Source organism: Macrotis lagotis, chromosome 4, assembly GCF_037893015.1.
Source record: "Macrotis lagotis isolate mMagLag1 chromosome 4, bilby.v1.9.chrom.fasta, whole genome shotgun sequence".
Taxonomy (NCBI): Eukaryota; Metazoa; Chordata; class Mammalia; order Peramelemorphia; family Peramelidae; genus Macrotis; species Macrotis lagotis.
This window is the reverse complement of record NC_133661.1, coordinates 55605587-55749179: the sequence shown is the minus strand read 5'-3', so window position 1 is coordinate 55749179 and position 143593 is coordinate 55605587. Positions and strand designations below refer to the sequence as shown.

The following is a 143593-nucleotide window of genomic DNA, read 5'->3' as shown; positions in this document are numbered from 1 at the left end:
ATCACCATTTCTGATCTCTGTTTATCAAGTTACTATTTTCACTGTTTCATTCATTGATGTGTAAGCCATTTCATTTCTCTTGGTCTCGGTTTCCTCATCTTTAAAATGGATTCACATGATCATGCTTTACAGCTTGCCAAAAGTGAAACATTAAAAGAGCATCACCTTTTTGTCATCTGAAAGCTCCAAAAGGTCTTATTTTTTAAAACTAAAACACTGTATCCAGCACCCCTAAAATAGTCCTTATCTTCTGAGTCGATCCTGCCAAAGGTCAGCATAGTGATGAAAGCGCTGGATGATGGGCCCAGGACCTGGCTTCAAACTTTGTTTCTGCCATTTATTAAACGTGTGACCTTGGGTAGATCAGTTTCCTTTCTCTGGTCTCAGTTTTTTCATCTGTAAAATGGGGGGGGGTTAGACCAGATGATCTAAAGGTTCTCTTCCATCCCTAAATCAATGATCCTTTGGAATGCATAAAGACTCCCTAAGGAAATGAAGTAGGGAATGAGGAGGAGTGGATTGTTGGAAAGAGCAAGGCACTGAAAGGAATAAGAAATTGTATTTGGGGGAAAGGGAGCTAGAAAGATCCAAAGCAAGGATTTCTGGGCAAGAGTTGGGAAAGGAAAAGTCTGCACTTTAGGGCTCTAATATATGTGGAACTGGAGGGCACCCTTTCCAAAACTTTGCCCAGGATCAGAGCCACAGCTAGGGTAGGGCAACTGGTACTTTGTTCCAAGGTGCTAAACATAGAGAGTCGTTCATTTAGAGGGCTCTTAACATCACTTGCATTTTTTGCAGTTGAACAGAAAGAACAGAGCTCAACATCTGAAGGAAGAATTATAAGGTAAAATAGGAAGTTAACATAGGATAGAGCACCATTCCTGGAGGCAGGAAGACCTGAGTTCAAATGTGACCTCACATCTAATACTGTGGAGCTGTGTGCTGCTCCCCTTGGGTAATCTGGTGAAGAGATCTCTTCTCTGAATCGTGTTTTTAAATGTCTAAAATAAAATAAAGAAAACGTGTGACTTTGGGCAAGTCACTTAACCCCATGACCTTGAATGAAAAAAATAAAGATAGGAAGCTACCTGGTGGATGGCTAGAGTGAACTCTCTCAATGTAGCCTACCCTACTCAACTCCCAGCCCCCTTACAGGCAGTCTTGATAAAGTGTCCTGAGATGGCTATCTCCTCTCCCCAAGATAAAAATGTACCCTGTCCTCTCACCCCAAATAAGGATAAGCTTTGGGCTACTATGCTCAGGTGCCAAAATTCCTTCCACTAATGGAAGACTTGAAGGCAAGGAATGAAAAGGGGAGGTGGGGAAAGCAGGGCAGAGAAGCTAAGAGTGGAACCAGGGGGAGAGAGTTGCCTGAACTATTTGAAAGCTATTTTTCAGGGCGGCCACTGGTGCTGACCCAATTAGAAGGAGAATTTGTCTTTTCGGCAGCTCAATGGAGCCTCATTTGTTAGGCACCTTGCTTCCAGGCCCTGGCAGAGTGAGATTTTATTTATCTCCCTGTCCCTCCTGTCCTTGTAATCCGTGTAGCTCTTTGTTATCTAATTGGGAGATGCCAAGTCACCCAAAAAGACCCCTATAGAAGGTGGGAAAGAAGCTGTTTCCTCAGCTGAAGGTTGGCAAAGATGAAAGGGGAGGGGACATGAGGAGGGAACCCGAATCCAAGGAACCCCCAATCAGATCAGCAGGATCCTTTAAATGGGAATCTGCTGGAGAGGCCTCCTCTAACCGCTGCCTGTACCTGTAACCAGGTCATATCTGTTGGGCCAAAGATGCTTATTCATTTATAATTAGATGAAACAGCTAGGAGATTTTTTTTTTTTATGTTTGTCCCTTGTAGCAACGGTAACTGCTGAGAAGGGCTGACTCTGTTACTCTCATTTGTTAGTGAGACATGAGGGTCACCATATAATAGACAAGAAATAAGGGGCAGGGGAGGAAAGGGGGGGAAGGTGGAAAAATTAAATTTTGCGTGATCAGCAAGGTTTTCAACAATCGCTCGCCAACTGAAGTGGGTGCTCCGTCCATAAGTCATTTTGTTTTATAGACCATTAGGATCTCCAGAGAGAGCCTGCATGGAGACCACTGCTTTTTGTTGGAATTAAAATGTCAGAGAAAAAGAAATGGAACAAAGACAGGGAATCCGCAATTAATTACCAGGCCATAAAAATTCAATAATCAGGAGGGAGAGAGGCTGGAGGCCCAGAGGTATCGGAGCCAGCCTAACAGGAATGGAATACATTAATCTTTTCAAATTAGTTTTTTAATCTGACGGGGATATATCGTGACGTTTCCTCCCCCCCACACTTCACCCCATCAACGGCCCCATCGCTGGCCAGAGGCAGGGCCTAAGCAGCAGGGGAGATCAGCAGTGGGAGGGGTGAGCTTCAGGGGCATACTGGGACAGATCTAGCTGCCCGGGTTCACGTCTTGGTCAGTCCTGCCAGTAGAGAGGAAGGAGGTCCCACCTTAGAGATCAGGGAGTCAGTCCGGTTAATTGGACAGGTGTGTTCCTCCAGAAGCCCTTAGGCGCTCACATGTGAGCACAGTTGCCCTAGGGGTCGGCATATACACGGTTTTCCTTCTCCTCATGGATGGAGAGCAAAAGAAGAAAGGAGCAGTAATGGTGGAAGGCAGTGATGAACAAACGGGAGGACCATAAATTAGTTTTCCAGGTTGGTTTGGGGGCACAGGGAAGAGAATGGCTAATCATCTCCGGGAAAGAAATTGGACATTTGGCAACTCGTGGCTTATGACGTCTGATAAACTGAGGAGTCATTTGTCTTGCCCTACATCTCCAGCCATTTCTGCATTATCAGGTTTGTGAATTATCTGAGGCCTTCGCTTCCTGTTCTCCCACAGGGTTTTCCCCAACCTCCTTCTTAAGTCCTTCCCCAAGAGAGAGGAGGAGGTTTTTGTTGTTTGTCCTTCATTCTTGAAGAACACCGTGACATCAGGGAGGTGATGCCATGACAAGCACATGAATTGGATTTGAGTGAGGGGAGGGGGCTGTGCTGGGTCACCAGCCTCCGGGGTCAGTGGCCAGGTATGGATCAGGATGACTAGAGAAGGCCCTGGATGCAAGGCAATCAGGGTTAAGTGACTTGCCCAAGGTCCTACAAGGAGGAGGTTGGCTAAAAGCATAAATGACAAATCTGGCTGGTCATGGAAGAGAGTTTGGACAAAATCCTGGGCTAGAAATGAAAGCTTTGGATGATGGTGAGGATGAGGGCCTACATACTTTCTAATCTCTATGATGGTCAATTGTTAGCTATGTTTTCTCTCTTAATCCCTTTAGAATTTGTATTGAAAGACTCCTCAATGGAATCCTAGACCTACCCCCACCCACTTGGCAGATGAAGAAAATGAAGTCCATGGAGGTGTATGTAGTGTCTTGGCTGGAGACAGGTGCGTAGTAAGTGACAGAGCCTAAAATGAAACCTGGCTTCTCGGACCCCAAAGTAGGCCTTCACTCTACTTCCTGCCTCCCTCATCTAAAGTCAGGTAATAAATACCTGAAAAAAACTTACAGGCATCCTCAGTCATGTGTGAAGCATGCACACCCCTTAGACTGGGAGGGGATGTCTTATTAGATCTTGCTATGTTTGATCTCAGAGAAAGCATGGTCCATCAGGATGGGAGACCCGAGCTCATATCCTGGCTTGCAACTTCGTACCTGTGTGTCTTATTTAACCTTTCCCAGCCTCACTCTCCTCTGTAAAATGGACAGATTGAATTAAATGGTCCCCATCAGCTTTGATTCTACTTTTAAAAAAATGTTACATCTATTGGGAAAGTCCTGATTCTGGTCTGTACTACCTCAGGGACTCCTCTTCACCCCCTCTATTTACTTGTGTAAAATAGAAGTACATCCTTGCATTCTTTACTTCCAAAAGGATGCGTATGGGGAGAACAATTTAGAAAATTTAGGGTGCTACAAAATAGGAAGGATGGGATCCCAGAGTCCTTTTAGACAGTGCTCTGTGTACAAGAGCCAAGGTGCCATCTTTCTATTGCTGGAAATGACACTAAGAATGTTTGGCGTTTTAAATGGAGAGCCTGCTTTTCTGCCCCCATACATCCCCCCCTCCTGGAAGAACATTAGTAGATGATTATATTATTACTATGAAAATCCAATAATCTCAAGCAGTGAGGCAATTTGATGTTGTTTTAATGTTTTACTCAAATCTGGGAACCCCAGAACACATCATTAGTTTCATTCTATTAAAAATTAATTTCAAAGGCAGAGCGAGCCTTGGCAGACACTGGCCGCCTGGGCCCTTGCTCGCTAGTGGGGGCAACAGCAATGGTGACCTTTATGGAGAGTGCTGCATAAACAGATGGTGAGAAAGGGAGCCAAGAGGAAGGGATGGAGGGCCCAGGGAGAGAGTGCTGAGCAGCCAGCTCAAGGAATTCGGGACCCCCTGATAATTTGGGCCCCCATCCCTCCACGTATCCACACTTGACTTTGGTTGTTTCCTCAAAGACTAGCCTGGGTTCTTATTGAAGTTCCTCTATTAATACTTGGTGTAGCCATTGGGGAAGTCATTTCCTCTCTCAGCCTCAGTTTCTTTATTCGTTAAATGAGGAAGGTGGACTAGATGATCTCCAAGGTCTCTTTCAGCTCTAACAGTCTATGAGTCAATCCTGTGGTCTTTTCACCCAGCCTGGACATGTGTCCTCAGTTTGGGGTTTTTCTTGTTTTGCTCACACAGTCCCTAATAGTGTATGGTCCCATCCTCTCCCCCGACTTAACTCCTCCTCCTCTTGGGTCCAGCTGAAGCCCCTTCTCCCATATGATATCCTCTACCCACAGGGTTGTGCTAGAGACAGCTTAAACAGGTTCAGGAAAGCCAATAGTTAAATTTTCAGAATGAGTATTTATATCTAAGTTGCCAATTGCTTCAAAAAGTTTGATTTATAAGTTTTTGATTGTCTAGAAAGTGATAGGGAAAATATTAAGGCAGATTAAACTTCCAGGCGTGAGGTGCATACTTTTTTTTCCTGGAGAGCCAGTTGTTAAACACTTACAGCACAGAACTCCTTACTTGTCCAGGCCCAATAACTCTTTCCCTCTCATTCATTTGGCAGATACTATATATTCCCACATAGTAAGGATTATGCATAGTAGGTATTCAATAAATGCTCATGGATGATGGTGAGGGTGATGTCTATCTAAATTCTACCTGTCTTTCAAAGCCTACCTCAATTCTCCCCTTCCCTAAGGAGCTCCATTAGAGGAGACAAAGGATTGTATTTTGCCCTGGACCACTGAACTTCAATGAATGCAATTTTTTCATCTGTAAAATGGGCTACTAATGCTTACCTCACTTGTTGTTATAAGGGAAGTATAACATTAATGCATCATTATTTAATATTATTATTAATAATAAGCATAACTAATGACCATGTATATAGAGCTTTAATGTTTGAAAGAACTTTATATCTGTTAGCTCCTGTGACCACCCTGAGTTGTTGTTCAGTTGTGTCCAACTTTTCATGAATCCATGTGGAGTTTTCTTGGCAAAGATACTGGAGATGTTTTGCCATTTTTTTCCTCCAGTTCATTTTACAGATGAGGAAACAGAGGCAAACAAGGTTCAGTGACTTGATCTGCCCAGGTCAGATTTGAACTCAGAAGTCTTCCTGACTTCAGACCAGAGTTCTAGCCACTGAGTCTCTGATAGCCCCTCAAGACTTGTGTCACCCAATTTTACCTTTGTCGCCCCAGTTGCCAAGTCCTTGTATTGAGAGGATAGGGCAACCCACTTCCCCCATCCTTAACTCAACAACACCTTTATCTTTTGTATAGATTTTGTATCAAATTATATGTTCTATATTGTCTTCTCCTAAAAGAATAGATGCCCTTTGGGGCCAGGGACTGTTTTATCTTTCACCCCAATGCCTGGCATCAATGTTTACAAATTGAATGATTGCATTCAACTCATTGCTTTCCAATGATCTGGTTTCCCATTTAAACTCCCATTTAGTACTCACTTTACCCAGCCCAGAACTGAGCACAGTCTGCAAACTTGTTCTTCCTTGAATGGGACTTCACAAAGGTCAATGTTGTCTTCTCTTAGGCCCTTAGCACAACCTCCCTACAAGGTGGCCAAGTGCAGGGGGCATGAGCCTCATTTTACCAAGCCAGGAACCTAAGACAATTCAATGCCATGTGACCTTAGACAAATCCTTTTCTTTGCAGGTCTCAGTTTCCTTCTTTGTAAAAATAAACAGGTTAGACTTGATATGCTTTACGATCTCTCCCACTTCTGCTAGCCTGAATCCTTCACAATTTGCCCAAGATGGTGAGGGACTGGCACGGGGAGAAAGGCTAGGCAGATCATCAGAGAAGGCACTGAACAAAAACCCAGAACCGGAGTTCTTCACTTTTGTTGTGTCCTGGGACCCTTCTCAGAATAATGGCTTTATAAGTGCATAAAATGAAGAAGCCAGGGGGGCGGCTAGGTGGCGCAGTGGATAGAGCACGGGCCCTGGAGTCAAGAGGACCTGAGTTTAACTCCGGCCTCAGACACTTGATACTTTGCAGCTGTGTGACCCTGGGGCCACTTAATGCCATGGCCTTGGGGGCTGGGGGGGCCCTGAAATAAAGGGAGGAACGAGAATGTGGTTTGGGGAGGACAACTTGAAAACCCCTCCAGGGGAGGAGTGAGGGTGAACAACTATGATAATCATAGCAATAAAAACTGGCTGCCAGCTGTGTAGCCCCTGCCTGGTACAAAGGCTTTTATATGCGAGCGTTATTTTGTCCATCATTCATTCAACAGCAGTTGGTTAAACTCGATTCCAGGCCTCTTGTCTTTTTCTGGCGAACTGTCCCTGCAATCACGCTGAAATCACGCTTTCCTGAAATTCCCATTCTCCCCCCCCCCTTCATTGGCTCCTTTGTTACCTACAAACGTTCCCCATCCTTTAGAATAAAGAAACATAAATAAAAATGAATGAATGAATGCTCACTTCACCTTACCATTCCCTCAAGCCAGCACCCATGCTCTATTCTCCTCCATTTCCAAGTCCCCCCCCACCTTTCCAGTCTTTGTTGTTTTTTTAGGTTTTTTGCAAGGCACATAGGGTTAAGTGGCTTGCCCAAGGCCACACAGCTAGGTCATTATGAAGTGTCTGAGACCGGATTTGAACCCAGGTACTCCTGACTCCAGGGCCGGTGCTCTATGCACCGCGCCACCTAGCTGCCCCGTTTCCAGTCTTTTTACATTCTAATGACAATGGCCTCCTGGCTTTTCCACCAACATGACACTCGATTTTTCTCAGCTCTGGACCTCTCTGACTCTCCCCCACACCTAGAATGCTCTCCTTCCTATTCTTTCAAGACTGACTTCCCTCACTTCCTTTAAGTTCCAATTAAATCTCATCTTCTGCAGGAAGTTTTCCCCAACCTCCTCTTCATTCCAGTGCCTTCCCTCAGTTTACCTCCTATTTATTCTGTATCTACCCTATTTTGTACAGGTGCATTTGCATGTTGTCTTTCTCATTAGATTGTAAGCTCCTTGAGGGAGTCTGCTTCTTTTTTGTATCTTCAACACATAGCACATCATGGATAATGACCAAAATAACACATAGATGATAAATGTTACCTGAGTGATTGAAAGGAAAACTAGTGAACTCCTTGTGATCTGTCTTTGGTTCTGATTGTGCCATAAACCTGTTCTTTTTAAAGTCACCAATAACCTCTTAATTACTCAATCAAATGTCCTTTTCTCAATCCTCACCCTTCATGATCTTTCTGTGGGGTTTTATACCATTTATCGCCTCCTTTCTCCTGGATATTTTCTCCTGTTTTGTTTTTTAATGACATTGTTCTTTCTTGACTCTCCTCCTACTTATCTGCCCATGCCTTCTCAGTCTTCTTTGCTGGAAAATTATCTATATGTTTAAGTGTAAATTTGCTCTAATGCAAATCCCTGGATCTCTGTGTGTGTGTGTGTGTGTGTGTGTGTGTGTGTGTGTGTGTGTGTGTGTGTGTGTGTGTGTCTGTCTCTCTCTGTCTCTCTCTCTCTCTCTGTGTCTCTGTCTCTCTGTCTCTCTCTTTCTCTCTCTCTTTCTGTCTCTCTCTCTCTCTCTCCTGACAATCCTCAATAGCTCCCTTGGTTTCAGTTGTCACTTCTATGCGGATGGCTCTCTGATGATATACCCAGTCCTATTCTCTCTCCTTGCCTCATCAACTTCCTATAAGATATTTTGAACTAGAAGTCCCACTGGTGTCTCAAATTCAGCATGTCCAAATCATAATTCATGACCTTTCTTCCCAGACTCCCCAAACTTTTAAAAAACGTCTCCCTTCTATTGAGAGCACCGCTACCCTTCCAATTGCTGGTTTACAATCTCAAGAATCATTCTTGATTCCTCTCTCTCCCCTCCTACATCTAATCAACGGTTGTGACTCATTGACCCTAATATTCCATCTTTCCCATCCGTTGCCTTCTCTCCACCCTAATTCAGATCCCCATCTCTTTTATATTATATATTTATATTATTGTAAGTTTAATTGGTCTCCCTGTTTCAAGCCTGTCCTCTCTTCAATGCCAAAGTTAAACCATGTCACTCCCCTACTCCATAAACTCCCAAGATTCCCTATTGCCCTAGGATCAAATACAAGCCCCTCTGTTGGTCCTTTATAACCTATCTTTCCAGGCTTTTTCCATCCTTTCCCCAAATACACACTCTTTAGTGTGAACAAAGGGATCTTCTGTAGCTAGCACACAACTCCATCCTGGCGCTCTGCATAGGAGGCTCCCCACGGATGGGCAGTGCCTCTTGGAACCCCCACCGTTCGCGCCTGCCTCTCAGGGTCCCTGGCATCCTAAGCTGGGCTCAGCTCGGAGCCTTCGGCGCGTGGAGGGCACTGGGCCGGCCGGCCGGGCGTGTGAGAGAGGAGACCCCAGAGCGTGCGGGCCAAGGGAGGGGCGCGCTTAAGAGCAGAGCCCCGAAGGGGGCGCGCTGCCCCGGAGGCGCAGGCGGGCATCGCCCGGGTGGCACCGGGTGAAGCTGAGCCAACGCGCGCCGCGGGGTCGGGGGCGGAGGATCTGCGCCCCTCAGTCCGGGCCGGGTTCCCTCGTTCGGCACGAAGAAGCTGAGGAGGAAGGCTCCCGTCCGGGGTCACAAGCGGGGTCACCCACTGCGGGGGCCGCGGCCCCGAAAAAGGTCAAGACCAGGCGCCTCTCATGAAGAATCAGGTGGGGGCGGCTAGGGGGCGCAGTGGCTGGGGCACCGGCCCGGGAGTCAGGGGGACCCGGGTTCAAATCCGGCCCCCGACACTTACTAATTCCCCGGCCGTGTGGCCTTGGGCAAGTCACTGAACTCCATTGTCTTGCAAAAATCTAAAAAAAAGAGAAAACAAAGAATGGGGGGAAGCTCGATGTGCGGGCCTGGAGTCTCAGGGATGTGACCCCCCACTCTCCCTCAGACGCTCGGGGGTGGCGTAAGCTCGGGGCGTCATGGCCGGCTCTCTGCCGCGGCGCCCCCTGCTGGCGGAACCCGGAGCGGGAGGCGCCGTGCGCACCCCACAGCGCGGGGCGGCCGGGCACCAGGGGAGGCCGGGCACGAGGGGCGGCCGGGCACGAGGGGCGGCCGGGCAGCAGGGGCGGCCGGGCACCAGGGGCGGCCGGGCACGAGGGGCGGCCGGGCACCAGGGGCGGCCGGGCAGCAGGGGCGGCCGGGCACCAGGGGCGGCCGGGCACGAGGGGCGGCCGGGCACGAGGGGCGGCCGGGCACGAGGGGCGGCCGGGCACCAGGGGCGGCCGGGCACCAGGGGCGGCCGGGCAGCAGGGGCGGCCGGGCACCAGGGGCGGTCCGGGCACGCAGGGGCGGCCGGGCACCAGGGGCGGCCGGGCACGAGGGGCGGCCGGGCACGAGGGGCGGCCGGGCACGAGGGGCGGCCGGGCAGCAGGGGCGGCCGGGCACGAGGGGCGGCCGGGCACGAGGGGCGGCCGGGCAGCAGGGGCGGCCGGGCACGAGGGGCGGCCGGGCACCAGGGGCGCCCCGGGCCGGGCGGGAAGCCAGGGGCCGCTCGGCAGTTCGCGGCCGGGCCACGCGGGGGCAGCACCTCGCGGCGCACATCCGGGCCTCCCGGCTTCGCGGCTTTGTCCCAACGGGGTGCTGGGGTCCAAACCCCCGTCCCCGCGCGGAGAAGGGGGCCGTGTGACGTCACCGCGCGCGGGGGCCACGGATCCCCGGGCAGGCCGCCCCCAAACCGCCCCCCAAACACGGGCCCCCCACACCGCCCCCTCAGCGGGCGGAGGGCGACGCGCGGCCCCGAGGCTCCGGCAGCGCCTGAGGGGGCGCTGACACCCCGGGCCCGCGCGGGCGGGGCGTGGGGGCGGGGCGGGGCGCGGCCTGGGTGCTGTCACCGCCCCTCCCCCCGCGCACACCGCGCCCCGCCCCGGAGCGCCCGGCTGCCCGCAGGCCCCCCGCGCGGCCGCCAGATGGCGCCAGAGGCCGCGGCTTGTCCGCTCCGGGCCCCGCCCCCGCCCCGGGCCCCGCCCCCGCCCCGGGCCCCGCCCCCGGGCGCCCCTCCCGAGCCGCCTCTCCCTGGCGGCCGCGCTGGTCACCGCGCTGCTGGGCGCGGCCTGCCGGGGTGAGCCCCCGCGTGCCGGGGAGGGGGGCGGGGCCTCCGACTGGGAGGAGCACCCCCCGCAGGGAGGAGGACCCCCCGGTGGCTGGCGGCGCCCCCCCAGGCGCGGCGGCGGCGGCTGCCCCCCCCGAGGACGCCCCCCTGTGGCAGTGCGTGCTGAGCCGCTCCGTGCGGGAGCACCGGGCTGAGGGGCGGGGCCTGTGGTGGGGGCGGTGACGTGTGAGCGGGGCGGGGCCTGCGGCAGGTGAGGGGCGGGGCCGGGCGGGGGCGGGGCCGCCATGACCACGTGTGAGCAGGCGCAGCTGCTGGCCAGCCTGGCCGCCTCGTGGGCGCGGCGCGCGGGGCCTGGGGGGGGCCGGGGGGGGGGGCGCGGGGCCCCCGGGGCCCCCGCTGACCCGCCCCCCGCGCCCCCCGCGCCCCCCAGGCTCCTTCACGGGCTACACCCCTGCGCCTGGCCCTGGCGCGGCCGCGTGGTGGGCTGCGGCGTCGACGCCGGCGGCCCGGGGCTGGGGAGCCCCTTCCGGAGGGAGGTGAGGGGGCGCCCGGACAAGCCGCGGGGCCCCCGGGCCGGGGGGAAGCTGGAGCCGCGGGTCGGGCCGCCGCAGACCCCGGGAAGGAGACCCACCAGGAGGCCCCAGAGCTCAGGCCGCGCACAGAAGCCTCCGGGCCGGGGCAGCCTCGCCCAGGCTCAGTTGTCTTTGCCCCCCCGCGGCCGGCACCCCCCGGGCCGTGCCCACGGCCAGCTTGGCAGGGCGCCCCCCGAGGCGGCCGGGCCACCAGCCCGTGGCGCCCCAGGTAGGTTCCGGAGGGGCCGGATGGCAGCGTCCGTGACGGCGGCCCCGGGGCCCCGGCGCCGCCCAGCTCCCGTGGGCCTCTACGCGGCGTGTGGCGCGGCCTCCCTGGGCCGGCGGTGTGTGTGGAGAGTTGAGGGGCCCGGAGGGGCCCCCAGACCGGCCGAGCAGCTTTGGAGACTCCAAGTGGAGAGGCCCCAAGCGGCCGGGGATCGTCTCCTCCGTCCAGGCGGCCCCGCCGGCCCCTGTGACGCGGCGGTCAGCGGGCAGCGGTCACCGACGCGGACAAGAACTGCGGCGCCCATCACGAGAAGCGTCTGGAGCTGGTTCGCCCCGCGGGACCGTCGCTGTTTGCAGTGTAGGTGACCGGCTGGGGCTGAGGCTTGGCACGGGGCGCCCGAGGGCAGCGGGGGCCGGGCCAGGCACCAGCGGGTCACAACTGCTCAGCGTCCGTTTCTTCATCTGTAAAACGGGGTGATCTGTGGCACTTGGATGAAGTTGTGAGCTTAGCGCTAGCTATGTAAACTTAGTGAAACGAAGCTCAGTCTTCCCGGTCATCTGGCGGTGACTTTAGGCCGTCCACACTGCCCCTGCCCCGCTGTCCACACCCGCCCCACCCCACCCTTCTGGGTCCCTCACGTGCCGGGGAAATGACTTTCCCCACCTCTCCCTGCTGGACCAAGCGAGGGATCCAGACCGTGTTGGATGGCATGTGACCCCTTTGAGATGGGATCCCTAACGTTACAGCAGCAAGGGTTAATATTTCATTGCTAGCCATGCTTTCCTGTAAAAAAAAAAAAGGAGTTCCTAAGTTTTTTTTGGTGTCCCAGACCCCTTTGGTAATCTGGTTGATATAGTCTCAGAAAAATATTTCTAAAAGTATAAAAATAATACATTAGAATTACAAAAGACTACAGAGGAATAAGAAATATAAAAAAAACTTATTTATCATTGCAATATACTTCTGAAGAGTCTACATTTTTCTGGATCTTTTAGGTCTTCTGAAGGTAACAAAAAAACATGCTCTTCTATGTTGCATTATTTTAAAGAATTTTTTTCAAAATTTATATTTAAATTCATTTTCAGATTAAAAACAAACATTGCTCATGTTGACTCCACTAAGACATCCAAATAGTGGCATACTTGACAGGTTCTAGAATGGAAATGCTTTATTTATTCTACTCCAAAATACCCAGCCTCTATTCCTGGCCATTCCATATATTTCCTTGAGTAAAGATTGTTTCATTCTTTTGGTCTTCGTAGGCATACAAAGGAGCTATCATGTTTGTCCTTCATTTTTGAAGACCATGACATCAGAGAGACGATGCCATGACAATCACATGAACTGGATTTACGTGAGGGGGAGCTGTGCTAAGTGACCAGCCTCACTTTCTCCTCCAGAACCATCTGGCTCCAGTGGCCAGATATGAATCGGGGCCTGAGATGTGAGGCATTCAGGGTGAAATGACTTGGCCAAGGTCACACAGCATCTGAGGCCAGTTGCAAACCCCATCCTCCTGAATCCAAGGCCAATTATTCACTGCACCACTTAGCTGCCCTAACAAATGCTTATAAAGTTGGCATGTTGTCAGGACCTCTTGGGGCCCATTTTAATTTTTCCCCATTTTCTGTCCTAGGTCCTGTGGCATGGGGACATGCTCAACAAGCCCGAGCAGGGCAACGGAGCTGCTCAGTGTGTGCGAGATCTCAATGAGCGAATCCTGAGGGACTCCCGGGTCCATGTCAGCCTCCTCCCCCTGGGAGATGGTCTCACTTTGACCTTCAAGATCTAGGGGACCTGACCCAAGTATCAGGGCAGAAAGAGACTGGGTGGCTATGCTGTGGTGGGAGGGAAAAGCTTGGGAGAGCTCACAGACGGCTCAAGGGCAATTAAAATGATTTGGGACAGGATTTTTGTGCTTTTCTGGCCATCTCCCAGAGCAGCCAGCAGAAGAGATAGCCCATAATGGAAGCAGAGGCTATATGACAGGCAGTAGTCAATATTGGGTGTCCACTAATATTCCCTAGTAGTTCCAGAGGGGAAGTGTAAAGCGATGTGGGCCCCAAGCTCGAATGGGTTCAGTTGTGCCCCTGAGGATGTGAGATTCCATCCTCAGAGACAGCATTAGGCAGCTTGAAATGGAGCTTATTTGACCAGAGCTAGACCTTGGACATTCCCTTTACCTAATAGTTGGCTTTTTAACCCATAAGGGCTGGAGTTTTATCAACATCCAACTATCTCCCCTCCCCCCAGGAGCTGGTATATGGTATAGCTTCTTGGCTTCTCTGGCATTTGTTGTTCAGCAAGATGCCCGACCCACAGGAGAGGCTAAAATGCTGGCCTTACCTCAGGCCAAGGTCCACTTGTAAACCACATTAAAGAAATCTGGCAGCAAGCAGCTCCTTTTGCAAACCATTTAGAAACCCTTTGCTGGTTTTCTTCAGGTACCTACCTGCCTGTGTCTGCCCCATGTGATAGTATTCATAGATGCTCTGGGGGCCAGAATTACAGAATTCCATTTTTGCAATACTTAATACTGCTTTATTTTCATTTGTGTCTTAATTGTGTCAATTCTAAACATCAATTGTTTTCAAAGGGTCCAGGGACCCTAGCCCCTTTCAGAGCAGACATAAGGTCAAGACTACTTTCTTCATGATATGAAGACATCTTAATTTCTAATATGCTAAATAACAAAAGGTAGAACTCACATAAACAAAAAGTTAGGGGCTCCTTGTTTTGAGAGTTTTAAGACAAAACTTGCAATCGCTCTAAAAATATTTAAAGAGTAACTTGTGTGTCTACCCCACTTCTGCATACCTATGTCCAAATTTTGGGGTTTTTTTTTCACATTTTGGTAGTCTTGGCTCTTCCCCAGCTTCATCATGCAGGTAAAAGCTGCCCACCTCCATCTTCTGCCTAGCTTGCTGCAATGCAAAGCTGTTTCCATGTCCTGAATCTTGCAATTTATTATCTGTTTAAAGCCTAGGCTGTTTCATTTAAACCACTCCAAAATCTTACCCTCTAGCCTATCATTGCCAATACTTAAGTGAACTGCTTCTTATGTACATGCTTTACCGGAGCTGGCCATCCTTTTCAGACCAAGGCTGGATTTCTCCCCAGGAATTCTGAAGCTGAAGATGCAAGAAGGAAAAGGGGCATAATACAGCCAAGATTTGTCATCAGTGCTGACTCTGATTTCCCTTAACAAACTGAACAATTCTCTCTATCCCCCACGTTCCAATGCTAATGTAATACTTATCTGCAAATAGGACATATTTTATTTGTCCTGACTCTACTTCTCCATTCAGAGAGCACCCCTACTCAAAACAATATGCACACCCCGCTCATTCTAGTCTTTAGTGTAGAAAGCTGCCAGGCTGTGTTCAAATGTGTAAGATGGATTGTTCATTATCCATGCATCCCACAATACAGTCCTGATACATTACCATAATACATTGCATAAAGCATCATAGGATTTGGAGGGAGCCTCAGTGTACCTAATCCAATATTTTTACAACAGATCTGGTGACTGAGTCAAGGTTTGGGAGTTTTGACTTCAGATTCAGTGCTGGCCATCACACTGTGCTCAAGTCTTTTCTATACTCCTGTTCATGCTACGTGTTCAAACCGCCTCTCTCTTGAATCACCTAGCACATCTTTCATAATACCTTCAGGCCTCCTGAGTAGCTATAGTGCAACCCTTCCGAGCTAGATATTCAGAACCACTTCTGTTCCTTCTCTGTAGTTCTTGTATTCCATCCCTTCCTCGGGTCCCAACAAAAGTACACTTTAAAATTTGCAAAAACTTAGACCAAAGTTGAAAATTATATATCCTCATATTATTTTATTCTTTTAAAAAAAAGTTTATGAGATTACTCTAAGGGCAAAGAGGACTTGTGGCACAGACATGAGTGAAAAGCTTGTGGAAAAATAAATTATGATCTAGACAAGGAGGAGACCAACGGGAATGCTTGCGAATTGACTCATTTGACTCTAGTTATCAAAGCTTTAACTCTGCAAATACTTGGGAGGCACAATTATGCATATTTGTTTTATTCATAATTTGTTTTGTTCTGGGATACCAAAAGTATTTCTAATGATGGTGAATTCACAAAATTTTTGTACCTCATCTCAAAACATCCATTGATCCATCTCATCCAATGGTAATATCAAATTTGTTAAAAGGAACATAAAAACAAACATGCACACAATTGCACAGTTTTCATAAAGGTCTATTTCATTATTGGTGGGTAGCGCCATTTAACAGTTAAATACATTTAAATAATGTATAGGTGACTGCACTACTGCAGCATTGGTAACTAGATAGGTAACCAATTTAACTAGAAACCAACAAGTAACTGTCTAAATATTTAAAATACAGCTCTTTTTTGGATCATCCCTTGTTTAGATCATCCCTCTTAGAAAAAAAAAAAGCCTGCTGGTCACATTGGAAATATATTTTAAGGCCAAATCTTCTGCTAGCAATCCTTTCTCCACGGGTTTCTTTGATTGTACTAAGCCTCCAATTCCAAGGCAAGCCCAAGTTTGTGACCTCCAGCATTGATGCTCTTCCCATCCACCAGGGCAGACAACGTTAGCTTCACTCCTGTGAGGACATGAACAAAGACATGACAACTCCTGCACCATTTCCTTGCTCCTGTCATTCCCCCTCAGCTTCTTTCTCTTCCTTCTCATTTAGTCAAGACAGGCATTCTAAATGTAACGAATAGGAGCATGAACCACTAGAGGGCGATTTGGAGCCATCCATGGGTTTCCTCAGAGAGAGCAAGCATCCCTTCCACAAGCAATCATCTGATTTAACAGAAACCAGACCCTGCCCTTAATTAAGGAGCGGAGGTGCAATGAGGGGAAGGCAGAAGGAGGTGAACAGGCACAATGGCTTCAGGAAGGAAAGGGCAAGAAGAAAACCCAGAGATCCAGATCCAAGGCCAGCTGCTGCTTTTGCTCTCCATGGTTAAAAGCTCAGGGCACTTTCCAGTAATCGAGGAATCACCGGAGAGGCCACCCACAGTGAAGGACAAGTGTCCTCCAGGGCAGGGAGGCAGGAAATGGGATGCCAAGTTCAGGGAATAGCAAGCAGCAGTTTGGCAAGAACACAAGAATGTGTGGAATAAGACTGGAACAGTAAGCTGGAGTAAAAAACTGCCAAGGGCTTTTAAATGCCATCCTCAGACTTGTCCTTTAGAAAAAATATTTTGCTAGATAGCAAATGAAACAGAGAAAAGATGAGGAGACAAGAAACCGAGGAAGATGATATTAAAATCATCCTGGCAAGAAGTGATCAGAACTCTATTAGGATGGTGGCCATGAGAATGGACAGAAGGGACTGGACACCAGAGAGCTTGTGGTGACAGATTACACAATCCTTAGCAAATGTCTGGCTTATGGGGAAGGGAGGGGCTGAGGAAGAAGAACATGTTTAGAAATATAAGGTTTCACACCTGAATAACAGAAATAGGGAAGACAGGAAGGGGAGGTGTTTAAGAGAAATCAAATGAGTTGTTTTGGACATATTAAATCTGAGGTGCCCATGAGATATTGGGTCAAACATCTAGCATCACCAAGTCCCTGCAGGACATGGTAATACGGAGCCATCCACCTAGCAGTGATGGAGCCTTGAGGGACAACCCTAGGTGATAGGATGTGGAGAATGATCAGGCAAGAGTGATAAGGAGAATGAAACCAGGAGAAATCAGTGTTCTAAGAGAAATGCCAAAGGCTCCAGAGAAGTAGGCATCAGATTTTATATCAAGGTGGTCACTCATATCCTTGATAAGTTTCAGTCATGCGGTGAGGTCATGCACCAGTGCATGAGGTTGAGAACTGAGAATAGAAGTGGAGATATATTAGTTTTTTCTAGAACTTTTGGCTGAAAAGAAAAACAGGATGAAAATCTGAAAAGTACATCAGGCCAAACAATAGCTTTTTACAATCCCAGGCAAGTCTATACACAGTAAAGAGTCACTACAGAGATTTAAAGGGAGTAAAATTCAGGAGAAAATGAGAATCTTTTTTTTTAGGGTTTTGTTTTGTTTTGTTTTAGTTTTTGCAAGGCAATGGGGTTAAGTGGCTTGCCCAAGGCCACACAGCTAGGTAAATGCAAACATGGCCTGCAGAAAGAGGTTTAGAAAAGCAGCGATTGGGAGTACTATACAGAATCAACTAGGGAAGAATAAAAAGAATGGTGGCAACAAGAGCCAAATCAAGATTAGGTAAATTTTTGCTGGATCCATTTGGTAAAGGTATTCTAATTTCTCCAACATCGTTAAGCAAATAGCAAGATATTTAAATAAGGGGAAGGATAACCCCAAAACACACTTGCTTGGCAAAGCAAGAATAGTAACAGGACAAGGGTTAAGGGACAGGAAAGGACAGTGTGTAACCGAACTAGCTAATTATAGGGTAAAAACTGCAAAGGAAGGAGAGTGAGACCATAGCAAAGAAACCAGTTAAGAAACCAGAGGTGTCTTCTGGACTTCCTGTAAAGAGAGGCCTTAGCCAAAAAACATGGTGTACTAATAAGCTACCCTGGTGAGAAGTCTCTCTCTGTACTTGATTCCAATCCTAGGTTCATATTCAAAGATTTTCCAGTTTAGTAGAAGCTGTGAGGGTTTACACTAACCACAAAGTCGTCTCCACAAAATGAAGTAGCATAAGTACGTACTATGGTATTCTGAAACACTGGCCAACCAAAAAAGTTGCAAATACTATGATGATTTAGATTCAAGTTGGTAAAAAATGCATCAGCCTGTTTTAAGATACAAAGATATCATAACAGTACACTGATAAGACTGCTAAAAGAGTCTGGAAAACAAAATCTGTAAACTCATTCCTGAAATTTATCAAATAAGAAAACTTACCAGGCCTCAGGGTCTGAGTATAACCCACACCAATTAAACTAGAATTGTTGACTTTTGCCTAGAAAAATAAAAAAAAATCAATTATGAAAAATAATAGAAAAAAATCCCTTCCTAACATCCCAAGCAATTTGTGTTAGGCTAAATTTAAAAAAATTTTTTCTCACATTCGGATCAAAGCAGGTTGGATTTCTAAGTAACTTGAAATAACCCATTTTGCATTCACACATCACACAAAATACAACTGGTTTTATCTACCTGTCTCCAAGTGTACCTCAGGATAAAAGTTTACCACTTAATGGGTTTAATTTTTCTCCTGAATTGTAGAATCTTAAAACTATATAAAGAACACTAAAACTGAGCCCCCTCCCCTACCCCACCTAAAAACAAAAACACGAAAGACTAAATATAAAAACTGAACTGTTTTTTGAATATATCCATCTAAAAAGTTTAGCTGTGAAAGATAAAATTTAACTACTTAAATAAGTACTTTTAAAAAAAAATCTCTTGTCATTTGAATTAGAGAATCATTCAGCAACCTCAGTACTGTGAGAACCACAGAGTAGATCTAAGATATATAGACAAGACAAAAAATTAATCTTAATTAAAAAAAAAAAACAAAAGGAACAAAATTGAAGAGGATCATCTACCAAACTTGGCAGTCACTTAGTAGGGCATAAGTTATACTTATATGAATAAGTCAAATATTATATACTTTTGGGTTTGTCCTAGTAAATTTTCCAAGAAGCATCCTTTTCATATTAATTTTGACCTCATGGTAACATAAGAGGACAACAGCATTTGACTACCTTAAGTAATCTCAAGCAAACTCTAAGATCTCTACTACTGAGTAATATTTCCTATTTAAATGAATAGTAAGATATTGCTCAATTATCCTATGAACTAAAAAGCATACACTATGCAACATTCCAGAAAATGATTTAATTTCCTTTTCTGAAGTCTAATTTAGGTTTTCAACCTACTGTTGCTGAAGTAAATTAAGTCTAAAATAAAATCAGGTAAAATTTGACTAGATTTCTACTACTCATTGTCAGTGGATGATTTCATATAGCAGAAATAATTCATTCAGATGACATTTACTACTGTACTCCTAGGGCAATCATTCCCCAGGGAATTCTACTTAATGAAAGACATCTGTTTATTGTTACAGTTGCTCAATCATTATCATTCATACACACCCTAAACTCAAGACTCACAGCTACTTCTAACACAATAAATAATATCAAAGAATATGATTGCATTATTACAATAATACTAGCATTATGACTTTCATTTCATTATAAAAAGACTAATCAGGAAAACTAATACAATATGGGGAAAAAAATTCTGAATTTCAAGTGAACTGTTAGAACACAACTGATTTTTAACTCGAGGACTCCTTATAATTTTAAAAATAATATTTTTATCATTAGTTCAAGAACAGCCCAGTCTAATTGACAATTTCAAATGCAAAAAAAAAAAAAAAATCCCACAAAACTAAACCTGTCCCATAACATAACTTACAGAAATAGAAGCAGTGCTGTCCAACTGATATTTGGCTGCAATGCCAAAGCGAGTGCAGTTGGTGCCTGATGTCCAAGCAAGGTTTACAGAAGTATCCAGATCCTCACATACTTTCTGATAAATTGAACCTCCAAATTCTGTTCCATCATTGCTGCAAAAATATTTTCACATTATTTAATATTTTGAAGATAAGACATTACTCACCGCCATCATCCCAACACAAAGAATGTACAACAATTTTAAGTGCATCTAGGCATATGCATTTTTAAGTTTAAGACTGATCTCTGGATATATTTAGCTAATAAATAAACCACCAAGAAATTTTTTTATGTAAGGCTATTTCACAATAAAAAGTTAAAATATATACCAGTGCTATAACACACTATTTAAAAGCATTTTTTTTAAAAGCTATGTTTGAGTATAAAATCACTTTCTATTTTTGGTACAGTCCCATAAAGCTAACTGAAGACTAATACCAAATCTCAAGAGTTGAAAGGAACCTCAGAGAGTATGACTCCTATCTGAAGAATTCCCCTTTATAATAAAGCAGACAAATACTCAACCAGGTTCTGCATGAAACCTAAGAGGAAGCTCTCACTACAATCTTTAAAACATCACTGCAGGGGCAGCTAGGTGGTGCAGTGCATAGTGTACTGGCCCTGGAATCAGGAGGTACCAAGTTCAAATACAGTCTCTGACACTTTTAAGTACTTAGCTGTGTGACCTTGGACAAGTCACTTAACCCCATTGCCTTGCAAAAAAACAAACAAAAAAAATCACTGCCAATGAATGCTGTGTTCACATCCAATTCCTGGAGTACTATGAGCGGTACTAAGAATCTGAGCCTCAGATCTTGATCCTATCCAAGTCAGCTGGATGCTCCTTCCTATCACACTATTTAGTTCAAGGTTCAATTTGGCCATTAGATTCTCCTTAAAAGAGAAAAATGAAAAGAATTGACTAGTTCTTTCTTCTCTCCAATTTCCACAACAATTTTCCCATTACTCATGGAGCACTAATTCCACCTTTTCTTTGATTCTTTTTTCTCCCAACATAACTTTAAAAAGTCTAGAATTACTTTTTAATCATCCTAAGCCTTTCCCATCTCCTACTTTCATTCTTTAAATTCAGTACCTAGGACATTAGCCCATTCCCTGCCCTTGCTTCTATCTTCTGGGCATCTTCTAAACACCTTACTTGGTGAATGAGATTCTTGGACAGTCTCTTTCTTCTTCCTCCTAAGGATAAGCTTTCACCTGGAACTCCTGAGAATGCCTTTCTGGATAATTCCTCTTCCTCCTACACAGGTCTTGTCTAATGCTTCAATCTATCTCCTCTGCTACTGAGCTTGGTAGAGTTTCTTTCAGCTTATAAATTGCATTAGATCTGCAGGACTCTGGGGCAGTCCCTACCAGGGACATTCTGTCTCTAGTCAAGAGCCCATATCATAAGTTCTTAATCAGGTTAATTCCCCCATTTGCCTTTTTTCCAAAGCCCTTCCCTCTGAAGCACTGACAGCAAAGATGAAAATACTGCTGTGCTCTGGAGCTGTTGAGTTTTTTGCCCAAAAGTATGCTGTTCTTTCCCAGTGCTTTCTCTGGCAACATTACTTGTGGCCACACCAACAGAAGTGGGTAGCAGTCATTAAGTATGACAAAGTGGTGGAAAGTTCTTTGTCATATCCTGAAGACATCCCAGAAAATGACAGCAAACTTTCCTATTCTTTTTTGTATGGGTTTTTTTTTTGGGGGGGGGGGATCAATGGGGTTATGTGCTTTGCCTGAGGCCACACAGCTATTAAGTCTCAAGTGTCTGAGGTTGGATTTGAACTCGGGTCCTCCTGACTCCAGGGCCAGTGCTCTATCCACTGTGCCACCTAGCTGACCCCCCACCTCAACTTTCCTATTATTAATTTCTTTATCTCTGGTTTTATTTTCCCATCACAACTTGGAAACACAGAGAGATTTCAATCAAATGATTTCAATCGAATGAAAGGTTAACAGGTTGGCAGAATCACAGCCACTCAAGCCAAAGCTCCAGCTGAAATAAGCATTTACTCTTTCAACACAGAATCTGAATTTAGATTTTTATTCTCCCTTCTTTTTATGTTAAACTCAAACCAGTAGATCCACCTCATTTTACAGGAAACTAGTAATAGCAAATGATGAAAAAACGAGTATTTTCTGTGAATAAAAACAAGTTCTTACAAGTAGGAAACACCCTCAACCAATATGAATCAGCACTTTCTATGCAACATAAAAAGCACAGAGGTCAAGTACCTTACTCTGGGTCAGAGATGGGGTCTGATGCTAGCTTTTGGCTCTGTCTTGATACGCCACTTGCTTGAAAAGTTGTATGAATCAAACAAACCAACAAAATACTTACACATTGGTGTGCAGTTGGAAGTCTCCAGTCCTGTAGCCCACTGCAAAGTTATTCCTTGTTAACTTTGACTTGGCACTATCAAAGGTCATCTGGTAGCCAGCAAGCCAGCCTTCATAACCAAAAACGGCTGACCCATGAATCGCAGGTCCAGCAAAATCAAAATCAATGTCACAGCCAAGATTTATACATTCCCGTTTGTAAGAAGACTTTATTTTGCCACTTTTCTTTCTGGAATAAGAACAGATTCAAAATTTGTTTCACTGCAAAATTCAAGCTTCATTAACTGAAATGTAGCCCACTAGTGTCAGAATACCCATATTAGAATCAAGTTCAATGAACTGGAGTAAGAGCAAAAGAAGACCCCCACAAGCTAGGGGGTTGGGGGAGCTAAGACAATCAACAAGTATTTATTAAGTGTCTATTGTGTTACAGGAACAGTGCTAAGAAGGGCAAAAGGGTAGTTCCTGCCCTTAAGGAGGTTTATAATAACTAAAGATTATAATAAGGGTTTAACAGCTTCTATCACTATTGGGAAGGATTTTTTATTTTAAGTAGAGATAATAAAGGGCCCTTGTAAAAGGACATTTTAAGTGTATACAAGCCTTCTGTAGACAAAATTAGCACCATACTGAAAATGAGGCAAATTCTTTAGCTCAGGTCAATGATACTAAGTAGTACCGAGTTAAAGAGAATAACAGTGGCTTTCCTCTATGTAGATAAGCAATTTAAAATGCATTTTAAACATAGGATACTTTTTAAAATTTTAAAAACAAGAAAACACACATGATTTACCCTGTGTTTGGTGAGAAGGTAGTGTCAAATGTCAGCTTCAAACCTTGGCAAATCTATTTTGAATGGACAAAAGTAACCAATTCAGATTCATTTGGTTTTACAAATAAAGAAGAAATCTAACTTAGAAACTCAAAACAGATGTAAATTGTCTGTTACCTGATCTTCAATTGCGATTTCAGTTCCCAGAGTGTTATCAGTGTTCCATTTTTCTGTGAAAGTCAGACCATACTCACTCCATTTATATTTGGTCTCCAAAGTTCCAGAAACTTTACCAGTGTCTGTATTAGATGAACCCGATGATGAGAATTCCTATTAAGAAAGTAAACTTCTTTCATGAACTTTCCATACCAGTAGTAAGTTGCTTAATACAAACAAAACAAAACCTAAATACAAGAGCATTGTGTTCTCTCCATCTTTTTATTAACACCTAAGCATTACCCCCTTTGTCCTAATTTGCTAAGATTTTTTGAGAGCACAAAGAATTGATAAATTAACTTTCAAATAACTGGTTTCATTTATTTCTGGAACTTCTAACCAGTTAATTACATGTTATAATACAAACAATAACTGTAAAAAAGATAAAACTTAAAGCACTCCCCATTTTCATTTTTAATATTTAGCAGTATGTATATGTATATATGCACACACGTACATATATTTATCTATGTACACAAATAGACATATATAAGGTCTATAGTTATCTCCACACGTAAGTAAATGGAGATACATATGAAAACATATGAGAGTATGAGTGCTACTGATAAAGAAAATTTCCACTATGAAAAACTAATAATCCTCAAATATACCATTACCATAATATGGAATTCAAATCCTTTTCTGAGTTGCACCAACTATTTTGGTAGTAACTATTAAATAGTTCAACATAAAAAATAGATTAAAATAAATATATATGTATACACACACACACACACACACACACACACACACACACACACACACACACATTTACTATCAAAATTATTTACAGATGAAAATATTCCCTTCCTGGACTCTGTCTCATGTGTAAAGTAAGGGGGTTGGATTAATGATATTTAAGAATCTAAAGTTTTCTTGACAACTCAATTATCTTCTCATATTCAGAGTGGAGACTCAAGACTATTATATTGTTTTAAACACCCACTAACAAAGGCATTTTGTTCACATGTAGGCACATTTAAAACTCCCATACTTCTGCCTATAACAAAAGCCATGTTTTAACAATCTCTGTAATTATAGGTCACACAAAGAGTACTGAAAAGATTCATGATGAGAACTAACAGACAGCAACATATTATCAACAACAAATTATGGACAATAAATGACATAAAAGATAACGAAAAATATGTATGGCCCCAAAATCAAGATTGATAGCCGTCATGTAGCAAGTGGAAAAATAAAAGATGGGGAACTTAAAAAGTTAAAAGATCCCTAAAGAAAACTTTTAGCAGGGGCGGCTGGGTGGCACAGTGGATAAAGCACCAGCCCTGGAGTCAGGAGTGCCTGGGTTCACATCCGGTCTCAGATACTTAATGACTGCCCAGCTGTGTGGCCTTGGGCAAGCCACTTAACTCCATTTGCCTTGCCAAAAAAAAAAAAAAAACCCTAAAAAAACTTTTAGCAGAGGATCAATGAAAGGACTGAATAATTCATAATTCATAAAGAATGAAATCAATCAGATCACAGATCCAATGAAATGAGGTATAATGAAAAACATGCCTTTTTTTACAATTTATTAAAAAAGATAATTTATTTTCTCTTAATGGATGACAAAAATCAGTAAGATAATTGAAAACAGTAATAGAGAAAAATTTTACTTGGTCATTATCCACACTGCAAACAGTCTTTAGATTGGACAGTCACTAAAATGAAAAACAAATTCAGTAAACTGACAACCATTACCAAAGAAGCTGTATAAATTGATATGATTTTTTAGAAATAACACTGCCCCCATTCTTGAGGAGCTCATATTCTACTGCAGGTGGGTATAAGATGTACAAAAGAAAAAAAAAAAGAACATTAAAATATACGGTATAAGGAAATGATAGGCACAATGGAAAAAACTGGTTCTAAGAAAATGAGGAGACAAAACTTTCTCCTTACATAGAAGATGCACCTTGAAGGAAGATTCTGAGAGGCTCAAAGAGTACAATTCAGGAATAGGGAATAGGCCTGTGATAATGGACAAACAGTTTAAAACAGTGGAATAGTTTATGTGATAATACAAAGTTTGTGAAGCGGTGCACTGTCAAATAAGCTCAAAAAGACAGAGTGGAGTCAGACTACAGACAGCCTTAAATGGAAAGCTGAAGACTCAATGCAGAAGAAGAAGAGGACTAGGGGTACAGAATATGGCAAATAACATCAGACACGATCAGTACACTGGCTGATTTTGCTGAGATTTTTTTTACTCCTTTTTTTCTTTTTAAATCTTAATTATAAGGGATAATCTCTTAGGAAGGGGAAGAAGAGAGAAGGAAATATTTGGAAATGAACTGTGGTTAAACCTCAGTTTCCTCATTTGCAAAATGAAAATAATGTGAGGATTCAACAAGAGAAAGAACTTTGTAAGTCCTAAGAATCTATCAATTGTGCTACCTGGTTGTCTAACATAAATATAAAAAGGGGACATTGCAGGGAAAAAAAGAAAGTTTTTGCAAATGCAGAGTTGGAATATGGAATGCTGAGTCCAAGAAACAATAGTGGTCTTTGGCTAGAATGGAGCGGATATAAAGAAAAGTAATGACAAAGAAGGTGGGAAAGGTGGGGGGAGACTATGAAAGCAAGGGGAAGCTGCTGAATGTTTTCTGAGTGAAGAACAGTTTGGTGTCTTATGAACATTATCGTGATAGTCATGTGGAAAGGAAAGCAGACTAAAGAAAGGAGTTGTTAAGAAGCTAATACAACAGTCAAGGAAAATCAGTGATGAGGAGCTGATCCAGTAGACATGCTAACGAAGGCAAGAGGACTATTATAGCAGAGAAGGGTTCAAGACTTGGAAACTGGGGTGGCTAGGTGTCCCAGTGGACAGAGCACCGACCCTGGAGTCAGAAGTACCCGAGTTCAAATCCAGCCTCAGACACTTAATAAAATTACCTGGCTGTGTGTCCTTGGGCAAACCACTTAACCCTATTGCAAAAACCTAAAAAAAAAAACAAAAAAAAAAACTTGGAAGCTAAGAACTCGAACTCAAATCCTTATTTCTGGTATAATCTTGGGTGAGAATCACTGAGCATCACCAATAGAGTGAGGAATTGGGCTCAGTGAAGCCCAAGGTCTTTTTCAACTCTAAATTGATGAATCAAGTTGTAAAGGTACATTTTATAGAACTTGGCAAGAGCCTAGATCTAGGGATGAGGGGAGAAATAAAAGTCAAGGACGATTTCAAGGTTACAAACCTAAGCAACTGGAAGGAAGGCCCCTCCACAAACTGTGTTTGAACTCTGACCATCATAAAACCAACCCCAATTTCAGAATGATGATGAATAATGTTATTCCTCCTGAGAGAGGTGATAGATTCAAAGTGCAGAGTGAAACATACTGGACACAGTCAATATGGAAATGTTTTGTTTGACTGTTCATTTATGCTACAAAGATTTAGCAGTAATTTTTTTCCTCAAATGAATGAAGGAGGGGCTAGGTAGGTGGGGCAGTGGATTAGAACACTGGCCTCAGACACTTAATAATTACCTAGCTGTGTGGCCTTGGGCAAGACACTAAACTCCATCTGCCTTGCAAAAAAAAGACACTTAAAAAGAATATACAATGAATTCATCCTAGTGTTCCAAAAAGTCTTGGTTCAGTTTAAAGTTTTAATAGTTATAAACTTAAAATGAAAACTGTGCAAGAGACTCAAAATTCCAATAATACTTCTTCCATTTATATATGAGAATATTCATTTTGGTTCTTAAGTTTTTTAAATGACCAAATGGGAAAATCTAGAGGTGTGAGGTGTTGTTAATTTTGTGGTTAAGAGATAAGATCTATTTGGGACATGTGCCATAGATAAGAAATGGAATTCATCTGCATGAGTGATAACTAAACAGAAGGTAGCAGACAAGATCCCCAAGACAAGGATTCAGACCAAAAGTCTCAAAACAGTCTTGGGGGACACTCATCCAGAGGGAAAGAGGATGATCTAGTAAAGAATGAGAACAGTCCAACAGGAGTGGTAAGTCACAGAAACCAAGGTAGGCAAGGATATCCAGGAAGAGATAGTCAACAGATGCAGAAAAACAAAGAAAACAGAGCGCAGGGAAAAGGTCATGTGATTCAGCAACTGAAGTGGCTAAAGACCTGGGAGAACAGTTTGATAGAGGGGTGGGGTCAGAAGGCAGATTCAAAGGGGCTGAGGTGGTAAGGAAGTGAAGGCAGGCAGGCTTACATAAGAAAGACAAGCTTGTCTGGGATGATGGTAGGGACTGTAGTTTAATTTACTAAGGGCCTGCAAGTCCTGGTCCTCCAGGGTTTTACAAAGGTTATCTTCTCTGAGCCAGGGTTTTAGACATTCCAGAATATGCAAAGATCTGATTTCTCAACAGTTGGGGTATCTCAATCCACTAACAAAGAACTAAGGATAAAAGTACTAAGGAGTTACCTGAGCCTAGTAAGGACAGATCTGCATCTTGAGGTCTCTGCCTTACAACACAGTAGAGAATGGACTGGGCATGTTTTGAAGCATCATAGTCCTTAGCCTCTATTACTTCACAGTTCACAGGATCACAGATTGAGAGCTGGGAGGCATCTTTTGGGACTCTCTAGTTCTCCCTTTCATTTACAGATGAGGCAACCAAGGTTCAAAGAAATTATGTGACTTGTCCATAGTCACAAAGCTACTACCAGAGGGAATACCTGAGCTGAAGCTTTTCTAAGTTTAGTACTCTGTCCACTCTACACCATACTCCTACCTGTCTGTCTTTGTTTATTGATTTCATTAAGCCAGAGATATCAAAAATAGGCTTCATCTGGCAGACACTCCCTGGCCTGGCCCAAATCAGATTAAAATGCAATTGGGAAATACATACTTATGAACGGCTCTCCTCTTTCTATGTAGTGTGACACCACTGAGTTTAAACTCATCCATCTTTCAAAGTAGTTCAAGGCACTTAAAAAATGTACAGGTTTACTTATAATCTCTCCCCTCTCCCCCCTCCATAAAATAATACCTATGGTACAAATTTAAATTTCAATGCACCAAAAAGTCATATAAATCCAAGGACTTGACAAGCTTCCCTTTTCCCTGTCCATTCAACTTCCTTCCACAGCACATTTTTTTTGGTCAGGTAAGCCAGAGAGAAATAATACAGCTAGCTAGTGACTCACCCATAGTCAAACAAAAAATACATTAAGATAATCTAAAGCAAGCTACAGCTCCCATACTTCCTCAAAGAAACTACCCATTTAGCATGATGAACTAATTCCAGGCCTCGATGAACTTTTCTCTTAGAGTACTTGTCTTTTTTGGACTCATTGGATAGCACTCGATCCCAAAAACTCATTTATGTAGGACTCAAGTTTACAAATTTCTTTCCTCAAAAATCCTATATAAGGCACTAATTATCCTCATTTTACAATAAATAAGTAGCAAGTTAATGAGATTAAGTGACTGGCTCCAGCTTTGCCAACCCAGTGTTCTTTACATTTTATCAAAAGGAATTACTTTGGTAGTTTCATATTTGTACTCATTTCTACCACTAGCTTAAAGATAGAGGCAATCTTCTGTTTTTCCTCTTCCACTGAAATGTCCTGTGTATCTTGACAAAAACGCAGTAGACATTTAATAAATGCCAACGGGTTTGTTATGTAACATTATTACATTATTTTGAATTTAATACTTTTCAACTGCCTTAAAATTTTTGTAGTGCTGCCAATCAGTCACTTTCTATAGAAAAGAAGCTCTGTAGTACAGTCCAGGGGGCAAGACGATGGAAAGGGAGGTCTGAGTTTGAATCAAGTCTCCCTCCCTTTCTCCTGACTCCAGAGTTCAAGATCACTCAGCCTCTTCCATAAAAAGTAGCTCAGAGTCACACTACCTACCTCAACAGGAGCTACAAAGCCATCTGCCAATTGTAAATATATGGAAGAGACACCAAAATCCAGTAACAACTCTTCTACCTTTTATACAGTACCTGGGGTTCCCTAATAACTACAAGTAAAAGAGACTTGACAAATCACCTGATCCAAAGCCCTCATTTTATGGTTGAGAAAAATGAGACCTGAGAGGTTAAATTATTTTCTCAAGGTCACTTAGGAAGGACAAAAATTTCAATCCAGGAACTGTGACTCAAAACCTAACATACTTTACATTATACTGTTTGCCTCATCATCAAGTGGCAAAATAGAACTCAAAAACTTGCAGTGTGATTAAATCTTATACCCCTGGGAAACCAAAATTATAGTTGTACACCCTGTACTTCCAATTCTTGGTTATCCATATCAAGATTATTAGATTGTGCTTAATTGAATATATAGCTCACACAAAACTTCAAATGCCCAGAATGGTCTCTGGACTCTTGGGATCAAAGCAGACTGCTTAATTTGTCACAAATTAGACAGAAAGCAGAAACTAGCAATTGATACTGTGCAGTCCAAGAAAAAAAAAATTAAGTACAAATCTGAAACTAGAGAATAATTCATATAAGAAACAGTTATGTATTTCTAAAAGGCTAATTGTCTACTGGTAGAAACTCATTCAACCAGAAAATTGTGTGTGTCTATTCACAGAAATTAAAATTAGAATAAACTTTAGGAATGAATCATCCAATCATACCTTTACAAATAAGAAAACTGAAGCCCTGAGAGGTCTGCCTATAGTCATCAACATAATCTATCAAATAAATTTTGTCACAAGCAATTCTGATAGAAAGCTAAATTTCCTGGGGTTTGAAAAACTACATTCAAAACTAAATGTTACCAAATGCTTAGATTTCCTTTTAGTTTTTTATAAAAAAATTAAACCAGATCTCTAATCCACCAAAATGCACTTTTCTGTAAAATCATTTGGACATTAAATCTTCCTCACTAGCCGGTGTCCAAACAGGGCTTTGCCATATACATACCAAGAAACAGCCCATTCAAATTAACAAGTATTTATTGAGCATCTATTTGCTCAAGGGGCAAGGAGAGGAGGGAGTGAAGGGAGATACAAAAGTTGTCCACCCTCAAGGACCTTGCAATCTTATTGTAAGGGATCTTTTAATTGTAAACAAAATCTTGTAAGTAGTAGAGGGCTTTAGATTTATAGCAATGAAATGGCAAAAGTCCAACTATGCAAATTATAAATCATATTCAATCCCAAGAGAAATCAAGCAAAGAAAACATTTCTGCCTCTCCTTTGGAAGGAAAAAAGATTCAGGTAGATCATATCTAGTCAGAAGTACATTTTAGTGTAGCAATATGATATAAAGACATGCCAACCACAATTAGATATATAATAGACACTTACGACTCCACTGCAGGACTTTGTTTTCACATCGAGTTTCACCAACCCAAAACCTTAATAAGTTTGAAAAAAAATTATAATCATAAAAATATTCTAGGATTCTAGGCTGCATAAAATCAGTCACTGACATGCTATCTACCTAATAAGCTGTGACAGGGTTGCAATTTGTAAAAGTACTCACACCAAATATATGTAATTGAAGTATTAAAGGAAGCTAACATTTGTATGACAAGACTAGCATTTTTCTATAGTATTGGCATAAAAGTGCTTTCTCACCATTTTAGTTTTCTACATTAACAGAAAACAATCAATGAAGTCCATGTTAACTTTGAGGTAAATTATAGTCAGAGTACATCCATTCTAAACCTAACTGACCAGAGAAGTCATGAATTTCAAAGAGAAAGTTACATTAGTGTAAGGAAGCTTCAGTTACCAAATTCCCTCCAAGCAAATAGTAATCAGATTTTCAACTTTTAGAAGTATGATCTATAAAATCAGATCTGACCTTAAAATTCAGGATGGACTCTTATAACTTTACGTTTCTTCCCGAAGGATAAGATTTCTCTCTTATCACATTCGATTTGGATCAATGTATACCATGGAAACAATGTAAAGACTAGCAAATTGCCTTCTGTGGGGGTGGGGGGAGGGAAGATTAGGGGAAAAATCGTAAAACTCAAAAAAATCTTTAAATTAAAAAAAATTCAGGATAGAGCTCAATACGGTTTATTTGGCAAATTGTACGATAGAAAAAAATTACACATTTGGAGCTGAGGGTAGAAATAGACAACAGCATACCATACAGACTGTTGGGGGGGGGGTTGAAGGGCAGCAGGAAGGTTGTTATAGACACTTCCTAGTACAGCTAGGAAAACAGTGTAAATTTGTACAAATTCTGAAGATCACTAAGTCATCTCATCGTTCCCTTGAACAAAGTGTAGGCATTCAGGAATCCGTCGCTTTATGTTTTAAGTTAAGTTCTTACCAAATCCTTTGTTGAAGATATCTCTGGCAGCTTTGCCAAGGTCGGCGTACGAGGGAGGCACACACATGGCTGGGGAAAGACAGCGTCATTAGAGCTGGCCCCCGGCACCGGCTCCCACACGGCGGCCCCGCGTCCACACGCGCCGCCGCCCCAAGCACACCCGGCCCTCCCTCCGGGACGCGGGGCGGGGGCGGCGCCCGGCTGGTCCCGGGCCCCTCGGGCCGTCCGCTCCGGGCCGGGGCGGCGCCCGCGTTCGTTAAAGCCCGGCCCCGCCGCCCGCCCGCCCTCGTGCCCCGGGGCGGCCCCCCGCGGCCCCCGCACTCACACGGCCGCATGCAGTCCTGCAGGTACGACGACATGGCGGCGGCGGCGCGGCGGACCTGCGGAAGGACGGACAAGGAGAAGCGCGGTCAGCGCGGCCCGGCGGGCGGGGCCGCCTCCGCCCCCCCCCCCCCCGCCCCGGCGGCCATCTTGGAGGGGCCCGGCCCCGGCCCGGCGCGGCGCGGCCCGGGGGCGCAGGGGGGGGGCCGCGGCCCGGGCCCGGGCGGGGCCGGGGCGGGGCGGCCGTACCTGGAGGTCGGGCGAGGGCCGCCGGCGCGCCGCGGGGTGCTCGGGCCGCGCTGGGGCTCCGGAGGCAGCTGCCGCGGCTGGAGGGCGAAGTGAAGGAGACGCCGCCGCTCCGCCCGCAGGACCCCCGCGGCTGCCCGGCGCGCCGGGCCCCGACCGCGGCCGCGCTCCGACCGCCCCGGCCGCCGGGAGACCGCCCCCCCCGGCCCACGGACCCGCCGCTCCCGCTCGGCGAAGGCCGCCCCTGTCTGTGCTCCGCGGGTCCCGGAGGCCGCGGCGACGGCGATCAGGCAGCGGCGCGGGCAGCCCGAGAGCTCAGGGGGCGGGGAACGGCGGGGCCGCCCGGCCGCGGGGCGGGGCGCGCGGCGGGGGAGAGGCGGGGCCCGACGTGACGTCACCCGCTGCGCGCTGGCGCGTCCGCACGTAGCGCGGGGCTCGGGGGAGCGGGGCGGGGCGCGCGGCGGGGGAGAGGCGGGGCCGGAGGAGAGGCGGGGGGGCGACGTGACGTCACCCGCTGCGCGCTGGCGCGTCCGCACGTAGCGCGGGGCTCGGGGGAGGCGGGGCGGGGCGCGCGGCAGGGGAGAGGCGGGGGGGGGCGACGTGACGTGACCCCCCCGCGGCCTCCGCTGCGCGCTGGCGCGTCCGCACGTAGCGCGGGGCTAGGCGGGCGGGGGGCTCCGGCGGCCCCGGCACGGCTGCCGCCCCCTGGATGGCTCGACCCGTCGGTCCCCCAGCTGGGCCGGGAGCGACCCCCGGCCGGCGCCCCGGCCCCGCAGCCCGTTTCACAGCCGTGCGGTGGGGCGCCCGGCCCCCCAGGACGCCAACCACAGCCCCCCAGCCAGGTTTTGAAACAGGGGACGGAGGCCCCAGAAAGGAGCAGGTTGAAGACGGAGAAAGGACCCGTGGCGGGAGGGCAGCGGAGCAGCCCAGGAAGTCACTGCAGGACAATCAGCCTGGCTCAGCCGTAGGACTGCCCTTGACCTTGGCAGGTGGCAGACCTGACCAACAGGGAAGAACAAGCCAAGGGCATGGGTTGCTTTATGCAAACACACACACACCCACCCCTTCACACCCTAAGAACAGGAAGTCAGTAAGCTGGTCCTGCAGTGCACACTTTGCTGTTACCTTGGAAGTTATTTATGTCTTATTATTGTTATAATTTTTAAGAAAGATCTCAAATTCATCATCCACCTCAATTATCTAAAATAGAACTTGTTAAATTCATGTAACAGTCTCCATACTCTTCTCAATTTCTTTCCTGCTAAGAATTTATCTTCTTTCAGAAAGTAAATACACAGTAATGACATAAGCTATGATTAGATATTGAAAAAAGATCAATAGATTATTCCATAGACAAATAGAAACATTTAAATGATTTCTACCTGGCTATCTCTGCCCAACATCTCAAATGCCCCCACCTCTAATCTTCAGACTTTTCTGTTTCTCCTAAGGGCACCCAAGCTCTCTAGACCTTGAAGGCCTCCCTCCCCTAGACAACTCTTTGCCCTACTTTCTCTCATTCATTCATTCTGTCACTCAGCAAATATTTTTAAGCACCTGGTATGCTTTGAGATAAGTGTTGAGAATTAATAAAAGAGGAAAAAAGTCTATTAAGGAGCTCATCATTGTTTGTCCTTCCATGTCCAAGAGGACCATGACATCAGGGAGGTGATGTCTTCACATGCATATGAATTGGATTTGAGTGAGGAGTGCTGTGCTATATCATCAGACTCACTTTCTCCTCTAGAACCTTCTGGCTCTAGTGGCCAGATATGGATCAAGTAGACAGGAGATGGCCTTGGATGCACCCTTGACCTTTTTTAAGCTAAGGTCTTTAATGGGTCTCAGTTCTTTTATTCAAAAGGACCTCTGCAATTTCTTTGATGTCTGCTTCAAATGCCTTGTCTTCCACCAAATCTTACTTGATCCATCACTAGATATGAGCTCTGTCCTTCCCACAGGCCCACAAGAGCACTCTGTACTGCTCTAATGACACTTCAAAAAACATTCATTCTGTAACTTTCATATGAAAATCACTGTGCACAGCTCAGGATGTTTATACAAAAAAGTGAAGTCTTAACCTCTTAACAAGCATAAAAATACAAATCCTGAAAAATGAAAGGAGATACAATTTAAAACAAAAAGACTATTTAAATGAATTTTTAAAAAGCCCTTTAAAAAAAAGATCAGTAAAACAGACAAACCATTTAAATAATTTGATTACATAGAGGGGAAGGAAAACCAAATTACTAAAATTAAAAAAGAGAAGGGAGAATTCATAAAGTATATTACTAGAATTATCATAAATTATTGATAAATATATTTCAGTTCAATAAACACAAAGTGCCTGCTGGAGATACAAAAAGAGGGAAAAAACAGCCCCTGCCCGCACTCTAAAAGAGGGAGACAATGTGCAAACAAAATAAATAGTAAATAATTAGCAGAGGGAAGACAAACCAGGAAGAGATAAAGAACAAGAAAGACAATTATAGACCAAGATCATTAATTTTGATACAAGCACATTAAATAAAACCTAACAATGGGTTGCAGCAATATATCACAATTTTTGTTTAGGATGGGTTCAGTATTAGGATCTCTGTTTTCCCCAAGTCATCTACTCTAGATGTTCCCATAATGGATTCCATAAATCAATTAAACTGATTTAAGATTTACTTCTGAGAAGCATGACTGTTATCCAAGGAAAAAGTCTCCCTTTGTCCCTGAAGGAAACCATAGACCCCCTCCCCCCATGTGAATGTATTCCAATGTGTTTCTGTCTCCCTTTCAATTGGGGCAATGTCTCCCTTGTATTCTCCTACCCTGTGTCCTTTCCCTCCATTCACTTGTTCTTATTCTCTTTCCCTGTGAGACACGGAATTGTAATCATTGTGATTATACTATCATTCTTGTTGTTCAGTCATGTCTGGCTCTTTGTAATGCTATAGACCATGACACACTAGTCCCTTTTATCTTTCACTATTTCTCAAGCTCATGTTCCTTGCTTTCATGATACTATCTATCCATTTTGTCCTCTGCTTTCTCAACATCAGGGTCTTTTCCAGTGAATTCCATTTTCTTATTATGTGGCCAAAGCATTTAAGCTTCAGCTTTAGAATTTGTCCTTCCAATAAATAATTTGAATTAATTTTTTTAAGTATTGACTGATTTTTTTCTCCTTGATATCAAAAGTCTTCTCCAGTACCACAATTTAAAAGCATCAATTATGTGGCACTTAGCTTTCCTTCTAGTCTAACTCTCACAGCCATACATTCCTCCTGGAAAATCTTTGACTATATGGACCTTTGTTGGGAAGGTGATGTCTCTCTTTTTTAGTACCAAACTTTCCTTACAAAAAGCAAGCATCTTTTTATTTCATGGTTGCAGTCACCATCTGCAGTGGTCTTTGAACCCAAGAATGTAAAATCTAACATTGCTTCCATTCCTTCTTCCTCTATTTGTCAGGAAGTGATAGGACCAGTTGCCATGATCCTGGTTTTTTGGTTGTTATTGTTTTGTTTTTAATGTTAAGCTTCAATCTAGCTACGCTCTTCTCTTTCACCTTCATCAAGAGATTTCTTACTTTTTTCTTCACTTTCTGCCATCAGTGTGGATGTATTTGCATATATGAGATTGTAGACATTTCTACCAAAAACCTTAATTCCAGTTTTTGATTTATCTACCCTGGAATTTTGCATGATATATTCTGCATATAAGTTAAATAAATAAGGAGACGCTATACAGCCTTTTCATGCTCTGTTTCCAATCTTAAACCAATCAGTTGATCATGTTTGATTCTAACTGTTGCCTCTTGACCCGCCTATAGATTCCTCAGGAGAGAAATCAGGTGATCTGGGATTCCCATTTCTGAGGATTTGCTACTTTTTGTGATCCACACAGTCAAAGGCGAAGCCAATGAAAAAGAAATAGATGTTTCCTGGAACTCCCTTGCCTTCTCCATAATCCAGCGAATGTTGACAATTTGGTCTCGAGTTCTTCTGCCTCTTCAAAAACCAGCCTATCCCTCTGGTAATTCCTGGTTCTCATATTGCCAAAGCCTAGTTTTAGGATTTTAAGCATAACCTTGTTGGTGTGTGAAATGAGCTCAGTTGTTCAGTAATTTGAACATCCTTTAGCATTGCCCTTCTTTAGGATTGAGAGGCAAATCATCATTTCCAATCCAGTAGCCATTGGTGAATTTTCCAAATTTGTTGGCATTATAAATGTAGAACTTTAACAGCAACATAATTTAGGATTTAAAATAGTTCAGCTGGATTTCCTTATCATTAGCAATGCTTCCTAAGACCCAAGACTTCATTTTCCAGAATGTCTGACTCTAATTCAGTAGCCACACCATTAAGGACTTTTATTTTATATTTGATAAAATTGATGATTTTAAGATCTTTCTTGTACAGATTTTCTGCATATTCTTGCCACCACTTCTTAATTTCTTCTACTTTGGTTAAGTCCCTGCCATCTTTGTCTTTATCATTTTACATGAAACTTTTCCTTGATATCTCTACTTTTTTTTCTTTTTCTTTTCTTTCTTTCTTTTCTTTTTTTTTTTAAGGTTTTTGCAAGGCATTGGCGTTAAGTGACTTGGTCACACAGCTAGGCAACTATTAAATGTCTGAAACAGGATTTGAACTCAGGTCCTCCTGACTCCAGGGCCCATGCTCTATTCACTGTGCCACCTAACTGCCCTATTTCCACTTTTCTTGAAGAGATCTTTTGCCTTTCCCATTCTACATTTTCTTCATTTTGCTTGTGTTGCTCATTTTAAGAAAGCTTTCTTATCTTTCCTTGCTATTCTCTGGAATTCTGTTTATAATTGAATATATCTTTCTCTTTCTCCTTTACTTTTCACTGTCCTTTTATCCTCAGCTATTTGTAAAGCTACATCAAATAGTCATTTTGCCTTCTTGCACTTCTTTTTCTTAGGGGATTTTTTTTGGTAGCCACCTTCTGTACAATTTTATGAATCTCTATTGGTTCTTTTTTTTTTAAGGTTTAACTGATTTAATAGATTCTCTGACATCACAGAAAGAGCTTCAGTCTTCTAAATCCAAAGATCTTGCTGAAAAGTCCCATGGTATCAATAGACCCAGAAAGGGAAGTCACTGTCCTGATTCCATATGCAGGAGATCAAGTTGTGTCTTGGTGGCACTCCTGTCCATCTTGCTAATGCAGTCCTTAGGTGTTATTCTAAGTTCTTGACAGTCTGCTCAGGGCCTCAATGGCTCAAAGACTTTCGACCCTTCAGCATGCACCGCAAAATAACTTGGACTCCACCAGGGGTGCTGAGCCTCTGAATCCATCCATGTTTATGCTTCCGTTTGATGTTACTGGGTTGAGACTAGTTGCCTTGGGCCTTGGAACGAACCTGCTGATAGCACCAAGGTGCCAGGGACCTGTGCTGTGTTGCATGGAAGCTGCCACCGGGATCAGCTGAGGTTCGAGTGAGGAGGGTGATAGTCCTGAGCTGAGACAGCCATGGTAAGAATGATCTGGCAGCAGCTTCAGGGCCGAGGGGGAGCCTGCCCCAGGTGCCCCGAGGACGTGCAGCACGAAACCCTCTCTATTGGTTCTTAATAGATCTAGCCACCAGATCTAATCCCTTAAATTTATTCATTAGGCAATTTCATATTCATAAGGGATATTATTTAGGTCAGACCTATTTAGGTCTGATAGTTTCCCCTACTTTTTTCAATTTAAGTCTAATTTTGCAATAAGTCTCATGATCTGAGCCACAGTCAGCTCCAAGTCTTGTTTTAACTGACTGTATAGAGTATAGAGCTTCTCCTCCTTTGGCTGTAAAACTATGTAATCAATCTTATTGCAATCTGAGGCTGCCCATGCAGAGAGTCACCTCTGACTTTGCAAAGATCAACAAATTGTCTTGACAAATCTGATCTTAGATGCTTTAGCTGTGTGACCCTAGACAAATCACTGACTGCCTCAGTTTCCTTATCTGTAAAATGGGGGTAATAATAGCCCTTGGAAGGCACTTAACCTTTGTCTGTTTCCCCATCTACATAATAGGGATAATAACAACACCTACCTTGAATGAGATAATAATTATAAAGTGCCTAATCAGTGCTATGTAAATGTCAGCTATCATTATTATTAAAATCTATACTGTTATTATACCTAACACACTCTGTGTTGCATCCAAATCATCCTTATAGATCAATTCCTGAACATCATCCCAAGATTTTCTCATTGACAGCTTCTTGGGGGCAGGGAACATATTTGATTCACTTTTTTCTCCCAAACACACCCCATGTACAAAATAGGACTGCCATCATTTCACACCATTCATTTCCCAGTTTCTGTTGAAAAGTATCAGCCTCCTTCCAGGTCCCTGGGCTAGACCCTCTTTGAGATTAGCCAGTTGCCAGTACTGTTAGTTCTCCCTCTGTCATTCTATCATCCAAATCTTCCTTTCTATTCCCTCTTTTTATCAATCTCTTGACTAAACTATTTCTTTTTTTTCAAGGTAGAGTCAGCTTTTACTATATCTTTTTAAAAATTTTTTAGTTTATTTAAGGACTTTTCCCAATTATATGTAGAGATAATTTTCGACATTCATTTTTGTAAAATTTTCTTCCTCCCTCCTCTCCCTCCCCCCTCCTCAGGACAGTAAACAATCTAACAGATTATAATGCATAATCTTGTTAAACATATTTCCATATTAGTCATTCTGTGAAAGAAGAATCAGAATAAAATGGAAAAACAATGAGAATTTTTTTGTGAAATATTGAAAATAGTCTGCTTTGATTTGCCTTCAGACTCCATAGTTCTTTCTTAAGACAGAAATGGCATTTTTCATCACAAGTCTTTTAGAATTGACTAGACTATTTCTAACAACATCCTAAAAAGTCTTCCTGGTTACAACTGAATATTCTCTTTAACTCTTATTCACATCTCTGCCCATATAATTTTACTAATACTCATTCTTTTCCTGCTCAGAAATCTTTAGTAGATTGACTTCAGAATGAACATATGTAAGAATACACATACACACATACACACACACACACACACACACACACACACACACAAAATTTCTTAAGCTTGGCATCCAAGACCTTTCATAACTGGGCTTCAACCATTTTTTCCCCAACCTTATGTCACCCCATTCCTGTTCATTCACTCTACCCTCCAGTCAAACTGGACTATTTAACCATCCTCCAAATTTATCTTACAGTACCCTTTCCATTTGTATACACCATCTCCCATGCCTGTACTCGATTCCCCCATATCTCTAATACCTGAAAGTTTATTCATTCATAATTCCCACCCAGGTATTACTCTTCACCCTCCTTCTCTGAACCCATTTTGAAATGATACCTCTCCTCCCAAAATCTCTCCTGCCACCATGAGACTATAAACATAGTCTAATATATTATTTGTATAGATGGGGGAGGAAAGAAGGGAATAAACATTCATATTGCTCCTAGATATACTAAGCTCTGTGCTAAATGTTTTACAAATATCTCATTTAAAAAAAAACAAAAAAGGAATATATTTTTTGGTCTTCACAACTCTTCAAAATAAAAATTGTCATCCCCATTTTTTCACTTGAGGAAACCAAGGTAGATAGAGGTTAAGTGACTTGCCCAGCTAGTTAAGTGTCAGAGACCAGATTCAAACTCAGGAAGATGAATCCTCCTAACTCCAGACCCTTTAGTGGAGGGTGAGAGAAGGCTTGTTTAGGCACAATTATTTCAGTAAGCCAAAGCAGAGAAGAGTTTACGTCTATACCCTTCTGATGCTGCCTTGACGTGGTGGTTTTTGTGTTTCGGAATGTGGGGGGGAAGGGAAGGAAGAAGAGAAAGTTCTTAAGTTCACAAGGAAGGCAGGAGGCTTCTGTCTCGAAGCTCATTAGGAAGAATAGGACAGAAGGAAGAGCCAAAAGGGACAATGGCTTATTCTTCTCTGTTGAAGGAGGGAAGGAGGCCAGTACGATGCTAAGTGACCTTCTGCCAGGGCCATGGGGGGCATTTGGGGACACCTACCCCCAGCCAGAATTTCCTTTCCCCATCAGTTATTTATGTATTTTTATGCCTTTTAAATGGAGGTATTTGAAATCATATAACAAATTAGAAGTTCCCTAATGATTCTCTTGGGGCTCCATTAATACAAAATCCTTCCTTATAAGCCTGAATCAAATTTATCTGCTTATGGTTTTTATTTAAAGTGAACAGATTCTGACTATAAATCATATATACCTGGGGCCTAGGGGAAAGAGAACAAAGAATTCAGAATCTGGGCTGGAAAAGACATGAATTATTTAATTTTTAAAAGTAGTAGATTCACAAAAGAGATTAGTATGGTCCAAAAGACAACAATTAAAAGATGGTTGGTAGGAAATTCTCTTAGGAACAAAAATATAATAAAAGGTTCTAAATACACAAGTTACTATGTCTCTGGTTCAGGAGCCTGAGGGTAAGATTGTCCATGGTATCCTTCCATTTTTCCTTCTAAACCTTGGCTCTGTTTCCATTGGCATTCTCTTGTTTCTAAATTCTCTTCCTGGGTGATAACCTCATCCACTCTCACAGCTTAATCTGACACATCCAATATGGGTAACTCCCAAATATATTTAGCCAACTGTCATCCCTTGACTATTGCTTACAATTAGTGATTGGACCCCAGCTGTTTATTCTGTCTACTGTATCAGTTCAGGTTGTTTTGACTTTATTTCACTTCCTTCCTGATTTCCATATTTCTGTTCATAGAGTTGGCTTCCTCCTTTTCTCTTAGGCCAGAAATGCCTACCATTTTTGATTTCATCACTCTCCCTTGCCTGGCACATTCAATGAGCCATCAAGTTCTGCCAGTAGTCAGTTAAAAAGTATTTATTCAGAGCTTTCTGATTTTTCTCTTTCCTCTTCCCGAAAAGCCTTCTCATCTCAGTCTTTGAAATCCTTCCTTTCATTCTTTAATGATTTCAAAGGGTACCTCCTTCATGAAGCTTTAAGTGGGATTAGATCAAGGGTTCTTCTCTCTCATTAGTTTGAATGTATCTATACCCATACAATATAGACCTGTACTGTATGCTGAGATGGTTAAGAAGACAAATGATAACTTCCAATAGTCTCCAGGTACTAGGGTTGTCCCTGAGAAGATTGGCTGAGCCTCAGGAGAATAGATTCTTGATGCAGAGTCTACCTTTAGGCCAGTCCATAAAGAAGAAAAACAGTCTACTTTTTTGGTCCCCTTTCCATTCCCCCCACCCTTTTTAGTTGTGCTTTTCATTTAGGGAGGAAAAAGACAATTTCTCCCTTTGCTTCATCCCACTCCCTGGAAGCAGAATCATGACAGTCATGCGCTTTGTGATTGGCCAGACAGGAGAATGGGCTTTCCCAGTCCAAGAAATGTAAGTGGTCAGGGCACTGATAAATTGCCACAAAGTCCATGATCAAAGTAGACCAAGGGAAATACTCTTAGAAAGAGAGAGAAGTTCACAGATTCTCAGAGCTATAATTTACTGTATAGAAGAGTGAGATTTTCCATTTCCTAGGCAATCAAGAGTAGAGCCTTCTAGCAGGGAAGGGAGGTTTGTTGGGCAGTACCAGCTCTGGGGGATGACCCAAGCGTCTAGAGGAAACAAGGGAGATTTACTTCTTGAAGGAAGAAGAAGATTGTCCTAATGGCCCCTGAAGTTTAAAGATTAAAACTTTTTTATAGGGCAACTAGGTGGCACAGTGGATAGAGCACAAGTCCTGGAGTCAGGTGGACCTGAGTTCCAATTCGACCTCAGACACTTAATTGCCCAGCTGTGTGACCTTGGGCAAGTCACTTAACCCCATTGCCTTAAATAAATACATTTTTTTAAAAAAGGATGAACCTTGGAAATTATCTTTAAAAAAAGCACATTTTCCGAGTTAGAAAAAATTGTAAGTAAATTCATATGGAGAAATAAAAAGTCAAGAATTGCCAGGAGCTTAATGAAAAAAAAGTGCAAAAGAAGGTGGCTTAGCCCTACCCGATCTAAAATTATAAAGCATCAGTCATCAAAACTGTTTGGTATTGGCTAAGAAACAGAGTGGTGAACCAGTGGAATAGACTGGGTGTAAAAGCAGGAGATGATTATAGTAATCTGCTGTTTGATAAACCCAAAGAGTCCGGCCATTGGGATAAAAACTCCCTCTTTGATAAAAACTGCTGGGATAATTGGAAGTTAGTATGGAAGAAACTTAGATTAGACCAACACCTCACACCCTTTACCAAGATAAGATACAAATGGTTACAGGACATAGACATAAAAAACAATAAGCAAATTAGAAGATCAAGGACTAGTCTACCTGTCTATGGAAAGGGGAATAGTTTATGACTAAGGAAGAGTTGAAGAACATCACCAAAAACCAATTAGATGATTTCAATTACATTAAATTAAAAAGCTTTTGCACAGATAAAACCAATGTAACCAAGATCAAAAGAAATGTAGTAAATTGGGAAACAATCTTTACAACTAGTGATTCTGACAAAGGACTCATTTCTAAAATATACAGAGAACTGAGTCATATTTTTAAAACAAAAAGCCATTCCCCAATTGACAAATGGTCAAAGGATATGCAAAGGCAATTTACAGATGAGGAGATCAAAGTAATCCATAGCCATATGAAAAAATGCTCTAAATCATTAATTATTAGAGAAATACAAATTAAAGCTTCTCTGAGGTACCACCTCACACCTCTCAGATTGGCCAGTATGACCAGGAAGGATAATGATCATTGTTGGAAGGGATGTGGGAAATCTGGGACACTATTACACTGTTGGTGGAGCTGTGAACTCATCCAACCCTTCTGGAGAGCTATTTGGAACTATGCCCAAAGGGCAACAAAAATGTGCATACCCTTTGACCCAGCAATACCACTACTGGGTCTATACCCTGAAGAGATGAGGAAAAAGGGTAAAAACATTACTTGTACAAAAATATTTATAGCAGCCCTGTTTGTGGTGGCAAAGAATTGGAAATCCAGTAAATGTCCTTCAATTGGAGAATGGCTTAGCAAACTGTGGTGTATGTATGTCATGGAACACTATTGTTCTATTAGAAACCAGGAGGGATGGGATTTCAGGGAAGCCTGGTGGGATTTGCATGAACTGATGCTGAGTGAGATGAGCAGAACCAGAAAAACACTGTACACCCTAACAGCAACATAGGAGTGATGTTCAACCTTGAAGGACTCGCTCATTCCATCAGTGCAACAATCGGGAACAATTTTGGGCTGTCTGCAAAGGAGAGTGCCATCTGTATCCAGATAAGGAGCTGTGGAGTTTGAACAAAGTTCAAGGACTATTCCCTTTAATTTAGAAAAAAACCAGATAGCTTATTGTCTGATCTTGTTACCTCTTAGACCTCTCTTCTCTTTAAGGATATGATTCCTCTCTCATCACACCCAATTTGGATCAAGGTACAACATGGAAACAAAGTGAAGACTGACAGAGTGCTTTCTGTGGGGGGGGGGGGGGGAAGCAAGATTGGGGGAAAATTGTAAAACTCAAATAATATCTTTAATAAAAATAAATTTAAAATAAAAATAAAAAGATACCCATCCTCTACTATTACCCTGAGTTATTTGGAGAGGAAAAGTCCAATGGAAAGAGATGCTGCCATTTAGCAATTCCAAAAACTGTTCCATTTAGCAAAAACTCCCTTCTACAAAGCCCAAGAACTAGAGTTTCCCTATGGGGTTCAATTCTCTGGAATGGTAGAAGCACTATGAGTATGTTTTTCCTGTACATGTTTATGGGTTCCCTTGAATATTTTAAATGTTTCGTGTATTTCCTGTATTTTTAAATAGGTGCTCCTTGAGTCCTTTGCATTTTCTGAAAAATGAAACAAAGTGTTCTGCTGATATATGAATTCCTGTATGAGAGCTAGGGACCCTCTTACTTAAATTTGGGGAAATTTGTTGTTCAACCATGTCCAACTCTTTGTGTCCCCATTTGGAATTTTCTTGGGAGAGATGTGGTTTGCCATTTCCTTCTCCAGCTCATGTTACAGATGAAGAAACTGAGGCAAATGGAGTTAAGTGACTTGTTCAGAATCACACAGCTAGTAAGTTTGAGGTTGGATTTGAACTCGGGTTTTCCTGATTTCACTCTATCTATGAGTTATCTCCTGGGGGAACTTACACACAAGCTAATACTAAATTTTATTTTGGAAATTTCCCTGAGGTAGGGGCATAATGACTGGTAGAGAAAATGACTTTCTCAGATCAGTACCCAGAATAAAATCCATTCTTTATGAGGCCCAGATTTGAAGGAGAAGGGGTGGCTACAATACAAAGCTACCTCTGATTCCCTGCAGTTAGAAGTACTCACTTTTCTCCTTTCAATTGTCGAGTTTCATCACACTTGCTTTTGTGTTCAATTTATTCTATCATCCCTATTGAGCTGAAAGCTACTGGAGGACCAGAACTGTCTTCTTCATCTCTGGATGGCCTTCAAGATCTATTCTAGTGCCTCACATTAGAAAAGCAAGACAGTTATTCCTTCTACATAATGACTTTTCCCATCACAATTTCAATATGTCACAAGTGGCATAAGAAATTAAATGGATATTTTGACGGGAGTTTTGCAGATGCTGCAGAAGACAGCAGTTGATATAGAAAAAAGTTTAGAAATTAGAAATGCATAAAATATTTGCATAGTATTATAGAACATCAACATATTTTATCTGTCAACACATAATAATTCAGATTTCTCTGATACGAAGGAAGGGCCAAAAAATTTTACTTAGATTTTCCAGATTGTGAGGATGCTGTACCCCTCCACTCTTATCCCAGTGTGGAAGGATAAACATAAATATTTGTTGGAAGAATATCAAAGAAAAGATGTCCACCTTTCCACTAGAATGCCCCCTCACCTACTCAATGAAAGCAAGAAATGCTGGGAGCAGAAAGGAAAGAAATGAGGGATAGTGAGAAACATTTTGGCGGGGGGAGACTATCCTAAGAGACAAAGTCGAGTCTTAGGTTTGTTCCCCAGCCCTGTAACATGGAATATGCTGTCATCATAGTCTACACATAACATCATTTCAACTCAACAAACATTTAAATGCAGGGTGCTAGGATGCCAGAAGAATGAAACATTCTCTGAGATTAAGAAATTCCTGTTCTTATGTTCTTATGCACACGTCCCTGTACATACCCTTTGAAAATCCAACAATCCCACTGCTAGGTCTATATTCCAAAGAGATCATAAAAAAAAAGGGAAAAAAACCCACAAGTATAAAAACATTGATAAAAAGTCTTTTTATAGTGGCAAAGAGTTGGAAATTGAGGGGATGCCCATCAATTGAGGAATGGCTAAACAATGACTGCATTTTTTTTGTAAGAAATAATGAGCAGGTGGTTTCAGAAAAGTCTGGAAAATCTTACATGAACTGATGCTGAGTGAAGTGAGCAGAAGCTGGAGAACATCAATAACAACATTATGTGATGATTAACTCTGATGGACTTAGCTCCTCTCAGCAGTTCAATGAATAATGATATTTATTTCTAATTGTCTTATGATGAAAAATGCCATCCACAACCAGAGAAAAACGATGCAATCTGAATGCAGACCAAAGCACACTATTTTCACTTTTTAAAATGTGTTGGGGGTTTTTTTCCTTATGGTCCTTTCCCTTTTGTTCTGCTTCTTCTTTACTTTTTTTTTAAATTTTTATTTAAGGCAATGGGATTAAGTGACTTGCCCAAGGTCACACACCTAGATAATTATTAAGTGTCTGAGGTCAAATTTGAACTTAGGTCCTCCTGACTCCAAGGCCGGTGCTCTATCCACTCTGCCACCCAGCTGCCCCTGCTTCTTCTTTCATAACATGACTAATATGGAAATATTTTAACATGACTGTACATGTATAACCTATATCAGATTATTCACTGTCATGGGGAGGGGGAAGGAAAAGGAGGGAGGGAGAAAAATGGGGAACTTAAAATCTTATAAAAATGAATGTTGAAAACTATCTTTACATGTAATTAGAAATAAAATTTAGAAAATAAATTTCTGTTCTTTTAGAATTTATATTCTAATTTACTCCAATATTCTGGTAATGGGATAGTGTATCTTCCTCACAATCCATAGGTCATAGGTCCTTCAAGTCTCATAATATATTTGTCCTTTCTTAGGAAGGAAGAGAGCAATAGAGGCCTCATTTTATGGGCCTCCTACCCCTGTGATGTCAAACAAAAAGAAATAGAGTCCAAATTGATTTCGAAAACAATCTACAAGTTTTATTAGGTTTTTATGTATTTTGTTAAATATTTCCCCATTACATTTTAGTCTGGTCCAGGCTGCACTTAGCATGGTTGTGGTCCACAAGGACCTGTTAGAGACTTCTGCTCTGTCCCATGCCCCAAACTTTTCAAAGTGGGGTCTGCTCATTCATTGGAAGGGGGCCACCCAGGATACGAGGGTGTTCATTCCTCTGAGAGAAGCACAGACCCTTGGCATAAAGAGCCAGGGCTTAATACTCTTGCCTGGGGATTAGAGAGCCCCTCTTTCCTGCAGCTTCCCTCTTTCCAAAGCCTTACTAGACCTCATAAGCCCCAGATCCAGGAAGCTCTGCCAAAGAATACAGGTCACTGCTTTATTTTTAAGCTCTTCCAGGATTTTGTAAAAGGGTTTTAACAGAGGCTGAGCTAGAGCTGAGCACAGAACAACTCTAATAATCCCATCCACACTCTGCTCCCTCAACTTGGAAGTTTGCCTCCATTTTATTGGGAACAACTTTTAAGGCCCCATAGTGTTCCTCTCATTCATCACTTTTTTTTTCCTCCTTCCTTTCCCTCCTTCAAACGTTTTTTGTTGATTAAAGAACAACTGTCTTCTTCTATGACCAGCCTGCTCTTCTCATCTGTTAGGAGAGAAATCATTATATGAATAAATAGCAAAACTACTCAAATAGAAAGCTAAGGGAGAAAGGAGAGAGAAGGTTCTATTAGGGGCCCCTTCCTGGGAAGAAGCCAAGAATCTCGAGGGGCCTGAAAACAGGTCAAATAGAAACAAAAGCTGTCCCTTCTATTCCTCCAACTCCATAGTCCCTAACAACACTGGTTTTTGCACAAATTTCCTAGTTCTCTGGAGTGAATGGGATATATACAAGAACCAAACTATACATAGCCTTTGCATATATCATTAAAAATCTCATTAATTCAGATGAATTGGGCCACGGGTTATGATAGTCACTTAGCAAAACACAACAGCAAAGGATTAACTTTAGGAGGGAAAATATGACAATGGTAACATCTTTCCTTATTAAAGGTCTTCAATGAATCTTTAAGGAATAGATAAAAATGATAATTCTGTGTATTAGTTATAAAAGTATAGGTAACTAGTTTAGTCCATTATTTCATTTAAATATCTTATTTAAACTATTTTACTTTCAAATCAATGCAAAGGTACTTGTTAACACATAACTTATAACCAGGTCTGAATTAGCAGGGTCCAAAATACGGAAACTTTACTAGGAGTCACACCCTCATTTATCCCTGGTAGGTACAATGCCTGTGGCTTACCAAGACAGCCCCAAGCTGACAGACAGTCCTGGTCTCTTATCTGAAAGCTGAGAGAGAGTGTCTATTTAAAAAAAAAATTAATTAGGATCAGTTGTTTTATTACTTAGAACTCAGTTCCCTTCCATTAGTGGGAGAGCTAACCTTATTCATTTCATAAGTCTTCATCAAGTTCATTTTGAATTCAATTTAGAGCAAATTTAAGAGAATTCACCCCAAATGTTTGCATAGTCCATTTGTGCTTGACCCACGGTAGAGCAATCCAAACTCTTATTGGTCTGATCAATCACAGTGGGACACACTGTAACTTGACTCTAACATGATGATGTCATTTTGATCTCTCAGAATGAAGGTCAATAGCCAACCAACCAACCTCAATGGGAATCACCTCAACACACCCATGTGGTCATCCAGCTTTCACTCTTCTACATTTCCCTATTACTGTCATCCTTCCAATCAAACAGTCTTGACATCTATCAACCCTCATCTCTTATCCAAAGAAGTGGTCAAACCTTGAAATTTCTTTCTCTAAACATCTCTTCCATAAACCTTCTGCCAGCTCATATAGTTACCAGCCTAATTCAGGATCTCATCAATTCATGCTTGGGATATTCCAGTAAACTTCCAATTTCTTGTTGTGTCAATTAGTCCTCTCCAGAGCTACTTAAATGAGCTTTCTTAGGGGCAAGCCTCACCTTGTCCCTTCTCCACTCAAAAAACCTAAGTAGTTGCCTGTTACCTAAAGATAAAATATAAAGCCTTTTGTTTGATATTTAGAACTTGTCACACCCTACCTCTTTGTAACTTTCTTAATCAAGTCTCCTACACACACACACACACACACACACACACACACACACACACACACACATAAACACACACAGACACCCCCCAGGATCTAGCCACTGTGGCCTTGGAACTTTCTCTTCTATAGGATACTCCATCTCTCATCTCTGTCTTTGCATAGTGGCCTGTCCCTCATGCTCAGAACTACCAGCTTCCCAATTTTTGACTCCTAAAATCCCTGGTTTTCTTTAAGATTCAGTTCAAGCATCTTCTCTAGACTTTTCAGTCCTTCCAACTATTAGTCCATCTCCTCCCAGATTCTTTCCATCTATTTTCTATTTATATTGTTCAATCTGATTGATATATAATTGTCTACCCCCTTAGAAGATCCTTGTGCCCCAGTTCAATCCCTTGAGGACAGTGATGGTTTTTTGTTTTTTTTCTTTATATCCTTAATATTTAGAACAGTTCTTAACATATAAAAAGTTAATAAATAAATGCTTGCTCACTTGTTTGTTTTATTTGAAGACTTTTAGTAAGGGAGACTCTATGACTGCTTTGTGCAGCTCTTTCTACTTTAGGATAGTTCTAATTGTTAGCAAGTTTTTTCTCAAATCAAGTCTGAATCTTCTGGACTGGAGCATTCATCCATTGCTCCTGGTATAAGGCGCTTTTCCTTTAAAATGCTGCTCTTTCATATGCCACAGCTAGTGGTTAAGCCTGCTCAGGTTTCCAAGAGAAACAGTTACTGTCTGAATCATAGTCCTGAGGCAGCTGTTCATTTTTGAATGCGATAAGCTATAGTATACTGGAATAAGATAAACATCAGACCACTTCTATGATTATGGGACCAAGATAATTTATCTGATTCAAGACAGAAGATGAGAATTTGATTACTAAACATAAGCTAAGGTGCAGGTGTTTATAGAAGGGACTCAGAGATCTGAACCCAGAGAGATAAGAAGAGAAAGCTAGGAAAAGACAGATTTTAAAACTGCATCAAAATAGGCTTAAAGCTAGAAGAGATGGTTGCTGCTGAGAAATAATTTCAGCCTAGCAAAAGAAATAGCTTAGAAGCAGAGAATCAAAGAAGTTGCCTAAAAGACCAACAGTTTGACTAAGGCATGATGTTGAATAAGGTGTCAGTTTAGCATAGCATAATTTAACTAGCTTGGCAGTGTAAGCATTTTTTTTTTAACACAGAAGCTATAGTTATCAAGGAACTTTTATGGACAGTTCCTGAGGCAGAAAGAAGATACCAAAGTTTACAATTCCAGGTTTTCCCAACCACATGAATTTTTCTTAGTCATGTGCGTCCTTGGCAATTTTCTACAAAGGATTGCCCATTCTTTTGGAAAGATAGTGAGTACTTTAGTGGAAGAGGTTTATGTGTGGAATGCAATATATTATATATTACTCTTGCTTTTTGTTCTAACAGATGAATGCACATAATATTTTTATTTGTTTTATTTTTAGAAAGATGTTCTTATTGTGAGTGACTAATTTTATATAAATGGAAGCACAATGATGGGGACTCTAGAGCTGAAGTGGGAAATGGGGGCACATAATTCCTCACAATGGGATTGTCCCTAAGGTGCTGGAAGACTTGAGTGTAAATATGAGGTGGTGGTCCTTCTCTGGGAATTTAGTTCAGCCCAGATGAGAGAAAAATGGAGTGAGTGAGCCAACTGAGAAAGTGAGTAGATGCTACCTTCTCAGTGGGAAGTATCAGGTCATAGATTTAGAGTTGAAAGGGACTTTAGGAATTATCTAGACAAACTCCTTTATATTTAAGATGAGGAAACTTGGATTTTAGAGTGCTCAAATAACTTGTTCAAAACTACAGGGATAACGTGACAGAACCAGGATTCAAACCCTGGCCCAAGTTCTACAAATCTAGTACTCTTAAGCAAGCTAAGGAAATCTCATTCTTCCTTTCACATAGGAGCTCTTTAAATTAGAAGATAACTATCATATTATTTCTCCTTCCCATGCCCCCTCAAGGATTGTCCTCCTTAGGCTGAACACGCACAATTCTTCCAACTGATATTTCTATGACATGGTCTCCTGTCTCATCACCTTTGGGACCTCCATTGTCATATGTTCTTCCAAAAATATGGTACCCAAAACTGAATTCAGTATTCCAATTGTCTGACCAGAACAAAATACAATGGAAATATTACCTTCCTAGGTCTAGATGCCATACTTCCTAGGTCTATATAATTTAAGATTGAATGAGTTCTTTTAGCTGCTATGCTTCATTATTAGCTTCATGATGGAGAAGCATAACCCAATTTAACACCAAACGATAAATAGTGAGGAAAAGTACCAAAAGAAGGGAAAATTACCCCAGGTAAAATTCAGATTGTCCTTTCGAAAGTGTACTATCGGGAGCCAAGATGGCAACATGAAGGGATCGAGTCTTAGGAGCTCTCTGACAAAACTCATAAGCTAAGGACTCTAACTAAACTTTCGAGAGACAGAACCCACAAAGGGACCCAGGGAGGCAGTTCTCCTACTCAAGGTAACCTGGAAAAGAGCAGAAAGGCTCTGCTCCCCAGGGTCAGAGGGGCGGCCTGCCAGAGGGGTGGCCCCCCAGAGAGAAAGAACTTCAGCCTCCCGGAGGCAGCCCCAGGGTGCTGGGAGCCTTGGCTCACAGCAGCAGGGGAGTCTCCTGAGCTGCACCCCGGGGAGCACCGGGCACAAAGTGGGGGAACAGCGGGGGACCTCTGCCAGAGCCAGCACGTGGAGCCCAGCCCTCAGGGCACACAGCCAGCAGCTTGGTCTTTCCCCAGCCCTGATCCAGGAAACATAAGCAGGCGGAGCCTGTAAACAGGAGCGTCCAGGGCATGAGCCCTTTGAGCTGAGGGAGAGGAGTAAAGAGAGACTGCTGAGCTCTGTCCTCTACCTCTGGAAAAGGACTCTGGGGCTCTGACCATATTCAGATCCTGATCACAGTCCAGGCCCCCCCCAATAGAACAGCAGGGCCCCCCCACCTCAGCCCTGTGGCAGAGGGGGGATGCATATGGTCATTCACAGACCAGGAGGGAGGACAGAGCCTCACACACTGAGACCCTTGTGGGAGTGCCACAAAAGCTCAGGAAGCACCCCAAAACCAGGCCAAGGCTGGGAAAATGAGCAAGCAGAGAAGCAAAAGGAAGACTATTGAAAAATATTTTGCAAATGAGCCCAAGAAGGATCAAAATACTCAGTCTGAAGATGAGGAAGCACAAGCTCCTGCATCTAAAGACTACAAGAAAAACAGAAATTGGGCTCAGGCTATATGACAGAGCTCAAAAAAGACTTTGAAAATCAAATGAGGGAATTGGAAGCAAAACTGGGAAAAGAAAGAAGAGAGATGCAGGAAAAACATGAAAATGAAGTCAGCAGCTTAGTCAAGGAAATCCAAAAAAATGCTGAAGAAAATAGCATGCTAAAAACCAGCTTAGGTCAAATGGATAAAACAGTTCAAAAAGTTATTGAGGAGAAGAATGCTTTAAAAAACAAAACTGGCCAGATGGAAAAAGAGATAAGAAAACTCTCTGAGGAGAACAAATCCTTCAGACAAAGAATAGAATTCAGGGAGATTGATGAATTTACCAGAAATCAGGAATCAATACTTCAAAACCAAAAAAATGAAAAATTAGAAGAAAATGTGAAATATCTCATTGAAAAAACAACTGATATGGAAAACAGACTTAGGAAAGATAATTTAAAAATTATTGGAATACCTGAAAGTCATGATCAGGAAAAGAGCCTTGACATCATTTTCAAAGAATTACTACAGGAAAATTGCCCTGATATTCTAGAAGCAGAGGGCAAAATAGAAATGGAGAGAATCCACCGATCCCCCAGAGAAAGAGATCCCAAAAAACCAACCCCTAGGAATATTATAGCCAAGTTCCAGAACTCCCAAGTCAAAGATAAAACATTACAAGCAGCCAGAAGGACACAGTTCAAATATCGTGGAGCTGCAGTCAGGATCACACAGGACTTAGCAGCAGCTACATTGGAAGCTCGTAGGGCTTGGAATACAATATACCGGAAGGCAAAAGAGCTTAGAATGCAGCCAAGAATGAACTACCCAGCAAGGCTGAATGTCCTCTTCCAAGGAAAAAGATGGACTTTCAATGAACCAGGGGAATTTCAAAGGTTCCTTTTGGAATGGCCAGAGCTGGACAGAAGGTTTGCTCTTCAGATACAGGACTCAGGTAAAGCATGGAGATTGGAGGAGAGGGGGGAAATATGAGGGACTTAATGAGGATGAATTGTATGTATAGAAAAATGATACTGATGACATTCATATGAACCTTCTCAGTTAATAGAGCAGGTAGAGGGAGCTTTTATAGTTGAAGCACAGGAGAAAGCTGAATTCGAAGATAAAATATGGTGTAAAAATGGAGTCAATAGAAAAAAGGGAAATGGAATGGGAGAAAGAAAAAGGAGAGGGGGAATAGTCCAAGATATTTCATATAATAAGATTTTTTTATTACAATGAGCTATTGCAATGATATGGAAGGGGGGAGGCAAGGGGGAATGAGGGAACCTTTGCTCTCATCAGAGATGGCTAGGAGAGGAAACAGCAATGGGGTATAGACATCTGGAGTAAGAAAGAGGGGGGAGCAGGGGGAAGGGGTGGGGATGTGAATAAAGGAGAGGATGGACCATGGGGGGAGACTGGTCAGATATAACACATTTTCTTTTTTACTTCTTGCAAGGGGCTGGGATTGGAAGGCCTGCCCAGGACCATAGGGCCAGGTGGATTCTGGGCCTAAGGGGTGGTATGGGGGCTTGGGGCCTCTTGGCCCCAAGACCAGGGATCTGTCTGCTGCACCACTCAGCGACCCTACAGCAGAGTCAGAGTGAAAGAAGAGAGAAAATATAGTACATGGTAGTGGAGAAATAAGAAAGGAGGGAGTTGGAAAAATATGGAAATAACTTTTGTGATGGACTTATCATAAAGAATGTGATCCACCTGTGACAGAGTTGTTGGTGTCGGAACAAAGACTGAAGCACATTTTTTGTTATTATTATTTGGGGGAAGGTGCAGGGCAAGTGGGGCTGGGTGGCCTGCCTGGGGCCACATAGCAGGGTGATCTTTGGGTGTCTGGGGCCAGATTTGGACCCAGGTGCTCCTGGCTCAAGGGCCAATGCTCTGTCTGCCACCCAGCCACCCCTACTATTATTACTGTTTTATTTTATTTTGGGTCTTTTTTTTCTTTTTCTTCATTTTGGTTTTTGCAGGGCAGTGGGGATCAGGTGGCTTGCATGTCACACGGCTGGGTGATGGTTAGGTGTACAGGGCCGGATGTGGGTTCGGGTGCTCGTGGCTCCAGGGCTGGTGCTTCGTCCATTGCGCCACCTGGCCATACCTACAATTATTACTATTATTTTTTTTTAATTTTAATTTTTCTTCTCTCCCCTTTACTTTTTTCACCCAAGCAAGTCTATCTATATTCATGGTGGGGAGGGGTATTTTGTTTACTTGTAAACAAGAATATTTTATTAATGTAAAAAAATTTTAATTTGTACAAAATGAGAATAAAAATAAATTTTAAAAAAGTGTACTATCGAAAGGACAATCTGAGCCTTACCTTGGGACAAATATAATGAAGTAAAATTTAAGAGAGATAAATGTGGCTCATACTGGGCACTTAGGTTCTTAATAAATATTTCTTTTTTTTTAGGTTTTTTGCAAGGCAATGGGGTCAAGTGGCTTGCCCAAGGCCACACAGCTAGATAATTATTAAGTGTCTGAGGCCAGATTTGAACTCAGCTACTCCTGACTCAAGGGCCAGTGCTCTATCCACTGCACCACCTAGCCACCCCATAAACATTTATTTTCTGATTGAAATGTTAAGACACATTTAGGGATAGCTAGGTGGCACAGTGGATAAAGCACTGGCCCTGGAGTCAGGAGTACCTGGGTTCAAATCAGGTCTCAGACACTTAATAATGACCTAGCTGTGTGGCCTTGGGCAAGCCACTTAACCCCATTTGCCTTGCAAAAACCTTAAAAAAAAAAGAGCTACATTTAGATGAAAAAATTCAGCATTCATAAGTATAAGTTAGGTGAAACTAGAAGGTAGTTCATAGAATAAAAGGTCTAGGTGCTTAATGGAATCCTATTTTCATGAGTCAATAGGGCAACATAATATCTGACATTTCCAAAGAGTAATGAGTAAATGAGGCAGTGCTATTTAATCAAGTTTGCAAAGCATTTGATGTGCATTGTCTTATTTGAGATCCACGACAACCACAGGTACTATGGGTATTATCCATAATTTAAATATGAGAAAACTGAAATGATTTGGTCTCACCCTGTGGTCTGTGTGAGAAACAGGTGTTCCTGATTCTGAATCTACGACTTGATCACCCGGCTATAACATGCCTCTGCAGGCATTGCCTTTGAAAATATAAAGTCCCTTCTATACCACAGTGAAGCAATGGTCTAGGACTTGGGTGGAGGAGAGTTAGATTAAAATGACAGAAAAAAATACTTTCCATCTCTGTCAAAAGACTATGAGGATTCTGATCTATGCTTATCATGGATGCAGATATAAAGCCTATATCAGATTAGTTTCTGTTGGGGGAGGAGGGAGAAAAATTGTGAAAATCAAAATCTTGCAAAAAAAATGTTTAGTAGAAATTGCTAATGTATGTAATTGGAGAACAAATTAAAAAGACTGTGAGGAAAATTATATGGGAATGCATTTAGAAATCATTGCCTTAGTTTTTTCATGTATTGATGGGATATGCTGATATTTTATTTTCTTATTCTTTTAAAAAATACTGTTTGAAATTGAGATATAGTTTTTTTCACTTTATTTTTCTTGTGGTTTTCTTTTTTTTTTAAAGGTTTTTTTGCAAGGCAAATGGGGTTAAATGGCTTACTCAAGGCCACACAGATTTGAACCCAGGTACTCCTGACTCCAGGGCCGGTGCTCTATCCACTGCGTCAACTAGCTGCCCCTGGTTTCTCTCCTTTTTTGTGAGGGAGGGGATTGTGTTTGCTTTTGCAAAATGACCATTGGGGTGTTTTTCATTACTACACATTTTTGACCTATGATGGATGACTTGCTTTCTAGATTAGGGGGCTCGGGTAGGAGGGAGAAGATTTGGAGCTCAGGTTTTAGAGGTGAATGTCAAAGCTTGTTTATGCATGTAACAAAGGGAAAAAAATAAAATTATCAAAAAAATACTATTGCTTATGTGGGATGGTTCTCAGGGTGGGAAAGAGGGAGAGCTACTTGGGGAAACTATGATGATATGAAAACAAGAGACATCAATAAAATTTTATTTTGTACTAGAGTACATAAGACCCAATCATTGCCCTCATAGAGCTTTCTCTCTAGTAGTGTGATACCAAGCTTTTGTAGAAAAGATGGATCAATAATGAATGGATAATAAAATTAGATGGATTGGGACTGGAACAATGCCTAGAATAATATTTAATAATTCAATGTCGACTTGGCAGGAAGTGTTCAATAGTTGTTACATGGATTTGTGCTTGACCCTATGGTATGTAACATTTTCAATAGGAGTTTAAATACAACCATAGATGGTATATTTGTCAGATTTCCAGATGACACAAAGTTGGAGGCAAAGTAAAGATATTTGGGTAAACAACCTCTGGGTCGCAAAAGAGCCTGAAAAGCTAGAGCTTCCAGATAAATCTAATAAGATGAAATTAAAAAGGAACTAAAGGGAAAAACCAATTTGGCAGGGATAGTAGAGGGTTTGTCATTTTCTTCTCCAGCTTATTTTTACAGCTGAGGAAAGTGAAGTAAACAGGGTTATGTTACTTGTCCAGGGCCATAAGTGTCTGAGGCTGGATTTGAACTCAAATCTGGCTCTCTATCCACTCACAATCTAGCTGCTTTATCTGTTGGGAAAGATAGTAAAAGGAGAGATAGTATCTTCTTAAGTATTCTTTTTTTTCCCTTTCCAAACCTGAGAGTTTGGTATTTACACTCTTGACTAAATATAGGACTTGTCCACACACATGATACAGACCAAACACAGCCCCTCTTCCCCCCCCCCAAAAAAAAAGCAGTCAGCTGCCTTGCCCATCTCTGCAGCAAAGATAGAATATTCCTGATCTCAACTGTCAGCAGGTTAGGGCATAGATATCTGGGGTAACAAGTGAGAAGATGATGAAATCAACTGTATTCAAAACCTCAACAGGAAGGACTGGTAAGTTGGGCCACAATCCTTTCTAAATAGCAATTTGTAACAAGCATGAAAGTCAAGGAGATTTGGGGATAAGCTCTAGATCCAGAAGAGGTTCAAATGATTATGAATATGTTGGGGGCTAGAGGCAGGGAGGAAGAGGAGGGAGAGGGAAGAGAAGTGGTTCTTTGATACCTCTCTTCTCTTTGACTGAAAGCTTCATAATATTCATTTCCTTACTCTGGAGTTGCCTGGAAGCTGAAAGTTTTCTGCAAGGAAGCTATACAACCCCCCAAAAAAGTGACTTAATTATTTCAGTTAACTACAGCAATAAGCCAAATTAAATAAGATGAAACATACAAGGAACAGAGTTCTTCATTTACATTTAGAAAAAAAATAAGGTTCATGTGAAAACAGCTGGAAGCTTTAGAAGGGCTATTTATCACTGTGGATCAATAATACATTATGACCTTTAGAAACACCAATGTTCTCCTAAACTGCCTGAAGAAGCATTTGTTTGAACAATCTTCCATGCAGATCTAGAAAATTCACCAGACCAAATTCTGATGGGGAAGTCCAAGAAAACGTCACAGTGACAGCCTATGTAAGGAAAGTGGGACAGACAGAAAAGCCTGCAAACACTATGAATGGGGTCTGGCCCATAACATGCTCAAAGGAGCACTCTTTTTTATTTATTTTTTAAATTTATTTAAGGCAAAGGGGTTAACTGACTTGCCCAAGTTTACACAGTTAGTCAATTATTTGAGGCAAGATTTGAACTCAGTTCCTCATGACTCCAGGGCTGGTGCTCTATCCACTGCACCACCTGTGCCACCTCTTAACACAGGAAGCGACCATCCACAGAGGACTCAGATGCACACTGGAGCAGCCCCAAGACCAATCCCAGGACATCATGGCAGGAACAGTTTATAAAAGCTGTTTTAGCTTAGTCGTTCAATTGTGTCTGACTCTTTATAACCCCATGGACCATAATACATCAATACTGTCCATGGGGTTTTCTCAGCAAAAATGCTAGAGTAGTTTGTCATTTCCTTTTCTAGGGGATTAAGACAAACCGTTAAGTGACTTGCCCAGGGTCACACAGCTTGTCTGAGGTCAGATTTTAACTCATCTCCTTTTTTTCCTTTTTGTTGAAATTTTATTTCAATTTTTCAATTACAAGCAAAGGTAGTTTTCAACATTCATTCATTCATTTGCAAGTGTAAGAGTTCCACATTTTTCTACCACCTTCCCTTCCCTTCCTCCTCCCCATGGTGGCAAACACTCTGGTGAGTGGCGCTTAACATATTTCCATGTTAATTGTGCTGTGAAAGAGGAATTAGAACTAAGGTGAAGTGAACACAGTATGCTTTGCTCTGCATTCAGACTCCATAGTTTTTTCTGTGGATGTGGATGGTCTTGTTGCTAGCAGGTCCCTTGGGATTGTCCTTGGTCTCTGAACTGCTGAGAGGAGCTGCATCCATCATAGTTGATCATCTCACAATGTTGTTGTTAATGTGAACAATGTTCTCTTGGTTCTCCTCCCGTCACTCAGCATCAGTTCATACAAGTCTTTCCAGGCTTCTCTAAAGTCTGGCTGCTCAGGATTGCTTACAAAATAGTAATATTCCACAACATTCAGATACCATAACTTGTTCAACTATTTGCCAATTGGTGGGCATCTCCTCAATTTCCAATTCTTTGCCACCAAGAAAAGAGCTGCTATAAATATTTTTGAGCATGTAATAATTTCCCCATTTTTTTATGATTCTTTGGGATATAGACCTACTATTGATATTCCTAGGTCAAAGGGTATAAACAGTTTTATTGCCCTTTGGGCTCAGGTCTTCTTGACTCCATCCCTGCACTCTATCCACTGAGCTGCCGAGTTGCCTTTTTGCCCGCCATTCAGTTCCAAGCCACAGATTCACTGAGGAAGGGGCTAGAATCTACAGGTGATTTTACAGTGTGAGGACTTGCAAGCCTTGGGCAGTGGATTCAGAGAGGGTGTGTAACCAAGATCAAACATAAGCATAAGAAGTATGGCTGAGGTCCCAGGAGCAGTGCAGGGTCTCAGTTCCAGCTTTCAGCCCAATATGAAGTGTGCAGAGGAATAGCCAAGGCTACTCTCCCAGAGTAAAGGGGAACCTATAGGTCTGTACTTTTGAGCCAGCACAACTTACCACTTAGCTGATAAAACCTGAGTAGTCTTGTGTGGCTCAGACTCCTACTTAGGTCAATAACTTGCAGAGCTCAAAGCAAAGGTTCAATAATCAAACTCTACCTAGGTTGAGACCATTTTGGAGCACTGAAAGCTTGCAGGCCCCTAGCGTAAGATGACTCTAGGTTCATGGGACAAAAAAAGCAACATCAGGACCAATCTAGACCTTCTCCCCAGAAGTTCACTGATTCAGAACTTAACATCAAGTCCAAGTAGTAGACTGGAAGAATGAGCAAATAAAAAAAAAGGGTTTCATTGTAAAACTCTATTATAGGGAGGACAGTTAAGATACAAACATGGAAGAGAATGACTTCAAAACACCTACAAGCAAAGCATCAAAGGAAAAACATATATTAGGCACTTAAGACTTCCTGGAAGATTTGAAGCAAGATTTTTTATAAAGCATTATTAAATTAAAAAAATTTTTTTAAACAAATGAAGTTAAAACAGCAAAGGAAAATGTTGGGAAAAAATGAGAGCTATGGTATAAAGAACTGAAAAAAGAAATAACAATTTGACTCAAGAGATACAAAACCTTGCCCAATCAACAGTCTCTGAAAATCAGAATGGACCAAATAAAATGATAATTTAAGAGACAATAAAGAATATTAAAGTTAAAAAAACCAACAGAAAATATAGAAGAAAATGTAAGATACTTCATAGCAAAAACTACCAACTTGAAACACAGATCAAGGAGGAAAACTTTAAGAACCATTTGATTGAGAACCATGACTAAAAAAACCCTCAGACATCATAATTCAAGAAAGCCTAAGAAAATTGCTTAGATTTCTTAGAATTAGAGGTGAGGTGGAAATAGAAAGGATCTATTAGTCAATGCCTGAAAGAAATCCCAAAATGAAAACCAGCAACATCATTGCCAAAATCCAGAGCTTCCAACAGGCAGAAATAATTTATATACTGAGGAGTGACAATTACACATGAATTAGCAACTTCTGTTATAAAGAAGAGAAGAACTTGGAATACAGTATTCCAGAAGGCAAAGGAGTTCAGCTTATATCTAAGAATAATTTAACCTGTGAAATTGGGTATAATCCTATGGAGGGAAAAGGGATTTTTAGTGAGAGAAGACTTCCAAGAATTTCTGATGAAAACACATGAGCTGTGTAGAAACTTTAGGTTATTTTTGGGTTTTTTTCAAGGCAAATGGGGTTAAGTGGCTCGCCCAAGGCCACACAGCTAGGTAATTATTAAGTGTCTGAGGTCAGATTTGAACTCAGGTACTCCTGACTCCAGTCAGTGCTCTATCCACTTCGCCACCTAGCCACCCCGTGTAGAAACTTTAAAGGAGATAAAAGAAACAAAACAAAAAAAAATGAACAATGATAAAGCACTAAACAAGAAAAAACTGTTTACATTCAAATATGGGAATATATTTCATGTCCCTTCTGAACCCAGTCATTATCAGGGGTCATAGAAGGAGTCTAATTAAATAAGACCTGGAAGTGGTTTTGTTATGTCTTTATGACCTTAAAAGAAGAATGGAAAGAGGTGAGAAAAATATATTGGGAATGGGGGGAAGGAAAAAGGAAGATAAAGGAAAATTATCACATATAATCATAACACATTCATACAAACAAGGAGAGTGTGAACAGAGTAAATGACACTTGAACCTCACTCTCATCTAGTTAAAGGAGTGAAGATACACAGTGGGGTACAGAAATATGTTTCACTCAACAAGAAGAGAGAAAGGGGTAAAAAGGAGAAGGAAATTATAGAGAGAATAGATTAAGGGACAGTTCTAAGCAAAACAAACTAAGAATGCCATTTTTGAGATGGCAAAGAATAGCTATCTAAAGAGATACCTAACAAATGGGGAAAGGTTGAACAATTTATAGTTTATAAAGGTGATGGAACATTATTATGCAGTAAGAAATCATGAAAGGGATAGTTTCAGAGAAACCTGGGAAGACTTATATGAACTGATGCAGAATGAAGTAAACCTAACAAGAACATGTGAACAATATGGTAAAGATAAACAACTTGGAAAAAATTAGGAACTCTGGTGTGAATACTGACCATGATTTCAGAAGAATCATGCTATTCACCTCCTGATAAAGAGAAAAAAGCTGAGTACAGAATACAATGTGCATTTTGTTTTGGATATGACCAATGTAGAAATTTTTTTTGCTTGACTAAATGTGTTTATAACAGGGGTTTTGTTTTTCTGGGGAGGAGGGATAGGAGGATGAAAAAGCAGATTTTTGTTCATTTTATATAGATATAACTTTAATGAGATAATTGGTTCAAGAACAGCAAGATGAGCAATTCTGCTTCATTTGATTTTTATCAAATTTATTCTGGAGTAGTGAATTTGATTTAGATGATCACATTTAAGGAAGGTCATAGATAAGAAGTGTATCTGAAAGATGGGAATCTGGTGTGGGGACTTAAGAACACTATCATCTGTGCATTGCTTGTGAGGTCCCTGCTTTCAGGCTTGCCTTTCTTTGTAGTTGTAATGCATATAGTAGGTACAAAGGTTTATTGACATGGTCAAAGAAACTGTTATGTTTATCTTGGAGAAAAAAATGGAACTTAAGAGGCATATGGGAGGTGTTTTCAAGCAGAACTAGGAAAAAGGGGTGAAAGTCGCAAAGGGAAATTTAGGATTACCATATATTTCCCCATGTATAAGAAAACCCTTTTCTGAAAAATTTGGGGTCTAAAAACTGGGAGTGTCTTATACAGTGGCTGTAGATTCCTTTTTACTTGCATTTCCCACTATTTTGCACTTGTCTTTATACTCATTATTTTGAATTTGTTACCAGTATATTATTTTTTGGGTTTTTAAAATTATTTTATTTATTTAAGGCAATGGGGTTAAGTAACTTTCCCAAGGTCACACAACTAGACAATTATTAAGTGTTTGAAGTCGAATCTGAATTCAGGTCCTCTTGACTCAAGGGCTGGTGCTCTATTCACTGTGCCACCTAACTGTCCTTGTTACCAGTATATTAGATGACGTTTTGCCACATTCTGCCCAGAAATGGCTCAGGAAAGATTTTCATACAGTGTTGAATTCAAGTTCAAAAGTGATCCAGTTTGCAAAAGTGACGTCATGCTGCTGACGTCCTCCTCCAAATGAGAAAACAATCCGAGTCTGTCTACAAGAAGAAACTACTGAAAATGCCAAGGCAGGGGCGGCTAGGTGGCACAGTGGATAAAGCACTGGCCCTGGAGTCAGGAGTACCTGGGTTCAAATCTGACCTCAGACACTTGATAATTACCTAGCTGTGTGGCCTTGGGCAAGCTGTTTAACCCCATTTGCCTTGCAAAAACAAAAACAAAAACAAAAAACAAAAAAAAAAAATGCCAAGGCAGAAGAAGGTCCATGAGAGCAAGTCAACCAAATGGCCTGAAATAGAGAGGGAATTTAAAAAGATAGATTGAAGAGCAAAGGGTCATTGGAATTCCTGTATTCATAAAGATGGTTCAGTAGGAGGCAAAAAGAATTGCTGAGGAAAAGGAAATGACTGATTTCAAGGGAGGGCACAATTGGTGCTTCAGGTTCATGGAACTGAATGGACTTAAGCAGGCATCCACATACCAGACTTGCCGAAAAGATGCCTGAAAGCTATGAACAAAAGGTCCTTGAATTAACTTTATGTGATATTTTTTTTCAAATTCAGGCCCCAAAACTAAGGTGCATTTTATACATGGAGCATCTTATACACAAGGAAATATGGTAATTCAAGGGAAATTTTCTCAACAATTAGAGTTGTCTTCCAAAAAATAGAGTAATCCTCTGCATGCAGGTTCTCCTCCTCACTGTGGTTTTCAAGTAGTCATCAGATGATAATTTGATTCAAAGTTAGACAAGATAACTTTGGAAGTTCCTCCCAACTTTTATTTTTTTCCAATTGAATTAGTTTTCTTTTAAAAAGATATATATTTATATATATAAAATTATATATAATTTATATTTATATATTTATATGTGTAAATTATATATAATAATATATATTTATATATAATATATAAAGATATATATTTTTGTAAATAATTTTCTCCCTCTTAACTTTCTTCTCCCTTAAGATAGCAATTAATTTGATATAGATAATACAAGCACAATCATATTATACTTATTTACATATTAGTAATGTGTAAGAAGTAAAGAAGAATCAGAACAAAAGGGAAAAAACCTTGAGAGAAAAAATAAATTTAAAAAGTGAAAATAGTATGTTTTGATTTTCATTCAGATTCCACAGTTCTTTCTCTGGACATAGATGGCATTTTCCATCATAATGAATTATAGTTTTTTATACACACATTTCATCTCTCATTAAAATATGGATCCCTTAAAAGAAATTGTATACCATTTTATCTCTATATCACAGTCTCAAGTAAATAATGAGTTTAATATTTGTTTACCTGATAAACTGAAGGGTGGAAGAAGGAAAATGATATACTCTTCACCCTCCCTCTTGACATAACTCATCATGAACCAGAGGGTAAAGGTGCCTATCCGTGGAGCATGATGAATTAAACATTGGAGTTGGAGTATGACAACCCAAGTTTAAATCCCATCTTTGCCTTTTTAAAACTTTTTTTTTTATTATTTATCTGTGTGACCTTAGGGCAAATCCTTGATCTCATTTCCTTTATCTGTAAAATGAGAGAACTGGACTAGATAACCTCAGAGGTCTATAATCTATGATCCTTTCTTCACTCTCCAAACTACATTAAAATATTATATTTAATAAAATACACATGGTGACTGTAAGACACAAAAATAGGAAGAAGGAAGCTTGTCGATTGAGGGAGGGATATGATGCCCTCTGCTGGTGTCCTTTTGCATAGACCATGAATAAATTTATTCTGGACTTGATCTTAATTCTGGATTGCTGGTATCCAGGTTTTTAAAATACAATAAAAAAAAGTTATTCAACATTTTCGTCATACTATTCTGTCCCCTGCCTCATTTCTATTGAAAACATGCTTCTCTGGTGACAGTTGAAATAGCCACCAACACTGAAACCAAACCAAAGCTTAGGCTTAAAAAAATTATGTACTACTTTGAAGCAAGGATAAGCCACATAGTAGGCACTTAATAAGTTTTTATTGGTTAATCTATGAATATGCCATACTCATGTGTAAAGCACTGGAAATATAAAGACCAAAAAAAAAAAAGAAGACAGACATCTCTCCCCTTAGTGGGGACACCCTGGGGAAAGAGATAGTAAACACTATGTGCCAAGCAAGTTAAACCATTGCCACCATCCTCATGACCATCACGATGGAAATAGTGTAGAGGAGTGAGTACCAGAGCCTTTGAACAGTCATGCTTCCAGACAAGTGCCTGCAGCCATCATCATTAGAATGGGGAAACAGCCTCTATTCAAGTTGTAGTCTGAGAATTGCTCTATGAAGACTTAGAAAAGAGATAATTAATTACTCAAGTCCTGGTATTGTCAAATGGTTCCACTTCAACTGCTGATTGGCTTTTTTTCAGTGGAACTAACATTAAACAACAGGCATTACCATCTACGTTGTTGCTGTACCCCAAGGACCATGGGATCTTTCAATAGGACTTGCAACAGAAAACTTATTTCCCCCTTTAGAATGTGAGTTCCTTGAGGGCAGGGTCTTAGTTTTCTATTTCTGCCTTCAGAGCTTAGCAGAAAGTATTGTACATAGTAAAAATGCTTAAAGCTTCATTCTTTCATCCAACAAACTTATATGCTATGAAGAGATACAAACAATAAGGTAGATATTTAATACAAACTAATTTGAGAGGATCTAAAGACATTTCAAACAGGTGGTAGTCACTAAGCTCTGCCTTGAAGGATCTCAGGATTGATAACAAGAGGTATAAGTGCAGAAGGATTACATTCTAGCTAGGTTTAAGAAAATATCTAGAATGGAAGACACTTAATGAACATCAAAACCAATCCAAACAGCCAAGTTATAACATACGTTCATGCTACAAATATAAAAACACTACTTAAACCTCTATTTTTTCTCAATATCTATCTGTAGTTCATAGGAGAGAGAGAACTTAAAGAAACCATATTTGGGAATGTTCCAAAAGCCTTAGGACAACATTAAGATTTTTGAGACACCCTATTACCTCTCAAATGATTTTCAATCTCACAACAGAATTAAGCTGTTAACTCTTTAATAGCTTAAATCTTCACTGAGCCTTTTGGGTCAGTCTGTAATCTATTCCAGTCCTATTCCCTTGCAAAGATACTTGAACCTACAGACAAGATCCCTCAATGAATAGCAATTAGTAAAAAAACAAGATCTCAGCATTTGTATCCTGCTTACTTGTCCAATATTATCCCTATCTCCAAATAAACAGATCTATTGGAATCTATTGGTCCCAGTACTTCCAGCTAATTCCTTTTTGGTTATTTAAGAAATGTACTTACATAGCCTTCATGAAGAGAGAACATATTTATGCTTGCATATAAATGCATATAAATCACATATCAATGCTTTTAAAAGATGGAAATTTTGCTTGGAGTCTAGGTTAACAGCTATTAAATTGCCTGTGTGATATTTCACCTGAGTTTAAGTCCCTCAAACTGCAAGACTACTGCCAAATACCGATTTTCAAAATCAGACACTGAAATAGTGGAATTCAAATTTCATGTGGTTTGGCCTCTTGTTGATCAGCATTGCTGGTCACTGTCTTGTTCACACACATCACTTCCAAGTGAGCACTGGATTGGGAAAACCACAGAATCCTGAGGCTTAGAATTTCTGGTTTCTGAGCTCCAGTAGTTGAGAGTGGAGTGTATTTGAAGAACATTAGCTTCTGTAAAGATGTTCTGTCTTGGGGCAGCTAGGTGGCGTAGTGGATAAAGCACTGGCCTTGGAGTCAGGAGTACCTGGGTTCAAATCCAGTCTCAGACACCTAGCTGTGTGGCCTTGGGCAAACCACTTAACCCCATTTGCCTTGCAAAAAAAAACTAAAAAAAAATATTCTGTCATGACTATAATTAGTAAAAACTACCCTGGGAAGGAGGGTTTGATGAACTTTTTAAATAACTCAGATTTGGATATAGATTCAGATTATTGGGTCTAAATTCCACCTATGACTGTAAGACCATTGGCAAAACACTTAACCTCCCTGTCTGTTTCCTCATCTGTAAAATAAGGACCATGGGCCTATTATGAAGCTCAAATAATATATATAAAACATTTTGAAAACTTTGGGAACATTACATAAATATGGATTATTCTATTAACCAAGCATGGTAAGCCAAAGCAAGCTGTATCCTCTGGTACTTCTTCCCATCCCCAGTAGAGCTCAGGTTTCCTCTATGATGGGGGCAATTTTGAATAGTAAAAAAATTTCTCCTTCGAAGACCAGTGTTCTGGTTTCATAAATTCTTTCTTGCTGGCAACTCTGCTAGTGGTATTCCATTTTGCATCACTACAATCTAGCACACCAGTCTTTTTTTTCCCCCCAGAAAATGTTCAGTTTTATTGTTTAAAAATTGCTTTCATTTTAATGAATTAGTAATATCAAATGTGTATTATACAAAATTGTCCCTTCACGTTTCCATACATAGTATCATGGACCACTTGAAACTCTGGACTAAAAATGCATAGTTTCTTAGTAGCCATAATTTCAGTTGTCATATAAATAAAAGGTGATATGCTAAAGCATGCATTTAACATTGATGCAACAAGGTGAACATTGATGCAACAAGGTGTACATTGTGCAATAATGCACAGCTAGGTGTGCTGTTTTTGTGCCACTGACAGAGATAGAAGCAATTGTCCTGGGATTTTTACATTCTCTTCAACAAACTGCCTTTCTGACAACCTTTTCTGCTACTAGAGGTGGAAATAAGCTTAAACATATAGATACAACGAACATTCTAGAATTTAAACACCTGAAGCAGTTTTCAAAGATATTACTGACCACTTGAAACCCTGCTGCTCCCCACTGACTTTTATGGGGTTTTGCCTTCAAAGTCACAACTCAAAATGAAGCAGTTTTTTTCAGGGAAAAACATTTTTTTTGCATGTTCTGAGAGTTCAGTATTTTCTTTGAACAATAAGATATCTTTCATGCTGAGGAAAACTTAGAATATTAGAAAATTAATCCATTACCACTTTTTTTTATTTTGTAGTTTAAAAGAGAATTTGCAAATTTATGAAAAATATTTAAGACTTCTTTTTCTCAGGACTTCCCTATATTTGATCTTGCAATGAAAAGAAAAAAAATGAGCAGTTGTTATTGTCACCATACTATGATGACTAGTAAACCATTACGAATTAATGACTTCACTGCAGGATCAAGGAAAAGGAGATTAGGCTAGGCTGGGGGAGAGGGTATGTGTGTTTGGGAACAGAACCTCTTCTCCAACCAGATAAACAGAAATTAAAAACAAAACCACAGAAACGTATTTTGTGCAATTTTTTTTCCTTCCACACGTGATAGCACACCAGTCTTATTTAGGCATAGCAAAATTTAGATTACAAGAGATTCTTGGATATAAGTAATTTGCATATTAATTGCTCTACTTTGAAGTCTAACTTAGCAGTACTTTACATCTACTTTAAATGGAACAAGTACTGCCATTTAAATATGTAGAAGAAAATAAAGAGGGAAGACAAGAAGTCCTAAAATGGCCTAAGGAGTGGTCAAGCAGAGCCACTCTAGGGTTTTTTTGATGTGCTATTTTGAGACTTTCTATCAATCATTCCATCCTTCACTTTCTATTCTACATCACTTTTCTGTCCTCTGCCCTATACCTTCAGCTGTTCTCAACACCATTCATGATTGGACTTTCCATTTCCCCATTTTTCCCAATAGTCCTCCACTAACAAAGTTCAGATTCTTCAGCTTGCCATTCCAGACCTTCTACGATCTATTTCTAATGGTGTAGTGGAAAGAATATCGCACTGAGTAAGACGACAAGGTTTCTAATTGTGGCTTTGGGACTAACTGGCTTCACAAATGTTGAGCCGGTCACAACTTTTAGGGATTGATGTTCCTAATTGTAAAATGACGGAAGCACCAGGCTAAATTATCTGTAAGGTTATTCTTCCCCTCAGCAGTACCTTACATTGATAGCAACTCATTCAAAGATTAAATACTGTGTGCTCTGATTTGAACTTAAATAGAAACAGCTAGAAGTTACAGTGGATAGAGTGCTGGGTCTGTGGTCAAGAATACATGAGTTCAAATTCAGCCTCAGACATTTACTACTTAAGTCATTTAACCTCTACCTGCCTCAGTTTCCTCACCTATAAAAGAGGTAATAATAGTACATAGCTTTCAGGGGGTTAGGAGGATCAAATGAAGTTTTTATAAAGCACTTACATGGCATATCAGTGTCATATAAATGCTACCTATTGGCCCTCTAAGAGGTAGGCTTAGAAAGTTCTTGATGAGAAAGCCTCCCTTCTCTGTTAATACCAATATTATAACAATAATCCACCGTGAAAGACTTGGGCTACTCTAATCAACAAAAATTTCTAAGGACTCATGATGAAAACTGCCCTCTACCTCCAGAGAGAAATGAAGAACTGAGTGCATATTAAAGTATTTTTAAAATTCATTTTCCTTTTTTTCACAACATGATTAATGTGAAAATATGTTTTACATGACTTTATATGGATAAAGGGCAATATATTTCTTGCTTTCTCAATTGGTGGGGAAGGAGGCGGAAAGAAGGAGAGAATTTGGAACTGAAAGTAAATTACTTTTTAAAAATTTAAATGTAATCCAAGACAAAGCTTCATCCCCCTTTTTGAGTCCTTCCCATTCTCCCCCAAATCAAAACTGCTGTACTTCACTTTGTCAGCACAATGACTAATTGTTTTGAACAGCTTCAACAATAATGAAAGTCTTTAAATGAGACCTCAAATGCAGCTTTCAAATGTTTTATTTTTAGTTCTTTTAAATACGTTTTGATACAACAAAGATATAAAATAATATATTAATGAAATCTGGATTTAAATTTTGAATCAAGACAATATTTACTTATTTACAATACTGTGCTTCAAGGTACGACTGCCACAGGGACTCACACCTTCAAGTAACACTAGTTTCTTTGTGAAGTAGGGAGACATTTGGGTATAACCCTCAAAAGGAAAAAGTGCTTATTTCAGTGTGAGTTGGCATTGATTCCCCCAAAGCATTAAGTACCAGTTTCCATGTCTTCTATAATCCAACTAAAATATTCCATGTTGCCAACAGACTAGTTAAAACAAAAATGACTTCCAATGAACAATAGGGTGATATTACTAAATGATCAATGGATTAACTGATCATGTGGCTATTTCAGTTTTTCAGTCAACACAGCAATTTAGAGTTTTCATACAAATTATAAATTATTATGTTGAATTGTGGAGTGCCTTAAATAAGGAGTTGCAATGTCCTTCTTCAGTTAGTTTGGGGAAGAAAATGTATAATAAAAAGGCAGCCTCCCAGTGACTGAATTATGGTTAACAGATTTAGTCAAGGTTACCACTGGTTTTACTATCAAAAAAAAAGTAAATTTTACTCATTATAAATTGGTAGTAGGTTGGCATGGGCAATGTTATTTTTCCTCCCATACTAAATACATTCTTTTCATATCTGTTCAAACATATTGGGGGGGAATCTAGTTTTGTTAAATTCTGGCTTTAGATGCCATTGAAAAATTCACCTCCTCTCAGACACAATTTATTCAGTCTAAAGTTTGTCAAAAATAAACTCCATAATATGCTGAGCATCCCTCATTTGATTTTGAAAACATCCAAATGAAACTGATACTGTTTTAAAAGCAAATGAACTATTTTAACAGAGTTCATTTTTTAATTCATCTTAAATAATTAAACACTCCTACTAAACTTGGCTATGATTAATGTTAGAATTTATTAGTGATATTTGAAGTCCATAAAAAAAGACCATAAAAATTAAGTTTACTAAATTAGCAAGTTTAAAACAAGAATTTGGTTAGAGTATTCTGGCATTTTGCAATTATAACAAAAAAATGTGAAATTAGTGATTTTTTTTTTTTGCTGAATACAAACAGCAGGTTAGTGTTATTGGTATTTCAGTAACATTAAACTAAGATTTTCTAAACAAATCCCCTGAAAACTGAATTCATTATGCTATCTAGATGCTACCTCTTATTCTCTTTTTTACATTTGTTGACTTCCTGGAATTCCACGAAAACAACATACAGGCAAAAAGGAAGAATATTCAAGCCAGTCTTAGAATTCTGTTTTTGAAACACCAAGTTTCTAGTCAGTGAATTTTGTCTTTGAACAACTCACATTTCTTCAAGTCCCCATCTAAGTACTGATTTCTTCCTTCAAAAACACCTAAAGACCATGCTAAGATGTAAGAGATGGATACTGGATACTCCAGCCTTTTGCAGTTTTTACAAAGTTGGTTGCAGTTTTGTTCTGTTTGGTCCCATGAGACTAGAGTGAGAAAAAGAGGCATTAGAAATTCAGTAGAACAGTAGGGCCATTATTTGTCAAATCAATGGTAGATTTCCCTTTTTCAAGGCTTCCTACTGTCCCACTGTACTTCAGTAGTGACTAACATAGCAGACCTCCTTAGTCTAAAGAACAGAAACCTAGAACCCCAGAACCACAGCAACTACCTCAAGACCAAAAAGGAAATTACCATTTTTTGCTTGTCAAATTCAAACCTTTGTCTTTCCTTCTATACATGACTATGCAGCACCTTGAAAATGGGGAAGCTTAAACCCTGAATTCTTAGTGAGTTCCTCACCAATTCACAGTGGTAGAACCATAATGTCATAAAACAATGATGGAGACCTAGTGCATATTGCTTCTCTATCCAAACATGAAGCCCCAAATGTAAACATAAATGTCATCATCACAATGGCTTGGTTTTTTAAGGAGGAGAAAAAAGATTCAAAGGTAAAATCAGAAATTTCTGGACAAAAAAAATTTTAATATATATATATATATGTTTCACATTTAAAAAACTGAAAAGAATTTTGTCTCAAAGTCTTTCAGCAAAGAGTCTTCGAGATGATCACTTTAGTTTATGTAAACACTGTCTTAAAATAGCTACAATAATAAATTACAAACCTTTACACTTTTTGCTTCTGCAACAGATACGAGTAAATGCCAGGCTGAAATGTTATTCTTAAGTCCTGACAGCTAATAAAGTTTGAAAGCAGCCGTGGTGAGGTGCTCTCAATGTCAATAACTCTGAAAGGGGAATTGTATTTTTCTTTTTGTCTTGAAAAGTAAATGAAAGCCTAAGGATGGAAAAACTGATCATTAAACAATATTTAACACGTCTGAATCAATGTTACGACATGTTTTGAAGTTTTCCCAGAAGCAATCATCTGACATTCCCCAGCTTAGCTACATTGTGTCTAAAAGGGGAAGTTCAATTCTTTTTTTGCCAGACAGAAAATAAAGCAATATTTGGTCATCTCTTGACCTCAAGGGGGAGGGGACAGATCAATTTAATATTAACTGCTCTGACTGGAATAAAAACATCATCCTTCAAGACAAAGCAATTTCCTTGGATGAAATATCAGCATTTTTGCCCTCCCCCAATATAACAAGATTGATGATTTAAGATGTTTTCAGAATTGGAAGTGTCGGGGACTATAGTGCATAAGAAAACTCGAATGAGCCTTGCTCCACATTTGGTGTCTCCTATGGACCCTCTCAAGGTGAACTTGAACTAAAAAGGCAAAATTCAAAACTGCCACAAACTGAGGTCACCTAGTACCAAGGTGAGGATACTACTACTTTCCCTTGTAATCAATCCTGGATCCTCTAAAGCTAATGGACAGGAGAGATTATTTAAAGTGCCAAAAGAAAAAAGGCAAAGGAAGAACAGGTTGTTACGAGGTTGGTGAATGCTTTGAATATAAGCACCTTCTCTAACTGCTATGTATAAAAATAAAAAGACAGACTACACTACAAGTGGCTAAACTTATCCACAGGGTTTTATAGAGAATGGCTAAAGAGAAGGACACACTACATACACTCACCAAAGGTTTCAAAACTCCGATTTTATAACTATTCTCTAGTCACAACCACAAACAGAATCATTCAAAAAAAAGGGACTAATAATATCTTAGCAGGTAAATTATTCAATATCCTTAACTTCTATTTGTAAACAAGCAGCTAATCTAATGTGCTGGCTGCTGAAATAAGACTTTTATAAAAAGAATGTATTTACAAGTTTGTGCTAAAAAAAAATCCAAAAAACAAAACTCAAACTCTCTGTGAGTCTCTAAATATACTTGTTCATTTTTCAATGAGCCAGAGTCAGAAACTTCAAAAATCAAAAATGGAAGGGAAAAAATTCTGAAATTTGCTATTAAGCTTTTTTTCTGAAGTCAAAATGATCACATGCTTATTGTCCTTATGTACAGGGCATAAAAATCTTGTTCAATATCTAGAAAACACTCCCATTTCTCTAAATAATTCATCTTTAAAAAGTACAAGTTTGTACAAGATTGTACTAAAACTAAACCAGAGTTATTTTTCTATGAATGTGGCCATCTCTTCTTACCAACTGAAGGCCAAACTGAGCCCCCAAGTGGAAAGGAAATATTTTATATTGTTTGCTCCTCTGGTCACAAAGTGCAGTGGGATCAGTGACTTGTATCTGTTGATGGCTTTATCAGCAGCACTTGGTTCACCCCATGGCATGCCCCTTTTATTCTTTTCTCCTGGTTTCAGGCATCTTGGTGTAACACAGTATCTTCTCAGACGACAGACTCAGAAGGCAGTTGTTAGCCAATAAAACGTATTCATTCTTCAGAATAATACTTTCTGAACATATATATATATATATATGTATACATATATATACATACACACATATATATGCGCACGTGTGTGTATGCATGTGTGAGTATGTGGGGGGGTGGAGAGAAAGGGAGAGAGGGGGGAAGGGAGAGACGGAGCGCTGCTTAAATGACAAGTATTGCTCATGGATTTTTTTTTATGATAAGTGGAAGCAGCTTCCACAAAATATTATTTTTTGAATATATAATCATGCCAGTGATCAGCAGAAATCTTTTCAAACAAAAAAAAAAATACCTCAAAATACTAACATACTCTCCCTCCCTGCCCCTCCCCTAAAAGAAAAAAGATTATTTGAACTATCTGTTCAAATACTTATTGGAGTACTCTTGACTGTTCAGGACTTACTTTTTACAATCATAACCTTGCTAAGTACAGAAAACTCCACTTTGTCAACAAGGCATTCAGAAACACAAGAGGGGAAAAATGAAGTTATTAGTTTTTGAAACCATTTCTGTATATTTGATCATGAACCCTTTACAAAGACACATTCTTCAACCAATTAATCTTTTCATTACTTCGGGTTTTGCAAAAGGCCAACAATACTCATTAGGTACTGTACCATTAACATTGCATTCAAAAAAAGAAAACATGGGAAACCAGATCCTTGCTCTCCTACTCTGCTGATATGCTCTGGTATTGGCCAAAGTGTGGTAATACAAAAAGAGTCTGGTGGTGATATAAAAAGCAATGAACACATCAATAGAATAATGTTCATGTGCAGCCAAAATGAAGAAGATTCCAAAGAGGTTGAGGACCCAGGACAGAGTATGCAAGAAGTTCCAATTTCTTGGTGTATCTGAAAAGAAAAGAAATTTCTGTTTAAACCACAAGCAAGCCTTCATGACATACTCCATAAACACACATTCTCCCCACAGGCCACTAACATATGATATACTCCCCTAAACCTCATTAAGGATTTGAAGAATAAAAGAATGATGACAACAGCTGGATACTTACATTCAGTCACAAAGAAATTCAGCATAGTCAGGACAACAGTGTGGCCACTGAACATATAATCTCCACAAGTGTGTACTCCAGTTAAGGTCATACCAAAGCCACTCCATATGGCAAAGGCTCGGTGTAGTTTTTCCCAAACACTGCCATACAGCTAAGAGTAGGAAAGTAGTAGATTAGCATTTAAATGCTTGAAAAAATAAATTAAGGTTTCCCACATGAACTTCTTGACAAAATTCAAATGCTGAATGGTTCAAAAGATGAAGAATTCACTAAGTGGATTATGCTTGAATTATTAAGTCAAACATATATGAAATCAGTCATTACCCTTAAAGCTCTTCCTTTATTCAAGTTCACTACAACTAATATTTTTATGGGTTTTTTGGGGGGGCAATCAAAGTTTAGTGGCTTGCCCAGGTCACACACATAGTAAGTGTCTGAGGCAGGATTTGAACTCTGATCTTCCTGACAAGAAGGGTCAGTGATTGGGGCAGCTAGGTGGCACAGTGGATAGAGCACCGGCCTTAGAGTCAGGAGTACCTGAGTTCAAAGCCAGCCTTAGACACAATAATTACCTAGCTGTGTGGCCTTGGGCAAGCCACTTAACCCCATTTGCCTTGCAAAAACCTAAAAAAAAAGGGGGGGGTCCAGTGATCTACCTACTGCACCATCTAGTTGTCCTAATTGAACTACTTTCAAGATCTGGTCCCTTGCACAGTAAGAGCACTTATACATACTATTAATAAAGAAATACTTGATGAGATTAATCCTAATCCATCCCAAGGTTTAGTCATAGTTACTTTCTAAAGAAAAAGTATTTGATATCTGAGTGTGTTGTCTTTTTTTCTAATTTATTTATTTTGAATTTTACAATTTCCCCCCAATCTCATATCCTTCCCCCAACCCTCCCACAGAAGGCAGTCTGCTAGTCTTTACATTGTTTCCATGCTATACATTGATCAAAATTGAATATGACGAGAGCGAATCATATCCTTAAAGAAAAACAAAATATAAGAAATAGCAAGATTACATAATGAAAACTTTTTTTTACAAATTAGGCTTTGGTCTCTGTTCAAACTACACAACTCTTTCTCTAGGTACAGATGGCATTCTCCATCATAGATAGCCCAAAATTGTCCCTGACTGTTGCACTGATGAAATGAGCAAGTCCATTAAGATTGGTCATTAACCCCATGTTGCTGTTATGGTGTAGAACCAATCAACAAACTATAGTTTATACCCAAGAAATCATGGGAAACAAGGTTAATTTAAGCTTTATCATTTTTCTCTAATCACTGGCACTTCCAATTTCTATAAAATTACTAATTCACTTTCTAGCTTTCAATTTCAATATTTACCTCTTCTATCTTATTTTGAAGCTAGGGAGGCAGAAGCTTTTACTTTGGGAGAAAGGAAGTGAAATTACTGGAAAAAATTGGCAACTCAAAGAGAGGAAACAAGAAATGACAGATAAAAAGCAGAAATTAATCTCTACTGTGGTCATCTTCTTGCCAACTGATCTATCACTGAACCTTGCCAACTTCCCAGACTATATTCTCCTAAGGGACTTGATCCTCTCAGTTCCAGAACTCACACCTGGGGGCCTATGCTGTCCTGCCCAAGCTATGCATGCTTCATATGCCATCCCAGTCATCTTCTTGTCATCTTCCCTCTTACCCTTGATGAGGAAACCATCATGAAATTAAAACTGCTACTGTTAAGGGAATGGCAATCAAGTAACTTCTGGCTCTACTCACCATCCTTAAAGGGAAGGCACTATCTTGCTTTTGTTTTCCTATATTTAGTGTTCAGGGCACACAGAAAATACTTTAATAAGGTTTTTTTTTCATTCATTCATTCCTGTTCCCCTCATCCCTTTCTGCCTTCCCTCCTAGACCAAAAACACCCAAATTACATTACAACAATAGAGAGCATTGACAAAGACAGGTGAAGGCATTTGCTTCAAGATTTTCTTTCCGATGTTTAGAGCAGTCTCTGATGACTAGTTCACTACCTAGCTTCTTTCACAGAGAAGGAGTGTGGGGACACTGAAATGTTAAATGACTGTCCTACTGTTATTAAGCTAGCCCTTCCCTTTGCCCTTTATTCACTCTATGAAGCTACCATGCCGCGATACACTTAACAATGACACTAGGGGTTTGCTGTAATAAGATGTGATCTGGATACCATTTTTAAAGTGATGCCACAAATAATATAGGTCAAAAAGTAGGTTATAGCAAAACTCATAGCAATTAACAGTATTAAGGATAGATTAAAAATAGAAATTCCCATTTATAACAAATTGGTAAGAAATAACTGACATTAAACAGAAAAGAGACTTGTTTCTGCTGGCAGTTTAGTTAATATAAAATTTACATGGATCCAAATATACTTGGTCTCACCCACTTGCATGTTTACTATATACACTACAAACACTGAAAAGCACACTTTATTAATACATAATATACAATCAGAAATAACTACCATTAGTAATGTTCCAACATACTTTACACTAATAAAAGAATGCAGCCAGTTACCTTTCCAGAACATTGGAGGTGCTGTCCTGGTACAGAGAGAGAAGTCACAAACATGGTAAAGCAGCGAAGCAAGAATACAGTGCCCATCAGGCTACAGAGTCTTCGCAGAAGAATCGATCTGTAAAGGAAAAAAAAAAAAGGATCACACAAAGGGGAGTTCAAATGTTGTTAAAAAAAATAATAAACTAGTATTTTTTTTTAGGTTTTTGCAAGGCAAATGGGGTTAAGTGGCTTGCCCAAGGCCACACAGCTAGGTAATTATTAAGTATCTGAGACCGGATTTGAACCCAGGTACTCCTGACTCCAAGGCCAGTACTTTATCCACTACACCACCTAGCCGCCCCATAACTAGTATTTCTGACAAAGGACTCATTTCTAAAATATACAGAGAATTCAGTCAAAATTTTAAAATAACAAGCCATTCTCCAATTGACAAATGGTCAAAGGATATGCAAAGGCAATTTACAGATGAGGAGATCAAAACAATCCATAGCCATATGAAAAATTGCTCTAAATCATTAATTATTAGAGACATGCAAATTAAAGCTTCTCTGAGGTACCACCTCACACCTCTCAGATTGGCCAATATGATCAGAAAGGATTATTGTTGGAAGGGTTGTGGGAAATCTGGGACATTATTATACTGTTGGTGGAGCTGTGAACTCATCCAACCTTTCTGGAGAGAAATTTGGAACTAGGCCCAAAGGGCAACAAAAGTGTGCATACCCTTTGGTCCTGCAATACTACTACTACTGGGTCTATATCCTGAAGAGATGATGGAAAAGGGTAAAAACATCACTTGTACAAAAATATTCATAGCATCCCTGTTTGTGGTGGCAAAGAATTGGAAATCAAGTAAATGTCCTGCAATTGGAGAATGGTTTAACAAACTGTGGTATATCTATGTCATGCAACACTACTGTTCTATTAGAAACCAGGAGGGATGGGAATTCAGGAAAGCCTGGTGGAATTTGCATGAACTGATGCTGAGCAAGATGGGCAGAACGAGAAAAACACTGTACACCCTAACAGCAACATGGGGGTGATGATCCAACCTTGATGGACTTGCTCATTCCATCAGTGCAATAACCAGGGACAATTTGGGGCTATCTGCAATGGAGAATACCATCTGTATCCAGAGAAAGAATTGTGGAGTTTGAACAAAGACCAAGGACTATTATCTTTAATTTAGGGGAAAAAAAAACACTGATATCTTATTAAGTAATCTTCCTATCTCTTATAACTTTATTTTTCTTCCTTAAGGATATGATTTTTCTTTCATCACATTTAATTTGGATCAATGAATACCATGGAAACAATGTAAAGACTGGCAAATTGCCTTCTGTGGGGGATGGGAAGAGGGAAGTAAGATTAGGGGGAAAATTGTAAAACTCAAAATAAATAAAATCTTTAAAGTGAAAAAAATAAAAAAAAATGAGAGGAATCAGTCTCTTAAGAAAGATAAGGGGGCAGCTAGGTGGTGCAGTGGATAGAGCACCGGCCTTGGAGTCAGGATTACCTGAGTTCAAATCCGGCCTCAGACGTTTAATAATTACCTAGTGTGGCCTTGGGCAAGCCACTTAACTCCATTGCCTTAGAAAATCTTAAAAAAAAAAAAAAGAAATATAAGAAACCTTAGAGATCATCTGGTTCAATCTCCTCATTTTCAGATGGGGGAACAGTGAGGAAAAGTCTTGTACAAGGTTACAATGTCAGAGCCCAGGTTTTCCTAGGGTTCTTTCCACTATGTTATATGCTTACCCATTCACAGGTATCTGTGCATCTTGCAATGTTAGGTGTAAGACTATCTAACACTGAACAATGGTTGATTCAAATGAACAAATATTTCAAGCACTTAGAAGAGTGAAAGTCCTATGCTGGGTAATGGGAATTCAAAATTCCCATACAAGTCCTGCTCTTGAAAAAAGGTATTGTGCAATATTTTGGGGGTTTTTTGCTTTTAGGTTTTTTGCAAGGCAAATGGGGTTAAGTGGCTTGCCCAAGGCCACACACAGCTAGGTAATTATTAAGTGTCTGAGACCGGATTTGAATACAGGTACTCCTGACTCCAGGGCCGGTGCTCTATCCACTGCACCACCTAGCCACCCCAGTATTGTGCAATGTTAAGCACCATTCTCTCCTTGAAAAGAGAGGATGACTCAGGTCCAGAGCAGATAAAGGTGGCACAAACAGGACTCAGTCTCAAGTCTCCTGCCTCCTGTATCAGGTTCTGCCTCATTGGTGGTGGCCCAACACAATCTTATTCCTAATGTTTTCTCTGCTTGGAAAACAGTTAGACTGACTGTCACTCTGGCCCAAATCCAGGACTGATTTGTATTGTGATTATAGAGTGTACAGCTTCTCCACTCCTGGGCCTCGACTTTTCCCTGTTACGCCTCCTCCTCTTGGACAAGAGAGTACTTGAAGTACAGAGCCAGGACTGTGTTTTCAGAGGACTCCACCATGCCCCAATATCTGTACTTGGGTCTCATATGGCAGTGGGTTACTCCCAACCTTCTCAAGTTTCCTACAGAACAAATTTCTCTGGTTCTGATGGGGATTTTTTTTAAAGTCCATGAAGACTTTGGGAAATAAGAGTGTCAACTGGAAACTAGTAATAATTATGTGTACACACTACTCCCTATCCCAAGCGTCACCTAGACTTTCAAAATGGGGCAGAATTGTATTCAGAGTTGATGTGGCCAGAATGGATAGTTACAAAATCAAAGGATTTATAAATTAATGTTTTTACTTTGAACTTAGCAAATATCACCCCCCCCCCCCCAGGTATTTCCACATACTTAATAGAACAGAAAGGGGAATTATAGATCAAACTGAAACTAACTTACTTTCTTTCTTTCTTTCTTTCTTTTGCAAGGCAAGTGGGGTTAAGTGGCTTGCCCAAGGCCACACAGCTAGGTAATTATTAAGTGTCTGAGACCGGATTTGAACCCAGGTACTACTGACTCCAAGGCCAGTGCTTTATCCACTGCGCCACCTAGCCACCCCAAACTGAAAACTTTTTATCTACTTATTTGCTTTTCTAGAATCACAGGATTTAGAGCTGAAAGGCTTTATAGATCATCTAGGCAATCCCTTTATTTTTCAGATGAGGAAATTGTGGCCCAGATAATAGAGACTTGCTTAAGATTACAAGGCTATCTTGACACAAAATTCAGTCCCTTTACTACTATATTACCTACCAATAGTCTTAAAAGACCCAAAAGAACTGCTGCCTCAGACCCAAACCATATCTGCTATTTTCAAACATTGTTAAATAATTCATTCAAATGTTCCAAGGTTATATGGAGAGAAAAATATCAATACTTAACCCATTGCCTTAAATTAAAAAAAGAAATCCAAAAAAATGGTATTCCTCCCTCCTAATTCCCTAAAGCAGAAAAGGACACTCACATTTCTTCTCTGATCAAAGAGAAACAAATATTTAAGATTTACTAGTTTTTCATGTTATAACAGCAGACAGCCACATTGTGGTGCTGTGTTTACTTAGATTAAACATGACTTCAAAATTCAAAAGAACAATATGTATTTCAATATGTCATTTCATAGTAAGAACAGTGTATGCTTTATAAAACTAAATTAATGCCTATGAAGGAAATCTCTATTAAGAAAATACTCTGCTGTCAAAGATGAGCAAGAGACTGGCCAGGTGATGATTTAGTCAATTATCTTGCAGGTGCCTAGTCTTTAACTCATTCTTCCAGCTCTCTACTCAAATGTGATCCAGAACCCTAAAGATGTAAACTTCCAAATATGAAAACAGTGATATTTCATTTTAATCTAAACCTTATAATAGCTCCCACCCAAATTATCTTCCTCTCAATTGCTATTACACCCTGATTTTTTTTTAAAGGATGGGAGGAAATAAGCTTCAAGGAAGTAAAACAGACTTATTAACAACCACACTAGAAGTACCTGTGCTTGTGAAGGAGAAGCACCAGCAGCCAAATGTAGCAGAGAATGACACCACACACCTCTGTCATAGCAAAGGCCCATGGAATCCTAGGAACACTGAAATGAGAAGTGGGGAGGAGGGTCAGGATGCACAGAAGAACATGATAATGGATTTGTTTAATAGCAAGATGAATTTTAAGAGATTTTAAAAATGGACTAATATACGTATTGTCAATTTGCTTTTGGAAAGGCTCATTTTTAGGATTCCAACTACAGGCTTAGAAAAGCATCTCATATAAAGAAAATACTTTGTAGTTTAGGCTTCAAAAATCAATAAGAGTTCTCTAAAAATTATCTTCCAGAACATTTAAAATTCTTGAAAATTTCTTAAGCCAAGAAGAATTTCAATACAATTTTATTTTTTTTCTTTTCTTTTAGTTTTTTGCAAGGCAAACAGGGTTAAGTGGCTTGCCCAAGGCCACACAGCTAGGTAATTATTGTCTGAGACCAGATTTGAACCCAGGTACTCCTGACTCCAGGGCCGGTGCTTTATCCACTACGCCACCTAGCTGCCCCTTCAATACAATTTTTAAAAAATAAACTTATTTATTTACATAATGATTCAGTCTTTTAACAGTTTTCCCAGTGAAAAAAGAAGTACCATTATGATACACTGGTAAACCACCACCACAGATGCCCCAGTTGCTGCCACTACTATCAAGAGTTGTGGTTGGCAGTTAAGTATAATGTCTGTATGAATAAGTTATTACCATTTAGTATTTGTAAATACAACTGTACCTTAGAGCACTTTGGGATTTCATGATTTCAAAATTGTTGAAAATCAGTTAATTCCTAAGTATGTCAAACTTGAAAGAGAAAATAAACTGAATAACTATCTTAAGTTTTATTTATTTCTTTTTTTAGTTTTTCAAAATAAATATTAGGGTAAATGAGAATATCTTAGATTTTTTTAGGTTTTTTTTTTTTTTTGCAAGGCAAATGGGGTTAAAGTGGCTTGCCCAAGGCCACACAGCTAGGTAATTATTAAGTGTCTGAGACCAGATTTGAACTCAGGTACTCCTGACTCCAGGGCCAGTGCTTTATCCACTGCGCCACCTAGCCGCCCCTAAATGAGAATATTTTAATCTTGAATGTTTTCAATCAATGAATTCCAATAAAAAGTAATTTCAATACTTTTTTGAGAAATCACATCTTAAAAGAGATCTACGATTGTTCTGCCTCCAGACTAGCCCACACCTATGCCATTCTGAAAGTGATTCAATTGCTGATAAACCTTTAGTTGCTCTTATTGTATCTCCTTTAACCCCAAATTATTCTACTCATCAGAATGTTTTCTAAGGGTGAGCCACAGAATCTTAAGAGTTAAAAAGGACCTCAAAGGTCATCTAGTTTAATCTCCACCTAAATCAGGAATATCTTACAAAATCTCTGGGGTAAGTAGTTATTCATTTTCCATTCCAACAGGGAAATATTACCTCTTTTCAAGGTATTTTTGGACCATTTCGATTGTTAAAATGTTTTTCTTTATGCCGAATTGGAATCTGCCTTCATATAACTTCTACCATTAGTCCTAGGCTTTATTCTTCTTATCCATCCACCCCAAAAGAATGAATTTAGTTTTACAAGGCAATTCCATAATCTTAAGATTATTAATACTGTATCCCTCCCTAAATCTTATTGCCTCCAGGCCAAAATATTCCATAGTTTCTTCAAATGATACTTGTATGCAGTCTGGGGACCTGATTCCCCGCCTTGCCAAGCAACTTGATTACCCTCTTCTGACTATTCTTTATTTTGTCAATTCAACAAACATTACTGAGTCCCATGGTATCATGAAACTGTTCAAGATAGAAAGAAAAATGAAAGTTCCTACTCTCAAAGACTTCATATTTACATGTAAAATTTAACATGTAAAATATATATTTACATGTATATTAAACATGTAAAACTAGAAGGAAGGAAAAATAAAGGAAAGGAAGAGAGAGAGAGAGGTAGGGAGCGAGAGAGACTGAGATTGAGAGAGAATAGAAAAGTAGGGATAATTGAGTGCAAGTCCAGTCTCAGACTCTTGGAATCTGTCTATATGTGACCCCAAGCAAATCACTTAATCTCTATCTGCCTAAAGTTCCTAATCTGTAAAATGGGGATAATAATAGCTCCCTTCCTATAGCTGTTGTAGGGTCTGAAAGCATTATATAATTTGCCAGATGGCAGGGAAGGCATGAGGCTGGTAGTGGTGGTAATGTAGAATAGTGGATAAAGAGCCACTCTGAAAACCAAAAAGACCTGGATGTGTGATATAGAAATACTAGCAATTCTGTGTCCCTAGACGTCAGTTACTTATTATCAACTTAGTACTCTAGGCAACACTATAAGCTAAATTGTGGAAAAGTTATCTAGCAACACTGATAGTACCTGAAAGCTCCCTATAACAGCTAGCATTCACACACCATGAAGATTTGTATACTATATTTCTATTACTGATAATTAGTGAAAATATCAAATCTTGATACATATATATTTAACATTAAGAATGATTTAGAAAATTCTCTGATTTTAAGGATATAGAGTTCTGTGTAAATATAGACTATAGAATATATTATTTTGTTTGTCATTTAAGAAAAATTCCTAAAAATAATTTGTAATTGTGCTACTAGAGAATAGGTTGTCTCTTAAAATATAAATAAGGCAATACCAACCTAAAATGATCTATACAGTCTTATTAATTGTAATACAACAATAATTTTGTGACAAAATCATTTGGTGGTCGGCATAGAACTTAGAAAAAGATAAATCTGAAAAGTAAAAAATGTGTTAGTTCACCTCTAGTTTTTCCTGGTTATTAAGGCAGTGTACCCTGATCAATTAACATAAGTCTACTTGACAAATACCACCCTATCCCTAGCGTACACATATTTTAGTATTACCTAATGATACGCTTAAAGTCATCCAATTCCTTTATACTGACTATATTTACTCAGTAACCTTCTACTATTAATCTATTTTTCAAATAAACTTTTCTAATAGGAAGAGAATATGCTGATCAGTTAACAGTCTGGCAGGTATATGTCAATGTAAATGAGTAAAGAGTATTCTGCTTTATAAATCAATTTCTTAAATTTCACTAGCAAAAATTGTCTCCTAGAGTCTGATGAAACCTGAGTAAACTGATTAAAAAATAAGTTCTTGAATATGCAAAACAAAGGACCAAGAATGCTAGACTTTAGGTGGCTTTAACTAAGATATATCTTGAGAAACCCTGTCAAAAAAAGCACATATTTAGAGAAATTTTTTTTAACTATAACAATGTATAATAATACATTGGATAAGATAGATTGAGTTTAACAGTGCCTCAGACTGAAGCTGTGGTTGATATTAGCTGCTTCAAAAAAGGTTAATTATAAATTATCTTAGTTTTAATTTACACGAATAATGACTTTCCAATTAGAGTAAAGATTTAAAAATACAGAATCATTAAACTTCAATGAAAAGAAAAGAAACAAACCTACTTAAGTCTCAACATAGTGGTGGACAGCTAGAACAAGTAAATGTGAGTTATCCAAATAGGCACTTTGTATTCCATAAGTAGAAAGTAAGCTTAATTAAGGCAAATAATTCTTTGTTACAAAGTGGGGGGGGACTTTGAAAGGCCTTCTAAAGCACTAACAGACAATTTCAGAAGTTTCCAAATTTCAATAACTATTTCATTTACTATTACTACACCTCTGAGAATCTTGGATTTTTCAATGATAAGTACCTATGGAAATAGAAGACTTCAACTAACAAGAACCATGTAGATTGAAAACAGACCAAAGTATACTATTTTCACTTTTTAAAATTTGTTGTAGGTTTTTTCTTCTTATAGTTTTCCCTTTTTTGTTTGATTCTTCTTTCACAACATGACTATCATGGAAATTTGTATAACATGATTGTACATGTATACTCTCTATCAGATTACTCGTGGGAAAAATAGTAAAATCAAAATCTTACAAAAATTCAAGTTGAAAAGTCCAAGGACTATTCCCATTAATTTAGGGGGGAAAAAACTGATATCTCATTGTCTGATCTTGTTATCCCTTATACTTTGTTTCTTCCTTAAGGATATGAATTCTCTCTCATAACACTCAATTTGGATCAGGGTACAACATGGAAACAATGTAAAGACTGACAAACTGCTTTCTGTGGGGGGGGGAGGGAAGATGGGGGAAAAACTGTAAAACTCAAAATAAATAAAATCATTTTTTTTAAGGTTTTGCAAGGCAAATAGGGTTAAGTGGCTTGTCCAGGGCCACACAGCTAGGTAATCGTTAAGTGTCTGAGACCTGAAACTGCATTTGAACTCGGGTACTCCTGACTCCAGGGCCAGTACTCTATCCACTGTGCCACCTGGCTGCCCCTAAAATCTTTAATTAAAAAAAAATTATGTTGAAAATTATCTTTACATGTAATTGGAAAAAAATGTTTTAAAAGTTTCTAAAACCAAAAAACAAATTTGCATAAATCTGAATAATCCCAAATCAAATTAAATTAACTTGAAATAGATTCAACATTGAATCTAGAATAGTTAAAAAGCAGTGGTGGTAAAACTCAAATAGAAATGGATTCCCTCAACCTTGAAGGACTTGCTCATAACATCAGTGCAACAATTGGGAACAATTTTGGGCTGTCTGCAAAGGAGAGTACCATCTCCAGATAAGGAGCTGTGGAGTTTGAACAAAGTGCAAGGACTATTCCCTTTAATTTGGAAAAAAAAAAAAACCAGATATCTTATTGTCTGATCTGGTTACCTCTGAGAATTCTGTTCTCTTTAAGGATATGATTTCTCTCTCATCACACCCAATTTGGATCAAGGTACAACATGGAAACAAAGTAAAGACTGATGGAGTGCTATCTGTGGGGTGGGGGTGGGGGGAGGGAAGCAAGATTGGGAGAAAATTGTAAAACTCAAATAATATCTTTAATAAAAACAACAACAAAAAAAAGCTTACAAAAAAAAGAAATGGATTCCTGTCAGCAGCATATTGATTTAAAAAAACAAAGATTAACATGTTGTACTGTATTTCTGTTTATTTTGTTAAACATTTTAACTGCACAGGGGAGTTTCATGGCTACCTGTAGCTCTAGTCCACTGAGCTTTAAGAAGTGGAATCCTCATATAGTCTAGAAGACACCCAATAAGAAAGATTTATTTTAATGATAAAAACTTTTTGGTGGCACTTGTTGATATAGTTAAGTGTTACTAGTTACATCACTCAAGTGTGTGATGGGAAGTCATTTAAAGGCAACAATAGGATTAATTTTCCCTGCAAAGACACTATTTCAAAATTTTGCCTGTTTCCTATTTCCCATATCCAGATCCCTACCCTCCTCTATCCTTCTTTGACTTTTATTCTGTTCAGTGTCTATGAGACATAAAAAGTGATTTACTTAGAAATTCATTCTGAAGTGCCTATTCTGAACAAATTAAACCTGAAAGCAAATATATAGTGAAGGGACCAATGAAGTTAGTTGCAAGTAAAATCTCCTAAAGGAACAGCAGCTTCTAAAGTGAACATTCTAAGTAGCTAATGAAAACTAATTTATATGTGGCTATTTTTATTATTCAATTATTGGAAATTTCCAGTGGTATTTAAGAAATTGCATTTTATATATTTTAGGTTTTTGCAAAGCAATGCAGTTAATGCTTGCCCAAGGCCACACAGCTAGGTAATTATTAAGTGTCTGAGACCATATTTGAATTCAGGTCCTCCTGACTCCAGGGCCAGTGCTCTATCCACTGTGCCACCTAGCCACCCCCATTTAAGAAATTTTTAAAAAATTATTCACAAGTTTAGAAAAGACATTTTTTGTAACTACTTTTTCAATAATGCTCTGGGGCTTCCCATTGTCTCTAGAATCAAAACAAACTTCAGGTTTTGTTTTGTTTTTTAATAAATTTATCTCTTTTTCCAATTGCATGTAAAGCTGGTTTTCAGCAATCAGTTTTTGGTAAGATTTTGAGTGCCACATTTTTCTCTCTCCCTCTCCTTGACAGTGAGTAATCCAATGTAGGTCACACTCAAAAAAAAAAAAGTACTGTTAAACATATTATCATATTAGTAATGTTATGAAAGAAGAATCAGAACAAAAGGAAAAAAACCATGAGGGGGGGAAAAACCATAAAAAACAAATCTTAAAAATTGAAATACTTCAGTATTTAGTATGCTTTAGTCTGTTCTTTCTCTGGATCTCTCCATCCCTGCAATGTCATCCCTCCCTGTCTCTTGGAATTCTTAGCTTCTTTCAAAATCCAGCTCAAGCATCACCTTATAGTCTTGCCTGGTGCTCCTAGTGTTTTCTTTCATCTCCTAGAAAAACAAATTTTCCTATCTGTCTACAACTGCATACATTGTCTCTTCCATAGAAAGGAAACTCTTTTGAGAGAAGAAACTACATTGGTTTTTGTATTCTTAGCATTTAGTATAAAGTTTGTGACAGCAGCCTCTTAATATTTGAATGGTTTACTTTTAACTCTTAGTTCTTAGATTATAAATTCTTTGACACAAATATAGACCAAATCACTTTCAGACACTGAAAATTACACAAACTAAGTTGTTTTAAACTCACTTTTTTTTAAGTTTTTTTTTTTTGCAAGGCAATGGGGGTTAAGTGGCTTGCCCAAGGCCACACAGCTGGGTAATTATTAAACGTCTGAGGCTGAATTTGAACTTAGGCACTCCTGACTCCAGGGCCGGTGCTCTGTACACTGTACCACCTGGCCACCCCTTAAACTCACTTTTAAAGAGCATTTTATTTACAGCTAGAGGAAGACATATCTGGTTCAGCTACTACCTATATGTAGTATCCTAATTTCTCTAGGCATTTAGGTCCTCAACTGTAAAATGAAAGGGTTGGACTAAATGAACACGGTACTTTTCTACTCCAAATAGTTTTTTTTTTTTTTACAAATGGAAAAGAACTTATTAAAACCAACAAGAAGTTGCCTTAACATCAAAATCTCAAAGAACAAATTTTTCTGTTGGTGATGATTCCAGTTCATTTGGATTAACCTGTAAGTCTCCAAAACTTACTTTATATAGAGAAGAACCTTCAAAACCTAGAATCACAGCATAGATTTTGATCCGGAAGGACCCCTCAGAACTCTAATATAAGTCCCTCATATTTCATTGACAAGAAACTGTCACGTTGTCAGAACACTTTCACACTGAGATTCAGATAGTATAACTGATTAGATGGTTTTTGAGAATGGTTGTGTTCAGGGGCAGCTGGATAGAGCACCAGCCCTAGAGTCCTGAATTCAAATCCCCAGCCTCAGACACTTAATAATTGCCTAGCTGTGTGACCTTGGGCAAGTCACTCCCAACCCCACTGCCTTAAATAAATTTTTAAAAAAGAAAAAGAAAATGAAGGGAATGGCTGTGTCCAGAAAATTTTTCACCTTATAGATAATGACAAGGTGAGAACTTATAAAAGGCTGGGTTGGCTGGTCCTTAAACAACAGAGTCCATTGCTAAGGAGATTCACTAGGAGGAAAATGAATTACCGGTATTCTTTTTCTAGTCACCTGGGCTAAGTTCTAAGTCACTGGGTAAGTAGTGCTAAATAAAACAAATTGTGTATGCCACCAAAGGAGATGTATTACTATTTACCACAGTCATTTGTTCTAGACTAATGTTTATTTAGTTTTAAAAACCACATTAAAATTATTTTTTATTACTATATTAAACAATGAATACTTACCTATCTAGGAATATATCTGGCAGTGGTGGATAAGTCTGCATGTCAGGCACTCGTTCATGGACTATAACCATGATGAAGGATGTAAACCCAAATACTATGAACACATACACGCAACTCAATATGGTCTTCCAGTATTCTGGGTCTAATCTTCGAGCCATGTGTTTGTTCTTCCCATTCATGTACTGGTACTGATCTGAATTCAAGTCAGTGACAAGCCCATCACAGTCATGGGGCAGCTCCCCATTACAAAGCCAGTCTGAGCCTTGCAGAACACTGATGTAAGGTGACATGGGGCCAAGAAGACTATCACTGTTGTAACCCATCTCTTCTAAAACGTCAATATGTACTTTCTGAAGTTTACGTATTGATAACATCAGCCTTTTGATGTCTCCCAAGACTTTAATTTCCAGAGGAGGTGACCGTAGATCATATTCAGTCAATGTTAGCAGTGTGAGTCCATCAAGTCTATGTTTATTGCATAAGATGTCCACGTACTCAAAAAATCCTTCATCTTTCAGCCATATAGCAACATGCTTAGTTGTCCAACGGCGAATGCAGGGTTGGTTACGCTCTGCCATTATCTCCTCTGTGGTCTGCTGGGGGGACAAAAAAGAACAAATGAACCAGAAAGGCTCTACATCAAGAATAATATAAATTTGTGTGTGTACATATTCTAGAAAAAGAAACACACCCCACAGTTACACTGCATCCTAGAGGGGTTAAAAATCAAATTTAGGGAGTACTTACAAAATGTTATTCAATAATTCATATTTCAATCTATTTGTGACTGCAGCCCCAAAATGGAGGAGAAAAAGAGGTTTTTCAGAAACAGGAAAGCCTATAATATACTTCTGTGAGATTAAGATTTTTTTAAATGTTAAGCATATACTATTCAAATAGATCTGTGATCACATCAAAGTGAGTGTCCTAAGGTTCAGATTCCTATAAGTTTGTAGGGTTAAATCCAATGTTGTGGAATAGTCTATAATTAAATTAGAGAGATCCTCTGATTGGAATCAAATTTAGAAAACTATCAGGCTATTAGGCAAAAGAGACAGGAGATTCAGATACAGAAAATCAAATTACTCAAATATGCTCTCTCTCTCTCCCCTTTCACACGGTCCCACCTCAAAAATGTAGTGTTTCTGACACTGCCTCCCCAAATCCACCATCCTATCAGCCCTCCCTCCCTCTTCACCTCTCCTTCCACTCCCATTTCCCCTTCCCCTCCTACTTCTTGGTAAAGTGAGATAGATTTCTATATCCAAATAAGGATGGACTAAATTCTCTACATAGGTCCATTAGTTTGGAAAGTTCTTCAGAGCAGTCTTTATCTTCTTCAATCTTATAATCCCTGATATTAGGGAAGCTGAGCCTAGTGGATCTCTGGAGTACTGATTTGATCTGCTATGAGTTAAGCCAATCATGTATTGAGCTAAGTTTGGGATTCATGTAGTTGCCCTGGGACTATCAGGTTGCCTAAAGGAAAGGACAAATCTTCATAGGTCAGAAACAAGAACAGGTCAAGAATTTTGTTGTCATTGAGGTTGCAAAGCAGAAAGCAGATTATTCACATATAAATTTATACACACACACACACACACACACACACATTTTAAATGTCACAATAAACATTACCTTACAACACTGAGAATTTAAAAAGTAACAATTTTAAAGGGCCTATAATTCTCTACTATTGGCATTACATAGGTTTTAAAAACAAGCTTTTAAAATATATATTTTTAATTATATGTAAAAATAATTGTTTATATTCTTCTATGTATTTTTTTAGTGTTTTTTTTTTTGCAAGGCAAATAGGGTTAAGTGGCTTGCCCAAGGCCACACAGCTAGGTAACTATTAAGTGTCTGAGACCAGATTTGAACCCAGGTACTCCTGACTCCTGCTTTATCCACTATGCCACCTAGCTGCCCCTTGTTTTCATTCTTTTAAAAAAATTCTTCACCCCCAAGAAGGCAAACAATTTGGTATAAGTTTTATATATATGCAGTCATATGAAACACATTTCAGTCATGTTTTGAAAGACAACAAACCACAAAAAAATTTTTTGAAGTATGCTTCAATTTATATTCAGATAATATCAGGTCTCTGGAAGAAGAGAGCATTTCTCTTCAAAAGTCCTTCAGACTATGTCTTAGATCATAGTATTTTTGAGCGTAGATAAGTCCATTCACATTTGATCATCATTCAATATTGCTATTACTTTGTAAACTGTTCTCCTGCTTCTGCTCATTTCATTTTGCATCTCTTCATATAAGTATTTTCAGGTTTTTCTGAAAGCATCCTGCTCATCACTTCTTACAACACAATAATATTCTATCACAATCATAAATCACTTACTTGTTCAGCCATTCCTCAATGGGCATTCTCTCCTCAATTTCCAAATATAAGTTTTCTAACTATAAATATTTTTGCGGGTATAGGTTCTTCACCTTCCCTCTTTTTAAAAATCTCTTTGAGATACAGACCTAACAATAGTATTGCTGGGTCAAAGGGGCTGCAGGGTTTTGCATAGTTCCATACCTCTTCAGGATAAAGTTCACAGTTCTAACAGTAAAACAGTGTTCCCACTTTTCCCACATTCTATCCTGCATTTGTCATTTTCCTTATCTTTCATATTGGCCAATCTGATAAGTGTTTCCATCTGAATTGTTTAGATTTGCATTCTTTAATCAGTAGTGATTTAGAACTTCTTTTGTATCAGTACAGATAGCTTTGATTTCCTTTGAAAACTGTTCATATCCTTTAACCATTTGTCAACTGAAGAATGACTTGTATTTTTATTTGACTCAGTTCTCAAAATCTTTGAGAAATGATACTTGTAGTTGTAAAAATTTTTCCCCAATAACTTTCCTTCAAATTTTGGGTGCATTAATTTTGTTCATGCAAAAATAATCCAAACACTTTTAAATTTAATGTAATCAAAATTATCCTTTTTACATCCCATAATCCTCTTTCTCTTGTTAGGTTATAAATTCTTCCCTTATCCATAGATCTGAAAGTTAAAAGTATAACAGGTTCCCTTAATTTCTTAATTTACTTGTGGTATAACCTTTATATCAATCACAATCTATTTTGCTATCTATTTCTGTATTATGGAGGAGTTTATGATTACTGTGTATTTCCTTCCATGCTACCCCCCCCCAAATCATTTAGGGAATCCTTAATCCTTGTTTCTCTTTTCACCATGTCTCACCTCAAAAGTGTCTTCTTAAATAAGAAAGGGATGGGATAAGGGGAATGGGGGGAAGGAAGAGGGGTAGAAGAGAAGGAAGATCAAGGGAGAGGGTACTCAGATTCAACACAATTTTGGACAGGGTCAGGATGAAAGGAGCGAGAGAATAGAATATATGAGAGTGGGGAGAAATAGAGTGGAGGCACAGCTAGTAATAGCAACTGTGGGAAAAATATTTGAAACAACCTCTGGTAGATTTATGATAAAGAAAGCAACTCACCCCAGAGACAGAGCCATTGAAATCTGAACACTGAAGTACAATTTTTTTCCCTCTATTCTTGAGGTTTCTCATCTTATGGTGGAGGGAGGGGATTTATGTTTACTCATAACACATTCTATTTACATCAATGTATGGCATGGAAACAATGGAGAGACTATCAGACAGCCTTCTGTGGGGGAGGGGGGGAGGAAATTGTAGAATTCAGAGCATTGCAAAAAAATGATGGGTACATATATTACTATTGTTTATAATTGGAAAACAAAATGTTTTTTTAAAAAAGTGTCTTCTTTCTTACCAATACTTTCCAAATCCATCATACTATCAGCACCCCCACCATGTCCCTCCTTCCATCTCTTCTCTTCTAAGCTCTTTGATCTAAAATAATTTATTCCACTTTAATTTTCCTATCCTCCTTTTTCCCCAGTGTATTTTTCTTCCTTCTCCCTTTTTTTTGGATATCATCATTCATCATCATAATTATCATCGTCAATTCACATCCATGTCCCCTCTATGTATACTCTTTTTTTTTTTTAGGTTTTTGCAAAGCAAATGGGGTTAAGTGGCTTGCCCAAGGCCACAGCTAGGTAATTATTAAGTGTCTGAGACCAGTACTCCTGACTCCAGGGCCAGTGCTTTATCCATTGCGCCACCTAGCCGCTCCTCTATGTACTCTTTCTAGTTGCTCTAATAAGAAAGCTTTTAGAAGTTACAAGTATTATCTCTCATGTATGAATGTAAACAGTTTAACTTTTATTGAGCTCCTAATGCTTTCACTTTCCTATTTGCCTTTTTTATCCTTCTCTTGAATCTTGTATTTGAAAATCAAACTTTTTATTTGGTTTTAGTTTTTTCATCAGAAATACTTAAAGTCCTCTATTTTCATTAAATGTCTGTTTTTTTTTTTCAGAAGGATTGTGTTCAGCTTTGCTGGGTAGATAATTCTTGGTGGTAATCCTAGATCTTTTGCCTTCAGGAATGATATTCCAAGCCTTCCAATCCCTTAATGTAGAAGCTGTTAAATCTTAGCTTATCTACTGTATTTGATTTATTGCTTTCTAGCTGCTTGCAATATTTTCTCCTTGAAAATGGTTTAAAAAATGGGAAAAGTCTCACATGTTCAAAAAATATTTATAATGGCTCCTTTTGCAGTGGCAAAGAATTGGAAATTAAGGGGATGCTCATTAATTGAGGAATGGTTGAACAAGTTATACATATAAATGTTATGGAGTATTACTATTCCATAAGAAATCATGAATGGTCAGACTTTAGAGAAGCATGGAAAACATTACACAAACTATTGCTGAGTGAAGGGAGCAGAACCAAGATAACATTGTACATATTAACACCACTGTGAGTTGAACAACTATGATGGATGGAGCTCTTCTCAGTAGTTCAGAGATCTAGGACAACCCTGGGAGAGCTGTTACAGACAATATCCACATCTAGAGGCAAACAACTATATTCACTTTAAAACTTATGTTTTTTCTTCCTATCCATGATTTTCTTTCTTTACCCTCAGTCCTAATTTCTCATACACAAAATGACTAATATATAAACCTGTTAAACACACAACTTTTACTAGACTGTTCACCATTAAGGAGTGATATAATTGGAAAAATATTTTAAAAATAAGGAATGGGGGCAGCTAGATGGCATAGTAGATAGAGCACCGGCCCTGGAGTCAAGAGTACCTGAGTTCAAATACAGCAAGCCACTTAACCCCATTGCCTTGCAAAAACCTTTAAAAAAAAAAAAAAGCAAAAAAATTTTTTCTCCTTGATCTGAAAGCTATTGAAATTTCACTATATTATTTCAGGGAGTTTTCATTTGGGGAATCTCTTTCAAGAGGAGATGGGTTGATTCTTGCCATTTCTATCTTATCCTCTGGGTCTATCTGGGCAGTTGCACTTGATCATTTCTTGACTCTTTTGATATCAAGGTTTTCAGATTGTTCTATAATTTTCCCTGGATCTATTTTCCAGCTCAGTTGTTTTTTTTTTTTCCAATGAGATTTCACATTTTCTTCCATTTTTTTTCTTTCTTATTTATTTTTATTTCTTGATGTCTCACAGAGTCATTAGCTTCTAGTTACTCCATTCTGCTTTTTTAAGGAACAGCTCTCTTTTAGACTACTCTGGCCATTTAACCAACTCTACTTTTTGAAGAGTTTTCTTCAGTGGATTTTTGTACTTTTGTTCCTATTTGACCAATTCTTTTTAAGGAGTTCTTGCCTTCCATGGATTTTGGAGCCTCATTTTTACCTTTTAGCCTATTCTGTTTTTTAAAGTTATTTTCTTTAGTATTTTTAGTGGCTCCTTTACCAGGCTGCTGACTCCTTTTCATATTCTTTTTATCAGTCATTTCTTTTCCCATTTTTTGTTCCCCTATTTGTTTTACAAAATTATTTCTGAGCTCTTTCAGAAACTTTTTGTTTTTGCAAGACAATGGAATTAAATGACTTGCATAAGGTCACACAGCTAGGTTATTGTCTGAGACCAAATTTGAACTCAGATCCTCCTTTGTCCAGTGCTGGTGTTCTATCTACTGAGCCACCTAGATGCCCCTCTTTCAGGAATTCTTTTAGGTCAATTCACATCCTTCTTCGTGGCTTTTAATGTAGCAGTTTTATTTTTTCTGATCTTACCACTAGCTCTTTTGTTTGCTCATTTTCCTGGGCTATTTCCTTACCTTTAACCTTATGTAAAAATTGGGCTGTGTTTCTGAGGTAGAGGGGTACTATCCCAAACTCCAGGTTTTTTGTGCTGCTATTTCGGAGCTAGTTCAGGGAGGGGGGGCAAGGTGCTTCAGGTCTTCCAAAGTGGTATGATCTAAGGAGAGGTGTGGTCATTGCTTTCCTGGCCTGTGTTCTGGTATAAGCGACTAACTTATTTTCTGCCCTGTTATGCCCAGGGTCCCTGCTCTTGCTAATGGCTTCTCCTAGCTCAGACTATGATCCAGAACTGCATCTGGGCAATGCAGAGTTCTATTTCTAGTGCCAGCAAAAGATCCCTTGCAATCTCCTTTTGACTAGTTATCTGACCCTCCTCTCTCCAACTTACCAACTGGGGATTGTGAGCTCTGAAAACTACCCCCACCCATTCAGCTCCCCCCTAAGGTTTGTGGCTGGCTTGCCAGGCACAATCTGTGCTGGACTGCACTCCCTTCTCCCTCCCCTAGGATGGACTCTTCCTGCTGACCTTCTAAGTTGTCACGGGCTAGAAAACTGTTTACCAGTGCTTTCAATGGTTTCACTGCTTCAGAGTTAATTTTGAGTCCTTTTAATGTTGTTTGGAGAAGAAACTCTGGTAAAGCTCAGGAGAGTCCCTCCCTTCATTACCCCATTTTGGCTCTGTCCAACAAAAAGTGCATATATCCAGAACATAACTCCAATTCTTAGAGATAAAATGTTTTTAATCAAGGAGTTTCTAACTTATATGGAGATTTTGGATATGGAAAGAATCACCTCTCTGATGAGCCAGGACATCACCATCCCATAGGGGCAGGGTGGGTGGGTTTCTTTATGACAATACTTGCAATTTACATTTGAGGTCTGTAAAATTCAAAAACATTATTCTTGTTCACTGGGGTTAATAGTTCCAACACAAACCTCTCTCTGTTCCAATAGACCTCTTTGTCAATTATAATTTTCTATCTAGTTTTCAGTATTTTCCAACCCAATAGCTAAACCCTGCAATCAGTTGTATAGCAAAGTAAAGTGAAGGAACATATTATTAGCTTAGTTTAAAGTGAGAATGTCACATATAAATTTGATCCTTCTCAGAATCCTTCTCACCTCTGGCACCCTAGCTTGGTTATTTTAAACTTGTGGTGGTACTAGTACCAATTCTTAGACTATATATAAGGTCCAATTTCATCTTTCATTTTCTCCCAAGTTAGCCATCTTCCTTCTAGTAAAAAAATATATGTTCCAAATTACTTCCATCCTTTTTTTAGTACTATTGTTAAGATTGCTCTCCAGTTCAGTTTGCCCAATTTCCTTTTTTCTTACACTTTTTTTTTGCCAAAAAAATCTTTACTCCTTCATATATTTTCTTCTGACTTGATTCACTAATTTCTTTCCACTAACCCACTGTTTCCTATCTGGCTGCTAAAAGCTATAAGAAATCATATAGAAACCTCCTTTGAGCCTGCTACTACTGTACCCTGAAAACATGACACATTTTGTAGTTGCCTATTACAATGTTTCAGGTGAGAACATGCCCTATAATTATATCATTCTGAGATGTTAGAAGTATATTTTATGCCACAGAAGCAACCAGAGTTGATCCAAATTGTTCAAAAGGAAGTTCACAAGTTGCTCTTTTCTTCCTCCTTCCTCCCCCCTTAAACTTTTTTCCAAATTAGTTTAATAAATTCAGGTTTGTAGTTTTGCTAAAGAACAACTCATGAACAGAATAAATTACATGTTATGTATGTTATTGCATTATATAAAGTACATGATATAATTACACCAGGGATCCAGAAATGAAATAATTCACCTAGTATACACAAAAGTGGTTCACATATTTGGGATAATTTTTCTTTTTCCTTATACATTTAACTAAGCCAGTATTTACTTAAGATACTAAGTTTCAGAATTGTACCAGGGACTGAGGGTACAGGGTAGGCACCAAAACAAAAACAAAAACTTAAAATCCTAAGGAAGACATTACAGACATGAAATGCTTGAGGAAAGCTTCATACAAGAAGCACTGGAATATCTGCCTTCATTTTGAAAGGAAATTGGTTGGACTTAAATATTTAAAGTACAAGTCTCTAAATGAAGAGCAAACCACAACTTCCTACTACTTATAAATTTATCTATTTTAGAGAACTATGCTGGTGGAAAATTTTTAATACTGATTTCCCTAGTGGGCACCAAAACTGCTTCTGAGCTGCTTAGCATAAACTTAGTTGCTATGTAGTCAGGGAATGTTTAAGACAATTAGAAAAGTGGCCCTGCTAATAAACAGTACATTGTATCTGTTAAACATTTTCACATACTTTATTCATATTTGTTCTTCACCTGTGAGGCGGGTAGGGGGGATTATTATCCCTATTTCACCCATGAGAAAACTGAGGCTCAGAGATATTATAGGAATTGTCTAAGGTCACAGAGATGAAAAGTAGCAGTCTCAGGACTAGAACCTAACTCTTCTAATTCCTAATCCAGTTCTCTTTCTACCATTCTAAAGTTATTCCCTAAATTTATATATATATATATATATATATATAAATATATATATATATATATATATATTTATTATATATATTATATATTATATATATATACACACACACACATATATACACACACACATAAATATGTATATACATGCTGTGTGTATACATATACACATGCATGTATATATCTTTTAAAAGTCATTTAATGAATGCATATCAAATCCAAATAACCTTTACTTGGAATCTTTTCCCTTTATTAATATTTTAGCATAAAACAAGTAGTATGGGGCAGCTAGACGGTACAATAGATATAACACTGGCCTTGGAGTTAGGAGGACCCAAGTTCAAATTCGGCCTCAAACAATAAATAGCTGTGTAATTTTGGGCAAGTCACTTAACCCCACCACCTTGCAAAAAAGAAAAGAAAAACAAGGAAAAGACAGTTTAATTATTCTTTGAGGATTCAATTCAAAAAACATTTAACGGGTACATACTACATATGAGGTACTGGAAATAACAAAGATTAAAACGATCCCTGACCTCAAAGAGTTTACAATCTGAAAATTTAAGGGTTAATATATGTAAATATATGTACATCAGACATAATATAGAAATATGACAATGGAGAGATCCAAACAAAAGTATTTAGAATGGCTCTTTTTGTGGTGAAAGAGAATTGGAAATGAAGGAGGGTGACCATCAATTGAAGACAACTGAACAAATAATATGTGAATATAAAGGAATAATATTATGCTATAAGAAATAATAAGCAAGATGGTTGTTGAGAATTCTGGGAAGACTGCTATGAACTCTTTTAGAAACTTTGGTAAATGCAATGACCAAAACAATTCTAGATGACCTATTATGAATCCTGATACACCTCCTTCAAAAAAAAAAATGACTTGGTATAGATTGAGAAGAACAATTTTTAGACATAGTCAAAGAAGGAAATTGTTTTGTCTGACTGCATATTTGATAAAAGCTTTATTTTTTTTCTCCAATGGGAGGGAGAGAACTGATTTTTGTTAACTGAAAAATTAAATTTTAAAATGACAAAGTTTAGGAAGTAAAGTTGTCAAGGTTCATTGTATATTATCAATGTAATTTATTTGACTTTGTCTCAGTCAATTCATATTATTGTAATACCTGTGCAATCTTGGACAAATCACTTAACTTCCCCGAGTCTGTGTTTTCATTTAAAAAACGAAAGGGCTGGACTCTAAGGTCCCCACATTCCATCCAGGCAAACTGGCCTTCTGTTCCTCCATGGCATCTTTCTTTTCTCCTTAACTTTGAACTGGACAATCCCAGTGGTTCTAATGCATTCCCCATCCTTACCTCCATCTCAGAATCTTTTTGCATGAAGCTTTTCCTACCTCCCCAGTTGCTAGTGCCTGTCCTACCAAACTTGTCCTTGCAATTAATTATTCTGAATATATTTGTGTTTATTCAACTTTATGTGTACATATTTACATAGAAAACTCTCTCAGAATATAAGAACTTGGGGCGGCTAGGTGGCGCAGTGGATAGAGCACCAGCCCTGGAGTCAGGAGTACCTGAGTTCAAATCCAGCCTCATACTTTTTGAGTATGGATTGTTTCTTTGTATTTGAGTCTCCAGTACCTAGAACATACAAAGTGTGTGGCATATAGCAGTTGTTTATTTAATAGATATGTGATAATATAAGGGCTTGAGTGAAAGACATATGCAAGGCCAAGGCAAAGAGGAAATCCATATTATCTTTTGAAACTGGAAGAAATGAAAAAGGGCTGGATACCAATCTTAGGCTTAGGGTGAAGGGAAGAGTAAGTGGTTATAAGTGAATTTATAGTCAGAGAGAAGGTTTGGAAAAGCCACTGTAGGGAACAAGAGAGCAGCAATCAGAGAGAGGGATAAAGAGGATTGATCTGTGTCTATAAGATCAAGATGAACTTAGGTTGAATTTGCAGTAAATGTCTCAATAAAGTTTCTTACCTTCCTGCAGCAGCAGTCCTTGGAAGCCCAAGAATAGAAAGGACAAGCATTAAGGACAATACCCTGTTGAAATGGCTGACTAGAATTTTGAGATTATCCTTACAAAGGTAAACCAGGAGGAGAGGGACACTAGAAAGGTATCAGGAGAGGATAATATAGATATAATCTTGGAGATGAAACCATTTCTAATGATAGTGATTATAAGGAGGAGGAGGTAGGGAAGGAAAAGGTAACTGGCCCAGAGGCAGGGAAATTACTCTCCTTGTCATTCCACAGTCAGTGGCAAGAAATAAGGTATTCCTTTAATTTAACCTTTCATTTACTCTAGCAAAGAAAGTACACAATTCACTTGAATCTTTTGATAGTCCCACTGGTTGCTTTTTTTTTGTGGTTGTTTTTGCAAGGCAATGGGGTTAAGTGACTTGCCCAAGGTCACAAAGCTAAGTAAGCATCTTGAGGTCAGATTTGACCCTCAGGTCCTCCTGACTCCAGGGCTGGTGCTCTAACCACTGTACCACCTAGCTGCCCTAGTGGTTGCTTTTTAAAAACAGAAAAATAAAGAAATGAGAAAGAACATTTTCCTTCTCAATAAAATAAAGGGGTAGAATAATTAGGTAAATGTTATCAACATTTTTGAAAATTATCTGTCCTAATACTTTGATGTGGAAGTAGGAAGTACTTTTTTTTTTTAGGTTTTTGCAAGGCAAACGGAGTTAAGTGGCTTGTCCAAGGCCACACAGCTAGGTAACTATTAAGTGTCTGAGACCGGGTTTGAACCCAGGTAGTACTGACTCCAAGGCCGGTGCTTTATCCACTACGCCACCTAGCCGCCCCTAGTAGGAAGTACTTTAAAGACCTTAATTCAACTTAAAAACAAAGTTCATACCTGGGCATACCATCTATATTTTTCTTTGAAAAGAATTGATATTAAAGATATTATATTTAATCATGAATGTCTCACAAATCCTATAAACCAGTATAACTTTGACTAAATGATGAACTTTATTTCCATTATTATTGTTTCTATGGGGTAAGTTATTAAGTGATAAAATGTTTTCATAACTAACATTCAACAGAAAGTAAAAAAATTGAGTGATAAATATTCCTTTTCACAACCTGCAGCATAATTTCATGCTATTTTTATTTTCTGCTGATTTTTATTCATTAAATTAGAAAAACACTACCTATAGTCTACATAGTTGTAATGACTGTATCAGCCTAGATTTTCCGCTAAATCAAGAAAACAAGGTATGTACTCCTAAAAAGGAATTGCCAAAGGAATTTCCTTTGTTAGATCATGTGTTCCAATTTCTGGTTTAGAAAAAGATGACTTGAGGCGGCTAGGTGGCGTAGTGGATAAAGCACCGGCCTTGGAGTCAGGAGTACCTGGGTTCAAACCCGGTCTCAGACACTTAATAGTTACCTAGCTGTGTGGCCTTGGGCAAGCCACTTAACCCCGTTTGCCTTGCAAAAAAAAAAAAGAAAAAGATGACTTATATTTGCATTATCACAGAATGTTCAGAATCAAATAGAATAAAACCACTTGGGATTACTCACCAATAGATGACATACTACAAAGAAATAAATAAACCTTATTAAGATTATTTTCAATAAAGTCACAGATGACATTTATGTACAAACATATGTACAAAGATTTGTACAAACTAATAAGTACTTCATTATATCATTAAAGAAGCTAAATTTTTTATCTGTTATTATAACAACTCTTAGTATTACAATGGGGTTCACAGTTATATATGGTTATATAAATTATATAAAGTGAAATATGTATGCATGTATGTATGTGTGTATATATCTATCAATTCTGGTTGTAAAAAAAAAATCAAAGAATTTCATGAAACTTTCTTCAATCCTATTTCTTCATCATATTTTTATTTCTTTCAGTTTGTATTTGTATCATTTTTTTAGTGCTTAGCACAATGCATATTGACCTGACTTAAACAACAACACAATTGAGCTATGTTTTACGAAGTCTAAGACTAAGGCATACTCTAGCAATCAAGGAAGGCTTCCTGTTGGGTTGCAAAAGATAGACCCAAAAGGCAAATTTGGGGAGGGGGGGGAAATTCCAGGGATAGGGAAGGATATGAGCAAAGGCATGGAGGCAAAAGAAGAAGAACAGGTTTATCCAATGATAGCTAAAATGCAGAGGGAGTAGAAGGGAGTAATGTGAGACTAAACTGGAAAGGGTGACAAATCATACTATGGAAGCCCAAAAGGCCAAGCTGAAGAGTTTTAACTTTCCTGAGGACATAATGTGGAAGTCACTGAAGATTTTTTGAGCAAAAGATGTGTCAATCTATATATAAACAATATTATCCCCCAAACTGTTATTTGTTTCCCCATGTTTACCTGGAAAAAAGAGGTCACGGTGGTCATTATTCTGACTAGAAATATGCATGTAGAGATATTCTAGTATGTATTATACATATTGTCTCTCCTCTGACTCCTTTGAGCTATCTGGTTCAAAAGAAGGCACCAAGCTACATAGGCTGAAAGATAAGGGACTCCTTAAGGGGAGTTTTAACACCAATGTAATCAGAGGGAGGGGTCCAATCTTTATCAGCTATTGCACACAAATAATACATACAGATCTAGGTCACGAACATTATTTTCTATTTTCTACTTCAATATATACTCAAATAATTGTGGTAGCACAAATTGTAGGAGTACAAAATTTGATGCCCTTTTATTGGAAATGGCTAAGCAAATTGTGATTCCTTACTTGTAAGGTAATATCACTATACTGTAAGAAATGAAGAATATAGGGGCAGCTAGGTGGCGCAGTGGATAGAGCATTGGCCTTGGAGTCAGGAGTGCCTGAGTTCAAATCTGGCCTCAGACACTTAATAATTACCTAGCTGTGTGGCCTTGGGCAAATCACTTAACCCCATTGCCTTGAAAAATCTAAAATAACAAAAAAACAAAAAAAAAATGAAGAATATGAAGACTACAGCTAGGCATGGAAAGACCTGACTGGTGCAAAGAAATAGAACTAAGACTATAATGATAACTATAATAATATAAACAGACAGGATAAGAGCAAGAACTGAAACAACACTCTAAAACTTGGCACCACAGAGATAGGTATGAGCATCTATTCCCCCAACATCCTTGAAGAGCTGCAGGACTATGGAAGTGGAACATTACGGCTATTATAGGTCTTTTTTGATAGGTTTTCTTAATTTGCTAAACTTACTTTTCTCCCATTATTCATTCCTTAATACAGAAGATGGAACTTGTTTCAAATATTATTTTTTGAGTGCAAATATTATTTTAAATTAATTTAAATATTTAAGTTTACCTTGTTTAGATAACCCTAGAAAAATTATTGCATTTTCTTCTACCTTGTTAACAGCCACATTTCTCTCATTTGAGATTTCTTAAAACTATGTTCTCTCCTCAAATTATACATAAACAAAAAATAAGTATCAAAGGTCCACACTATATTGTTAAGAAAAGAGAACAGCCAGCACCTAAAGAGCCTGTGGTCAGCAGATAGTAGTATATTCATGGTCCCAAGTACCAGAGAAAAGCACAAAGGGATGATAACAACTCTTTTGTACTATGTGGAACACAGAACAATAGTCCTTTTTTTAAATGATATTTTAACTAGAAATTTTTGATTGAATAAGATGCAATTTCTCAAAACATCCCTTCTTTACCAGTACAAATTTTTCTTTAATAATTTAATGAAATTATGATTAACCACCCAAACACTAAAGCTAAATCAATAAATTTCAATTATGGTGTTATTTTCAAATTTGATAATAAACATAAAAATTATATTTTTAAAACTTGAATTTTCATTTGATGTAACTGGTTCAGAAACTACTTACGAAGAGTTCTAAATCTATTTCATAAAAATAAACATTTTGTCTTAATTTTTGTGTACAATTCAGTTGTCCTCCATCCAATCAATAAGAAAATGATAAAGGGTTAATGGAAATATCAAAGTAATCAGACTTTACTTGTAATAAAGATATTATAGTATTATTATCATCAAGAAACTACCTCAGTCCTTTTTTTTCCAATGTTACTAGAGCTTTATCTAGTTTGCCCCTTTCCAACTGGCACATTAGCCAAATCACACTCATAGTCACCATCAGAAATGACTTAGACACAAATGATTAATAGGGTAATACTATCTATGAGTCAAAATGACTCAGTATTTAGGGAGGGGTGGGATTTAGTAATTTAGTAATCTTTAGTAATCTTTCAGAGACAAAATACTGATGACTTAAAACTCATTTCTCTGCCACATATTACCACTGATATGACCCTAGACCAGGGCCATCAACAAGACTGTCAAGATATGAAATGTTCTTACACCCACAGTTCCCTACTTCTGTAAAGGAGGGAAAAGAGGTTGTATTACCTCCTTTTCTGGCCATTCTAATGATGTCAACATTCAATTTCTTTTTTGTTCTTTAAACTGCTGATAGCTTTTTGATTGCTTTGTTTTTTTATACTAGGTTGTCAACAGAACATGAGACTTGAAAGATTCTACAATCAGACAAACCCTGAGCCTAGTCCAAAGGGAGTGGGTACAAGATGACTTGCCTAAGCAGTCTTTGCACTCCAAGTTCTAAGTGTTAACAGGTATGGCACCACATTCTTAGCCAACAAGTCAACATTCTTGTAGTCATGTATGGTTTGGTCCTGCTCATTTCACTCTGAATCACTTCTTATTCAAGATCCCACCTCCCACCTGATGAGACCTCATTCTGCTGACTGTTGACTAGTGACCTACATCATTATTTGGGGGCAGGGATCCAGAATTCTCAGCACAAAACTGCGTTACCTCAGGTGGAAGGTCCTCTCCAGCAAATACCCTCCCTGCCCCCCACCAATACCCAGACTTTACCTTCCAGCTCTCTATTGAATGTAGTAAGTTCTTTAGGGATAAGAGTTTAATTACTTGACTCTATATCCCCAGGACTACAGTGTCTGGCTCAAAGTAGTAAACGTTTATCTAATAATTACAACAATATTAGTTAGCATTTATGTAGCTCTTAAATATTGGCAAAGTGCTTTACCAATCTCATTTTCTCTTGACCACAACCCTGGGAAGCAGGTGCTCTTATTATACCATCTTACAAAAGAAGAAACTGAGGCAGTTAGTGGTTAAATGACTTGCCCAGGGTCACAGGATCTTGGGGTATGAACATGTTGAGATTTTTCGGAAAGAAGTTACAAACTGCTTTCCTGAATGACAGCATCAATTCACAGCTCTACCAACAGAGTATTTATTATTTTATCAATTTCCATAGTCCCTCAATTCTACCTTTTTACATCTTTGTCAATTTGCTAGGAATAAGGTAAAGATTTTGAATTTGTGAATTGTATGTTTTCTTGAAATGGAAATTTATTGTTTTACACTGAATCCTCTCATGTTCTGCTGTGCCATGTGGGCAGTTTTTTCCCCTCATTTTATATTTAAGTTTTTAAAAAGTTACAACAAAAAAAATTGAAATTGTGTTGAATTTCTCTTACTAGTAAGTTGGAGCAATCTTTCATATAGTTATAATTTACTATTCTTTTGAGAAGTTTATTTATATTATCTGTCCACCTATACATATTTGTGCAAGTCTTATACATATCTGTGTTGGATTCCTACATATCTGGGAAATCAGGACTTTATTAGAGATGTAATTATTTTCCTCCTTTCCTATTCTAGCTCCAATGATTTTATCAATTTTATTTTTTATGATCTCTTGTTTGGTTAAGAAATAACTCCCTACATAATTATGAAAGGTACTTCTGGTATTTTTATGGTTAATTCAGATCTCATATCTATTTTGAGATTAAAGTGGTACATAGTATACCATACTAGACCCAAATTTCAGCCAAATTGCTTTCTACCTTTCCCAGCAATTTGTTAAAATAAGGTGTTTTCCCACAATTCATGTTCTTATGTTTATTAAGTTCAAAAGTTTAACTATTTCCAATTCTTCCTTATCTAGTCTGTTCCACTGATTTATTTCATTATACATTTCAACAAGAGGGACAAGGTCACTGGCATTTTTACTATGAAGACATGTACACAAAAGATAAGGAAACAAAACTAAGGGAATGCTGAAAAGTAAAGGTTAAAAAAGATGAAATGTATATATTACTATTTTGCTAGATTATAGGGCATTAGTACAAACTAATTTTAAGTAGGAAAAGGAAGGATATGAGACTTTACTTTGAAAAAGTACACATACTTTGTCAATAGGAATTTAGCATAACAGACTTGAAGCTGAAAGGGAACTTAGCAATTATCAACTCTAGTTCACTTTAGAGTGAGAAACAGGTTCAGGGATATGAAGTGATTTTCTCAAGGTAATACTGGTTTAGTAACTAATAGAGCTAGGAGTAGAAACACAAATCTTGATTTCAAATTCTGCTATAGAAACAGACAGCAATAAAAGTTCTTTAAAAGAAAAAAATCTGAATTTTATTCTTTTTAGTTTGATCAATTCTTTGATGAGTATTCTTAATATAAATATAAGTTGATAATACTAATAAAATAAAATAATAATATGCAGAATCCTATTAATTATTAAAGATATACTTTAAAGCTGTACAATTTACATTATTTTAATCATAAAAATTAGAATCTGGATTTAGGAACATGAAGTGCAAATTACCAACCATTGTCAAGGCAACTGAGCACTCTTGTCTGCAAAAAATAACACAAATCAATCACGCTTCCAATTTGCCTAAAGTATATTTGCTTGTTTTTTAAAAATCTAACAAAATCTAGGCATTAAACTGGATCATTACAAACAGTAATTTGTTGGCCTTATCTATCACTGAAGGTTGAAACCAGGTTGCCTGACTCAAGATAATGTATATGATTACACTTGGATTTGTACTGGCAAGAACTTCTCACATAGAATTTCACTAGTAACATTTTGAGTTCTCTTCAGAGCTCCTAATTTTACAAATCCAGGACTCTTTAAGTCCTACAAACACACACACACACAAACAAAATCTAGTTATTCTATCAGATTTATACAGTTCCTTAAATGAATTAAGACTAGAGAGCTTGGAATTTTAAGTAGGATTCTACTAAGATTTCACTTCTATTCTAAACTTTACTCTTTATAGGTGTTTATAAATCCTGATCAATAGTTGTACAAATGTATCTTTCGTAACATTTCTTTTTAATGTACACTTCCCCACTTCCCTCACACATAAAATCTTTCAATACTGCAATTACTTTACCTATACACAGAAATAATTAAATTACTGTCAGCAATTGTTCAGGAAAATAGGCAACCTCAAAGATGACAAGAGGATAAGAAAGAGAGTCATCTAAGTGGCTTTCAAAATTTCTGAATAAAACACCTTAGTCACTGTAACAGAATGTTACTGTAGGCCAAATTAACCAGAAAAACAATAGCCTCATTTTTCCAAATGAAAAATGAAAAAATAGTCAATAAAATTTACTATATCCAGCACTGTTCTATGGGATGGGGATACAAATACAAAAGCAAAAATAGTTTTTTACTTCAAGGAGCTTACATTTTAATAGGAGACCACCCAGGTGACAAGGGAGAGGGGTACTTTGGTCCTTAAAATGACTGAAACTATGAGGCAGTACTCCACTTAAGTGGTTAAAGGTAGCAGAGCTAAAGATCAAGTACTAGAGGGTTGGGATGATAGGGTATAAAGGATACATCAAGGTGACTGAGAAGACTGTTGAAAAGATGAAATAAGTGGAAAGTCAAGAATGGGTAGGGTCTTCCTAAAAGAAAAAGGTAGTATGACCAGAAGAACATTGTACACCCTAAGAGCAAAATGGAGGTGATGATCAACCTTAATAGACTTGCTCATTCCACCACTGCAACAATCAGGCACAATTTTCGGGCATCTGTGATGGAGAATAGCATCTATATCCAAAGAATGAATTGTGGAATTTAAACAAAGACCAAAGACTATTACCTTTAATTTAAAAAAAACAAAACAAAACATTATCTTATTATGTAATTTTGCTATCTCTTATACTTTATTTTTCTTCCTTAAGGATGATTTCTTTCTCATCACATTCAACTTGGATCAAAGCATACCATAGAAACAATGTGAAGACTAACAGACTGCCTTCTGTGGGGGGTGGAGGGAGGGAAGCAAGATTTGGGGGAAATTTGTAAAATTCAAAATAAGTAAAAACTTTCTTTTATAAACAAAAAAAATGTAGTATGTCTAGTGAGGAAATCAATCAGGATGAGGAAAGAGAGAAATTCCCAACACATCCAATAAATGGGCTTTTTTCCTGGCTATCCCCAATGACTGGAATTCTCTATCTTCATCTCTGCCTTGTGGCTTTCCTAGCTTCCTTCAAGTTCCAACTAAAATCCCACCTTCTAAAGGCAGATTCCCCTGAATTCCAGTGTCTCCTACAGATTTGTATAAAACTCATTTGTTCACAGTTGTTTAGCTGTGATGGCAGGGATTATCTTTTATCTTTGTGTTCCAGCATTTCACACAGTGTCTGGAGCACATTAGGTCTAAACAAATATTTAATCATTAACTGATTCCACTGGGGTGCAACGTTGTCAAACAGGAAACCCAGAAAACAAAAAGCTATTATTCTCAATGTCCCAAATTTGTTAATCACCTACCTACTCTAATCCTCATTTTGGGGAATCAAAGTTAGCTCAAATAAGTCAATGAATGCACAGTAGGAACCCTGAACTCCTCCAAAGCTCTGATTTTCAGCCTCCTGTTTGAGTTGGGTCTGCTTTCTCTTCAACTTCTACAATCATCTAAGAGCATCTGGTGCTTCTAGAGCCTAGGTGAATTCTCGTTATCAGTAGGGAATGAAGTCTAAATAAAGTTAATTCAAATTCTAGGAAATAAATTTGATGAAATGCACTCCCAGTATTTGCTCTTTCCATTAACAGGCAATGGAGCTCTCAGAAATCCCCTCCCATTCTGGTAGTTATGAACAAACTATAATAGCTGAAATAATAGCTTCAATGACCATGTGGGAAGTACTGGCTAAATGAATTTATCACCTTTATTTTTTTTTAGGTTTTTTCAAGGCAAATGGGATTAAATGGCTTGCCCAAGGCCACACAACTAGGTAATTATTAAGTGTCTGAAGCCGAATTTGAACTCAGGTCCTACTGACTCCAGAGCACTCGGGTGCTCTATCCACTGCACCACCTGGCTACCCTAAATACCACCTTTAAAGAAATCTTTAAAACTACAACAATGACAAATCATTTCTAAAATATGCAGAATTACAACTATGGTTGGAAATCACATTTTTATCATATTCATTATGCATTTGTTTTGGAGATCAAACAACAAAATTGTGCATTTTGTTAGAAAGTTCCTCACCACTGACAGGCTATTACAGAAATGGAAATTTTTCCTCTTGATTGATTCTTCTTGAATGTTTATCCTGAAAGCTGTATATGCTAAAATGTATATATTTACACTACTGCTACTCTGACAAATTTTTCACTTGCAATTTCCATTTCTCCTTTACTCCATTTTAATATTGATTTGAAAGTAGATCGCAGTATTTACTTCTAAATAGATTAAACAAGGTACTGAAGATCATTTTTCCAAAGGTTTATGAGGAACCAAAAAATTTAAAAAGTGGGAATAGCTATCAAATTCATCAATAAAAGCATATAGATTCCATTTGGGAAGGAACAAAAACTAAACAAAAAAAACCCAGTTCATTAACTGACCTATACTTATAAGCTGGATTAAAATGTTAACTGTAGCATCATAATTATTTTGTAATAGCACAACAAAGTGTTCACTATTAAATATACAGCTAATGGTAGATGCTGGAGAATAGATAGCTATCTATTCTATCTAACAAAAAATAAGGAAAATCAGGCACTGCAAATGATCTAAGAGGTTGGATCACAGAAGCAGAGTATTTGAGCTAGAAGGTACTTTAGAAATCATGCAATCCAACACTCTCATCTTACATGAGAATATCTGAGGACCACAGAAGTTAAAATACGCAAATCTGGAAACTGGAAAGAATACTACACTGGGAGTCAGGGTATAGGGTGGTTTTGAATCGTACACCTCAAGGACCTCCTTGTGTGTCACTATACTTTCAACATAATAAAGACTTAATAAATATTAGTTGAAGACACAACTACTTCAGAACCTCAGCTTTTCAACTTTAAAACTGGGTGAAGAATACATACTTTATCTGTACCTCAAAGAGCTGGTGTAACAAAGAAAATATGTGTGTTATTTTTGTTAAATGGCTTGCCCAAACCAAATAAACCAGATAAACCAAATCTCCTGTTCTAGTCCACTCTTTTTTTTATACCACTCACTATGATGTCTATGAAGGCAAATGATGGCAGCTCCTACTCACAATAACTACAATAAAAATAGTATAAGATTCCCTAGTAGTCTATTTGTAAGGCAATCAGTAACATCAGGTAATTGTTGAGTTGAAGATCTTAAAAATCTATAGGTCAGGAATTCTCAACCTGGGATTTGTGAATTTGTTTTAAAAATTATTATTTTTCAATAATTTGAAAACAAATTAACTAGCCAGAAAAAAACTAAATTCTTCTCAAAATGACTTTTTAAAAATATTTTAAATAGTACAACCATTTAAGGTTCTCACAATCTTTCCAACAGAAACATATCTTTCAAAAGAACAAAATAATCTAACTTGATAAACTAAAGAACAATATAATATTACAGAATTCTGATCAAATGATGTAGAAACCTACATGGTAAGCATGAATAAAGCAACATGTGTTGTCGAAGTGGCTAGGTGGTGCAGTGGATAGAACACCGGCCCTAGAGTCAGGAGTACCTGAGTTCAAATCTGGCCTCAGACACTTCATAATTACCAAGCTGTGTGTGGCCTTAAGCCACTTTATCCCCATTGCCTTGCAAAAAAAAAAAAACCCTAAAAAAATGTGTTTTCTATACGAAAAGCTTAACAAATTTTAACCAGATTCAAATTTAAGAGGAAAAAACACAGTATTACAGATCACTTACCATTCCAAAGAAGAAGAAAAAATGGAAGTATCTATTTTGAACCAGGTAAGCACATTCCAATTATTATCTTATTATCAGCAAAATTCTGTCAACTCAAGTCAGCTAGGTTTGGGCTATCAATTAGATAACATTTATTGAGTATCTATTTGGGGCAAGGCCTGATTAGAAGTCACAAGAATCAGAATGAAGTCCTAGCTCAGCTATTTCCTGTGATTCAGTTAAATGAATTCTGGGCCTTAATTTCCTCATGCATAAAACAGGAATACTATGGCTTAGTAGGGCTCATTGAATAAAAGTGCTTTGTAAAACAAGTGCCAAATGTGTAAGTAGAAAACAGACAGACTTACAAACATAATACAAAGTAAGGTGTTCTAGGCTGTATAAAAAATATGAAGCATTCAGAGGAGAAGATAACTCCCGACCAGGTAGAATCTGAGGTGTCAGTAAAGTTTCATGGAGATCACAATGGAGCCAGTCCTTCAAGTCTTCAGTTCCATTTCGATTCACCATCTATTAAGTGTGTATTATAAAAAAAAAAAAAACTTATGCTAAAATGGGGAGAACATGATATTCAGGTAAGATGAGGTTCCTATCTTCACAAAGTTCAGTCTTCAAAACGCTCAGATTGGAAGGAGAGGAAAGTACGGAAGGACTCCAGATACAAGAAACAGTATAGCAGACTGGATGAGTAATCTAGTTAGTCTGATGCCTAGGATATATGAGAAGCTGGAAAACTTACATTGAAGCTAAGTTGCAGAGGGTCCCAAAAGGCAGTCAAGGGCAGTCTAAGGGGTTCAAGTTTTATTTAGTTGACAATGAAGGAGCAATGAAGACTTTGTTGTGCATTAAAATGAATGACTCAGGGCGGCTAGGTGGTACAGTGGATAGAGCACCAGCCCTGGAGTCAGGAGTATCTGAGTTCAAATGTGACCTCAGACACTTAATAATTACCTAGCTGTGTGGCCTTGGGCAAGCCACTTAACCCCATTTGCCTTGCTAAAACCTTAAAAAAAAAATAAATGACCCAATGAGAGTTTGGAAAGATCAACCAGAAACCAGGGTACCAGAGGCAAAGACACTGATTAGGAAACTACTATGAAATATCTAGGTGATCGGTAAGAAAAGACCAAAATTGGCCGATAGGAGTGAAAAGAAAAGGACTAGACTATAAAGGAAAATATAAAAATAGAAATGCCATCATGGCTAATGCTGATTGGATACAGAGGTAAGGGAGAAGAAAAAAATCAAAACTTTGTGACAAGCGGCAAAACTGTTTAAAGATTCAACTAAGACATTAATAACTAAGAGATACAGACAATTCCCAATTTGGTTAATTAGACCAACCACATGAGAGAGAGGGAAATTCTCAGTACATCATTAGGCAGTTTTTATAATGCAGAGGATATAATTAAAGTGAAGAAGCTATTCCAGTAATATTCCATATCCCTCAGATATGAAAGACTGTAAAATCACCTTATATAGACCCTCAAATTATTTTCATACCTATCTGCAACAAGTTCTTTACTCTTTGCATTTAAGTGCAAATACATGTGTCTATGTACATATGTGTATATACAATTACATATATACACACATACATATATGTGTAAAACTGAATCAAAGGGCTGGAAGGGATTCTACTCCAACTCTCTCATTTAACAGAGGAACAGAAAGGTGAAGTGGTTAAGAGACTTGCTTTCATGAAATGTAGTAGACACAACCTAAATCCAAGGCTCCTGACTCCCAAGTTCATTCCTTTTTCTACCAGTCCTATTCATCTAGATTACTTGAGGTCTAACATAGCAAACTTTTCTAAAACACATCTGATAAAATATGATTCATTCATATTGATATAATGAGAAAGTAATAACATCCTAAAAAAAGTCCTTAGGAACCCCCCTTTTTTTTTTGGTATACCTACAAAACTAAATTAGGAAAAAAATCCATAATTACGTAAGTATTAATAAGGTTGCTATTTTCCTAGGAGGAAATCATATGGTTACAGTGCTTCAGCAGATTTTGGAAGTTACCTAATTTTTCAACTCTATTAAATGAAGTTTACTGAATAAAGGACATGGTAGGCAGTGAATTCTGACAATTTACAGATAAATGAAGTAAAGGTTCTAGATAAGGACAAAATGTTTGAACTGTATTGTAGAGCACAGATAGTAACATGTCAAGGGATTAATCAAGCTGTTTATTATGGTCAGTGTTTATGACCAATCATGAGTATAGTGTAGCCTACTCTCATGGGTATATACAGACTTGTTTTTCTTCATCGTATCAAATTAAGGGTTCTGAAACTTCTTTTGTATCATGGACCACTCTTTTTACAGTCTGGTGAAGGCCAGACACTCCTCAGAATCACATTTTTAAGTGCATAAAATAAGATATGCAATTTTACAAAGGAAACCAATTATACTGAAATACAGCTCTAATTTTTTTTGCTTACAAACCATACCAGGTTAGGTACTCTCTCAACTTACTGTCAAGATTTCCTGATGGATAAATCTTTCCTATAAGCTAGATATCATGCTTTTACTTTTAAAATTATTCTCAAAAATAGGCATTTTACTTTCTAATTGAGCTCAAGGCACGGTCTACATTTACTATATTTATAAAAACTGCAAGACCAGAATTAAAGAGGAAACAGATTAGCAGAACTCTAAATACAACTCCCTCTCCTTGAAGAGTCACCCATCCAGCCATTCCTAAAATATCAACAAATCTAAAACACTGGGAATAAGGTTACACTCAATCATCAGGTATACTTGGGGACTAGAGGTTAGGTATATTGATCAATGAAATCATTATTCTTAAATATACTATAAGCAGAAATCAATGAGTACTTAAAGGAGAATTAAAAGTTGACTCAAAATGACAAATCCTATTATGATCTGTGAAAATGTTAGACTAGACTTAGATCTAGCTTTAATGTATAGTTCTAGCCATCTTTTTTCTTGCCAACTCAATAATTAATGAAACTGATAAGGATTTAATTAAGTTTGAATGACAAGACCAATTTGGCTGACTCAAAGATATTTCCCAAATCTTAAAAAGTAGCTACAAAGCAAGGAATGTTTTTAAAGACTTTAGATTTTGAGTAATGTAAGTGTACAGGAAGATTCCGAATCAAAGGAGTCCATAGCTCTCCTACCTCACCCCCACCCAAGGAATTTTTTTAACTGTAAAAATATACAAAGGGAGCAGAAAAGTGTTTTCTCAAAACACGTACTAAAATTATTTCTTCTCAATACCCTTCAAATTCAAAATTACAACTCAAAGCTATTTTGTGAGTTGAATTTAAAACAATATTTTGGGACTCTGATATGACACTGTCTGTGGGTTTCCTGTCAATGAAAACTGATATAACAAAGTCTTCCCAAGTATTTCTATTAAGTTATATCCTCCTAACTAGGATCATCTAAGTCCCATGTTGCTCCAAATTTAAATTTGTGTTACAACAGTTATATGGGCACTTTCAACTGTAAATTATGAACTCACTCTTTCCCTAGAAGTTAGGAAGAAAAGTTATTTTCCAAAATTTACCAAGTAGATCTAAAAGCCCCAGAGGCATGTTAGCAAGGAGGGTTCTAAGTATAAGATCAAAAGAGACTAAAGGGGAGGATCAGTACACAAACTCAGATCCATACATCACACCACTAAATGTAAAGATGGACTATTAGGCAGAAACAAGTTTATCTATTTAGAAGTGCCTTCTTCACAGATGTCTGATCCTTATTTTCCTATTTTTCAATTAGCTTTCTGATCTCTCAAGGTCAGAAGAATCACAGGATTTTTAACAAAAGAAGAAATCAGTCATGCTGTAATCTCTGGTCAAGTGGCTGTTTATGTTTTTGTCCCACTATTACCCTTAACATATTACATCATACCCTTAGAGAGAAACAAGGTCCCCCCCCAAAAAAAACCCCCCACAATTTTCAATGAACAACAAAAAACTGCATTCAGTCAAAAATGATAAAAATTGAGCAAATAGAATTGTCTTATTCACAAGCAATAATGGATGTGTGGAAAGAAGAAATAGTTTAGAATTCTGAAAATCAATTATTGTGGAGCAAGATAAAATGATTGTCTAACACTTCAAACTACTGAAGGAATTTAAATACCTTGTTTATTATCCTCTACCAAAGTGACTCCACAGTTCCTTTCAAAAACCATCTAAGAATTCTTGATACAATATTTTGGTAAATTTTTAATTTGCATTCATATATTCTCAGTAATAAGAAAGATGCTAAACTACAGAAACTAATTTTATATTGTAGAAGCAAATTCAAAGTGGTTAAATACATATCAGCTAGATTACAAACCCCACTAAGGCCATCAACACCAATTACCACCCCAGTTCAGGCTTTGAGAAAAAACCTTTGTAAAAGAATTAAGAAATTTTGACTTCATTAACCTGTAGCCACAGGCTTATAAGGCTAACAAGGAATCCCATCATAACAGCTGATTAAAGTTTCTTTAAAAATTTTTTTAAAATGGTCAAGATTCCTGTCTGAAAAATTCTGTAGAAAATTACCTATATATGAAAAGTATTGAGGATTTCTAACCTTTGTCACGATGTAAAAGCTTAAAAACAGATCCTTTATGTTAAATATTAGTCTTTATATCCCCAGCCTTGTTAGTCCAGTGTCTAGTAATATTATGGTCTAGCCTTCCATTTTCAAGGAAGACCAAAGAGCGTGATGTCTTAACTCCTGAGTAAACTGGATAGAAGTAAAGCATTGTTGTACAAAGTCATCAGTCTCACTCTCTCTTCAATCATATAAATCTAGTGGCAGGATAAAAGTCAGTGGCCTGGGATGCTATGGATGTCCTTGGTGTCTTTGATGCCTGACCAGGCTCTAAGCTCTCCAGAGTCTGCTTCAGTTGCCTTACTGGCAGCTGGAACAAATCATTCTCATCCACCCATTCTGCCCCAGGAAGTCTTCACATGCTTGATGTAGTCAATTCCTCAACTTACTGATGGGTTTGAGGCCTGTTGGTTACTCTCAATCTGGTTTAGCCCAACGGTTTTACTGGGATGTGGCCACTGTGCATGTTACAGCCTCTTGGAGCCACAGGTAAGAGTTGGGTGAATCTGATAGATATCAAAGGTAAATGAGCAACCCTGAAAAAGGCCTGGAAAGTCCCCTCACCAGAGAGGCTAGACCTTCTAAACACCTGCCAGAATGATGTATAATTTCTTCATGAAAGACCATAAATGGACTTAAATAGAACTCCTGTTTCTAATAAAAATAACATTTGTAATGACATGTTTATCTAAGCAATTAAGAAGACACCTGACTAAGCAAATACAACTTACCTTGTATATATGAGAAATTAAAAATTCCTCACATTAAGAATTTAAAAAGGGAGCGGCTAGGTGGCATAGTGGATAAAGCACCGGCCTTGGAGTCAGGAGTACCTGGGTTCAAAGCCGGTCTCAGACACTTAATTACCTAGCTGCGTGGCCTTGGGCAAGCCACTTACTTAACCCTGTTTGCCTTGCAAAAACCTAAAAAAAAAGAATTGAAAAAGGAAAGGCTCAAGAGATCCAGCATTTTTAAAAAATCTAATCTTGAAAACATAGAAGATCAAGCTCTAAATAAACAGTATATAAATCATTACAGGCACCAAAAGCTTGTTCTGAAATTCTAAGCAATGCTTATTAGACACTTTTAAAATCAAAACATGAAGTCATTTTTATAGCAAAACTTACAGAAATATAATAGATATTTAACAGAGCTCTCTTTAACATCAATATGTTATCCAAATAGAAAGCTCTTACACCTTTTAAAATTAAGGATTTTGTCAACCTGAGATAAAATGTTGAATCAAACAATTCAATCTGCCTTTATAAAATGGTTGTCGGCTAAATGATTTGAGAATCCAAGAACAAATCCATAGGGTGCCCCCACCAACTAGATTATTTACCGAATTAGAAACTTTACCATATCACAATGTTTCTTAGTATTTAAGAATTCCTCTAAACCATTATTTTTGGTCCTCTTACATAGAGATCTCAGTCTCTGACAGAATGTACTCATCACATGGATTACATAAAGATAACCAATAAGGTAGAATAAAATCACATGCCTTTTGACCTTTAAAGTAAAAGATTGAACGGAAACATTAACATTTTACAGGATAGAAAATTTATGAAAGGATATTATTCATTGCTACCATAAATGTCTCCCTGAACCATTTTTTTCCTTGGCCCAAGTACAATATCTTGGTATTATGCAGTCTCCTATTAAAAAAAAAAAAAATTTCAAGATGCCCACCTGAATTTATTTTAGCAGTAAATTTAAAATAGCTTCCAGGTTTGTCTGGTTTTTTTTTTTTGTCACTTTTTGAGTTGTGTCCAGCTCCACAGGAACTTATTTGGAGTTTCCTAGGCAACGAAACTCAGTGATTTTTTTATTTCCTTCTCCAGCTCTGACAAGAGGAGAAAACTGAGGCAAAGTTAAGCGACTTGTCCAAGGTTTCACAGCTAGTGTCTTTTTATTTTTTAGGTTTTTGCAAGGCAATGGGGGTTAAGTGACTTGCGCAAGGCCACGCAGCTAGGTAATTATTTAGTGTCTGAGGTTGGATTTGAACTCAGGTATTCTATCCACTGTGCCACCAAGCCACCCCCTCACAGCTAGTGTCTTTGAGGCAGATTTTGAACTTAAGAAAATGCGTCTTTCTGACTCCAGGCCCAGAGCTTTTATCAAAACCTATAGCCCAATTGTCTGAGAAGCAGCACCAGCCTGTGGCCTTGGCTGTCTTGGGATCCAGAGGACACGTGGGAAGCTCCCACTCTCAGCCACTGATTTGAATTTCTCCTAAGGTTACAGGCCTGAGATCTGTACTGATCCACCTCTCACACTGGGGTAGATTCAGTCAAAACTATGTTTTTATTAAACCCCAAACCCTCCGCCTCCCCCCCTTCAGAGAAACAATTCAAAGGGTGAGAAAACTGTTACTATAAAGAAATTAAGTAAAGACTAACAGCCTGCTTTCTGTGGGGGGTGGGGGAGGGAAGCAAGATGGGGGGAAACTGTAAAATTTAAAAATAAATAAAATCTTTAAAAAAATTAAGAAAGAAAAGAAATTGGGAAGACACCTTTGTCTCCAAGATTTTCTCCTAAGGTGGGAAGGCAGACTCCAGGGGGCTTTAGGGAAGCAACAGCAGCCCCTTCCTCCTCCACATCCCAACATTCAAATGCAGGGTTTTCGGGTTCAGGGAGGGGGAACCGGGGGAATCTCCCAACAGGAGCCCAGCCGGGGCCTGATCAGCGGGGTGCACCCGGGGGGCGGTGCGGAGCCCCCGGGCCAGGGGGGCTTCACGGGGATCCGGGCCGGACCCCGCAGCCACAGACGGACACACACGGACGGACGGACGGACGGGCACGGGGGCGCGCAGCCTCGGACCCGGCGGCCCCGCACTCTCCATCCGGGCAGGCCGACACACGCAGCCCCCGGCGGGCACCTCTGCCAGGGCCGCGCCACACACACACACAGACACACACAGACACACAGACACACACACACACACACACACACAGACACACACGCGGGCTCGCGCGCGCACACCCCTCGGCCACGGACACACGCCTCCTACACACCGACACGCAGACGGAGCGGCGCGCTGCCGCCCGCACCTGGGCCCTGGGCCGGGCCGGGCCTCACCTGGGCCGGCTGGGCCGGCTGGGCCGGGTCCCCGGGGCTGTCCCGGCCGGAGCCCTCCTCCGAGCTGGAGCTGCTGCGGTCGCTGTCGCTCTCCCGGCGGCCTGTCCGGGCGGGGCCGGGGGACTCGAGCGGGGCCGGGGGCGGGGAAGAGGGCGGAGCTGGCCTCGAGGGCAGGCCGAGCAGGAGCATCACACCGGGGCCTCGGGCACCGCAGCGCCCGCGGCAGGGCCCGCGGCAGCGCCCGCCCGAACCGGAACTGCTTCTCGGGGCGGAGCCTCGGTAGTCATTGAGGCGGAGCCAGAGCCGGAAGGGGAGGGAGACCGGAGGGAGGAGGAGCTTGGGGCCGAGAAAGAAGCGGGCGGGGGGCGGGGAAAACCGAAGAGCGAAGAGGCGCATGCGTCAGGCCCGGGGGCCCGGGGCCCTCGCGGAGGAAGGGGCGGGGGCGGGGAAATAAAGGAGGGGCGGGGCCTCTGGGGCGGGGCCGCGGGGCGGGGCCGGGGGCGGGGCTTCCCCAGTGTGGCGGCGGCTCCGGCCAGAGCGGTCCCCGGGCGGGCGTCCCAGGCGGTCGGGCCGCGCGGTCACGGCCGCTGCCCCCGCCCCGCCGGCCGGCTCCCCCGAGGCGCAGCCCCCGCCCGTCCGCATGACGTCATCCGGAAGCGCCCCCCCCCAGACCCCGCCAGACCCAGAGCCGGCCACCCGAGCCCGCTTTAACATGACCTTTGCCAAAGGGGCATGATTCCCGCCATTCGGAAGCCCTGGGGGGGGGGGGCGCCCGGCCCCTAGGCCGCGGGGTGATGGGCGGCTTGGGTCTCCGGTGTCCGGCTGGCCGTCTGTCCGTCTTGGCCTCACGTGCCAAAAACTGACTCCGAGGCAGCATTCGGCCCAGAGCTGCCCGTCTGTGGTTTTTCTCCCTCTCCTGGGAAGAAGGAAGCCTCACGGGAGGTCTTCCCCCAAGACTCGGCAATTAGGGGCTTCCCTGGCTTCCCTTATTCCTTTAAAGGTTAGAATGGCCAAAGGGCAACAAAAATGCGCATCCCCTTTGATCCAGCAATACCAGGACTGGGCCTATACGCTGAAGAGATGATGGAAAAGGGCAAAAACACCACTTGTACAAAAATATTTATAGCAGCCCTGTTTGTGGTGGCAAAAATTGGAAATCAAGTAAATGCCCTTCAATTGGGGAACAGCTTAGCAAACTGTGGCATATGTATGTCATGGAACACTATTGTTCTATTAGAAACCAGGAGGGATGGGAATTCAGGGAAACTGGAGGGATTTGCACGAACTGATGCTGAGTGAGATGAGCAGAACCAGAAAAACACTGTCCACCCTAACAGCAACATGGGGGCAATGACCAACCTTGATGGACTTGCTCGTTCCATCAGTGCAACAATCAGGGACAATTTGGGGCTGTCTGCAATGGAGAATACCATCTGTATCCAGAGAAAGAACTGTGGAGTGTGAACAGTCCAAGGACTATTACCTTTAATTTAGGGAAAAAACCTGATATCTTATTGTCTGATCTTGCTATCTCTTATACTTTATGTTTCTTCCTTGGGGAAATGATTTCTCTCTCATCACATTCAATCTGGATCAATGTATACCGTGGAAACAATGTAAAGACTGACAAATTGCCTTCTTTGGGGGTGGGCAAAGGGAAGTAAGATTAGGGGGAAAATTGAAAAACTCAAAATAAATAAAATATTTTTTTAAAAAAGAAAAATAAAAGTAAAATTATAATAATACAAAAAAATTAAAAAGAAAAAAGGTTAGCAGACACCAAGGTCTCCTTCTAGTAGCCTGACCTTCTCAGGACATGCCTAGATAAGGAGAGGATTTGCCTGGTCTGAATCAGACCATGAAACAGGATTTTTTTTACCTTCTTGAATCTACCTCTGCTTATGAACCGATTTATTCAAAGTTTATATTTTACAAATTTTAATTGACAATATCTTAGTAAATAACTACTTTTTTAAAAACATAAAAAACTAAATCCAGCCTCGGACACTTAATTACCTTAGCTGTGTGGCCTTGGGCAAGCCACTTAACCCCACTGGCTTGCAAAAAAAAAAAAAAGACAAAAAATTATTGAATGTCAACCATGCCTTGTAAATAGAACATTGCTGGTGAACTCTCTTCAACAAATATGGCAGATACAAAAGGTAACTATATTTGATCTATCTCCAAATCTGGGCCTAGAAATAGGTTCCAAGAGGAAGGCACTATTGAGTCAGAACTTCCTAATGCTCCTGACCACAACTGTGTTTATCTCTCTCAATTCTCAATTCAAGTGCTCTCCAAGGATAAATAAAGATGGTTTGGGGTTGGGAGCACAGCAAGAAAGAAAAGAAAAGCTAGTAGATTCTTGAATTTGGGAGGAGGGAAATTTAAGAGTTAATCAGGAAGGAAAAGTGGCTGTTTTCTCTTTGGAGGTCACTGTTCCTTGCTGAGTCACTCACTGATGTCCCACCTGTCCCTGCCAGTCTCTGGGAAGGAAAAATGATACCTGAGGGAGGGAAGGCAAAACTTCACCCTCCACCCCACCCCATCAACACACCCATACACCCAGAGGCATACCCTGGGTTTCTCCAAGATAGAGAGGCTGAGGTCTCTCTCTGCTGATGTCTGGGGAAAAGGTCTCCCCAAGGGAGATCAAAGCTGAGGCAGATAATACTGATGTTCCCTGCCCTAGTGTCTCTGAAGTAGAACAGCTGCTGAGAACAGGAAGGGTCTCCTGCAGCCATGTGGATGAAGTCTGGCCCAATCTCTTCATAGGAGATGCGTGAGTGGTCATTTTGGGATTAGAAAATGCAGTTAAGAAGTGAGAGTGAAGGAGGAAAGGAAGGAGGAAACCAGTTCAGGGAGTGCAAGGAGATATTGTATATCTGTAATTAGAATTGGCATGACCAAGGTGCTGAGTGAGGGGCATGGACAGTTCCTAGGTACAACCATAGGACAGTGAGAGTACTCAGTATTCCTAGAGGAAAAATACAATACTGGGCTTAGAAGCTAGGAGTTTTCTGTAGATTCCACACATCTCCCAGAAACTCAGAACTGACAAGTCTATGGTAAGGTAAGTATAGGGGATAGAAGAGAAGTGATAAGGAGCAGGAGTGGGCAATGTCTTGGGGGCTCCTAGAACCTTCAAGTGATCCATCTCAGTTTTAGACCATTCCCTCCCTCCTCTCCTCTCAGAATGATAGTGGGAGCTGGGGAAAGGAAGAATCATTAAAGCTGCAGGTCCAGATTTGCAGATAAGCTAAAAGAGGACACCAAGGAAGGTACAGGCAGTGTGGGGAGTGAGTGGACAAGGAAAGTCAAGAATCTTCCTTTTTCTTCTCCACCCCAGGTCTGGACCCAATAAAAGTAAAAATCCCAGGTAGCAAAGGGGATCCCCCAAACCTGGCCCCACATTACCCACAAGGAGAAATATGTTTTGGGATGGGGAGGGAAGTTCAGGGAAAGGACCCAAGGCTGGGGTTTGGTGGGTGTTATTTCCTTTAAATTACAGTAATCTTCAGTACCTGCTAAGTACCAGAAGCCTGAGGATTCGAGCTTGTCTGCACACCAACCTAAGCTTCCACTACATCGCTAAAGTTGCCAGCTTGGATCAATCCACCAGCTACCCTCTCCGTGTTTTCCTCTAGGGCCACAGCAAACAATCGCTTTGAACTGTGGAAACTAGGCATCACTCATGTGCTGAATGCGGCCCATGGCGGGCTTTACTGTCAGGGAGGACCGGACTTCTATGGCAGCTGTGTGACCTACCTGGGGGTGCCTGCCCATGACCTCCCTGACTTCAACATCAGTGCTTACTTTTCTTCAGCAGCTGATTTTATCCACAATGCCCTCCTCACACCTGGGGGTATGAAACTAGGGTTGGGAATGGATGGGTGAGCTTTTCTGCCCTCTTTGCTATATAGTCCATCTGAGAAAATGTAACTCCCTCTATCCAAGGAATATCAACCTTTTTTTATTTTAATTTATTTAAGGCAATGGGGGGTTAAGTGACTTGCCCAAGGTCACACAGCTGGGCAATTATTAAGTGTCTGAGGCCGATTGAACTCAGGTCCTCCTAACTCCAAGGCTGGTGCTCTCTCCTCTGTGCCACCTTTCTGTCCCAATATCAACCTTTAAGAAATCTCCCACTATGATGAGAGGACTTCAGGGAAATTCAGGCTTCAATCCAGATGTCTCCAGATTTCCATTTTTGCTCTAAAATATATTCCCCATGAGGAAACGGGGTGGGAGAAAGGAGGGAAAGAGCCTGTAGAAGCCAAAAAGAAAACAGTAAGGGTTGGGGGGCAGACTCTGCTTCTATAATTCTTAGTTCACTCAACTTTCCGCACTCTTTTCTTCATGGGTGACTAGACAAGTTATAGGCCTCAGTTCCCTTCTCTGTGCAATGGTAGAGGATACTTTTGAAGGCATTTTCATATGTTAACTATCTCAGTCCATCCTCTTAAGTGTAATGTAGGAAAGGTTAAGTTATTCTACCCTTTTTCAGAGATAAGGATAATGGAAATTGCAAATAATCACAAATGACCTTTGGTAGAGTAGGGCAAGAATCATCTAGATTTTTGTACTATGTCATTGTAAAGGAAAACAGTGAAAGACCAACTAGACCAGATTTAAGTTCTGTGTGGCTATGGGGAATTCATTTTACCTCTGTTTCTTTATCTGTAAAATGGGGATGATGAAAATCCTTATACCCTGAGTCTCATAGAGTTGTCATGGGGAAAGCACTCCATAAATCTTATATAGCTAAAGAAATGTGGGCTGTTATTTTTGTTATTAGTATGGTGAGAGTAGTGAGCAATTAGATTGGTTTCTAGTGGGAGTAGAGGGGCTTTCCTCCCCAGTAGCTTCTCACCACCCATCTCTTTTTTGCTTATCCCTGCAGCCAAGGTCCTAGTTCATTGTGTGGTGGGGGTCAGCCGATCAGCCACTCTGGTTTTGGCTTATCTCATGCTGAAGCAAGGGCTAACTCTGATGCAGGCTGTAGGGTCTGTGAAGCAACACCGCTGGATCTTCCCCAATTCTGGCTTCCTCAAGCAATTGTGCCAGCTGGACAAGGAGCTTCAGGGAGCAGGGGGTGCTTCAAGGGACTGAGAGAGCAGCCCCTCATCACTTTCCAGCCTCATTGACAAGGAAATTTCTGTCTCTCCAAGGCCTGAACTGGTTTGGGGTGGAAGAGGATTATAAGAGTACTTATCTTTTTCCAGGCTTGATCTCTCATCCAGGTCAGGTTAGTATAGCTTCTGAGGCCGGCTACCTCAGGGAACTAAGAGATTTAAATGCCTACTATTCCTTGCCAATATGGGGATGGGAGGGGAATAGAAGAGTTCCCATCTCAATACACCTCCAGAGAATAATAGTTGGATCTGTAGGAAGGAAGGAAGGAATGTTTAGGGGAATAAGACCTACTCTCTCCTATCAGACTGAGGAACCTCCACACTAAGTTATATCTTTTGGAAGATATGGATTTTCCACTCTTATCTCTAGGACTAGATGAAGTCTAGTGGGAGGAAAGGAGAGGAGAGAGAATACAGGACAAAGGTGGGGGGAGAAGATAAGGAAAGGTATGTATGTGGGTAGGAGGTGTGGACAGGGAAACTTAGTTGCTTAATTTTGTGATTGGATCAGGCCCTTCTTCCTTCCTCTGAAGGTAGCAAAGGGGTAGGGATGAGGAAGGGCCTGAGAAAACTACCTGCCAGCTCCCTGTGGTCATCAGATCATAACTGGAATCACCATCTCCCCAACAAAGTGGAATGGGGAGCTTCAAGAGGTAGAAGATTTTTTTCCTTCCCCAAAGGCCTTCTAGAGGAAGCTAGTTAACTATTTGAGTAAGTTATAATCCATGTAAGTCATAGTCATGTGGATCATGACTTTGTTACACTAGGTAGTGTAACATAACACAAGACCCATCAAACCAAGAACTTTCACAATAAATTCCAGGCCCTCTGCCATCATTTTGGTTACCTATCCAACATGCCAACAGTGCCCTAGTTACCTATGCCAGAAGTCGTAAGAGTGTGTTTGTGCTCGGAAGGACTGGTTCAGAAGAACAAGACTGATACTGGTGCCCTGCTTCCGATGGGCTCTTCCAGCTACACACACACCCCTCCAGGCTCCTGATGCCCCCATCCATTCTTCCCCATGCTCTCCCCTTTTCAGTACTCCTTCTCCAGCCTCATTCTCTTACTCTTCCCACCCTGCTGACATACACACTCTGAGGGAACCCAGGCTTTGACTCTTTGGGCAAGGACTTTAGGCTAAATTTTCTCCTCTCTTAGAGGCAGCTATCCCTCGGCCAGAAAAGGAGAAAAAGGTAGCTAGCTACACAATATAAAAGTTACCTTAGTGTTTGATAAGCCTAGTCCTAATCCAGGTTTTCCTGGACCAGAGAATAGGATAGACTTTCTAGCCAGACCCCTTTTATCTGCCAAATCTCTCCTAACCTCGACTGGAGGGATCTCTCCTATTCGGAGATCTCCTGAGAACATGTCACCACTCCATTCCATTTCCCACCTCTAATCGTTCCTACTCCCTTCCGTTGGTCATCAGATTCATCCATCCTGAGTGAGTCCTTCCTGTTATCAGTTTAATTCATATCTTCTTGTCTTGTCTATAATGGAGACAGAAAATGCTCTATATTTCTGCTACCTTGATATATAGAAAGAAGTTGCTCTGCCCCTCCCAATGACCATTCTTCCTAAGCCTTTCCACAGACCTTTAGTGATGAAATCTGGGATTTACTTTCATCTCCAACTGCTAAATTGAAGGGGGACAGACTATCCTTGCTGAGCTTCTATTTTGCGATTCAGAGACCCAATGACAGTGGTAGACTTTAAGAATAGATTGGTATGGCAGCAGGGGTTGAGGGAGGGATGTGATCCGTAGAAGTAATATCAGAGATGTATCCTAGGATGCTGGAACTAAAATCAGGAAAACTGGGTTTGAATAGATATTAGTTGTGAACCTGCACCTCAGTTTTCGCATCTGTATATTGAAGCCATTAAATGTGATGGCCACTCAGACCCCTTCTAAATGCATGGTCCCATGAGTAAGGGGACTGACTCTTCCCTCAGCCCCCTTCCTCCTACCCCACTCCCCTCAGAGCCAATGAAAATACACTAAAATCTCAACTTTAAATTTCTCTGTTCCAGGAGCCTGCCCAGGCTTCAAGTCTCCAATTTTGGAAAATTCCAAAATGAATCATTAAAGATATGATTGTTGAACCTCTAGAGAGGCAAAAGATGATGACAAAAAGCCAGGGTGACTTTATCAAGAACAGGTCAGGCCAGACTAACCTCATTTCCTCTTTTGACAAGATTATTAATCTAATATAAAAGAAGAATACTGTGGTTATTATAGCTTATCTAGATTTTAGCAAAGTTTTTGATATTTCCTCCAATTCTTATAGAGAAGATAAAGATATATAGACTAACTGATAAAATAGATTCATGGCTGGATTCAAAGAGTAACTGTTAATAGTCCAGTGTCAGTGTGCCAGAGGCTTCTTTATAGCCCAGGGATGTATACTTGACCTTGTGCTTTTTTATCTTTTTTAACTATGACTTGCATCTTTAATGGCCCCAAAATTTTGCTGAAGCACAAAGCTGAGAGAGCCAGACAATATACTGATTGATGAATCAGGTTCAACAAAGATCTTGTGCTGAATTTAATAAAATGAAATTCAATCAGGATAAGTCATTGCTTTGAGTATCAAATATTACCATCAAAAGTTCAAGATGGGAGAGGCACATGATTAGACAACACTCCTGAAAAAGATCTAGGGGTTTTAGTGAACCCCAAGTTTGACATGAGCATGATTCAACAACCAGAAAAACAAACCCAACAAATGCCATCTTGGGTTGCATTAGGAGGAGCATAACCTCTAGGAATAGAGGGTTGGGAGCACTATGGTACTCTGCTCCTATCAGTCTTCTGAAAGATTATGTTCAGTTCTGTATATCATACTTTGGCAAGTTAAAGAGTATCAGAAGAGGACAACCAAGCATGGAAAAAAGCTATGAATCTGTGTCATAGGAGGATTGGTTAAAGAAATTGGGGGAGGACATTTAGCTTTGAGAAGAGGAGACTTAAGAACATGATATTTTAAGAAGGAAGAATTAGATTTATTCTGTTTCACTCCAAAGAGCAAGGGGCCAATTTTGGTTTGATATCAGAAAGAAGTTCCTAACAATGAAAGCTGTCCCAAAGTGGAACGGGGAGCTTCAAGAGGTAGAAGATTTTTTTCCTTCCCCAAAGGCCTTCTAGAGGAAGCTAGTTAACTATTTGAGTAGGTTATAATCCATGTAAGTCATAGTCATGTGGGTCATGACTTTGTTACACTAGGTAGTTAATGAGGTCACTTCAAATTCTCATATTCCATGACTCGATAATCTCAAGGGGTCCTGAGTCTCCTTCCTGAGGAATTCACTCAGACGGAAGATTAGACCTCTGGAAGTGACTTTCCTTAGAGGTCATCAAATTCAATTCCTTCTTTTTTACAAAAGAGGAAGCTGAGACCAGAGAATTTAAATCACTTCCCAGTCACAGGGCTAGTCAGTGGCAAAGCTAGGTCTAAAGTTCAGAGTTCTTGACTCCTACTACAAACCTCTTTTAATCACAAAATGTGCTCAATTCTTCTCTTTGTTAAATAAGCTAGAAATGACTCCTCCCCATCTGTGCAGGAGGTCAATCAAATGAATCAAACGGGGAATTCAGGAAGTAGGAACTGAGTTCCTGAATTAGTCCCTGGGAGTATTTTTTCCCTTGGGTTCTCCCTAGACTTTGGCAATAAGAGCAATAAGGATGAGTCAACTGAGCGTCAAGTGGCTATTTCATAACCTCAACCATTTTTTTCTTTCTTTTTTGTTCCAGGAAAAAAAAAAAGGCTACTAGAGGTGAGTGGCCTGCAAGTAGACATTTGCTTTTATATCATATTCATTTCTTTTGTTTTGTCTGTCAGACATAATTCTTACCAATTTATTTTCAGCTTTGGACCTTCAAAACAACTTGGAATAACAAACAGGAAAGATTTAAAATGCAAATTCAACAATTCATGATTTGAACACCTGGAGACAAAATAAATCATATTTTCTTCTAAGTGCCTTAAGAAAAAAAGAGCCATGAAGTAGAAATTGTCATTAAATTTAAGCATATAGTTCTAGAATTTTAGTAAATGAATTTCATGATATATGAAACATACCCTATATTTATTATATTCTATAGAATATGGGGATATGGTTTCAGTTTGGGGTTTGCTTTTTATTCTTTTTTTTTTAACTGTAACACCTCTTACTTTACATTTCACCCATCAGAGCCAAAACAAGACCACCAGACTGGTGGGCACTGAAGGGGAAACCAAGATTCATTTTTGAACATGGCCCTACCTTTTTCCTACCTTTTTTTAACAACAGCAACAACAACAAAACCCAAACACAAAGTTTAACAAAACAAAGAGATATATCAACTGTGTAACATTATACAGCCACAGTATTCTACCTCTTCCATGAAAGGAAGGAGTTTTAACTGATTTTTCCATTGTTCACATTTAAAACTACAGAATATATAGGCAGCTTAGTCTGGAGTGCTTCTCTGGGAGTTAATCTCTGAGTCTCTTAATGGGAATGGGTCAGTGGTTAAAGTGACTTTTTGAATGAAAAAAGACATTTTAAAATGAATCCCCCTCTACAAGGGAAAGGGTAGGAAGAGAGAAGGAAAGAGAGAAGAGAAAAGGAACAGGAAGAAAAGAAAACTGGTTAAGGTATGGTGCCTGGAGCCAAAGAGATAGATCTGGGGTCCTGAAGAATTAGGAACCCTTCCGGTTTTGTGATGATGCATCAATTACATCTTTGTGAAAATGAGGCAATAAACTAAAGTCCAACAACTCAACTTCTAGGAATATATTCAGACTTTCCCCCCAATATCCTTCCCCCTGGCATCACCCACATCTCCCTATCTCTACTTCTTCTATACAAGAACCTTGTTTCCTTACTTCAAGGTTCCTCTGGACTCAGCTTTGACCAGAGCACTCTTCGGTGGGGGTCAGGCAGCTGGCAAGATGTTTCACAAGGTCAGAGATAAGACCCCAGAGCTGGATGACCTACAGCGACTCCTCTGGACTCAAAAGGGGCCTGGGAACCACATGGATGAAGTCTGGCCTAACATCTATGTGGGAGATTTGTAAGATCTCTCTGCCCTTTCTGCCTCAGTCCCTCTTGCCCTTCCTGATTTCCTTTCCTGTCCCAAATCATACACCCTAGTACTCAATCTAGGGATCCAATTCCAGTGGGATCTGGGGCTCCCTCCTGCCCCCTAGAGAATGAACCATGGGGCTGGAGAACTAGGGCTGGATTGTAGAGTCAACGTTGAGGCTAGAGTTGAGATATTGAGGTCTGGGAAGTGTGTTTGATTATGGATCAGGATTTTGCAGTTTTGGATGTGGATTAAGGTAAGAATTAGAGTTAGATAAGGCTGGGTCCAGGTTTCCAGTTATTGGATGCCCATTGCTATCTGCCCCCATAGCAAGTTCATTCTCTTGGGCTTCCTTCCCCACCACAGATGGGCTGCCAGGAATCTCCAAATGCTGCAGAACCAAGGAATCACTCACATCCTCAATGCTGTCCATGGCGGGATGGGTGTGTCTACAGGACCCAGTTATTATTGTCATTTACCTGTGACTTACCATGGGATAGAGGCTTTTGATGACCCAGCCTTTGACCTTAGTGTCTTTTTCCATGAGGCTGCAAACTTCATCCAGGGAGCACTGGAGACTCCAGGAGGTAAGAGGGGCACTTTTGCTCAAGCCCTATAAGCGCTTCATTCTCAAGATCATACAAGGATGATTGGGAGCAGACATCAGCTTGGAGTTCTAGGACCTTAAAGTCTGGAGTTTGGTGATCTTTAAGACATAACTACCTCCTGATTTTCTGTTATATTGGGCTGTGAGTTCCAGTTTATAAAACAGATTAGGACTTAACTCTTCTTTCATTGTCCCTCCCTTTATACCCACTTGAGGCTAGTCTCAATTCTCCATCTTCATAGCAAGTTTTATTGAATTTGGTATCAAAAAAACCTAAGTTCAAATTCAGCCATAGATACTTACTAGCTGTGTGACTCTAGGCTAGTCACTTATTCTCTTGGCTTCAGTTCTCATAGTTGTACTCAATGCCTCTTAGGTCCCTTCCTGTTGTAAATCTCTGATCTTCTGATTCTTCCCAGGGAAGGTGCTTGTCCACTGTGCCATGGGGCTCAGCCGTTCAGCTACTCTGGTCCTTGCCTTCCTGATGCTCCGGAAGCGGCTGACCCTGGTAGAAGCCCTGAGGACCGTAAGTGTCCATCGAAACATCTGCCCCAATCGGGGGTTCCTCTCCCAACTGCGTGAACTGGACCTCCAACTTAGCCAGGAACAGCATAAAGGGAGCAGGGAGAGGCTGATGCCACCTGCCACTCAGCACTGAAAATGGCCTTTTTTTTTTAAACCAACACTTTTGCTAGGTTCAAAGACTCTGCCAATGGTATTATCCTGCCTAAAGAATGAATTGGAAAGATGTAGGTCTGAAAACTATGACTTTGTCCTCAATTAGGGCTGTGCCTATGAAGGCTGAAGTTTGCAAGGATCAAGATGGTAAAGGGACACTGAGATTAGATAGGAGAACTTTACCAACGCTCCCTGGGAATTTTTCAAAGGTCTCAATCAACTGGAGATGTGAAGATTTCCAAACAGGTTCAGGTGCCAAACTGAATTTCGACTCAGGGTCCAGGAAACCTGTAGTAATCGTTCCTCAGTAGAACCCTTCTCAGTAGCCACATCTCTGAACTTTGGCTGCAAACAGTAGCCCATCCTCCACCTGGACAGAATTGTGGGTAAGAGATTCTTACATAGGGTCATCTAGCTTTTGAAAACATGGGTCAAAGAATAGGACTTTATTTCCTGGCAAAGTCCTTCCAGGTTCCTTGCTGTTCTGCTCTGTGGTCCAGCATCCTGGAAATATGAATTGTCAACTCTGTAAAGAGAGATGGCATAAGCAGCATTTATGTAGTACCTACTGTATGCTAGTCACTTTGAGTGCCTTACCAATATTTTCTCATTTGAATAGTATTGAAGCTTCTCTCTCTCCTCCCCTTTCTTAGCTTTGCTCCCTCCCCTTCTTTATGGTTCAGTCAAGTCGAGCAAGGGCAGGGGAAAGGAAAGGATTTGCACAGCCCAAGAATGGGTTAGACATCCCAAGTGGTCAGGAAGGGGCGACGTATTGGCAAGTCCTTCCTGTCTCCACCAGGCCTCCAAATAGGAAGTGGGACACAACCATCATCAGGAGCCTTCCTCCATTTTGCCTTCTACTTTTTATTTCAACATAATAATAAAAGCTTGAAAAGAATGCCCACACAGTTTTAAATTCCCTTGGCTAGGGATTAGCTACACACAGCCTTCTCCTGCTATTTCTCCCACCCCCACCTCCAACAATCATTGACACATACTATATATATATATATATATATATATATGTATAGACTAGTTGGACTAACCATATCCTCAGCATGCAGGATTCTGACGATGGGTCAGAGAGGGTGGAGGCAGGTGTTGGGTGCCAGGACTGCCAGCCTGGGCTCAGTCTCATGCCTTGCTGTGCCATCATCTCGGCACCTTCCTCTCCTGGGAATGAACGGGGCTGGTGGCCCTGGGTAGGGTGGGTAGTAAGAAGAGGAGGGCGGAAGGGGAGAAGCAGATCATGGTTTATAATTAAACACAAATCCAAAATAGAAGCAGCCTCAACAGAGCAGAGACAGGCAGCTGGGAACCTGCCTATTGGGAGAAGATAGCTAGCGGCTGGAACCACATAGGTTCCCTCCACAGGTGAGTGGTGCCCCCTCCTCACCTGATTCTAGGCATGGCTGGAAGGACACAACCCTATGCTTAGGGGGGGCAAGGGTACACATGGGTCGTGGAAGCTGGGTGTGTGGGAAGAGTTAAGAGCCACCCGACCCACACAGATAGAGAGAGACAAATAGTAATCAGAGAAAGGAAAACTGATGGTTGAGAAAGACATACAGAATTGCAGAGAGAACTCCAGAATAGTGTGACCCTCCTCTTCCCAACTCAGACAAGATAACCCTGAGCTATATGAGGTTGGTAAAGGAAGGATCAATTACACCTGACAGGTAACTGGATACTGAGGTGTAGTGGTTAGGGAACCAGGGGAGCAGACTCTAGTCAGAAGTAGAGGGTTCAAATACCAACTCTGCCACCTCACTTCCTTCAAATTTCTTCTTTGGTCCTCAATTTCTTCATCTGTGAAAAAGGAGAGATATCTTGTTGAGAGAGCTGATTTTGAAGCCAGAACAACCTGGGTTCAAATGCTTGATCAGGTGATCCTGGGCAAGTCACTTAAACTCTTCATTGACCAAGTGGCTTCCTAAAGACCCTGAGTTGAGTTTTTTTCACCCGGATGAAAGAAATCAAGAAATCAATCACCAGCCTAGTCCTCATTCCACTCCCTCGCCCAAAATCAAAAGGTGAGATGACTGTCCCTTCCACCTCGGAATCTACTATCTTTGAAATGTCAGACTTGGAATAGGAAAGACCTGGTTTGGACCCTGGGCAAGTCTCTTAACTCCTCTGAGTCTCAGCGCGCAAAGTTCAAAATGGATGACCCACTCCTCCATTCTCAGGGGCCCAGGGAGGAGGGGAGGGAAGCATACAGCTTCTCGGATGAAAGACGGAGAGAGGTAATGGGATTGAGGGGAATGGGAAGGAAAAGAGGGGCTAAGTCTGGATGGAATGCAATACTTCTTTCCACCTGGGAGAGTGAAGGTTGTAAGAGACCTCACGATTTCACTTTGTTTTATGTCTGGGCTTCTTGTCCTTTTGTATGTGCTTATTTCCTGGCCCACTTTGGTAGGGTCGTTGAAACCTGTGGATTCCTCAGAATGTTTTAAAATGCATAAAATAAAATAGAAAGGATTATATATTTAAACTGGTTTTTTTTAAAATTTCATGGAAGCAGATTAAGAACTTCAGAATAAATTTTCCCTTTTGAAGCTCTTTACGACTTCGTACCTCCCCTGGGTTAGACTGTATTACTCCTATAATCCTGACTCTCCAACTCCCCCAACCCCCAAAATCTCAAGGGAAATGATTTGGACCGGGTCTTAAGGTCAGAGACTAAGGGTAGCCAAAAGTACCTCAGGGCAGCTAGCAACCAGTATAGAAGTCTGCCTTAGTACTTTATTTTCCCTGGAAATCCTGGACCTCAGTCCCAATGGGAGTAAGGATTCCAGTGGTGTCCTCAACTCTTCTCTAACTGAGGAAGACCGAAATAATAGCCCTGATCAGAGTGGTCCCTGAGAAGGGTCTCTAGGATCCTTGAGGTCAGCATTATGGATCTTGAACAAGAAGGGACTTCAGAAGCCATCTAGTCCGGCTCCCTCATTTTACAGATGCTGAAACTGAGGAAGTGACTTACCCAAGGTTATACAGGCAGCAAATATCCCATTTGAACCCAGGTCCCCTGATTCCCTGGACTAGGTTAAAATGATTTCTCTGGTGAGAAATGGAAGCTGAAGGATCTCTCAGTTCAGTAGTCCTTCTTGCAGGGGATGTGCTAAGCAGTTGGTGTAGGTGAGGGCTGCTGGGGAAGGAAGATCCTTACGTTGATAAAAGGTCATCTTGGGTCTGAACTATAGGGCTTTCTTCTCTACCTTCCATGGAGCCGGGCTGCAGAGCACGGGGTTGGCCACGGGAGGGTAGTCTTAACCTATATTTGATTCTGGGAGGCCAGAGAAAGAGATGGCTAAGGAAGAGCTGGGTGGACCCAGGTCTGTCCTTCAGAATTGCTCCAAGAAGAAAGAATATTTGGGTTTAGGGGCAAGAGCTCCCTGGAAGCCACCCCCCTTCCTCCCTGCCCCGCCTCAACCTGGTCACAAGGCTGAGAGAGCCTTGAGACAACTACGCCAGGCCAATTGTCTGGCCCATCCCTGGTTACCTCCTGTTGCTGGTGGTTTGTTGTTGATACCCAGGACAACCTCCCTTCTTTCCTGCCAACAGCCCTTCTGTGGGCCCCCGTCAGTGACTCCCTAGGAGGCAGCTCACTCTGCGGTCAGTTCTGGGCTGGTGGACGAGGACCGAGGAGCCTCCAGACGGCTAGGGAGGGCCTCCCCTCCCCCCCCAGAGGTTTCTGGGTACAGTAGCTGGAATTCTAGGCGCTTCACAGCATTTGTGTTCTCAGATGGAACCTCCCCCACCTGTTCTGATCCCTACTGTTGAGTCCAGCACTGCCCCCAGAGCCTCCAGACTCAAGCCCTAGACCATGCTCTAGGTAGGTGGGGTTATATATAGGTAAGATGCCCATTCCTGGGGAAGGGGGGGAGGCCTCCTCCAGGACTAGGCAGGTCTTTCCATGGCCTTGAGCTTAGGCCCTCCTCCAGCCTGTAGAAATCTGCAGACCCTGGGGGTTCAATGCTCTGGGACAGCCACTATTTCTGCCACCAGCTGGCCATGGGAGTTTAAACGGGTCACTCGGGCTCTGTGGGTTTCTCTTCACCCCTGCTGCCAGTTTTCAAGTCAAGACTGCAGGTCTTTATGCCACCAAGTGGAAGGGTATTCCCTCTTGGGCCACCCCATACCTAACCCCCTGAAGAGGGGATGGTCTGAGAAAGAGGGCGCCACCTCCATCCCACATGGCCTAGTCATGTTCTGTAAGCAGGAAGTTGAAGCCAGAGGGACACCAGACCCTGAGGTATATGACCCCACCGCTTGATAAGCTCCAGCTTCCCAGGGATTTCTTTGTACAGCTGGCTGTCCTGATAACCCACCTTCCTGGACAAGACACAGCCAGTGTCTCCATTTCTGTGCCCCCCCAGGGCCCTGGAAACACGCTCTATCACCCCAAAATGATGGTTCTGGATACAGCTCAGGAATGCAAAGGAGGAGAGGAGGAAAGTTAAGATCAAATGGGAAGGTTCACTGCTCTCAGAGGTGAGGGTCTCAATGGGGAATTGAGAGATGGGGGGGACTTACCACCATTTTCACATCAGAAGTCCGAGAGGGCAGTGTCAGCAAAAAGCTCCCCATTGTTGGGAAAGGAACCTGGGGAGGCTTGTGATCACATTAGCCACACTCTTGATAGAACCTACTTGGCAGACAGGATAGTATAGGATATTATTGTCCCTGTTCCCAGTAGAAGTCATTTAAAGTTCCCAGGATTCAGCTGCTTTGGCCTCATGTGAGTGTCTCAGGAATATTACTGATCCCCAACCTTACCTGGGAAAACTGTGAGAAGGATTTGGATTCCCTCTCCAACCCCCTACACCCAGGGCAGGTTATCCCTTGGGTCCAGAGACCTACTGTATCCACTATTTACTATGAAAAGAAGCCCAGGAGACAAATCTTCCATGCTTATTGAATTCTATCAACCTGACTTATTTCCAACATGAGCTGGTAGAGCTGGCCCAGGGAAAATTGGTTCTTGTTAAAATGGTGAAGTCTCATCATGATCTTTTAGAAACCTTTCAACTCAAGTTGTATCCCTCCCTAATTGTCAGCAAGACTTTGAACAACTGTGGGGCATCACCCCGCTCCTGAGGTAGCAGAGCTAATTGGGGAATACTTAGTTCACCCTCCTACAAATACCAAATTATAGACACCTTTAATTTCCAAATTGTCCCTTGAACCAGATTCCTGTTTAATCTCCTAATCAAGAGTAGTCCAATAATCAGAGCAAAAAGGCCCTGATAGAAAAGTTAACAAAGGAAGATTATAGCCCACTTTCCTTGAATGGCAGACCTTTAAAAAAAAGACTTTGAAATTCAGTTAATGGGAAATTACCTGAGGACAAAAATACATTTCACAGTAATAATAACAATATTATTGTTAACTTGTAAGTTATGGTGATTCTTCATTCTCGAAGAAGACCACAACATCGGGGAGGTGATGTCGTGACAAGCCCACAAATTGGATTTGAGTAAGGGGGGCTGTGCAAAGTCACCAACCTCACTTTCTTCTCTGAAGCCAACTGGCTCCAGTGGCCAGATAGGAATCAGGATGACTTGGAGATGACTCTGGATGGGAGGCAATTAGGGTCACATAGCTAGTAAATGTCTGAAGCTGGTTTCAAACTCCCGTCCTCCTGACTCCAAGGCCAGTGCTCTAATCACTGTGCCACTTAGTCGCCCCATATTGTAAATATATAAATGTAATACAATATAAATTTTAAATTAATAGCAAATTAATAAATCCTAGAATCACAGAATTTTCAGGAGGGAAGGGTCACATGCTTAATCCTAATCCATTCCCCAGGATATTGTGGGTCAAGTTCGGCCACTGAAATGAATGGAAAACAATTCAGGCTCAGAGCCACTCAGCCCCTCAGGACATGTGGGAGAAGGAAGTTGGTTAGATCAGTGGGACTGAGGCTCCTTTTTACTTCCATATTCCTAGTCCCTGTTTGCTGGAGAAAAAGAATTGGGTTTTGCTGGAGAATACTTCTGGGGAAAATTACCTGTTTTATTCAATTCAGTAAATATTAAGTTCTAATATTGCCAAACTTCAGGCAATCTAAAGACAAAATGATATTGTTCCTTGCCACCCGTAGGACTGTGGGACAATCATGCCCAGAGAAGGTTGGTTGGACCTGTTTGGGTCCCAGACAAGTAAAGGACACAATCCTGAGACCCAGGGTGGCCTCAGTTGGGTGACATGGTACTAGTTTAAGAGATGAAAGCATGAAGATCTAGCTTCCTTTGAAACTCAAACTAAGGGCCCCAAAGGGAAAAGGATGATGTAAACCTAAGTTCAGGCAAAAACCACGGGGAGGTATTAGGCAAGACCTGTGGCTTCATGGTCCCAGCAGAATGGCCTCTACCTGCCACCCAGAAAAGGCGGAGATAAAGGAATGGAAGATGGTGTGGAAATACAAAATGGGAGGGAATTTTAAAGATCACCTAATTTTAAAGTCTCCTTAGATCTTGGAGTCCTGTTCAATAATTAGCTGAATTCCTACCACTTATTATTTTGGGTACATGAAAGCTGAGGCCCAGAGAGATTAAGTGACTTGCCCAAGGGAACACAGTTATGAAACTGAACTCTAATCCAGACCCAAGGTGACCCTGAGCAAGGGTTCTTTTTTTCTCTCTAGCCCTGAGGTTCCTCCTCTGTAAAATGATGTAAAAAATGTTGACTTTGATGACCCTCTCTAGCTCCTAGAGGAGCTCCTGAATTATGAGAATCTTCTGATTCCCAGTTCAGAACTATTTCCCTGGATCATGCTGTGGAAGTCATCCACAGGTCACATATTGCTCCTTGTTGGGCTGCCCGAGGGGATATGGGGAAGCAGAGCAGCTCGGGAAGGGTATCTGGATCAATGGTTGTTGCTTACTCTCTGTCTATGAACAAAACAAAAATGAAAATAGATGTGGTTCCTCTTAGTGATAGGAGAGACAAGCTCTTCCTGGATTCCGGGACTCACTCCTCCTCCCCCCTTCCCTCCCACTTCCCTCCTCCCTCACCCAGGGACCGCACAAGGACAGCAATGGGATGCCCTCCCCTATTTTCCAGGATGGATTCACTGCAGAGACAGGACCTGCGGAGGCCCAAGATCCATGGGGCGACCCGAGTTAGCACCCAGAACCTCGTCCCCTACCAGACTCCCACCTTGACCTACCTGCAGCGCCTGCTGTGGATTCGAAGGGCCTCCTCAATGAGTCACATCAATGAGGTCTGGCCCAACCTCTACCTGGGAGACGCGTAAGCCTGCCTTCCCCAACTGGAAATGATGGGAGGGTGATGCCCACCTGAGGAAATAGTGATGGGCATGGGGTTTCTCAGGGATGACTTCTTCAAGCTTCACCTCCCTTTTAACAGAGGAAGAATGAAGAAATATACCCAATGGGGGAAAGTGGGGTATGTGGCTCCCCAAGAGACCAACTTCTTTCTTCCCTAAAACTAAAGCCCTCAGCACATCTCTCTCCTCAGGACAGATGGCCCTAGCTTCAGAAAGATCCATTTGGGTGAATCCTCCAGGCTGACAATACCCTGCCCAGAGGGAGGGGTACCCAGTGCAACCCAGTGGTCTGAATCCCCAGAACCCCATGGGATGCCATGAGAGATGACTTAAATTAGGTGTTGGAGATAACAAAGACAAAAGTGACAACATTTGTCTGTTCAAATAGTTTGCATTCTTCTGTTCACCTTGGTGTAGGCCTTGGAGTCTAGAAGAGCTGAGTTCAAATTCTGCCTTTGATACATCTTGACTGGATGACCCTGGGCAAGTCACCTAACCTCTGCACCTCTCAAACAACCTTCTTAGACAATCTGCATAGTTAGGGATTTCCTTATCTTCTACCAATGAAATCACAGACTTAGTCCCCATCCCACTTTAAAGATGATGAAACTAGGGGCGGCTAGGTGGCACAGTGGACAGAGTACCGGCCTTGGAGTCAGGAGTACCTGGGTTCAAATCCAACCTCAGACACTTAATAGTTACCTAGCCGTGTGGCCTTGGGCAAGCCACTTAACCCCATTTTCTTGAAAAATCTAAAAAAAAAAAGATGATGAAACTGAGGCTCAGAGAGGTTAACCTGAAGGTTGCTAGGTGGCACAGTGGATAGAACACTAGACTTGAGTTCAAATCCAACCTCAGACACTTACTGTGTGGCCCTGAACAAGTCACTTAACCTCTGTCTGCCTCAATTTCCTCAACTGTAAAATGGGGATCATAGTAGCCCCTGCCTCCCAGCATTATTAAAAGGATCAAATAAGATAGTATTGTAAAGTGCTTAGATAGCATCACACTTAACTAATAGTAGTTAAGTTAATAATTTATTAAATAAGAATTAAATTAATCAATAAATTAAAAATTAATTAAATAATAAATTAATTAATAAAAAATGTTTGTTCCTTTCTTTGACCATGGTCACCCAGTCAGTAAGTGTTCAGAGTTAGGCTAAAAGTTTAGATGTCTGGTGTCCTCTCCACCTCCCTGACTCTGAAGATGTCTTGGCTACAACTAAGTCTTTCATTGGTCTTCTTCCCCCCATGCTAGAATTGACATTCTGCCAGTAGAAGTGTTCCATCCTTTCCTTCCTTATTCACTCTCCAGATATGCAGCCCGGGATAAAAGTAAGCTGTGCCAGCTGGGCATCACCCACATCGTGAATGTGGCTGCCGGCAGGTTCCATGTTGACACTGGCGCCAAGTTCTACCGAGGGATGCCTGTGGAATATTATGGGATTGAAGCTGATGACAATCCCTTCTTTGATCTCAGCATTTATTTTCTGCCTGCAGCGCGATATGTAAGAAATGCTCTCAGCAATCAAGGTGAACTTTCTCGTCTTCCCCATTCCGCCTTTTCTGTTCCTCCTCTTCCCTTTTTTCCTCTTTCTCTTTTTCTTCCTCCTTCTCCTTTTCTTTCCTCTTCCTTCTCCTCTTCCTTTTTCATTCCTCCTTTTCTCCCTTTTCTTCTTCCTCTTCTCTCTTTTCTTCTTCTTCCTCCCCCTTCATATTCTTTTTTCTTCTCTTCCTCATTCTCCACTTCCTCCTCTTCCTTTTTAGTCTTCCTCCTTTCTTCTTTTTCTTCCCCTTCTTTTTTCTTCTCTTCTACCTCTTCTCCATCCTTCACTTCCTCTTCCCTCTCCCTATCATCTTTCTTTCTTCCTTCCTCATCTTGTTCTTTTCCTCCTCTTCTTTTTCTTCTTTCTCACCCCTCTTTTCTTCTTCCTTCTCTTCCTAGTCTTCCTTATGCTTTTCCACATCCTCTTCCTATTTCCCTTTTTTCCTTTTCCTCCCCCTCTTCTTCCTCTTCTTCATCCTCTACTTCCTCCTCTTCCCTCTCCCTAGTCTCTTTCTCTTTTTCTTCCTTCTCCTTTTCTTCTTTCTCTTCTCTTTTTCCTTCTGCTCCTCCTCCTCTTCTTCCCCTTTTTTTTGCTGGTGGTGGTGGGTATGTTTGAGAGAAGGGGAGAAGAGACTGAGGGGAGAACCCAGGAGCCAACCAGGACAAATGTCTCTCAAGAGTTGGAGTTAAACACTTCCAGAAGAAGTCAGGTGGGCCCAGTTCTCAAAGATTCAGACCACCTTCCCCTCCCTTCTCCACTCCACCTCAGAAAAACACAAATACTCTGTGTTCTCCTATTAGCAAAGGATTAAAGAGAAGATTACAGACTCAGACTTGGGAGGGATCTCAAGGTCATCTGGTCAAATCCCTTCATGGACAGCTAAAGAAACCCCAGTTCAGAAAGGGCTGAATTAGCACATCAAACACCATGCAGGTTAGCAGATCTGAACCCAAATACTCTGACTCCCAATCATTGCTTTACCCATCACCTCATGCTCCCTCCAGCCCCCTCACTTTTCATTTGAGGAAGCCAAGGTCCAGAGTCACTCGCCTCAAGGTTCCATAAAAAGGATCATATATTCAGAGCTTGGCCATGGAGTCCAATCTCCCTCATTTTGCAGACAAGGAAATTGAGGACATTAAGTGACTTACCCAAGGTTTGGATAAGTCAGAGATGAGATTTGAACCCAGGATTTCTGACTCCAAAGCCAAAGTTCTTTCCACGGTGTCACTCTTGGTAAGTAAACTCCCTCTACCAGTACACATTAGCACCTGTTGTGTAACTTAGTTTAAAAAAGTTGTGTGGACACTGAGAAGTTAGATGAATTTGCCCAGAGGCTCACAACTAGGACATGTCAGAGACAAGAAGTCTTCCTGAGCCTGGAGCTTTAGTGTTCCTATTTTTCAGATCAAGAAACTGAGCTCCCTCAAGTAAGAAGTGAAAATGACCTTCCCTGAAAAGGATTTTGAGCAGCAATTTATTTTTCTTCCCAGATATCACAAAGGTGAAATCTGTGTTTAGAAGTAAATAAGAGAACTAGAACCTAAAGGAGTTCCACTGTACTTCTCATCTCCTCATCCCTGTCCAGTTGGAACAGACGACAGTGGTATAATCCCAGAAGTATTGTTTAGATGACTCTAGAGTCTTTACTAGACTCACTTAGTCACTGAAAGAACACTGGTGCTAGTATAAATTATATATGCTAGTATAGTCATAGTATAAATATTTGACCCTCATCCCTAGACAGCAATTGAGCTTCCTGAGTAGTCTCTAAGGGAAAGTTTGGTGAACAACTGGGGTACTAGATAATGGGTCCTGAAATTGTCATCGGGGGCCAGTTCCACATACAGGGGTCCACCTAGTAAGGCCATCCCTGTAAGCGAAAAGGTTGAGAGATACATACCTTGTATATCTCTCTGTAAACATTAGCATACAGGTGACCATGAAGTTATAGTGGACATCAAGGGTAACTGAAAGAAAGAAGCATTCATTCTGAAAAAAGACAACCCAAGGATGAAAGGAAGGAGGAGTAACCCACTTTTTCAATGAAACATGCTATGAACTGATGTTTTATTTTTAATGCCAGTTGTCCACGGAAACATGGAACAGTAGAAAAGCAATGTATTTAGCATCAAAGGACAAAAATTCAAATTCCACCTCTAATATGTACTATTTGCAAGTCTTTGAATGACTCACTTAATTTCTGAGGTGTTAAGTTTCCTCATCATAAAGTGAGAACATTGGTCTAGATGATTTAGGAGGTGCCTTCTAGCTCTAGAGATTAACCATTGAGTTCAGGACAGTTTGCTAGAGACTGTGATATGATTCCCCCCTTCCCACCACTTCCCTAATCTCTGCCTTTTGATGGTAGAAGGATTTTCCTAGCTTAATGCCATGCAGGTTTACCCAAAACAGACAAAAAAAGATAAGAAAATTTTCTTGAATAAACAATGCAAAAATATTAAAAAATCCCAATAGAATAGGAAAGACAAGAGTTCAATTTAAAAAAATAGATATCAAGGGAAAGTTTCATGAAAAAATGGGCATGATATGAATAATATGGAAATATGTTTAACATAATTGTACATAGAGTTCAATTTAAAAAAAATAGATATCAAGGGAAAGTTTCATGAAAAAAATGGGCATGATATGAATAATATGGAAATATGTTTAACATAATTGTACATATTGAACCTATAATAGATTGCTCACTTTCAAGGGGTGAGGGGAAGGAAAGGGAGAGACAGAAAAATGTGGAACTCAAAAATCTTACCCAAAAAAGCATGTTTAAAACTATCTTTACATATAATTGGAAAAAATTAAAAACCCAGAAACTGAAAATGGGTATGATAAAAGACAAAAATGATAGAGATTTAATAGAAAAGAAGAAATTGAGAGTGGCAAGAATATACAAAGGAATTTTACAAGAAAGACCTTAACATCACCAATGATCACAATGGAGTGGTTACTGATCTAGAATCCTAAAGAAAAAAGTTAAGTGGAGGCTTAGTGGAGGTGGTGAAAATCCAACCTAGCTATTTAAAACCCTAAAAGATGATTCTGTTAAAAGTGTTATATTTAATATGCCTGCAAATCTGGAAAATGCAACAGTGGATTCAAAAAGATCAGTTTGTACCCCAGTCTTAAAGAAGGACAATGCCAAAGAATGTCCAAATTCCTAAACAATTTTGCTTATTTCACATATCAGCAAGATTATCCTTAAAATTCCACAAGCTAGGCTTCAGCAACGTGTGAACTGGGAAAGACCATAAAAGCAGATTGATTTTTGCAGAAGCAGAAGAACTAGAGACCAAATTGCCAACATTCACTGGATCATAGAGCAAGTAAGGGAGATCCAGGAAAAAAAAATTCTACTTCTGCTTCATTGACTAACTGAAGGCCTTCACTATGTAGATCACAACAAAATGTGGCAAGACATCAAAGAGATGGGAGTACTAGATCATCTTCTCTCCTGAGTAACCATAAGTAGGTCAAGAAGTAACTAACATGAACTGATTGATTTTAAATTGGAAAAAGAACCATGAAAACAAGGCTTTATTATACTTTATTTAACTTATATGCAGATTACATCATGTGAAATGCCAGATTGGATGAATCAAAAGCTAGAATTAAGGATGCTGGGAGAAATATTAAAAATCTGTTATGCAGATGATGCCACTCTGATGGCAGAGAGTGAAGAGAAATTAAGAAGTCTCTCGATGAAGGTGAAAGAGAGTGTAAAAGCTTATTTGAAGTTTCAGATCCCAAATTCCTAAGATCTTGGCTACTGGTCCCGTCACTTCCTGACAAACAGCAGGAGAAGAAATGGAAGCAGTATCAGATTTTATATTCTGCAGATGTGACCAGAGTCATAAAATTAAAAGACTCTTGTTCCTTAGAAGGAAAGCTCTGGCAAATCTGAACAGCACACTAAAAAGCAAAGTATATCCCCTTGCCAACAAAGATCCATTTAGTCAAAGTAATGGTTTTTCCAGTAGCAATGTATGGCTGTGAAAGTTGAAGTATAAGGAAAGTGGAATACCACAGAATTGATGCTAATTGTGGTCCTGGGAAAGACTTTTGAGAGTAGACAAGAAGGAGATCAAATCAGTCAATATTTTAGGAAATTAATTCAAGCTATTCATTGAAAGATTAAATACTGAAACTGAAGTTTATTTAGGTCACACAATGAAAAGATAGGATTCATTGGAAAAGTCCCCTGATATTGGGAAAAATTGAAGGCTCTAGGAAAAGAGGATGGCAGAGAATAAGATGGAGAGATGGTGTCATAGAAACAATGAGCATAAACTTGGACATACTTCAGTAGATAGAAGAGGATAGAAGGGTTTAATGTGTTGTGGTCTGTGGAGTCACGAAGAGTCAGACACAACTGAATGACTTAAAAACAACATATGATCCTCATTCTTTGTTCCTTACCAGATAGATTCCAGATTTGGAGCTAGAAGGAAACCTAGAGGTCATCTTAATCATTTTGCAGATGAGGAAACTTCTTGGGTCATGTGCAACCGTCTAGGATCTCAGTTGATTATCAGAATACATTGTATACTAGGTAACTCTAGGTCCTGGGGCTGTCCATTCAAACCCTGAGAGAATGATGCCTGCCCAAGAAGGAACCAATGAACTCAAGAACTGAAACAGTCTAGTGCTCCTATATGACTACAGTCATAAATATTAAATTCTATATGCTTCTTGACATGTTTTTATTGGGTGATGTGGCACCTCTACTCTAGACAGAACTCTCTTTTTAGCTTTCCATTGCTGGTCCATTGAAGTTCAATATATGATTGTAACTATTCATAATCATGCAATCTAAATCAATTGCTACTCCTTAGTGGACACCAGGCCCCTAGAGATGTTGGGTTGAGCAAGGAGAAGCTCCAGCTAGTAGACACTGACCAGTTCTCTCAGAGTCTGACCTTCCCAAGTAGAAGGACTTGAAAGTTTCCTCAGATTTTACCTAGTTCCTTAGAAGCTTAGGGAAAAAGAGGAGTGTGTCTTTCTGTGGATCTCTCTCTCTTGAGTTGTCCTGGAGTCTGGACTTGAGAACTTGTTTTGTTGTTTGTCCTTCATTCTCAAAGAAGACCATGACATCAGGGAGGCAATGTCATGACATGCACATGAATTAGATTTGAGTAAGGGGGTGCTGTACTAAGTTACCAGCCTCACTTTCTCCTCCAGAACCATCTGGGTTCAATGACGAGCCCAGATCAGGAAGACTGAGGTAAATGACTTGCCCAGGGTCATACAGTTAATATTTGTCGAGTGTCTGGGGCCAGATTCAAATTTGAACTCGGGTCCTCCTGATTCTAGGGTTGGTGCTTTATCCACTGTACCACCTAACTGCCCTGGTATTTCCTGACATGAGGGGTTAGCATCCTTTAAATTTCAGAGCACAGGAACAAAGCTACAGTTACCCACCTTAGTTAACATCTTTGCTTCTAACCTCTAGGGGACCTGTATGGGACTAAATCAACTGAGTATTCAATTCTCTTAGTTCTCCTGTGGTCATAACCTGTCTTTTGTCTCTACTTGCAGGTCGAGTATTTGTGCACTGTGCCATGGGGGTTAGCCGTTCTGCTACCCTTGTCCTGGCATTCCTCATGATCTGTGAAAATATGACCCTGGTGGAGGCCATTCAGACAGTGCAGGCCCATCGAGACATTTGCCCCAACTCAGGTTTCCTCAGGCAACTCCAAGTCCTGGACAGTCGACTAGGGCGGGAGTTGGGGAGGCTCTGACTGGGTGGGTAGTTGGGAATAGAGACCCCTTAAGGGCCTCCCTTTCCCACCTGCCTTGGAGAAGACTGGCAGCCCCCACTGTTTATAAATGGACCCTGAACTGTAAATATCAAGCATGGGGGCATCAGGATGACAGGGGCGGGAAAGGTTAAGAGTTGATGTTTAACAGATGAATTTGCTCAACTTGTTAAAAAAAAAGATTCTTTATACATAGAAGAGTTTGGTGTCAATCTGTAATAAAGAATTATTCATCAATCCAAAAGTGAATTTTATCTTTATGCTTGTATGGTTCAATCAAACATGTAAGAAAGGTCTTAAACTTCTCCCTTTTTCTTGCCTCCCTATCTTTATTGCCCTCACCTGAAAGTCTATATGACTTGCCCAAATCAATAGAATTAGGACTTAGATTTCCAGTGCTTTGCTATCTCATCATCAGATTTTGCCACTTTTCTCAGATTAAATCCACATACAGCCCTCTTCCTTTCTAGATGGTCCTGGGTCATTTTTCAATTGAACCTCATAG

At 40.1% G+C, this 143593-nt stretch overlaps 5 protein-coding genes and 1 long non-coding RNA gene across 20 annotated transcripts; 3 read left to right on the top strand and 3 right to left on the bottom strand.

Annotated features, from left to right (window-relative positions):
- Positions 1 to 15848: 15848 nt before the first annotated feature.
- LOC141520936 (non-selective voltage-gated ion channel VDAC2) lies at positions 15849 to 32131 on the bottom strand. The gene is made up of 10 exons (XM_074232910.1): positions 31992 to 32131; positions 31747 to 31801; positions 31422 to 31490; positions 30440 to 30489; positions 23155 to 23307; positions 22999 to 23051; positions 22207 to 22434; positions 19822 to 19972; positions 18301 to 18358; positions 15849 to 16025 (listed from the first exon to the last, which is right to left on the bottom strand). The coding sequence occupies exons 2-10, from the start codon at positions 31778 to 31780 to the stop codon at positions 15934 to 15936; spliced, it is 888 nt and encodes a 295-aa protein (XP_074089011.1). The 5' UTR covers positions 31781 to 31801; positions 31992 to 32131; the 3' UTR covers positions 15849 to 15933.
- A 40844-nt stretch (positions 32132 to 72975) lies between these two features.
- SAMD8 (sterile alpha motif domain containing 8) lies at positions 72976 to 117392 on the bottom strand. 4 transcript variants are annotated; one of them, XM_074232906.1, is made up of 6 exons: positions 116975 to 117392; positions 87656 to 88251; positions 79916 to 80011; positions 75980 to 76097; positions 73446 to 73596; positions 72976 to 73284 (listed from the first exon to the last, which is right to left on the bottom strand). In XM_074232906.1, exons 1-6 carry the CDS (start codon positions 117368 to 117370, stop codon positions 72980 to 72982), a joined length of 1662 nt encoding a protein of 553 aa, XP_074089007.1. In that variant the 5' UTR covers positions 117371 to 117392; the 3' UTR covers positions 72976 to 72979. The 4 variants fall into 4 exon arrangements, with proteins under 4 accessions (XP_074089007.1, XP_074089008.1, XP_074089009.1 ...); XM_074232907.1 differs by having other exon boundaries at positions 87656 to 88248; XM_074232908.1 differs by lacking the exon at positions 116975 to 117392 and adding an exon at positions 91130 to 91350.
- Positions 117393 to 119526: 2134 nt separating this feature from the next.
- LOC141520931 (dual specificity protein phosphatase 13A-like) lies at positions 119527 to 122223 on the top strand. The gene is made up of 3 exons (XM_074232903.1): positions 119527 to 119756; positions 120622 to 120839; positions 121878 to 122223. Exons 1-3 carry the CDS (start codon positions 119596 to 119598, stop codon positions 122084 to 122086), a joined length of 588 nt encoding a protein of 195 aa, XP_074089004.1. The 5' UTR covers positions 119527 to 119595; the 3' UTR covers positions 122087 to 122223.
- Positions 120970 to 132243, bottom strand: LOC141520934 (uncharacterized). Of its 3 annotated transcripts, none has more exons than XR_012477800.1 (6): positions 131968 to 132243; positions 131449 to 131751; positions 130138 to 130274; positions 129512 to 129663; positions 123506 to 128991; positions 120970 to 122358 (listed from the first exon to the last, which is right to left on the bottom strand). It is a non-coding gene; the product is annotated as an uncharacterized LOC141520934 (long non-coding RNA). The 3 variants fall into 3 exon arrangements; XR_012477799.1 differs by lacking the exon at positions 131968 to 132243 and having other exon boundaries at positions 123506 to 123912; positions 125965 to 128991; positions 131449 to 131937; XR_012477798.1 differs by lacking the exon at positions 131968 to 132243 and having other exon boundaries at positions 131449 to 131937.
- LOC141520932 (dual specificity protein phosphatase 13B-like) lies at positions 122147 to 129460 on the top strand. Of its 2 annotated transcripts, XM_074232904.1 has the most exons (5): positions 122159 to 122223; positions 125868 to 125886; positions 126987 to 127168; positions 127547 to 127767; positions 128207 to 129460. In XM_074232904.1, the coding sequence occupies exons 3-5, from the start codon at positions 127047 to 127049 to the stop codon at positions 128443 to 128445; spliced, it is 582 nt and encodes a 193-aa protein (XP_074089005.1). In that variant the 5' UTR covers positions 122159 to 122223; positions 125868 to 125886; positions 126987 to 127046; the 3' UTR covers positions 128446 to 129460. The 2 variants fall into 2 exon arrangements, with proteins under 2 accessions (XP_074089006.1, XP_074089005.1); XM_074232905.1 differs by lacking the exon at positions 125868 to 125886 and having other exon boundaries at positions 122147 to 122222.
- Positions 129708 to 143326, top strand: LOC141520929 (dual specificity protein phosphatase 13B-like). Of its 9 annotated transcripts, none has more exons than XM_074232896.1 (5): positions 132034 to 132300; positions 132845 to 132959; positions 135537 to 135725; positions 137080 to 137297; positions 142868 to 143326. In XM_074232896.1, exons 2-5 carry the CDS (start codon positions 132901 to 132903, stop codon positions 143068 to 143070), a joined length of 669 nt encoding a protein of 222 aa, XP_074088997.1. In that variant the 5' UTR covers positions 132034 to 132300; positions 132845 to 132900; the 3' UTR covers positions 143071 to 143326. The 9 variants fall into 9 exon arrangements, with proteins under 9 accessions (XP_074089001.1, XP_074088999.1, XP_074089002.1 ...); XM_074232894.1 differs by having other exon boundaries at positions 135492 to 135725; XM_074232895.1 differs by having other exon boundaries at positions 132034 to 132320; positions 135492 to 135725.
- The last annotated feature ends 267 nt before the right edge of the window (positions 143327 to 143593 follow it).

What these genes read in the sequence shown, in the direction of transcription:
- LOC141520936 (XM_074232910.1), bottom strand. Translation starts at nt 31,780, where the DNA reads ATGTCGTCGTACCTGCAGGACTGCATGCGGCCGT. An exon ending in TATCTTCAACAAAGGATTTG is followed by an intron (nt 30,490 to 31,421) that starts GTAAGAACTTAA and finishes AAACTTATTAAG; the next exon opens with GTTTTGGGTTGGTGAAACTC. An exon ending in TACTCAGACCCTGAGGCCTG is followed by an intron (nt 16,026 to 18,300) that starts GTAAGTTTTCTT and finishes ATGTCCTCACAG; the next exon opens with GAGTGAAGCTAACGTTGTCT.
- SAMD8 (XM_074232906.1), bottom strand. Translation starts at nt 117,370, where the DNA reads ATGCGCCTCTTCGCTCTTCGGTTTTCCCCGCCCCCCGCCCGCTTCTTT. An exon ending in CTTCTCCTTCACAAGCACAG is followed by an intron (nt 76,098 to 79,915) that starts GTACTTCTAGTG and finishes TTTCCTTTACAG; the next exon opens with ATCGATTCTTCTGCGAAGAC. An exon ending in GAATTTCTTTGTGACTGAAT is followed by an intron (nt 73,285 to 73,445) that starts GTAAGTATCCAG and finishes TTTTCTTTTCAG; the next exon opens with ATACACCAAGAAATTGGAAC.
- LOC141520931 (XM_074232903.1), top strand. Translation starts at nt 119,596, where the DNA reads ATGTCTGGGGAAAAGGTCTCCCCAAGGGAGATCAAAGCTGAGGCAGAT. An exon ending in AATCTCTTCATAGGAGATGC is followed by an intron (nt 119,757 to 120,621) that starts GTGAGTGGTCAT and finishes GTTTTCCTCTAG; the next exon opens with GGCCACAGCAAACAATCGCT. An exon ending in TGCCCTCCTCACACCTGGGG is followed by an intron (nt 120,840 to 121,877) that starts GTATGAAACTAG and finishes TTATCCCTGCAG; the next exon opens with CCAAGGTCCTAGTTCATTGT.
- LOC141520932 (XM_074232905.1), top strand. Translation starts at nt 127,047, where the DNA reads ATGTTTCACAAGGTCAGAGATAAGACCCCAGAGCTGGATGACCTACAG. An exon ending in AACATCTATGTGGGAGATTT is followed by an intron (nt 127,169 to 127,546) that starts GTAAGATCTCTC and finishes TCCCCACCACAG; the next exon opens with ATGGGCTGCCAGGAATCTCC. An exon ending in AGCACTGGAGACTCCAGGAG is followed by an intron (nt 127,768 to 128,206) that starts GTAAGAGGGGCA and finishes GATTCTTCCCAG; the next exon opens with GGAAGGTGCTTGTCCACTGT.
- LOC141520929 (XM_074232894.1), top strand. Translation starts at nt 132,901, where the DNA reads ATGCAAAGGAGGAGAGGAGGAAAGTTAAGATCAAATGGGAAGGTTCAC. An exon ending in AAGGTTCACTGCTCTCAGAG is followed by an intron (nt 132,960 to 135,491) that starts GTGAGGGTCTCA and finishes TCCCTCACCCAG; the next exon opens with GGACCGCACAAGGACAGCAA. An exon ending in AAATGCTCTCAGCAATCAAG is followed by an intron (nt 137,298 to 142,867) that starts GTGAACTTTCTC and finishes CTCTACTTGCAG; the next exon opens with GTCGAGTATTTGTGCACTGT.